Source organism: Pleuronectes platessa, chromosome 22 (assembly GCF_947347685.1).
Source record: "Pleuronectes platessa chromosome 22, fPlePla1.1, whole genome shotgun sequence".
Taxonomy (NCBI): Eukaryota; Metazoa; Chordata; class Actinopteri; order Pleuronectiformes; family Pleuronectidae; genus Pleuronectes; species Pleuronectes platessa.
Window position 1 is genome coordinate 17,597,342 of NC_070647.1, and position 139,594 is coordinate 17,736,935.

Genomic DNA, 139,594 nt, shown 5'->3' on the forward strand with positions numbered 1-139,594 from the left:
GACCTGACACCAGACACCTGAGCCCTGTCCTGTGTCACTGTGTGTGTGTGTGTGTCACTGTGTGTGTGTGTGAGTGTGTGCTTTTTGATTCAGGTGAGGGTTACAGTGACGTGGAGAGCAGGGTACGATTTTCCCTTGAGGTAAAAAGATGGAACCTGAGCGATAGATAACATCATGTTTATAGATGATGAAAGAAATTAATAGAAGTTTCTTACAGGAGAAACAAAGATGAGTGAGAGAGCATGAGGTTTCCAATGAGACACTGGATCCACGAGGTCTCACATCCGTCCTCTGGTTCTTTGAGTTACAACAGAGGAGATCAGCAAACCACAGAATGTATCATTGAAGAGTATTTATAGATTCATAGATTCTATTTTAATAATTCAACCCTGATACATTCAGGAACTTCTTCATAATTGGCAGCTATTTAGAGGATCAAGTTATTGTTTCTCTGAAAAGAAAAGCTTCATATTTGCAGATTTCAGCCTCTTTTTTTATGATGGATTAATAATCAGAGAAAACTTTCATTATCTGCAGCGTTTGTCTAACATAATATTTCATCATCTCTGCCTGTTCGCTCATTGTCTACACACCAGTGAGTAGTTTTCAGGGTGGCACAGTGGTACAGCGGTGAGCATTGACCCCTTTGGTTCTTGGTTCGAGTCCCAGTTGAGCCGGGGTCTCTCTGCATGTCCCCCCCCCCCCCCCCCCGTGTCTGTGCAGGTTTGACTAGTTTCCTCAGGTGTCGTGTGTGAACATGTCATCACATTATAAATATAATATTAGTCAAAAACGTTATATGAAGAGAAGGATTAAATGGTCCCAGAGTGAAGTCACCCCCCCCCCCCCTCCCCCCGATCCATCCTTCTGCTCTTCCCTTCCTCCCTGCTCCCCCCCCCCTCGCTCGTTCCCTGACAGGTGAATCTGCTCTATTTATGGAAACATTACATAAGACAGATGACCCGGCAAGGGCAACTTGAGAAATACATGAGCTGCTGGATGTAAATGCACACGCACACACACACACAGACACACACACACACCTATCAGTTGTGTTGAGAGCAGCATTTATCTCTCACACACAGTTTGAGTGATGTGGAGATTTAAAGGCCAAGAGGACCAGTACTTTTTAAAGCCTTTTTATGACACATATTCTCATTATGGATTTATCAGCTCTAATATGTATAGAAGTGTTCAAGTCTCCAAATCCAATCTGAACACACGCCTCAGGAACTTGTAGAGGACACTCGCTGTGTCCTTCACTCGGTCCAATCTAACACCCCCCCCCCCCCCCCCCCGCTCCATTCTTCTGTTGCTCTGCCTCTTTCTTTATCTCCCTCCTTTCAATCTTCCCCCTTCTTCTTTTCTTATCTCTTCCCAGTTTCTCTACCTCCTTTCATCCTGTCCTCTCTCGCTCTATGTGGGTCAGTGTGAAAGGCCCGTTCGTTGCCGCTGGTGACGCAGCATGCACGGAGAGTGTGTGTCTGTGTGTGTGTGTGTATGTGTGTGTGTGTGTGTGTGTGTGTGTGTGTGTGTGTGTGTGAGACGGACAACATGGCGAGGACGTGCCTGTGTCTCTGCAGGCCTCCTCTCACCGCCTCAGGTGATGGGGTGTGATAGATGAGGGCCGATCACCACACACACACACACAGACACAATGTAACACACTCAGAAACTCACAATGACTTTGGTTTTGTCCTCCTGACGTATTTATGTATTAATTTTACATACGTGTGCGTCTCCATTCGACCACAAACTGCACACAGAGACACACAGGAACCTGACTGCACACATACAACAAGTGACAATTGCAGGAAGAAACGCAAACACAAAAGACACACACACACACCGAGTTACCAACAGATGGTGCTTTGCGTGTGGTAATTTATTGTGAGTCTACACAAAACGTTTTCTTATCTGGACGACACTCGTAAATAATCAAACAGAGAAAAAAAAATGTCCCCCCCCCATCTGCCTGCCCTGGACTGGTCCATGTGTTTATTTGTGTGTGTGTGTGTGTGTGTGTGTGTGTCTGTGTGTAGATGTATGTTGGGAGCAGGGTGTGAAGGGTGTGGTTGTCATGGTAACCCCACTCAGACTTCCTTCCCAGTTTGATCGGAGCTACAGAATTCCTCTCTGTCTGAGCGTCTTCCTCCCCGAGCGTCCGTCCCTCTGGACACGTCTCTACATGTGTGTTCATGTCACCTCACTGCTCCGTGTCACTGCTCAGAAGCTGGAGATATCTTCCCTGATCTGGGGTCTGCAGGCGCACACACCGTCAGACGACAACCAGCCAGTCACCCTCCTGTGGAGCTGCTCTGATTAGCCTCCACATAAACCACCTGATGCACCTGCAGACCGTGATAGAGCAGAACTCGTTGCTCTATATACACACAACTGCCAAATTTTACTCCGCAGACAAACTACACAACACTGATGTCTTTTCCATTCGGGTCACCTGTCGGGACTCTTTTGTCGTGTAGGTTATATGCACACAATAGATGTGTTTGTGTTGATTAAATCCCTTGGTGCTGATTCACAGTGTGTCCGTGCTGGAGTCGGATCCCGGCTGCGCTGACTTTGTCCCTCTACTTTAATAAGTATAATATATTTAATTACAGTCTACTTTTCTCTTCTCTGTATCTCTGACAGCGAGTGGGTGTGTGGGAGCAGCTGCAGTCGGGTACACTATCAACTCTTATTAGATCTCTGTCTTCACACACACAGACACACACACACAGGCACTTCAGGGCAACACACACTCTTCTTGTGAATGCAAGTGCAACATGGTCACACACACACACACACACACACACAAAAGGGGTGTGTGACAGCAACAGTTAGTTAATCAATACATCATCAGTTATATTGATAATATCATCATTATTGTATATTGAATATCTTTGGGTTTACGGCTGTTGTTCATGAACATTTCGTTACTTTTTGTTGTGTGTTTTTCCTATGGGCAGTTGTGTGTGTGTGTGTATCCGGTTGTGGGGCTGTATACAGGAAGTCTGACTCTTTCCCTCTGACCTTCCTCCCTCTATTTATAAGCGTTCCCTCTCTCTCTTTACTTGTGCCATTATTATTTGAACTTAGTGTTTATGAGTGTGTCCCTGTTACATATTTCATGTAGTATTTTATACTTGTCTTCGAACATGTTTTCCCATTTGTATGCATTGTACCACTTTGTACTATTAAGAATTTATATAAGACTTGTGTCCACGTCCAAAACTCAAACTGCTTTTGAAGCTGAGGTTTTCCATTTGAATCCATTGAACCCAGTTTTAAACAATAAAGTTTAAAAAATCTCTCGACCTCCAGTTACAATATTATAATTATTTTGATAGTTGAATTCGTGATTGTGTGATGTTTGTGCAGCTAGTTGTATCACACTGTTGTGTAGCTGGCTGAACTCCGCTCCTCCAGTGGCAGGCATGGAGCACAGCACTCATGCTACGAGGTTAGCATGAGTGCAACAGATGTTGTTTGCATTGTAACCATGGTTAGCTTAGCAAGACACACAAACAGAGAGTAAGATGTTGCTAATGTGTATGTGTGTGGTTAAAGTTCACTATTTTTATGGGTGTAAATAATAAGGATTAAGATTTTTTGTTTATTGCCAATAATTATAGTTAATGTTCAAGTATTAATAGGCCATTTTCATATAGTGTTACCTGTCCATTTACCTGTATTGGATAAGTGAATGGAAAGAAAATGCATGACATTGTTGAGTATTTAATATTCAAAGTCTCTTTATTAACATCTCCCCTTTCCACCAACCAAACATGCATCTGTTATATTACACATGCAAGGTAGCACTCTCTAGTTGGGCTCTGAGGAGATCAGGTCCTAAACGGCCTCCTCAAGAGTTTGCCCACTGAAGAGAAGAACCTGCGGAAAGATCCTTTCTTTTTAGGAGGAGGTGACATCAATAGAGTCCTCAATTCATCAATGAAGACGCAGTCACACATCTGTGTCTCCATGATTTGAAGGATCTCCCTCGCATTGCCGACTTTCTTCAGCAGCACTTTGAACAAGGCCTTGTGGATGTCCTTCTCATTTTCTAATGTGGCTGAGATCTTTTTATCAGGCTTGATCTCCTGCTTGGCCTTCTCTATGAGATTGTTGATGAGGCTCCGCCCATTTACCACACTAGGTGGAGCTTTGGCCTTCCTTACGGTGTGCATTACCAGTGCTGCAATAACCGAGGCCATCTTTCCGTCATCTAAGTTTGGCGTTGACTTCTTTCTTGGCTCACAAGGACGCTGGACTTCAGAGGCCTGCCTTGGCTGAACAGAAGTTTTGCACAAACTTTCAACTGGATCCTTCTTAGCGTCACATTTCCCAGCATCACCACTTCCATCTTCTGAAGATTCATCATCAGAACTCTCATCATCAGAATCCAAACTGTCCTCGGAATCTGAAAAACTATGGGAGATGACCCTGACTTCTTTCTCCATGTCTTCTTGAGGGTCCTGGTCTTCTTCACCACAGCCCTCAGAAGATCCATCTCCAGAATTTTCATCATCAGAATCCAAACTGTCCTCTGAATCTGAAAAACTATGGGAGAGGACCCTCGATTCTTTGTCCAAGTCCTCTTGAGGGTCCTGGTCTTCTTCATCATAGTGGTTGATAGATGTAGTAGCAACCAGTGGGGGACCATTCCCATCATCTGAACATTCAACTTCAGAATCTCCCTCTTCATCATTTCCATGATCAGAATGTTCATCATCTGAACTTTCATCTCCAGAACTTCCATCATCGGATTTCCCGCTCTCCTCTGACTTCCTCAGATGTGAGATACCCCTGTGCTCATGAAGGTCCTGGTCTTCTTCTTGACTGTCGGTGGTGGATGAAGTGCGCAGGCAATTTGTTATATTGCCAATGAGAGAGATCGTTTTTTGTAATGTGTCTGGAAGGTCACAGCTTCCCTCAGAACTGTCTTTAAATATCAAGGCCATGCGGTTGTTAATTTTTTTCACAGTCTCTCGAGCAATCAACCGGCTGAACTCACACACGCTCTCACAGTATCTTCTTGATTCATCAGATGAATTGGTAGAGAAGAACAGTGGAAGGACGTCTTCCAGGTTCTTCACGACGTATTCCTCATCTACACCGAAGTAGCTTTGATCCGGTCGTATAGTTCTATTCCTCTGAATCCTTGGGGATATCTTTTTATCATCTAAAATGATCTTCTCGATGTTTTTCTTGATTTCCCTGGTGGTCAGATCAAGAACCTGTTTGCAGCTCCTGTCCAACATCATTGGGGACAAGGTCCCCGGAGGGGGATTCTTACGGGCAATCCGGTTGAGTCTGAATGAGTCCATGTTGAATATTTAGTTTTAGTAACTGGTTTAGTAACTATGTCTCACAAGGTGAATAGATGTGTTTACTTCTGCCTCTTCCACGTTGTTCAGACAGTATAAGGACGATGCCTAACATCTATGTTCTCTAATAAGGTGACATCATAGGGAGAGGAAACTCACCCAACCCTATGAAGTTTAAAGGTTAAAGGGATGAAGTAAAGGAAAAGTAAAACAGGAAGTAGGAAATAGAGGAATTAGGATATTGCGACATACTGTCAGTAATTTCCCTTGATGTTGTTTGCCATCCAACATTCTTCTCCTTTGATCAGTTTATTAGCGGATGGCAACCTACTGTCTTGAGAGTGTGTGAATCAGAGTTATCTAGGTCATAATAAAATCATTTTGAAATCTATACAGAGTCTCAGATATCTCATTAACTAAATCTTGCCTACGTTTGATGAAAATAACTTTAACGACATGATTACTGAGCATGAATCTGACCGGCGCCTGATTTGTAACTCTTCTACTCGCTGTAATGCTGCTGCAATAACTACCATCGCAGGACAGATCGCGGGATGGCTGGCTGGATGAAGAGATGGATGGATGGGTGAAGGGATGGATGGATGGTGGGATGGGTGGATGAAGGGATGGACGTCCGGTGGAATTGCTACAATGGAAAGCTCTTGAAATATCCAATTGTCCAGAAATCCAGAGATTTGTTTCTCCACATCTGAATTGTGGTTTAAATGGATTTTCACGCTTCTTAACTTAAGTGCATCGTGGTGATGCTTGTGATTCATCACAGTCTTGTTTCGGTACAATCCACATTATACATTATACACTATGTTTGACATCTCCTCCTTTAACTGATTGCAGTTCAGTTCCAGTTGGAACACGCTGCCCTTCACTGGACACGGTGAAGGGCAGCGTGAGCGTGCCCGCCCTTCACTTCACTCCTCCACTGGCCCACATTAGTCCTCCTCTGGGGGGGGTGAGGAGGTGAGAGAGAGAGATGGAGATGGAGATGGAGATCCAGAGAGAGAGAGAGAGAGAGAGAGAGAGAGAGAGAGAGAGAGAGAGAGAGAGAGAGAGAGAGAGAGAGAGGAGGCAAGTCAGATTAGAGAGAAACAGGAGAGTGTGAAAAAGAGAGATGGAGGACACGTGAAGAGAGAATAGAGAGAGGGAGTGAAGGAGAGAGCATCTGTAGGCGGCCTTGGCTTTGCCCAAAGGCCTTGGCTTCTCTCCTCCTCCTCCTCCTCCTCTTCCTCCTCCTCCTCCTCCTCCTCCTCCATCTCCTTCACACTTTCACTTTCTCTTGCTATCTTTCCCTCCCCCCTTCAACCTCATCTACCTCTTTGCTCACATCCTCATCCACTAATTTATCTACACTTAAATTCAGATCAGGGAGGAAGAAGCAGATCCAAACCAGGAATGTTGTTAGTCAGACATTTGAGATCAATGACTGTAAATAAACGACGCTTCTCATGGAGCGCGACCATCTTTCTCTAGTGACGTCTTTATCATGTCTGTGTTTGTGGCCTTTATCCACAAGAAGACTTTAAATCGGCGACAGAACAGAACACAATTTGTTTTTGTCGTTCAGGATCATTGCTCCCAGTGGGTCAGGACCCCACACATCTCCCAGTTATTATATTTACACACACAACATCTTAGCCGAGCTTAAGAAGCACCTTCAGCAACAGACCTATTGAGCTGCTTGTGGACCTTTATTCAGGTTTAATTTAATTTAACTCGTGATACAAACATTCACGTTTACATTTCTTCTGTGCCCGGGGCTTTGGTTGTGAAACACGAGAGATTACATTGTGTTACTCTCCTTTTTTTTTTTTTTGTCGAGCAGAGTCAGCAGTGAATCTTTTCCAGAACTCCCACTCAGAAAACCCACTCTGTTTCTATAAGTAGAAAAACGAGAGGGAGAGAACTGCTTCAAATGTCTGTGGACTCGTATCTGTCACAGTGGTGGAGTGTCAACTCAACATACTGCTGAAACACACACGCACAGACACACACAGGACCAAACGGTGGTTTCTAGGTTGATATGTTTCATATAAAAAGGGTTAAACCAGTGACACGGACCAAAGTGTTAAATCTTAACAAGCGCTGGTGCCCCGGAGTCGACCCACATCTACACCTCCTCTCAGGAGCCAGTCGCTGCTGTGACCGTCTCAAACTGGAACGACACTGATTTGAAACACACGTCTTATGAAATATTAATAAACCCATTTATAATAAGCCATGTGTTGCAGTCGCTTCAATAAACCATCAACAAAAGGACAGGGCTGTAATTGCCAGGTAACGTTGCGGCGGCAGGTTTTGTCGATGCCAACGCCGCTGGAGATATTAGTGCCCGGAGAAGAAAAGAAAACATAATGATATCTCTTAATGATCTGTCGATAACAGCCCAGGTACAGCCTGCAGCTGCCGACTTGTGAGGAACAAGGAAACGGTACAAAAATATGAGGAATCGATTTCAAATAACACAAAACATTCTCCTTCTCCATCAGTCAGTCTTCACACCTCCTGGAAAACACCACGACTGGATTTCTCACTTGTTATCATTCTGAGAACATTTCCCTTCGAGTTGGGGCAAGTGAAACATCAGGACTCTGCAGGTGAGTTTTTTAAAACACTTCCAAAGAGGCTGTTCAAATCGCACAATATGCAAACTGTCAGGCTGCACAAAGACACACTCAGTCAACAGAGGAACACAAACTGATGCAATTTGGAGGATGCAAAACCTTGAGCTCATTTAGACTTTACCAAAAACCATAACAAACAGCCATCATGGATAACCTGCTGGGCTGATTCAGATCAACTGGGAGCAGAGAGCTGCAGGTGAACAAACGAGAACAGTGACGTGAAGCTGCACCGAAACCTGCTGGATTACAAAATAATCCTCACTCCTGTCGTTCTGAGCAGATCCAGGATTAACATGACAAACTGTCTTTTTCAGCCGGTTCTGTTTATCAGTCTCTCCCACACACACACACACACACACACACTCGTCTAGTTGTTAACTCCTCTTGTACAATCAGACGTGTTTAAACAAAGGAGCAGCGGCTGGATCGTGGAGCCGCTCACGTTATCTTCTGACTGTCAACACCACCTGGCTCAGACGTGAGCAGACACATCCCAGCGGGGTCCAATGGGCTGTGATTGTGAAACATTAAATCATAATTCAACTGTCTCAGAAAACTGTGTTCAGATCTGAACCTGCAAAACCAGAGATGTCCCCCGTCCTCTCCTCTATGTCCTCAGACACGCCTGCTTCAAGGAACAACTCGTCTCTGCCCAGGTTTTCCATCAAGTTGTACAGATGTTCAGATCTGACACACACAGACACACACACACACAAACTTGCAGTGGAGCGGTGAAACACTGCTTGTATTTCCTCCAGTCAGTTAATACATGTCATGAACCACAGCCTGAACACGGGAGTGATACTACCCTCTCCTCACCCGCGCTCTCCCTCTTTCTCTCTCATATCTTCCACCGACACCTACATAATTACACAGTCTGTCAGTGTGTGCGTGTGCGTGTGTGTGTGTGTGTGTGTGCGTGTGTGTGTGTGTGTGTGTTGTGTGTGTGTGCGAGCAAGTAATGTGGGGGAGGCGTCAGATTCACGCTGTGCATCTGTATCTGACCTTTACTGCTTAGAATAGACACACACAGAGAGAAGACAGCGGAGAAAATGAGAAACAGATAGAGACCGAAAGATAAAAAGAAGATGAGAGCGAGCGGGGGCAAAAGTGAATACAAAGGGGAGAAGGAGAGGAGGGAGGGAAGGAGGGAGGGAGGGAGGGAAGGAGGGAGAGAGGGAGGGAGGCAGGGAGGGAGCGAGAGAGAAAAGAGAAAACTAAAGTAAAATGTGGAAACAGAACATGAAGGATGGATGAACAGTAAAGCTGATTTTTAACAGTTCTTCACTGTGACGATTCAACACTTTTCCAGTTTTATACTTCAGTAAATTATTTATCTTTTTATTTGGGGGAATTAATTTATATATATAAAATAAGCTGTCTGTGTAGATGATGTGGAGTATTTGCAATTTGCAGATGTTTTTACACATCAAACGTTCATTTAATAGATCTTAAAAACAATAATCAACACACAATCTCTTATTTATAATATAAGGAAGTCAGAGAAAAAGCAAAAGTGTGAGTGTGAAAATATAATTTGGTATCGTGACTGTACTTTTACATTAACAGTGGGTGAGTCACAAAAAAGGGAAATGTATCATCTCTCTGCCCTCGGGCTACAGCTGCCTAATAAAATTAATAATTTCCTAATGACTCTCTTCTAACCTGAGCAATTAGTCCACACACACACACACACACACATGGGATAGAGAGAGAGAGAGAGAGAGAGAGAGAGAGAGAGAGAGATGAAGATGCTGTCTCACTAATTATAGCGTGTCCCTGCAGCTGAGGTCCACTGGGCTGTGTGTGTGTGTGTGTGTGTGTGTGTGTGTGTGTGTGTGTGTGTGTGTGTGTGTTTGTGTGTGTATGTGTGTGTGTCAGGCACCGGAAATCACAAAGGAAACACTTGGCTGCAGGGAAAAGCAGAAGAATATATATCTATAGATTAATTAATTATGAATACGACTGATTAATTCAAATATATTGTCGTTTACGTACAGAGTCACATTTATAATTTGTGCATGTGTGACAGAGAGCTGGAGTTTGACTGGACACTCATCTGTCTGAGTGCTGGAAGATGATCAGCGCTCAATAATCCTACCTGCGCGTACACACACACACACACACAGACACACACAGTTAATCCATGTTTACAGTATGATAATGGTGGTGTATTAGTGTTTGTGAAGATTAAGAGAAATCTATAAATAGTCCAAAATATAAATGGTTCTCTGGCTTCAGTCTCTTGAATCTGAGAATTAGAAGTTTCATATTTAATCGATGATGAAAATATCTACTAGCTGAAGACCTGACCCTTCCATGAAACCACATTTAAAAGATGATCACACCCGACGATAACTTCATGAGAACAAATCAAAGTACAACTTTATCAAACTCTTAGGATCAGAGGTGGAAATCGTGAGAGTGAACAAGAAAACTCATTAAAATCACGGAGGCTGCGGAGGATGAACGTTTATTTTTCTGCTGCTGCTGCTTAGATACTGGAATAAAAATAAATGTCACGCTTTCTCCTGAACAATTAAATGTTGTATAAATTGAAAGAAAAAATATTCCATGCCACAAAATCGTTTTATCCTCATATTGCAGTTTTGTATCTATTCAAAGCCAGATCAGTAAAAACTAGAATTACAGATGTGTGAACATATGAATCCAACACCTAGTTCCAGACTCTTATTATCAATATGAACATTATATCAGCATATGATATTCTTACTGTATATATTGTTGTTTTATGTCCGATTGTTGTTTTTAAGGTCCAGTGCACCAACCACACCAAGGCAATTTCCTGTATGTGTAAATATACTTTGCAATTAAAATAATTTTGATTCTGATATTCTGAAACAAGAGTGAGACTGAGCAGGAGCAGGAGCAGGAGCAGGAGCAGCAGCAGGAGCAGGAGCAGGAGCAGGGGCAGGAGCAGGAGCAGGAGCAGGAGCAGGAGCAGGAGCAGGAGCAGGAGCAGGAGCAGCGGTGATGGAGTCACTGTCACCTCAGCAGTCGACTCCACAGGTTCATTATCGGCTCGATCTCGACAGATGGGCTTGTTGGGAGGAGGCGCAGCTGATCTCTCTGACCAATCAGGAGTCGTTTAGAGGTGAGTGTTTCCTCTAAGGTCACGGATCAGCTTCTCTTCTTCTTTCTGTGTCACTTACTTTACTTTATCGTCAACGCTGTAAATATAAATAGATCCAGAATCCGACCTGCCACAGTCCTCGAGTAGCACCTCAGGGGGGAGGTCTAATTATTTCTTATTAATTAACTTAACACATCTCTCCCTCAGAACCTTTCACGCCTTCAGCACTACATGTTATTTTCATTCTCGCGGATTTAATTGAATAATATCTTTTGGTTCTAATTATATAAACACATCAGTTATTACCTGCTGATCCTCGTACTTTCATGACTTCATACTCATACACAACAATAAAGAACCTGAAGTGGTTTTCCTGCTTCTCTCTCTACAGTTTGTTGAGTGAAGTGAATGTTACTGAATTCTTTTTGCAGATGGAAACTTACACCCGGCTCTGTGTTGTACCTTCACTTAATTTACAGCTTCTTCCAGGCCTGTGCGTCTTTCCTGTGTGTCTGAGGAATGTAAACAGACATGTAGAGACTAGCATGTGTTCAGGGCAGAGCGGTCAGGGACGGCTCTTCTCTCCCTGGGGTCGAAAACCACAACAGGCTTTGGTTCCATTATAGAGCAAATTCAGTGGGATTCGATGAGGTTGGTATTGATTTGGTCGGTGAGCGGCTGCCAGGACAATTACACTGAAGATCAGTTTCTGTGGCTCAGAACAACAGTTTCCTCTTCAGGTTAGTGAAAGACAATGAAGCACTTTGCAGACTCCGGGGAATGTCCTGCTGTATTCACCCGTGGACTCACTCGGGAATTCCACAGAGATTTTACAAGGGGGCCGGCAAGACAAACTCCAGAGAATGTCCAGAGCGTCTGACTCAGACGTTAATGTTCTAACAAACGGACCCTCCAGGTTATTCCAGGAGATTTAACTGGAGGTCAGAGGATCTGAACTCAGCTCGAGTTGGTTTAGATGTTGATCAAAGTGAGAAGTTGAACTTAGCGAAGCCGGATCTTTGTGAAATTCTCACAAAACACAGGAAAGGGTCACAAGTGGCCACATCGACCAGTGTCTTGCAGAAACCTCCTTTCACAACAAGCCCCTGATGGAGAAGGAAGTAAATGACTAATCTTTGACATGTCATGGTTTCTCTTGAACGAGGTTCCTCTTTTGCACAAGTGAGAGCCACTTCTCTGTTCTCTCTTGTTTTTGCATTTCGCCCTCTTTGTTCAGTTCCATTTCCAAGCGGGAAAAGCCTCTTACAGCCAGACAGACGACTAATAAGGAGCAGCTCCTGTCGGCCAATCCCCCTTAATGCCTCAGCACACAGCATTATGGGCAAAATAACCCCCCGACACACACACACACACACACACACACACACACACACACACACGCTCACACTCTCAAAACACTCCTGAAAAGGCCAGGAAGGCAAAGAGAGGGAGGAAGTCTGAAATACCACTGTTCTAAAAAGAGACATCCCCATTCCTCTTCTCAGAAAATGACTGATGTGCTTAAGTGTAAATAAACGCACCACCAGCCAACGGGAACCAAGGTCTTTAGTGTGTGTGTGTGTGTGTGTGTGTGTGTGTGTGTGTGTCTGTGTCTAAAATACTCGTGGGCAAAGACACACAACAAATCATTGTGCTGAACACAGAGAGTAAATCCCCTCAGTGTGTCGCAGTATGTACGTCTATTAAAAACTGCTTCAATTCAGTTTGACCTCAGCTTGACCTTGTCTTCAACATAAATACACACTGACTCCATCCAACACTGTTGTTTTTAAATGGACCAGCATTTAGCACTATACAAAAATATTTACTAAGATTAATAACACACTATAATGTAGTTATTAGGAGGTGTAGGAACATAGCCGATATGAGCCTCACATCACTGGCAGCATTTATGTTTGCATTTTTTAAATGATAAAACTCAAGTTACTTTTACTAAGTAGCAGCCTTTCATGTTAAAAACTTTAAGAAAACTGTTTTAAGCCTCTCTGACCATCAGGCTGAGGACACTGTGGAGACGTCCATGCACAGGAGACAGTTCCAGGTGGTTCACAACAGGACCGTGGCTAAATCTGGAATCTGCAGATCCTCGTGTGGGTTTAATCTTTCAAAAAGTAGCATCTGTTGACCCGTTGTGTCTCTTGAATCATCCATACTCACATCCCGCTTGCTCTGTCCTCCTCCTCCTCCTCGTCCTCCTCGTCCTCGTCCTCGACAGGAAACAAGTGATCATGAATATGCATGTGTCTCTGCTCATCCGCTGCGAGGACGAGCGGAGAGCAGGGAAACTGTGTCAGAGAGCCGGTGGTTCACCAACAATCGGTCCTCTCGTCGTCCGCTCAACAATTCATGAGAGTCTTTAAGCTGCCCGGACTGGTTCCAGTGAATCCAACACAGTGGGTAACAGCGATAACCAGCTCCTGCACTGGTTTTATAAAACATAAAGTAGCAGCTTTACGTACAGTATGGATGTACAAGTGTATTCAGCTGAGAGCTCTCATTCCTTATTGAGTGTATCTGTTAGATTCACTTAAACTGTGGGGGGGTTAGCTGATACTGATATATAAGCTAAGTACATAAGTATAAACATGTATTTATAGTACTTTTTGCATAAATCTTTCTTACAAACAAACCACTCAGCAAAAAAATGTTTAAAATCAACCAAATCTAAATATGTCAGGCGACTTATTTGAATCCCAAACATTGTTTTTTATCAGATGTGACTGTTTGTTCTCTGATTCCACTGCCCCCCCCCCCCATCGTCCCAATAAGAAGAAAATGAAAATGTCCTCTGTGGTGACTTCTGTCCTCACAAACTAAATATGTTGAGTGCTTTGTCCCCTGTTGTGTATAATGAGCACGTCTTCTGTTTTGGCCTTTTTAAATCTAATTTCCCTGGGGAAAGCCGACGCCATTGTGCTGCACTGTGGTGTATTGGTTGGTTACACAATCCCTGTGTGCAGAATGACATTACAGAGGTTTCTAAATGTGAAACGTCTTTTTCTTTTAGGTTGTTTCCAGCTGCTGTTGTACATTGTTTAGATGAAACAACAGCAGAGATGGATCACAAGGCTACAAATCCATGAATGACTTTAAAAAGGCCTTGAGGTATAAGTACTGTATATATATAACACATGTTAATGATGCTGCCTTTTTAGAGATACACAATAAATGCATTCGACGAGAGGAAAGAGACTTGAGACTTCTTTCTTTTCTTCTTTCTGAGCTTTTCATCTCACGGGTTCCACATCAGTAGCAGCAGCTTATTGTTAAAAATAAGACGGGGACCTTAAATGCCCTGATCTTGTGCCTAAAGAAACTCAAGGAAGTCTCACAAGTTATCAGGCTTGTTTTATCTTTAGAGCCAGAAACCTTCTGTGGCTCCACCTCACGTCTCACTTCTCTAATCGAGTAATTCTGTCTCAGGGAGCGTTCACACCTGGTTTGGTTCCTCGGACCTTGTTCCAGACCAACAGGCCTGAATCTAGTGGGACCAGAAGAGGAGTTCTGGGTTCTGGATCAAACTGAAGCGTGGTTCTGTTTGCAGAGTGAAAACACTTCAGGACATAGGACAGACGTTTGGACCAATCACAGGAAGTAGAGACAGCATTTGACAATAGAAGAAGAAAAAGACGAGGAAGCAGCTGCAGTCCTCCGATGTTTATTCAGTTTGAACTAGCGTGGGGTACTGCGCCTGAAGGTGGCGACAATAACAACAACTTTGTTAAACCAAACGCTCGTCTACAACCAATCAGAGTCAAGGACAGGTAGACTCCGCCCACGTAGGTGATGATGACAGGACGCACGTCAGTCAGACACAATTCTTTAGTCCCTAAATTACAATGTGAAACCAAAAGTAACCGGATCAGAAGGAAACAACGGGAAATGTGTTCAGGTTTCAAAATGTGTCGCTGTCATCATTCTTCACCAGCTTCTCGTTTTCATGTTTGTCGAGTTGTGTGAACCCTTTGACTCGGGCTCAGAATGAAACTGCCCCTCTTTCACTTCTCTCTCTCTATCTCTTTTTTTTCCCATCCCTCCCTGTGTTCCCCCTCTTTGTATTTCATCCTAATTGAAGGCTGAATAGCGAGTTCTATATTCCGGCAGCGTCAGATGATGAAAGGCCTTTGATGGCTGTTTACCCCTCCAGGTGGTGCACAGCGCTACAAACATGAGATACATTTTCATCTTTTCATGTTTGGCCTCTCGCCTTGTTCTCCATGCGCCTCTCTCCAGTCGCACACTCCTCTACTGTCGATTGTCTCCGCCGAGGGACGAATGCCAAAAAAGCAGACGGGGCCGTGGCACGACCAGCACTCACTGTGATCTGCTGTTTGTGGAGTGGGCTGTAAACAGCGGAGGGATAATGTTACCCCATCCTTTCCTGTGGCACTTTATTCCTGCGCCGATTCCCACGAAGGCGACGCTGGGAGCTCACCACTTGATAAGCCGGGTGATGAAACCGAGCATTTGTTTCTCTGTGTTTTCCGCTCGTGGGCAAACCGCTCACGTTGGCATTTGTACCAGCGAGTGGACGGTCAGGGGGCAGTTGGTCGGTTTCCCAGACGGAGGCTCAGTCGCCGTTATTAACGCTCTTTCACGTCGTGTGTGATTCGGTCACGGTCCAAGGTTGTAACTTGGCACAAGTGTCATGTGTGTGGTGTAAGGAGAAGAAGCCAGGGACGGTGTTTGACAGCAGAAAACAAAAAGCTCTCTGAGCCTTTAAGTGGATCCAGGTTCCACCGAGCCGAGAGCTGGACGGGGGAAACTCCACAAAGAAAACACGTATGAAGGGAAACGAACATATTCAACATGGCTCAGTCTTACAACAGCAGTTTTCACATCATTTATATGAAGCCAAGTCGTTTGAATACACTGGAACCTTGAGGGGGTTCTTCTGTTTTTAATTTTACACAAAGAAACTGAATAAATGAGATAAAACTGCATTTCCTGCCCACAACAGCCCAAGACACCACACACAGAAAAGTACACATGTTGTAAAATTACCACAACATTGCATCATCTTACTGATTCAAGCCATACTGCAGCTCCAAGGTGCGTTGGATATTTTGTAAATTAATCTTAAAACAATCCTCCAGGATGACTGCTAACACGGTCGTGGTTACATGTGGAGTTTTGTGTTGTGAAATCGTTTGTCTGTGTTTTATGGGTTTGTGTTAGTTTTGGAGGTTCATAGTAAGAACATGACTCGATAACCGGAGCGTCCATCTGCCTGACTGAGCGGCTCGCTGAAGTCATGACCCACAAACTCACTGTCATGATGACTAACTGGTTGTCATGATACACACACACACACACTCACACAAACTCACACACTCACACACTCTGTCATACGGACAGACGAGCACAGCGTCTAAGAATAGATAAAAGGAGGGACATTATTCTGGGAACACACACACACACACACACACACACACTCACACAGACAGAAAGACAAAGTGTGACGAATGTCTGGCAGATAAGTTACACACACACACACACACACACACAGACACACACACACGCTGCCTTTGATTTCCAGCAGCATCATCTCTCAGCTCTTTCATATCTCCACATATGGTGATTCACTTCAAAGCGATGCAAACCAGCTCCTCGCTCCGGAGTCGCTTCTCTTCCACATGGCCGGTTCCACGAGGAGAACCATTAACAGATTATCCATAGCTTCAGCAGATAAGGTCAAAGGTCAAGACAGAACATGTGTCTACCACCAGCCCCCCTGATTGGCCCCATGTGTGGTCAAGAGGAGTTAGGGCTCATTCGTGCTGCTTGGACGTACAAAGAGACAGAATCTATTTAAACGTTGGTGTCTCCACAAAAGAAGTCTCCACAAAAATGTCTTCCTCGCGTCCCAGGCTCGTCTCGATTGAAGGGGCGGAGCCTGTAGAGCAGCTCTTTATCCACAAACGCTCGAATCTCGTTTATATCTTCACCGACGCTCTCTATGTATATGGTTCCTCTTTTTCATCTCGAGATATTTGCATTCAACACTGTGAGGTTTGACAGTTTCCTGCTGTCCTCTCACATGCAGTCCCTCCGGAGGATCCAGTCTCCAGGACGTCCCCCACATGTCAAACACAAAGATGTCAACATCCTGACCGACTGACTGATTGACTCATGCAGCCATCAGCGTTTACTCATGATTAAAAAAGCCCGATAAGGTTTTTCTGATATGCATGACGAACCGAATCAGTCACCAGTTGACTGGGGCGGTTTCCACTGAGGAAGCCCCCCCCCCCCCCCCCCCCACACACACACACACACACACACACACCCTCTCCGTGTGATGCACAGCCTCCTGGAAACCTCACGTAACCGAAGACGGGTTCTTCCAGGGAAAACACCCAGAGGAAGACGGCCTGTAAATGATAATCCAATAACAGGGAAGTGGCGCTGGTGACGCTCGGCCTGCTGGGTAATGTCTCCGTCTTACGGTCCAGGGCGGAAGTCAAAGAGGAGAAAGAAATAATCAAGAGGATCTGTCTAATGGAGTCTAACGGGATTAAACTGCACCGAACCCTCCAATCAGAGGGATTTCATTCACCAAACTGAGCCAGTGGTTTGTGTTTTAATGGGTTTACATGATGCACATTTAATCTGATTGTGTTGCTCATTTCATCTTCTCTCACTGAGCGTCACTAACCGAGTTGAGCTTTAATTTATAAAAGGAGAGGAGTTCGGTTTAGAGGTGAATGCATGAAGAGCGACAGGCGGACATGTGACCTTGTCGTTGTGTATTCGCTCTGATGCTACACAATCGGATTCTGGAGGTTTTTTCGGGAACTTAAATTGTCGCCATGCTTTGCCACAGTTTCTCCAAATCACACACGAGTGAGTCAGCGACACACAAACAAGTTAAAAGGATCGATTTGACCTCCACATGCAAATCACTGCCACGCATTCCTGACCGACAAAACTGCTGTCTGTCTGTGTGTGTCTGTGTGTGTGAGAGAGAGAGAGAGAGAGAGAGAGAGAGAGAGAGAGTGTGTGTGTGTTTGTGTGTGTGCGTGTGTGTTTGGTCCCTGGCCAGATTTCACTATCAACAGCAGCTGCCAGTCACACCAGGGTGTCAAGCTGCTGCTGGCATACACACCCACACACACAAACACACACACACACACACACACACAAACTCACACACGCATAAACACACACTGCTCAAAAAATCAATACTGTCCTCCCCCAACACAACACCGCAGAGATATGCACACACACACACACACACTGAACAATAGCATTTCACCCGATGTCAGTGATGGATCAAAACAATTTTGCATGTCACTAAGTGTGCGTGTGTGAGTGTGTGTGTGTGTGTGTGTGTGTGTGTGTGTGTGTGTGTGTGTGTGTGTGTGTGTGTGTAACCAGCCACAGCTAACACTACAATAATAGGTGTATAACAGATATATAGATATAGATAAAGATATAGATAATATATAAGATCACGCTGTGTCTCTAATCTGTCTCTAGCCTGTCTCCTCGCACCGGGACACTGTCCCCGCGTCCCGCTCCGGACAGTGTCCCCGCTCCGGACAGTGTCCCCCGGTCCCAGCATCCTCCCCGCGCCGCACTCACCGGTACGAGGTCTGCTTCCTGAACGCCAGCCCGCGGAGCTTCTCCTCCAGCGTCTCGGGCTCCATGTCGGGCAGGCTGCCGCTGAACGTGTCGCTGCCGCAGCCCGCGTCCTCCGAGCCGGCGCCGGACTCCGAGTCTCCCCCGTCGGCTCCCAGGGAGGCCACGCGCCCACCGAAGCCGCCCGCCGGGCCGGTGCGGTCCTTCGCCTGGGGGTCCATGCCGGTCCGTCCTCCTACTCCGTGGAGCTGGACCCCCCCCCTCCTCCTCACACGCGTCGGCCGGGGGGGTGCGGGGGGACCGGGGGGAGCGGGGGCACGGATACCGGGGGGATGCGTGCGGGTGGCGGGGGGAGGGGGGCGTGTGACACGGCGGCGTCGCTCCGGGTTTGACCGATGAGGAGCGTGAGCGCGCTTTTATACCGCAGACAGGTACGGCAGCGCGCGGCCGCGGGACAACGCACCGAGCGGAACTCACGAGCCGCGTCAAGCTAGCGGGGCTAGCCAGGAAGTTAGCGGCGCAGAACTTCAAAATAAAGGCTACACGTTCCCTCAAAATCTCCACCCTTTTATTAAAATAAGAGAGTCCTTTATACGTCAAATCAGTCAAGTATTAATAAGTAAACATGTACTAAATATAATTGGAATATAAATAGTGCATACAATGTAAAATACAAGGTGTTGTTGTTATAACTATTAGTAGTAGTAGTCGTAGGAGTAGTAGTCTTATAAACGGGTAGAAATAGTTGAATTAATCATTTCAATGACATGACATGTTACCTGTACATATACTAATACAAAAATAATAAACTTGTTTTGTTGGTCTATCCTGATTTAATTTGACCTTTTCTTTAGTTTCCGTTGTATTTATACCGCTGCAGAAAACAAATGAAAAAAAGGATTTATCAATATATTATTAGACATCGAGTTAATTCACATTAAAGTTGTAAAGCAGGATTTGATCCCATAATTAAGTAATTTAACGTTTTCATGTATAAACAAAGTACTACAACACTGGTTTAAAATACTCTTATTTTTTTAAGTGTGACCGGAAGTAAATCTTTGAATGTCTGGGACATGACACAGAAACCGAAAGCACGAGCTGCGGTGACAACAAACATCTCTCTCTTTCTCTCTCTCTATCCATCTTCAACTCTATCTATCTATCTATCTATCTATCTATCTATCTATCTATCTATCTATCTATCTATCTATCTATCTATCCATCTATCTATCTATCTATCTATCTATCTATCTATCTATCTATCTATATCATCCATCATCCATCCTCCATCCATCTTTCTCTCTATCCCTCATCCATCCATTTATCCATCCATCATCCATCATCCCTCATCCATCCGTTCGGGCCAGGGAGCGAGCAGCAGGGCATTGTGGGATACTCCCTCCCCTCTTTTCTGCAGCATCATCAGTCCGAAAGTAGGGCAGAGGGTGAGAGTACATGCACGAGCTCACGCACGCTGTCAGCCTCTCATTCTCACTAATCACTCAGACACACACACACACACACACACACACACACACACAGCATATGGACTGCGTGTGCATGTGTGTGTGTGTGTGTGTCACTTGTCATGACGGTAATTTATGTCTTTGTGTGATTTGCAGCGGTTCTCTCCTGCATGTCACTCATCTGGACACATCTGTCCTCCTGATCTCACTCGGCTGCGTCAGACCATCGGCCTGGTGAAGTCATCAGTGACCTGGAGTGACCCGTTTGACCTCCTGCTCCGTTTCTCCACAGAGGAGCATCTGTCTGTCGTCCCTGGCGTCACTGACCATAAATAAACCCATGAAAACACACTGAGCCGACTTCAACTCACAGATTCTGGTTGATTATGTCGAAGCTTCAGTTTTGGTTGCATGTATTTATCTTTGAGATGAACGTTTTGATGAGTAGGGAGATAAATTTGTACAAAAGGCCGGAAAACATTACACTTTAAGATATTATTAAAAATATTATGGATTGATTTGTTTGAGCTCATCAGGACAAACGAATAAAATACAACAAAACAGAAAAAAAAGTCAAACCTGATTGGTCTGGTGCTCCAACCAATCACACAGCATGTAAAAAAAGATGGCTGACGTGTTTCCACCTCCTCCCACTATCCAGAACTGAAGCCAATCATGATGGTATAACTAGCAGCATCAGCACCTTCAGGCGTAGAACTAACTGTAGTACTCCACAGTACTGTAGTACTACAGTACTCCACACTAGTTAAATTTTCACCAAATGAATGTCCTCTTGGTTCAAGCATTATAACGTGGGAGGTGAAGACTGAAGCTTCTTCTTCTTCTAATTCTTCTTCTTCTTCTTCTTCTTCTTCTTCTTCTTCTTCTTCTTCTTCTTCTGATTTGGCCTCACTTTTGGAAGCCGTCACGTCGTCCATCATTGTGTCGTTTTAACCAACAAACAAAAGCAGTAAATGTGTGTAGAATGAAGAGTTGTGTGTTTTTTATGTGGCTCCTGGTGCGGTGTCACTTCCTGTTTGCGGTGTCACTAGGACACGGCTGTGTTGTGAAGCTGTGGGCCTGTGTATTGTCTCTGTGACTGTCAGAGTGATTCTCGCTCCTCATCATGAGGCGATGCAGCCGAGCTATTTTCGGACGCCGGTCATTTCAGAGGAGATAGAGGCTCGTCTGTGGAGCGGCGTGTTCACCATGAGACTCCGGCCTAATGCACTTTGGCCTTAACTTAATTTCAACTTGTGAGAAAAATGCTTTGAAGCAAACAACAAATTATGGTCGTTCACTGAAAGAAGCTTTTTCAGTTTTTATACGTATTAATTTTTGTTTTTCAACCGGCATTTACATTTTTTTATTTATTAAATAACTCATTCCATTCAAAAAAACCTTCTGGTTTAGCCTTCTGTTAATGCTCATATTCATGCTTTATTTGTCCAATTACCAATTTACAGCTACAGAAGTTTCTCTAACTCTCTATATATTAGTCTTTTAACCAGCATTTAAAAAAAATTAAAGAAACAATATTGTTGTTAATTGATAATTGGACAATAAGACCATTAGCATAAGCATTAATCCAACAGAAATATGAATCCATCATTAAAAAGACTAAATTACTCAATTCTTATTTCATTTTTTACCTTAATGTCAAGTCATGTCTGTTTGTTTGTCAGCAGGATTATGTAAAAACTCTTAAACTGATTTCCGACAGACAGACAAGCTCATGGGTCGTGGCCCAAGTCAAAACTTAAAATTTCAAAACTCCATCAACAATCCAACATGAACAGAACACACACAGGAAGAGGAAGTCTCTGCTTTTACTACGGAAAATACTTTATTCGTTTGAATGCAAAAAAGACAGAAAGCCTGTGAGTCACGTGGGCTCGACACAGAAGCAACACAGAAATGAAATCTGACTTTTGAAAAACGCTCTAAACAGGAGGGAGCAGGTCGAGAACATTTCAAATATGAAACCAACATCTCATCTTGTGTTTTCTACAGAGTGAGGAATGAGATTCAGCTCAAACTACAGACACAGGATGCTGGATATTACTACATTTGTATAACATGTCTGGTTTGGTCTGTAACACACATGACAACACGTCTGTAAAACACGTAATAAGAACAGATAAGAGCCACGATGACCTGCTATCATCAGAGGATCCAACTAAAACCCAGAAACAAGTCAAACTGAAGCTCGGGCGTCTCAGGATCACGACAGAATGAATCAAACGTTGGTTTTCAACTGCACATCCCAGACACATTTAGACTTTCTTATTTATTAACAACTCATATTTACAAAAATAGATTTTTTTTAAATTTATTTCTGGGCAGAAATATGTTTTTGGTAAATGCTTTAAAAAAAGAGCAGATAAAGGGTCTTGGAGCTGATAGTGTGCAAAGCGAGGATAAGAGGCCGAGCGAGGTGAGCGCAGGAGGAAGAATCTGTGGCTTCATCTTAAAACTTCTTTTAAAGTTCAACAGTTTTAAAGTTCGACATGTTGGGAAACGGTTTAGTTTGCTTTCAGTGAGAGGTTCGATTCCTCTGGCACAAAGCTGGAGGAGAATCTGGAAACAACGAGCGTGGCTCTGTCCGAATCACAGGAAGTCTTTCAAAATAGATACGGCTCAGGAATTAACAGATAAATAAGAGTCGTGTCTGCATCAAAAAGCAAAATAAACGTATTCCCAAAATGTCTCCCGATGCGTTTTTTTAAGATGAAGTTTGCTACTTGAAACATGTGGCTCTTTAAAATGCATTTCATGACCAGAACTAAAAGAATATGTACAGAAAGAAAAGTCTCAAATATTGACCCCGTCTCTGGAATCAACAATCCACCGTTTCTTTTTCCAAACCTCTGTAACATCTGTACACACCCCCAATATATAATGACGCTAATAGGTGTGATATGACATTCGATCTCCAGCTGCATTCAAATCAAAACACTTTTTCATTCCACCAAACATTTCACAACGTCTCAGATTTTTTTCAAATAAGCGCAGGAGCCCCGAGCTAAGTCTCGAGTCAGCCGAAGGAATACGGACAAAATATAAAATAGCAAAATAGAATAAATCGTAAAACACAATAAACGTATCAAAATGCGATGAACTGTACGGAATAGAATTAAAAAACATTTAATATTAAAACTAGAAAAAAAAAAAAAGGTTTCTATAAATACAGAGGTCCTCGTCAGTGTCCTGTTGAAAAGCCTCACCTGTCGTCTTTAGCTCTCGTTCCATTGGAATGAATGTCGCACTACATTTGGATCGTTTTCGAATTTCAATCTGAATTTAACAGCGTTTTTTCGTGTCGGGTCAATTAGGACGAATAAAACTGACTCATGTTAAAAACTATTCAGTGCAACTTTTACTTCACGACGGAAGGCAACCAGTGCCCCCCCCCCTCCCCCTCCCCCTCCCCCTGTCTATACTACAGTGTATCTGATTGAACAGAGATGGCTGAAAACATAAATGACCTTAAATAATCAGCAGTGGGAACAGCTACTGTATGAGGTTTGCTCCAGGACACTGAACCATGCTCCAGATGGGGGGAAGGGGGTCAAAGGTCGGTGGGGGGGGGGGGCGAGGGGGCGTCGACCTCAGGAGGTCTCGTTGACCGTTCGCTCCAGTTCGACCACTTTGCTGCGGCTCTCGTGCGTCAGCTGCTGCTCCAGAGACCTGACAAAAAGCCAAGAGGTGAGATGACGTCATCACATCTGTAATGAACATCTGGATCAGTGGTGTGGGGGTCAGGGTCTGAACGACAGGGAAATTACAATCAAATGAGCACAACGTGAAATGGATCAGAGACAGAGATGAGTCACACGAGACCACAGAGACGGAGAATGACTCAAAAAGATGAAAAAGAGACAAAGAAAGACGACAAAGAGACAAAAACACACAAAGTAATGACGACAAGGACAAAGAGAGACGACAAAGAGACGAACATGATCTGAGAGAAACAAAAACATGTCCACAAAAAGACAAAAAAAGTCTACAAACAGAAGAAAAACGACAACAGAGACAGAAATAATGATGACAAGGACACACAAAGACCACAAAGAGACAAGAATGACCAAAGAGAAATGAACAAATTACCACATAGACGAAAAATGATGACAAGGACACACAAAAGACCACAAAGAGGAGGAAGATGATCACAGAGATTAAAACATGCTGTTAGATTTGGAAAACAGGTTTTGTGTTATTGCTCAGTCCTTGTTGTGTTCACACTAGACAACAAAAACCATGAGTAAACAGGATTAATCTAATTTATCATAATCACATATTAAATCCCCTGATCTGCCTGTGTTGTGCTGTTGTGTCACTGTGTGTGTGTATCTGTGTGTGTTTACCTGTGCAGGTCCAGCAGCACGTTTGTCGGCGTCTGCGTGTCGTTGTTTTTACTCATGAAAGGTGGGTGTGTCTCCGCCCTCACAGGCTCCGCCCCGATCTTCTGCTGCTCCGAGTGACGCCACGCTGCCATGACCACGGCCGGCGTGTCCTCCCATTGGTCGGGATATTCGCCGCCGAGGCCGAGGAGGTGTGGCTGCTCGTCCTCGAAGGTCGACAACAGATTCCTCGACTTCACTGAAAGAGTTAGAACGATTTTTTTCATTAATTATAATGTTTTTATTGGTTATGATTAAATTTGAGAGTACATTTATAATCAAGTGTTAGAATATTAGACTTTAAATAAAGATGGACGACATGACAGCTTCCAAAAGTGAAGCCAAAGCATCTGGATCGCCCCCTGGTGGCTGGCTGCAGTACAGATCCATGTTAGTACTTGGGACATGGACCAAACTAAAAAGTTAAAGTTGTTCACGTGGTATCTGAGATATTTCGGCTTCACTTTTGCTCAGTTGGAGGAAGTGGAGACGTGTCGTCCATCTTTATTTACAGTTTATGGTTAAAAGTATTTAGTCTGAACACACCCAGTGGCACCAGTCGACTACACAAACCCCACACTCTCACACTAAAGTACACAACGTCCCACACATGCTTATATATATAATAGTATAGCACCACATGTTATTATCTCATATTTCAAAAACAGTTCAGCCCATAGTGTGTGTGTGTGTGTGTACGTGTGTATGTGTGTTTGTGTGTGTGTGTGTGTGTGTGTGTGTGTGTGTGTGTGTGTGTGTGTCTGTTTGTGTGTGTGGGCAGGATGGGACAGGACACTGGATTTGATTTTTAAGAAAATTGTATCTGGTTTCTATTATAAAAGTGTGTGTGTGTGTGTGTGTGTGTGTGTGTGTGTGTGTGTGTGTGTGTGTGTCTGTGTGTGTGTGTGTGTGTGTGTGTGTGGGAGGTAGTGGAGAGGATGCAGTGAAAGGTCAGCTCCTCTAATCAGTCTCTGTGGCTGTTATTGCTGCTCTGTAGGTGGAATCTGATTATTGCTGATGTTCTAATGGACCTCCACAGTTTTACAGCTGGGAACTAATGATTCATTACAATTGAAACAGCAGGACGGGTCGGTTTAAACTCTCAGTGTGTGTGTGTGTGTGTGTGTGTGTGTGTGTGTGTCTGTGTGTGTGTGTGTGTCCACTTCCAATAATGCATGGTGCTTTGGTTACCAGGAACACAGATATGAGAACATGTAGGCAAACAGATATATATTGAGGTTATATTCAGTGTCAATGTTTTATTAAAATAAGTGTTTTTTTCATTCTTGTATTCCAGATGTTTTCAATTAAAGCAACAGTTTGTAAAGTTTCCTGCTGAACTTTGGAGATAAACCATTCACCAAAGTTAGAAGAGACGCTCAGGGAACATGTTTAGTCCCTTTATCTGATTTTATTGCATAGGGTTATCACACTCTCTCATATCCTAAGTTTAGAACTGTGTTATGATGTGTGTGTAGTTTGTGTGCACCCACCTGTCGCTGTGTACGACTCTTGGACTGACAGCTGCTTTGAGGCCAGGCCTGTTTCAGTGATGGTGGAGCAGGGGGTCAGACTCCCGGGGTAAAAACTCCCCAGAAACAGAGAGAAACACAAAACCACCACCTGCACAGAGAGAAAGAGAGGAGGTAAATACACAATGACTCACACAACATCATCTCACACACACACACACACGCTGTATAGTACCATTAAACACGATGATGTCTGGGTGCCAGCTATCCTGCAGGACTTGTGGACTTTGCCGGCCACCAGCGCCTGCAGAGACTGCAGCTGCTGCAGCAGAGACCTGGAGGACACACACACAAACACACACATACATTAGATACACACAACATAACACACTGGTCACATACAGTACGTGCATTTCTTTCTCTTCGTTATTTACTCTGCATTTATCAGTTTTGTCTAAAGAGAGATTTCAGCCTCCTACAGGAGAAGATCTATGATGAAGCAATTTGATGTAACACAACTTTACAGCAAATAAGCAACAAAGACCCAAACAAATTCAACCTGGAACTTTTTTGCATCACAATCTATCATAAGAATTCAATATGTATACATAATTGAAATGTTTGTTTAAAAATAAACATCACTGGTGTCTGTTCAGTGTTAATGTCTCTTACTCAGCATCAGTCAGATTCTCCACTGAGGCTTTATTTTCATTACACACGCACGGACACACACAAGCACACACACACACTCACGAACACACAACTGGTTCATTTAACTTTTCAACAGTGACAGTGAAGACCACTTTAACCACTGAGCGCAAACAAGAGTGAAAACAGCTGCGTCCTAGTCGAGTCAGATGCACTTAACACACTCACTGAGTATAACACACACACACACACACAAACACACACACACATACACATTTTGAGTATTTTACATGAATAGCCTCATGTTTATTTATGGCTGCAGCTGAGAGAAGCTTTGGAACAATAAGATTCAGGTTCATTGTTTTCCTGTGTTTCATAAAAACAAAAACCTGAACGTGCTGAAGCTTTGAGACTGAGTCAAACATCTGTAAACATCTGTAAACATCTGTAAACATCTGTAAACATCTGTAATCATCTGTGCTCGTGTCACGTGCTCTTACTTGTTCGTACACTCCAGAGATTCCACTTTCATGCGCAGCTCGTTGTTTTCGTTGGAGCAGTTCTCCACCCTGTGGTCAGACAGGAGTACTGCAAGGTCAGTGTCCACTCACATTACTTTATAACAACTGACTTCTCTGTTTATTGCTGTTTTATTTAATGCAGGTGACACATTTTCTCTTTTTCTTTTCAGTCTACAGGAAGCTACAGAGAATGAAGGTGAACTTATCAATACATTTAGTTTAATTCTGCAATAAACAAACCAACTCAGGACTCAACACGCTCAAGGAGTCGATATCTAGAGTCTGAGTGATTCAGTTTGTTCCTGCAGACCATAGACTGTACATATAATACAGACACAGTCATAAAGGTGCTTCAAGTCTTCATCATTCACTTTGATGAAAGGATGAAGAAGAACAAAACCGGGACTCACTTCTTCTCCAGCGCGTCCATGTACTCCTTCTTCTTCCTGCGACTCTCCTGAGCGGAGATCTGACGGAGAGAAGACGAAGGAATCGAATTAGAGAAGATTCAAGATTCAAGATTCAAGATTTTTTTATTATCAAATGCACAACAGTAACATTAAGCAGTCGCTGGCAGTGAAATGCTTGAGTCACAGGCTCTCTTCTAGCAATGCTCAAGTAATTACAACCTATAAAATAAAATAGAAATAGTATAAAATAGAATAAAATAAAATATCAAAATTCAAATTAGAAATAAAGTATATATATATCTAAATATATATATATATATAAACAGCTGAAGAGAAAATAAAACAATAGTGCATTTATGTGGAATATGCAAATATGTCACGGTGCTGGTCTGTTGGAATTATTGAATTATCTGGTGGAATTATTGCAGAAACGATCACAGCGGTTTGTTTATGTTTATGTGTTTGAGGAAATAAAATTCAACCAGGAAAACAAATCCAGATGTTCAAGAGACTGATGTTTAATAAGGTTTATTTTTCCCTCACGCTTTGAAAACAAAGCAGAAAGACAAATAGAAATATGTCTGAACAATATCTTTAGATTTATCAGTGTGAAATGCTCTGATAAGGTTTGTACACTGATAACCTACAATATCAGGAATATATTTGTGCATCTGAATAATGAATAACTCAAATGATATTCAAGATGAGGTGTTTTAATAAACATGTATTGAATACTATTAGCTGATAAATGAGTCCAGACTGTAATTTGTACCTTATTCTTGATTTTCCTGCGGATCTTCTTCACCGCCTTCTCCTCTGATTTGGTGAGCGGCAGTTTGGTGGGGACGGGGTAACCTTCAGCCACCAGCGTCCGGCGCTCCTCCTCCGTCAGGATCAGCGGCCCTGAGCCCTGCAGCTTCTACACACAGGAATCAAAGGCACAAATTAAATACGTCAAACAAGAGAATCGAACCTGAACTCCGGCTTCTAGACGTGTGGTACTTCTACGTAAAGTGTGTCAGTGCTTACATGAGCGGCGGTGAGCAGGGGGGAGTTGGACAGGGAGGAGGCGGCCCGCGGCGCCACCTTGGGGCTGGACTGGGACGGAGAGGGGCTGCTGGGGGAACTGGGGCAGGAGAGGCCGGGCGGAGCGTGGCCGGGGCTCTGGCTGCCCTCAGAGTCACTGCCGTGGGAACTGGGAGGAGTGGGAGGCATCTGCAGGGACTCCAGTCCTGAGAGACGGAGAAAGCAGAAGTTAGATTTCATCTGGGTGAAAGAACCAGTATTTAAATATTAGATTCAATAATATAAAGATCGTTAAGAAGCTTGAATATTGAATTTTGGAAATATTTTGCAAATATATGTTCGATAAACACAAAAGCTTCTGGAGCATCGTGAGAAAAGAAAAACTCTTCCCACTAAATCTAGTCCTAAAAATTAAACTTGTATTTTCTCTTTTTAAAATTAAAAAATCTTTGTTTACTGCAATGGGAATATTCCATATGGTTTCTAATTTTGTCTCTCTACTACTTTTACTTGTAGGAGTTGAACACTTGATCTCTACTTGGATGTGAGGCATGTGAACAAATGGCCAGCAGGGGTCCTCGCAGCTCAGGAGGAATGAGAGAGATTCTGACCTTTGGGGGAGAAGTTGAGGAACTGATCGACTTCATGAGGCTCGAGTTTGATCTGAGGGACGACGCTCTCCTCTTTGATCTGCAACCCAGAGAAGAAGGGATGAGGTGAGAAACAAGGAAAAGTAAACACATCAGTTTGTTTCCATCAGGAGTCTGTGGTCTCTCACCTTGATGCTCTTGCTCTGGTTGTGGCTGCTGGCTGTGGCCTGAGCCGGGGGGGCGGCGGCGGCGGTGGCGGCAGCAGGAGCGGCGGCAGCAGGGGCCGCAGCGGGGCCCTCGGTTGCTTTGGGCCCCACGCTGGAGGCCAGGGAGAGGCTGGGGAGCAGGGAGGGAGGCTCACACAGGAGGCCGTCCATGGCGTCCATGGCGTCCATGGCCTCGTCCTGCTCCATGGGCCAATCAGCCGAGTCCCCGTCTGATTCTGAAGGACAGAACACGTCAATATGGAGTTTGAACATATCAGCAGACACCCCCCCCCCACCTTGAGTGAGTACGACTCTGGGTCTCACCTGCTTCGCTGCCTTGCTCGCCGGTCAGGTGCGACAGGGGCGATTGCGGCCGACTGTCCCCACAGAGCGAGTAGCTGTGCTCGGCTGTGATGTGGGGGGGCAGGGGTGAGGACGGGGACAGGTCGCTGTCGTCCTCGTCGCCCTCCATGTCCTCCACGCCGCCCCGCCCCCCGGACAGGAAGGGGTCGCTGAGGAGCTGACCCAGCAGGGCGTCATGTGACAGGTCGTCCAGCAGCTCAGAGAAGTGCTGTGGGGGGGGGGAAGAAAATATTCTATAAACAGACGGAAATATGAGTTTGATCCTGACAGAGACGAGACCACGAGCAGGAGGAGACGGGTCCATAATTATATGAAACTACCACAGGTCCTGTAGTTAGTCTGTCCCCTGGTCTCTCATTAGAGACACAGAGTCTTCCCTTGAAGTTTCCCTGCTCTGCCCCATGGGAACCGCAAAGCAACCAATCAGAGAGCAGTAAAACTGTCTCATCCCCCCATCAATCAACGTGTGTGTGTGTGTGTGTGTGTGTGTGTGTGTGTGTGTGTGTGTGTGTGTGTGTGTGTGTGTGTGTGTGTGTGGTTCTCAGTGTGGTGACACTTTTACAAAACACACCCAGACGTTTACAGATGAGTCCTCCTCCCATAATCCTCTTCTGTTGTCAATCCCCCCCCCCCCAACCCCCAGCATCTCCTTCTCCTTCATCACATTCCTTCTTCTGCATTCCTCTGTGTGTGAGTCTGCTTGTGTGTGTGTGTCTGAATGTGTGTGTGTGTGTGTATGTCTCTGTGTTCAGGTGTTGTGACTAGAATAAACAAAAAGCAAGTAAAGCATAACCAAGGTGCTGATGTGTTGATAACACACCGTACACAGTTGTGTGTGTGTGTGTGTGTGTATGTGAGAGTGTGTGTGTGTGTGTGTGTGTGTGTGTGTGTGTGTGTGTGTGTGTGTGTGTGTGTGTGTGTGTGTGTATGTGTGTGTGTGTGTGTGTTAAACAGCTGGATCTTCCAACAGGAAACTCGTGTTTAAAGCCTCTAATTACTCGGCACTGGACAAATCATCAATCATCAAGTCTTGACTGTGACTGTTATTTAAGATTTATTATTATAAAGCTGCAGTTAACATTTTTCCCCAATTACAATAATTGATAAGGCCTCAAAACGATTGATCAATAAACTGAATCAGTTCTCATTAGTGTAGTTTGAGGTCGACCAGAGAATAAAAACAAAAAATCCAATGAAAAATGCAGAATATGTTGATAATATGCACTATTAATATAAAATAAAAAGTATATAATATTGTCCATCTTTTAAAAACAGTCCATGGGATAAACTCACAGATACTTTTGATCAGTTTTAACATGTAACACATGTTTTCATACTTTATATTCATCTCATTTGTTGAAAATAAGATTTGAATCATGTTCTCCTCCATATGTAAAAAAGGTTTTTTATGGGTATCGTGTTATTTGAAAACATTCACACAGATTCTTCCACAGAGGGATCATAAATCTTTTCTTACAAATGTGTGAATCTCTTGTGAAATCAGCAAATTTAAAGTTCTTGTGTTTCCAGTCGCGTCCTCGCTTGAACTCGCTGTGAGAGAACTTCTGATGTAACTCGAGTTACCAGGCAGAAAACTCTGAGTCCGGGCTCGGCCAATGAGAAGGAGCTAAATCATTTAAATTAGACACAGATGGAAGTAAAAGAGGAGTTTCTGCCGTTTAAGAGAATAAAAGAGGGAAGAGGACGGAGGGATGGAAGAAGTGAGAGTGAAATCAAGATGGAGGACGGGAGGAAACGGGAGGAGGAGGACGGCCCGACATGTGGCTTCGATTACAGACGGAGAAAGAGAAGACTTGACTGCAGCCTTTTCACTTAGCGACACACACACACACACAGACACACGCACAGACACACACACGCACACAAGGTAAAATGACCTCTTCACCTCACAGACACACAACACACTCTTGCTTTATGTTCCCCTATATGGCCCGATTTCAGGCCTCTGTTGGGGGGAGTGTGTGTGTCTGTGCCTGTGTGTGTGTGTGTGTGTGTGTGTGTGTGTGTGTGTGTGTGTGTGTGTGTGTGTGTGTGTGTGTGTGTGTGTGTGTGTGTAATGCAAACACTGACAGCACACCGTGAATCTGCTCAGCGGAAGAGAGGAGGACAAATATTTAAACGTTTCTCCTCCAGCGGTCGTGATGAATCAGTTGGTGGATCTGAGTGAACGTGCACGAGCCCCCCCCCCCCCCCCCCCGCACATCATGGAAAGATACTCCCCCCCCCCCCCCACCCCCCCTTCAGAGCGTCTCCTGGTAACAGCTAAATCTCCACAGCTACCGAAAACCAATCTCTTCCATCAAACTGTTGTTGATATTTGTAAAACCTCCAAAAACAAATGTATGGTTCTGCTGCTCTGATGATGATTATGATTCTAAATTAAGCTCCAATAAATAAAATACAGGTTGAATCAAATATCAAATGATTCCCTTGTCTATAGCTAAAGCAAAGATTTGAGTATTTAGTGGTTTTTAAATGTCAGGATGTTGTTTTATATCACCCGGCCTCAGGAGAATGAAGGAAACTGAGACTCTGGGTCAAGCTCACAAAGAGGAAACTAACCCGGAGGAAAGAGAAAAGAGAAAAGAGAAAAGAGAGAGAGGGCGTCGTTTTGGAAAGGGACGAGTAATTACACACAGAAACCACGGTTAAAAATAAGGGACGTTTTGTGGGTTAGGATCTGGTTTGCGTGACCTTTGACACCACTTTGCTCTCCACCGCCTGTCTCCAGTAAAACCCTCCTGAGTGTGGACTCAGATAAATAGCAGGAGGACACAGGGAGGTTGTCGTTTGGTTGTAGTTGTGTTGTCGTTGTGTTGTTGGTCCGGCTGCAGGAGAACCGAGACACTCCAGAGACACACAGGGAGGTTCTATGTGCTGCCTGTCGTTTGTGCAGAGTGTGCGGTTGTGGTCGAGCGTGAGTGTGTTAGAAAAGTGAAGAAAATGCGATTAAAGGGCAACTCGGCCGACCTGCAAGTCCCTGACTGGGTGTAACTCATCACACACACACACAGACACACACACAGACACACAACAGAACCCTCTTTGTCTCTGCAGCCCAACAGTGACGTGTTATTTAGCGGCTGTAACGTAACACTCTCCAGCTGCGGAACTAAAGGAGGCGAACAGGGGAAACTGGGAGTTTAAACTGGAACTGGGTTAAACAAACAGTGGGTCACTGGCTCCACTGGGGGAGCTGCTCTTTCTCAATAACAGTTTCCCCCTGAGGGGCTTAGAACCAAACAGAGAAGGTCCCTGAGAGGCCAGATTGTGAGGTTCTAATTCAGGTATGAAGACAGAGGAGAGAGGGAATTCTTCAAGATGCAGAAATCTAAACCAAACCTCAATAAAGCAGCTCTGGTGGACTTGTTAATAAGAGCCTGGACAGACGTGTGGGTCAGTAGTTAGCAGCTGTGTGGGTCAGTAGTTAGCAGCTGTGTGGGTCAGTAGTTAGCAGCTGTGTGGGTCAGTAGTTAGCAGCCGAACGAGGTGTGAGAGTGGGACGTCCTGTCAGGTCTGTAATTCCACCGGAGGAGGATGTGTCTGTTCTAATGAGCAGAAGTTTACTGAGGAGCCGAAGGGGAGAGTGTGATGATGTAACACCGCCCCCCCCCCCCCCCCCCCTGGAAAGACAGACCAGATGTGAGAAAGTCCGGCAGCACACACACATACACACACATACACACAGACCTACACACACACACCACTAGACACACACCACTAGACACACACAGGCCTAAAGGTCATCATGAGAGTGTGTGTGGGTGTGTGTGTGTGTGTGTGTGTATTCATGTGTGTACCTTGCCCTGGATCGATGACGCACAAACTGCAAACACACTAATAAAAAAGGCAAACAAACAAACACACACACACACACACACTCACTCACTCACTCACTCACTCACTCACTCAGTGTAAATGTCACGACTCAACCCATTTATTTTTTTTTACTTTGGTGTTACCTCAGTTCATGGAATCATTTACTGAATTCTGTTCCTGTTGATGTTTTTTAATATTTAAATGTTTGTGTTGCTAATTTCTTCTCGTTATATAAACTGTGACATCATCATCATTATCAGTAACTTCTTTATCAGCCTGCAAATCTGTGTTTGTAAATGTTATGAAGTTGTCAAATATGAAAGATAAACTCTGAGTCTATTTTCAGTTTCTAATAAGCCCAAAGCAAAGATTGAGAAGTCATTGGGTTTGATATAGATAGATAGGTAGATAACTCATTAATTAAGGTAAATTTCAATAATCCACGTTGTTAATCTTATCTTCATATTATCATCTCCTCCTTCTTTACAGCTGGTTATCAGCCGGGTGCTGAACCTCGGCCTTGTTTGTGAAATGCCTTGCTCGGAGGTATTTCGGAGATTCTTGTAGAATCCAGTTCCTCAAGGTTCCCACCGAACTCCCACAAGCCTCCAGGATAAAGAGCCATTTGCATATTTGTGCCTCTGGTGTGACTGTGTTGTCATTGTTCAGCGGCCGTACGACAAAGTGCAGCGAGGAATGCTAACAATGTGTGTGAGCTGTGTTCACACTCAGAGTACACGTGTAGATACTGTATCTGCAGAGCGGCAGGGATTCGAACTCGCAACACAAACACAGGAAACTAGGGTTTGAGCAGCTGGGACGGTGGCACACAACACAACACTGATGTTTGTGTGTTTAACACGGCAGCAGGATTTTACTCAATAATAGAAATCAGTTCCCTAAACGTCGGATTGTTAAAAATCAAAGGCCATGAATTATTGGTTAAATTGTTAAATTGGTGAAAAGTGATCAAAACAATCCTGAATCCCAAAATGAAACAAGTTATTGTCCGATGTCTTGTCCTAATATTTGTACTGTCTTGTTTTATTAACGTTTGAATCTTTCATAACTCATTAATCCTTTTTTAACATGTAGTTTGATTTGATTGATGATATTATTTGATATTCTCTCTGATATAAGTTCAGGATTCCGTTGTCTGAGGAGATTCTTTGCTTCTTCCCTCTCGTGCGTTGTTATCTGAACTTTCTCGGGCTGCTCTCTCACTTCCTGTCCGGACGGTTGATGGATCTGGGTCACGGGGGGGCGGGGGGGGGGTCGAGCTCTCGTCCTGGTGAGAACCGGCTCTCGTCCTTTACTGGAGCGAGAGCGTTCTTGTGAGGCGAGATCACTTATTTGGCCGAGTGTCAGTGAGTCAGAGGAGGGAGAAGGCTCATGGCTGCGATGAGACACTATGGAAGAGATGATGTCAACCAGACGAATTGTGTGTTTGTGTGTCTGTGTGTAGGAACGAACAGCCGTGGATACACACACGAGAGGGGAAACACAAACATGAGGAGGTTTGTGAGGTTTAGGAGTTTGTTCATCAGAAATGAACACACACAGAACTGCATCGTGTTAGAGCTGCGACACTGTCCAGACTGAACACAAACACACACACGCACACGCACACACACACACACACACACACACACACACACACACACACACACACACACACACACACACACACACACACACACAGACACACACACACCAGATAAGACCTACGATATCAGAAACCCTCTGAGGTCTGTGGTTTGTCGTTGTGCCACTCGTTCACACACACACACACACACACACACACACACACGTCCTGTTCACTCTCATGATGACCTCATGCATGTTGGACAACGTCTCACGGTTTCCGACATGTTGGTGTGAGGGACACTTTGTCCTCGACACCGACAAACTGTCCAGCAAACATTCATGGACTCACAAGAAAGAAATATGTGACTGTGTTCTAAATGGTACTTTATTAATAAAGTGTATTATCATCGTTGTTATCTTCAAGTTGTTTTTGACCATATAAAGTTAAAATCCCCCAAATATTCAGTTTGCTATAAAGACCAAAGATTCAGAGGCCGGAACGAGGAAGTTTTAAGTTTAACAATGAGTCAATTATTAAAGTAGGAAACATTTTCCTCATTATTTCCTCTCACCAAAAAACATGTTGTTTCCTGATTGAGCTGCTTAAAGGACATCATTACTTTTATGAAGGGCCTCTGCCTCAGGGCCGCTTTTCTCCTTTGACGTGGGTCAAAGGTCAGAAAGACGACGCAGGCAGAGGTGCATCTTGGGTAAAAAGGACGGACGAGTCAAAAGGCTGTAAAATAAATCCAATTGGAAGCTCCTGAATACACAAAAACACAACATCTGTGTCAATGTGTTGACCCATTTGAATCTGTTCTGCAAACAGAGAATTGGCGGAGGTGGAGAGATGGTTAACGGATGTAAACAACAGGATGTGAGAGAGATAAAGAGGAGGCGTGACCTCCAGCTGGGCCGGGGAGTCTCCGCCCACAGGCCGACAGAAATCACAGCTGATCCATCACGAAGATTCAACAACTTTAATCGTCTAAAGTTTCATGAAAGTTTAAAACGTGTGAGTTGACGACAGGAAACGTGTGTTTTTAAAAAGGAAGCAGAGAGTTCACGGAGACAAAGTTCAGAACTATGTTGTTATCCGAAGGCCGCGGTGCAGATATGACAGTGCACGTGTTGGTGTGTGTTCATGTGTGTGTTCATGTGTGTTCATGTGTGTGTGTGTGATGAGCAGAAGTGGCCACAGACGATAAAGAATAACAGACGCACAACAGATCAACTGGAAACAACGTCTCCTTCTCTCCCTTTGGGTCCTTCCTCAAGTAGAATCCCATCCTGCTCCCCCCCCCCCCTCTGCCCCATGGAGCTTCCCAAATACACACACAAACACACACATGCACACACACAGTAACACACTCTTTCCAGTCTGTCACACCGACCTATCACTGAGCACAACCCCCACTCTTCCCACACACTGACCCTCCAGATGTTATGAAAGACTTCACCAGACAGAGGTTTGGACATTCAGGCCGTTTTAATACCTGCATGAGGAAAACCCTGCTAGTTTAAATATAAATATATGTTTTATATACATTAACAAGACACAGCTCCAGTGTAAATATCCGGTCTTTTCTAAAAAACTTCCCCTCCACTAAAAGTACACAAAGGTTTCGTGACTGTTTACACGACAACGCCCAGGAGTTCAAAATAAAGCAGAAGGAATTAACGTGTGTGTTTTTTCTATCGCTGCCGATCGGAGCCGATGAAAACCTGTGAGCGACAGAAGCCAGATGTTACTGGGTGTTAGTGGTTTTATTGACCAGTAGAAAACAGGCCTCACATAAGGTTCCACACTGGAGCTTTTCTTTATGAGACAACATGGATGTGTTTTTTAAATAATATTCTTTACTAGGGTTCCACGAGCTGATTTAGTCTTTTAAAGATCTTGTTGGGTTTGGTTCTTTCGTGGAGTTCAGTTTTAAACGATGTGACTTGAAATGTATATTTTGTTTGTTTACAGGAAAACGCCTTCAAGTGTAAAACACCATGAAACTAACAACTGACTTTCTACGTCTCTCTCTCTCCCTCTAATCCAGCTCTCGTCCTGTGTGTGTACTTAGAAACTGGGTCAACACACACACACACTCAAACACACACTTTCACAAACACACATAATTCTTTCAATGCCTCCGGTGTAACAGTGACCAGTCATCAAGTACAAACACACACAGACACACACACACTTCCAGCTGAACAACTGAACTCCGTCAAACCTCTTCTCACAGTTTTAACTTTTCCTTTTGTATCTCTCGATTTTTTCCCGTCAACACAAACATTTCCTGTTTCCTCCTTTGCACCGACTCTCCATCGCTTCCATCGACTCAACTCAATGAGAGTCGCCTGAGATTCGAACTCTCTGAGACTGAGAACACTCGGGGGATTTATTTGAATCTAATCTGACTGAAAAGACAAGTTGATCAAGTCCCTTCCTGTGTTTTACAAGTTTGTTTCCTGCAGGATTAACTTCTCTCTGGTTGTCCCGATGACTCAAGTTCTGTTTCCATGACAGGATTCCTCCGTCCACCTCCTGCTGCATGCTGGGTAAAACAACCGGGTCAGTCCGGGTCTGGCTGGGCTCCCCACAGTGAGGTTATTAATCCTCGGGAAAGGCGACCACTTGGTGAAACTTGTTTGGGCGCCGCCGGTGTTATGATGGGAGCAGTGTGAGGCGGCCGGTTGCCAGGCAGAGGAATGTCTTTGTTTATCCTGAACACGTCACACACACACACACACACACACACACACACACACACGTGCACGGATGGAGAGAGTGGTCTGTAGGAATGAACCAGTTCACGAAGGAGAAAGGTGTGATGCTATGGAATGTTAAATTACATAAGAACAATTCAAAGTTTTAATTGTTCATGTCAGCATCTTCACCAGCTGACTGCTCCTGTGAGTTATTGAGGTTGACGCCACTTAGCTGATCTCAGACCTGCACTGAACTCCAGATAATCTCCTGACATTCTCCGGAGAACACAGACATCAGAGTGAGAGAAAGACTCCAGTTCATGTCCGACTGAGCCTGAAGAAAACAAATATCTTGAGTTACAAAGTTGCAGGAAGAACCTGGAGCAACCGACTCAGACGTTTAACTCCTCACATGCAGAACCTCCGGAGAATTTCAGGAACCCGTCCCGACTGTCAGTTACAGTCTGACGCAGGTTTATTGAGTTTGAGAAAAGAATTCATGTGGAATTTTTTAAGGGAAAAAAGGAATCAAGTCCTGAAGGGTTGAATAAAAACATAGAGTAGGAAAAAGAAAGGGGGGGGGAGGAACAACTCTGAGGTTAAGAAGCTGTTTCTTTGGGAAAACCAAGCGATGTCTCTGGTATTTGACACGAGAGCCAACTCGTCCCGGCTCAGCCTGCAGGAGAGAGGCGCGGGGGGGGGGGGGGGTGTGGTGGGGGGGTGAAAGGTTAACTAGACGACGGATGAGGAGGTTTCTGACCCAGGATGTTTAACTGCGAGATCTGTGAAGGCAAACATCAGAAGTACAGCCTGCTCGCTGTTTAATCATCGGTTTACAGGCTTCAGGCTCTTTCATGTTTCAGACGCTGAGGCGATGGAGCTCGTGCTGCGACGGCGCCGAGTCCGGTTCTGTAGAATCTGCAACTTTACAAAGTCTGAGAGAGAGAATCCTGGTTTATACCTGAGGTGGAACAAACTGAAAACTCATCCTTCAAACTTCAGACTGCTGCAGGACGAGGAAGGAAAGAAAGAATCAGACGACAGGAAAGAGCGGAAAAGAAAGAAAGAGAGAATAAAAGAAAGAGAGGAAGAGAGAATGAACAGAAAGAAAGAGAGAAAGAACAGAGAGAGTGGTCGTGTGCTGGATTCCAGACTACTTCTATATAAAACTGCTTCCAGGCTCATTTTTGGGCTGAACGTCTTTTAACCACTGAGCCGTGTGTTAAACCCACTCCCTGCTAACCACAGACACACACAAACACAGACACACACACACACACACCATAATTTGAAACCTTTTATGGAGCCTTAACCAAAGACGGGGGGGGGGGGGGCGATGAGACAGTATCAAGAAAAGAGAGAGAGGGGGCAGACGGATAAATTTAGCTTTGCCTCAGAGAACGAAGGCTCCTGTGGATTTTCCATAATGATCCCTCTCTCTCTCTCTGATTGCTACCTTGGACTCGCCCTCACATGGCGGCCGGCCCGCGGCGAGCTGACAGAGGAGACCGCTTCCAGCTTTCAGCGCCGGGAGAAACGTTGCATCAGACTGGAAGAAGGAGAGAAACGTGTCCGAGGTCGACCATGTGCCGACCACGTGAAGGCTGCCGTCGGGTTCTGAAGCTGAGAGGGTTCACGTGGGGGAAGGTGGATTCGATTGTAGGGAGAGGAATATGTGCCCAAATATTTTAATGTCATCAGGATGGAGGAGAACTCAGGAGAAGAACGGAAGAATGTGAAGATGAAGGCCGGGTTCAAGTTGGAGCAGAGGAACTTCGGGATATATTGAAAGGTCTCAACTTCAAAAGTAAAAGAATCTGAATCATTCAACAAATAGATGCAACATTTAACCCTAGTTCAAGTTATTCCCAGAGAACATAATAGAAAGTCTACATATCACATTTCAAACTCTGGTTACAAAGTCATTCACAAGATGAAACTGGAGAATCAAAGGGAAACAGGAGGAAACCACGAAAACCAGTTTGAAGATGAGACGACATTGGAGCAGAAATATGAATAAGAACGTTTTTAAAAATCATCACTAAGATCAAATCATAGAGTTCAAACCTCCGCCAAGTCCCAACGGCCCCTAAACTCAATCAAGCTGCACCAATCACAGGCAGGTGGATCCTTTCCAACCCAGCATATCCCATGATGCATTGCGCTTCTGTGACAATCTAAGGTAATGTACGTATATCAGACTCAATTCTTTTGTCCCTAAATAACAATGTGGAACCAGACGTAACAGAATGGAAACTATGGAACAAACACGTGAAGCTGGTTCTGGATTTTTTTCCGGGTGTGAAAATGTCCTGAAGCCGGAGGGGGCGGAGTTTGACAACCAGTTAACTTGCTGGATGGGTTTTTTCCTTTTTCCTTAAAAATGTAGTTTTGGCTGAAGAGATTCTACGTTGACCTGCTGCCGAGCGTCAGTCGGCTTCAGGTCGGTTATGGAACAGAATCATATTTTTGACAGACACGTGGAAAATATGATCATCTCATTTGTTTTCTCACCTCTTTCATATCAAGTTTTACAAAAGCACTTTGTCAATCACTGTGACACAAAGGGCTTTCAGAGCAACCTGAAGATCCGGCACCACACCTGCAGTAATGACGACTTGTTTCATCACCACACACACGCGCACACACACACACAGACACACACACACACACACACTCTGATAGAAACCAGGTCGAGGTGATATGTACAACTGGGAACTTGTGTGAACAGTGTATACAAACCACGGAGACACTTTGACCTTTGACCGCTGATCAAATGTGAGCGATTGTGAAAGTGTGTCATCGTTGATCTGCCCTCAATATAAAACTGGAATGTGTGTGTCTGTGTGTGTGTGTGTGTGTGTTTGTGTGTCCGTCTCGGCCTTCACACTGACACTCATGTTACAGCACAGACACACGGACCATTCAGACGGAGGCAGAGCGAGGCCACCGGCGAGCAGGATGCCCTGCCCCAGCGGAGAACAGGCTCTGCACTGTGAGCACATGGAATCAGACTGTTTGCTCTCAGCGCTGCACGTGTGTGTGTCAGTGTGTGTGTGTGTGTGTGTGTGTGTGTATGTGTGTCAGAATGCGCAGCGTTTATGAATAAAAGCGTCGACCCACAGCTGGAGTTAGATTTATGGAGCCGAGGCTGCTGGGTGTTATGTAAGCAGCCACATAGTTGCGACGCCCTGGAGCATGTGCAGAGCAAACACACACTTCTCCTCTGCAGGCACGACTCTGTGTGGACGCCATGTGCCGAGCAACACGCTATGTGTCGCCTGGCGTGTTGCAAGTATGAGCAAGTGCAGGAAGATGGAATTTGAGTTTGTCTCAGTGTCTGTTTCCTGAATGATCCAGTTCACCTCTCACATGAGGGATATACAGGGATACACATTTCATATTGCTGTGTGATTTGGAGACACAATCTAGACATTAATCTTCTTCAGGTGTTACACACAAAGAAACTATATTATCTATAGATTGACTTATATAACCATATCTTCCTGGAACTTGTTTTAAAAGCTTCCTGCAGATCTTTGTCTGTTTGGATCTTTATGTAGAAATGAAGAAAGTGTGTTTTTGATGATTTCACATTCTCCTTTGTCGACGTCGTCCCACACGTCAAACACACAAACATGTTAAATATCTGTGACTCACTCACTCAGAGGGATTGTGTCTGTCACTGTCGAGTGGAAATAAAAGAAGCTGACGCGTCTCCACCTTCACTGTGATGCTGCTGCTGAGTAGTTATTTTAAAACCTGAGGAACTTGATTATGATAAAAGCTGAAGGAATTGATGGGAGGGGCCTGAACCCGGCTAGTGGGCGGGGCCTGAGCCGGCTGATGGGAGAAGCAGGCGAGGAGAAGGTCGACATTGTTTAGAGGAATCCCAGGTCAACAAACCCCCGGAGAGAGAGAGAGAGAGAGAGAGAGAGAGAGAGACCCAACCCACGGCCGGGGGACGACGCACAAAGACTCAACAGTCTGTTCCTCGGGCTGCACCTCAATCAAACACTGTTGGCTTTCACACACGCACACAGACACACAAACACACACTATTCATGCTTTACTATATATAGAATATCCACTGTGCTAACAAGAGCCTCTTGGAGCGGCCTCCTCACACAACCTGTCCTTTATGTGATGCACGATAAGACTGCAGCAGATTTATATTTGTCTCCTTCTGGAGGACAACACCTGGATCCACGTTAGAGACAGAACATCGACTGTAAACAAAGATGGACGACGCGTCTCTACTTCCTCCTGTTGCACAAACAATTAACCAAAATATCGGTGTTTCGCCATCTTGCGGTTTTGACGTGACAAAGATGAATTCGATGTGTACTTATATAAATGTAAATAACTAATAACTGAATAAGGTGGATCCACATCAGTCAGACTCTTTCATGAACTTCATTTCAGCTCTTAACTCGTCTCTCAGCAGCTCCAGTCACTTCCTGTTTATTCGGACACTTATCTTGGGTTTTAGCCTCTTGGCCAATGAGCTCCTAAATGATTCATCCATCTTGAGACCAACATGTTATAACAATAACCCGGTTTCCTCTTGAATCTGATCAGAGAGCAGCTGCAGCTCGGAGCAGATACAGTCTGATGCTATTTGACAGAATCTGTGGCCTGAGGACTCGTTTGAAGGACCCACGTTCACAGCTGCACACAAGTCTTTACCTGTCTGCAGCTTTTCATAGGAGAGGGAAATGCCACTGAGCGCGTGTGTATGTCTGTGTGTTTGTGGTGTGTGTGTGTGTGTGTGTGTGTGTGCACGCGCACACTGTCTCAGTCTCCGACCCAGTCAGCCTCTGTGGTGTCTGATTACCATCCTGCAGGCCAGCTGGATTTTTCCCTGTAAACCCAACCTCTCCTCCCATCGTCTCCACACACACACACACAAATACACACAATATGTGCACAAAGTCCCACTCACACACACTGTGTGTCTCTCTCAGACCCACACACACAATCCTCTTGGCCCCAAGTTTGGCCCAGAGACACAAAATATGCTGCAACACACACTTCAAGTTGCATAACTGAAAGTCTATTAAAGTTCCGTCTTTAAAACTTTTCCTGTGTTAAAATAAAGTTTTGTTTGCTCCATCTTTACAGATCTCTTTAAATAATCCTTTGAGTCTAAATTCACTTTCAGTCGTATCCTTAAAAGTCGGAGAAACAAAAGTACGGAGACACCTGAACTGATCCGGGGAGATAAGTGTAAAGAAAAGTATCTAATGCAAATAACACTGGAAATAAAGACGTCTTTGTTCAGCTCTGCCTCTCTGCAGCTTTTAAGACCAGCTCGTCTTCCTCAGAGTTTTCTGATGCAGCTCGTCTCAAACTTCAAGAACTTCGACTCCAGATAATAACGCTCGTCTTTATCTGCAGCTTTATTTCACTGCACAGTGAAAACAATCAAAGGAACTAATTTCATGCAATTTAAAATCCTTTCAATATAGGTTTCAACTTGAAGACGCTGGGGATTTGACCTCAGGCTCCACTTTCCCCTGTAATCAGCACTTTTCTTTATGATCTATTATAATCGTTTCTCTGAGACTTTTTCTTTTCTTTGCACAGAGTCAACTTCTCCTCAAAGACAAGTTCACCTGATGATCGTGCTGCAGGACGTGTGTTCATCACTCACACAATTTGAGTCAACTAACAGTAATGATGGTAAATATTTGAACAGAAAGTGACTTCGACAAACTCGTGTCTCATTAAAACTCACAAAATACTATTAAATTAACAATAAATATTCCAGATTTTGATTTAAATGAAGTGTGTGTGTGTTATTAAGTGAACTGGGAGCTGTTCAGTCACACAACAGGAGGCTCTCATCTGCACCCCGCCCCCCCCTCCCCCTCCTATAAATAAACCTGGAATCTGAGAGCACACTGGGTCTTTTATTTTGAAGGAACTCCAATGGTTTTCTGTACCTGCTCAAGTTTGAGAAGTTCAACAGGGTCTTCACTAAATGTTTTAAAAGATGTGAAAACCTCCAATCGTCATGGGGCTGGGGGGGGGGGGGATCTCTGGAGTCAAAGCTGATATTTACTGTTTCAGAGCCCAACCCCCACAAAGTGAGTCGAGACCCTGACTGGAGAAAAGGAGCAAACTCTCACCTTGAAGAAGAGTAAATCTTTCTCTTTGTATTTCTATAAATCTGAAAATCTGCATGTCAGTGAAATTAAAAGTATAAATACAATGCAGCAGCCTCTGTTGAGATATGACCTCGACTGAAATACTTCTAAAAGTTTTAAATCTTCATATAAAGCTGCTTTGTTTTCTCTTCGACGAATCCTGGGAAAATGAAAACTTTGAATCTGCTTTCACTCTTATTAAACTGATAATTACTTTTAATTAATCTTTGTTTGCAGCCCAAGATTTGAGTGAGCATCAAAATCCATATGTTCACATCTTTAACATTTTATCTCTATGTCAGGGAACTTGTGGCGACCACCAGTTTAGTTATATTCAACATTTATTTGACTTCATTCAGGTTTTACCCTCCCTGATGAAACCTTTAAATATTCTCTATGTAATAAGATAAGTTATAAACTAAGTAAGAGTACAACAACTTTAAATGTCTGTCAAATAAAATGTGTTTAAATGAGAAGAGAAGAGAGAGAGAGAGCAGTGACATTAGAGTGAGATACAGTCTGACTTGCATCCTGGACCCCAAGGTGCAGGTTGTGAGCGGAGAGTCGGGCACCACACACACACACTTCACAATCTGAACACACACTTCGCACTCTGAACACACACACTACGAGTGAGATCTTCCACAGCCAGTCAGGAGATCGATCCCTCACACACACGCCTTCCTCTTCCACCCATCAATCAGTCAATCAATCCATCAATCAACCAGTGGAGCCCGGTGGATAACTCACGTTGGTGTAGAGCACCGAGTCGATGTCTCCAGCCTCCGACAGCTCGCTGAGGTTCCTGTCCCAGTGCAGGAAGGTCTCACTGCTGTCCAGGATCTCCATGGTTCCTCCACACACACACACACACTCTCAGGTGGATGTGGTCGTTCCTCCTCCAACAGCAGATGAAGACGAAGAAGAAGAAGGAGAAGAAGTGAAGTTTTGCTGTAAACAGGTCAAACTGGAAACTCCTGATCTCACTCCGGGAGAAATAAAGTTTCCCAACAAGTTGTGTGAGCAGCAGCAGGAGAATGAAACACAGATGTTGAGAGTCAGAGGGTCGCAGCTGCAGCAGAGTCACGCTCCTTCTTCTTCTGCTTGTTGTTGTTGATCATCTCGTTCTGTCTCCGCGTCCACAGCTGCAGCCTCAGATTCTCGCTTTCCTCCTCTTCCTCCTCCTCCTCCTCCTCCTCCTCTCAGCCCAGACACACAGGAATGTGTGGGAGGAGTCACACACACCCACAGAGACACAAAATACACATTTGAAACACACACACTTTCACTGGATCGATGCACGTGACAGATATCTATGAGCAATCATTTCAAAACATTAGGAATCGAACCTTTGGATCAAATATAAAGTGATTCGTCCTTTCCAGCTGTTTGAGACATTAATGTCAAGTAGCTATTTTACACACTAAGGTTTCCGGTGACTGATTTCAGATTAAAAGTCTCAGTCGTCGTTTTCAGGCCACAACGGTTCAATACATGACAAATACCACAACTACAACTTCAATAACAACAACTACTACTATAACTACTACTATTTATACTACAACTATTCCTACTATAACCAATAATATTGATTATAAGTAATCACAAACAATATTAAGAATAGCAATAATAACAGAGCTATACAACACCATTACATTTTAAATGAATAAATTAAAAAAGAAAATTAAAAGTAATATGAACACAAATACAAATTAATCAAGCTCAGGACAAAGTACAGAAAAAGTCAAAACTGTACAACATATTCTTCATATATATGTTTTAATATAGATGTTTACAGGAAATAATTCATGATATATGTATATGAATGTGTGTCAGGTTAAAGAACAGTTGACAGTTTTTATATCTTATATTCCATGCTTTTATTTTTACCTTTAACTCCGTACTTCCGGTCCCTCTCTATGACGTTTCTTTAACTTGACTGAATCCACAGGTTACACCTACCACAACTTAAAGCCCCGCCCACATAACTCACGTCTGACCAATTAGATTTCTCCTTTGTTTAGATTCTGCTTGTCGCTCCGCCCTCAAGCGGTATTAACTGACATATGACGGAACCAATCAGGAAAGTGTTCGAGTTCCTGTGACCAATCAGCGTAGGCCAAGAATACCTTAGCGCAAACATCCATCCCCGTTTTCACGGAAACAGCCAATCACGGCCCGGCAGTAGAGAAACTTACAAATGAATATAAACTGTTATTTTAAAATATGAGTTGGTACTTTATGACTTTTAAATACATGTTTATGCAAATAAATGTAAATTTTCCTATTTTTTGTGATCTAAATGTGGATTAAATGATTTATTTGTAAGTTATTTGTAAATAAGTGGGAAATCGGAAAAGAGCAGAATTTATATTGATAATAAAAACCATGATGTAGAAACGAAGCAGCAGAGTTGAGGTGAAGCCGACGACCAAGAAGGAAATGAAAACCAGACGAGTGTGATAACACAACAGTGACACCAGAGAAAACAACAATCTGATAAGAACCAACGTGTTTGTGCAACAATCTGCAGCTGGAACTCGACTCAGGGACGAGAACCAACATCACCAGAGGATGATTCCTCTTAATTTACATGAGTTCCTGTTTCTCTCTCTGCAGCTGAACCCAAAGATCTGAGAGACATTTGCATTTGTCCTCAAGAGACGACTCGAAAACGAGACTCGAGCTCAAAACGGAAACGAGACTTGAACTGAAAACGAGTTGTTCTAAAAATATCCAGATCATCCGATTTCTTCAAGATGCTTCATCAGAATTCTGAGGTCGAGAGGAGCTGTGGTCACATGATGGAGCAAATCATCTTCTTACACAATTTGTCCACGTCTGAGCAGACTAACACAACTTAAAGTGTATTTGCCTGATATTCTAAAACAGCAGCTTCCACCCTGATGGAAGAAACAGTTATAATCATAAACATGTTTATGTTGAAAAGGGAAAATTAACAATCTGTAGAGTTAATTCTTAAAGTGTTTGTTGGATCTGGTCCATTGAGGCCCCTCAGTTACAGATTTGTCCAAAAACTTCTTAAACACTTTCTGCCAGATTCCCATGATCCTTCACTTCTTCAGGACATCATCACACTCAGGGGTTTGTTATCGTTGTGATTGAGAGACTCCTGGTGGACAAAGTTAAGTACTGTATGTTTAATGAACGTTTGTTTTTAAGCCTCAGACTATTTCAACATCAGAACATTTTGTTTTGTAACCGTTATCTACATGAAGCACAATAAAAACCATAAAGTGAATATATACAGACACAAGAGTGAGCCTTCTCCCACTGGACGCAATCGACGTCTTCTTCCTCCACCAGCAGGGGGCGCCACAGTTAAACATGACCCGAGTGTTACAGCGTATTCCGTCCCCCTCCGTCGGTTCCTTTTACTCTGTAGCATTCAGGTCCTCAGTCTTATATTGGTATAAAGAAGAAAATACAAAAAGAAGTTGTCTTGAAGTTGAGGAAACTGCTTCAGACTCTCTCCCGCACGTTGTCGCTCAGGAAGATGATGTTGTCTGGAAACACAGGACGGAGAGAAGTGTGTTTTTATAAATGTCATGCAGAGAGAAACGATTTGTGTGTTCGTGTATGAGATGAGTGTTTGGTGACCCGACCTGCGATGATGGTGGTGGCCTGACGTCGGACCTGGTTCTTGTCCACGTATTCTCCGTAGTCCAGTTTCCCCTCGATGAGAATCCTGGACCTGAAAGAGAAAAGAATCCAGATCAGTCACCAAGATTCTTCTGTCGGGAATCCAACAAAGTGAAATCTGACGTTTTAAAAGCCACAGTTTTGCATTTTTAACTCCTATTTTAGTCTAAATGAACATTTTCAACAATGTGATTCTTGGGTCAAAAAGCAGAGGACACATTTCCCCCATTTGCATGTAGTGTGTCTGTGCATGTGTGTGGGACCAATACAATTAATCTTGAATATTGAATCTATACTATCACAGTATAAATCATCTCATCCTCTATCAGAGGTTTTTCTAATATGTGATGTTTCCTCTCTGACAGGAAACTGTTAAAATCGATTATAAATAATGATAATGATGATAAAGATAAATCTGCAGTCGTGTGTTTGATGTTTCTGTGTTTTCTTGATTTATTCTAGCTTTAAAAAAAACGCGACACTGAATCAACGATAACAAACTAACTTGTTCAGACACTTTTTGTTAAGATGCTAAAAATACTAAACGATTTGCATAGTGTGAAACCTTCAGGGGCCAAACTCTCCGAGACTGAAAACTACAAGAAGTTTCCGGTTAAGATCTGACTGGTGACATCACTTACTGAATAATTAAATACTTTGTATATAATTAATAAGCTGTACAGATATTCCTATCAGTGTATAAACAGAGAGGAGGAACTGACCCTTTCTTGACGTACTGGTAGGCCACGTCTCTCAGACCGGGTTTGAACACAGACACACGGTGCCACGTCGTCTTCTGACTGATGTCGCCTGCAGTCAGGAAACAGAAGAAAACAAAATCTGTCTCAATACAAGTGCTCGTCAAATGGAAAATGAAAATTAAGCTTTGAAACTACTGCTGCCTTTCATTTCCAGCTGTTCTCCATCACACAGCCCATGTGATATTATCCTTTTCGATTAATAATATGGGATTAGAGTGTGAAGCCTTCAAATATCCTTAGAGGACGACAAATATTACCGTGTTTGTTTTGTGCAAATTTAATTAACCTCATACTTTGTTCACTGGAAGTTTACCAGTTACATATCTTTCTAAAACTAACACTTAATAATACAATTCATAGTTTTTAGCGCATGTTCCTAATAAACTGGAAACTGAGGTTATATAATATCTCATACAGCAGCTGAGTCACATGTGAACGAGCTTCTTTACCAGAAGAGCAACTTGTACACTATTTGTTCACAATCACTGAGAGTTCAGGGTGACACAGCGACCTCTAGTGGTCAAATACAACACCTGCAATGTCAACAAAAATTCTGCCTTTTTACCAGAACACATCAAACTGTCAAAGATGAACTGTTAATATCACAATAGTTATAATTATTGAATGTTGCTTCAGAGGTTTTGGTGTGAATGTGGGAGATTTTCACTACGTAAACACACTTTGAAAAGCGTCACATGACCTTAAAGACAAGTTGTGTACATCTCATAACTTTGTGTGTCCTCGGACATCGCACCTGTTGCACTGACTTCTCCGCCCTCAGAACGCCACATCTCGTTTGTGGCCAACGAGAAGATGGTGACGGGGTTACGACCCTCGACCTGCCTCATCACGGGGTCCTGCCCCACCCGCCCCAGCAGCTGGACGCGGTTAATCGCTGGAAGAAAGACAAACACAACGTTACACAAGGTTATGATATATAAAACATTACATGCAACACTCAGTTCTTTAGAGAAGAGTAGATCTTCTTACATCTCTCCAGGATGAGGCTGGAGTCGGTGCTCGCGCATCTCACCGCCTGTCGGAAGATCTGGAGAAAGACACACAACATGTTTTACTGTGAAGGTAAAACTGAACAGATCTATAGAGCATCAAGCTAAAAAAGGTACCGCCCCTTTTTTCTCATGAGACGATTCCATTTCAGTTAAAATACTTAATTCTTATGTTTGTGATGTTATATATAAAGTGTCAAAGTCAGAAACATAAAACAGTTTTTTCATGCAGACGTCTTAAACTAATTGAGGAGACAATATTAAAAGTTTAAAACACTAATAATAAAAACATATGTAAAAAACGAGTGGGATTGACAAAGATGTAAATAAAAAACAACACAAATGTAATCATCAAGGGATGAATGTTTTGAAGGTTAAATTTTAATGTGAATTATTTTATATAAAAGAAACTTGATTGTTTTAGCCACCTGTTCAATTTCATTTTTGCAGCTTTATGCAAAATCGAAGAAAGTTTAAATGTTGAATTTATTCCTCATTATTTATTAGGACAACAAAATCAATGAAATCAATATTTTAATAGAACCCATCTACCCAGATTAATGTGAATATGTATTTGCTCCTCGTCTCTTTACCTGTGTGGTCGCACGTCTCAACATCTTCTCTGAGGAACTTTTACTCTTTTGAGGAAACTGATGAGAAAAGAATAAAACAATTTAAAAGATAAATCTGACGTTTGTTTCCAAAGTGATGGAACTCAACCAGTTTTCAGTCATTCAAAAATTCAACAATTTGTCAAAAGGGGGAATTTGCTCCTCGTCTTCAACATAAATCAAAGTGAAGTGAAGATTTGAGAACAAATAATTAATGTTATAATCACATAAACCAAATAATCATTAGTTACAGACTCTTCAGTTAGTTTTAACTCTTGCATCATTATTCAAAACCAACCAATAAGATTCATATTCTTGATTGTAAATAAAACACGTGTCCTCTAAGAAAAGTTATTTAATATTAATGATGTAAAATAAGCTGCACGTTGATCTGCAGATGAAGCAGCAGATGAACAACCAGGTTATTAAATCTATTAGTTTAGTTTCATGTGAATCTTCTGGATTCTGAGTCTGATGTTTAATAAACTGAATCATAAACTTCAGACTCAGGACTCAAAGATTCTTTCTCTCTCAGCAGCAACGAGGCTTCAGGAGCTTCTCTCTCTCTCTCTCTCTCTCTTCCGCCATCAACGAGGAAGTGAAACCACTGATCTGAGGTCGGTTTGAACGCGACAGCAGCGGATCAGAGGAGAAACATCAGAGTTCAGATGGAAACGATTCTTTAAATCTTATGAAAACAAAAAGAACGAGATTCAAAACTCACCAGGTGAAAGACTTCTGTAACCTCACGCTGCTTCCGGTCCGGCTGCAGGAACAGTCCGACGCTCCACACACACAGCGATTAAGGTTCCGCCTGGGAAAACCTTATGAAACTTTTATAATATCTAAAAGGTATAATATCAAGAAGTGCAATTAGACCTTTATTATTATTATCATTATTATTATTATTATTATTATTATTATTAGTAGTAGTAGTAGTAGTAGTAGTAGTAGTAGTAGTTGTTGTAGTAGTAGTAGTAGTAGTAGTAATAGTAGTTTTAATCAGCAAAGGTCCATCATTGTAGGATAGATAGATAGAAAGATAGATAGATAGATAGATAGATAGATAGATAGATAGATAGATAGATAGATAGATAGATAGATAGTTAGTTAGACAGACAGACAGACAGACAGACAGACAGATAGATAGAAAGATAGATAGAAAGATAGAAAGATAGAAAGATAGAAAGATAGATAGATAGATAGATAGATAGATAGATAGATAGATAGATAGATAGATATAAGGAAAGATGGATGGCTGGATAAATATATGGAGATATACATGTTATAGATATATTACTTGTAATATCAAAACCATAATAATAGCAATAATATATCGACAGGATCTAGGATCAAAAATACAGTTAAAAGGTCTTTAAAAAATAAACAATATAAATAAAGTAAAGTAGGTGGACTAAATAAAAGGGATGTAGAGCTTTAACTCACCTAAATCACTAAGATATATATTGAATTACTTTAACAAAAATAATCCATAGTGTATATTAATAGCACAGTGTAATTTATACCAATAGGAGTAACCATGCACGAGCAGATGTAATAAACAGTAATAAACAGTGTCTCTGCGGGTCCAGCAGAGGGTGCGCTTGTTTCCCTGACCTCACCCCCGCTGACAGCTGGGTGGAGCTGCCTGGTTGGTTTGTGGGATGAGAAACTTTTTCTAGAGGAAAACTCGCAGAGCTCTGACTTCACACTTCACACTACACACCCTGATCCACACACGCACACTGTGATCCACACACACCGCGAGCTGCTGCAGGAGGACACACACACACGCACAGATCTTCAGCTGGTGGAGATGTCGCTCAGCCTCCTCTTCATCACAGCTCTGGGTGAGTTCGACTTCTGACTGAGTTTCTGTGTGTCTGCATGTGAGGAGCTCATCTTCTCTGCGTCTCCAGCATCAACACATGTAATGAGATCCAGATGCAAAACGCGGTTCCAGCAAGTAGACAGAGCCACAAGGTGAGAGGAGGTGAAGCTGCTGCTGGGAGCTTCCAGGGAAACGTGTTTATTATTTAAAAGTTATGAGACGTTCACAGTCTGAATCCACGTGACTCTGATTTACATGGTTCTGACCACAGCTTCTGGTTTTATCATCCAAACCAACAGGAAACAGGAAAGTGGACTCAAGTTCAGGAGTTTAGGTTTAAAAACAAATATGTTATCTATCTATCTATACATATATATCTATATATATTTATAGATATATATATCTGTCTGTCTGTCTGTCTGTCTGTCTATCTATCTATCTATCTATCTATCTATCTATCTATCTATCTGTATATCTGTCTGTCTGTCTGTCTGTCTGTCTATCTATCTTTCCATATATCTATCTATCTATCTATCTATCTATCTGTCTATCTCTCTATCTATCTGTATATCCATCTATCTGTATATATATCTGTATATCTGTCTGTCTGTCTGTCTGTCTGTCTGTCTGTCTGTCTGTCTGTCTGTCTGTCTGTCTGTCTGTCTGTCTGTCTGTCTGTCTGTCTGTCTATCTATCTATCTATCCATCTATCTTTCCATATATCTATCTATCTATCTATCTATCTATCTATCTATCTGTCTGTCTATCTCTCTATCTATCTGTATATCTGTCTGTCTGTCTGTCTGTCTGTCTGTCTGTCTGTCTGTCTGTCTGTCTGTCTGTCTGTCTATCTATCTATCCATCTATCTTTCCATATATCTATCTATCTATCTATCTATCTATCTATCTATCTATCTATCTATCTATCTATCTGTCTATCTCTCTATCTATCTGTATATCTGTCTGTCTGTCTGTCTGTCTGTCTATCCATCTATCTTTCCATCTATCTTTCCATCTATCTATCTGTCTGTCTGTCTGTCTGTCTGTCTGTCTGTCTGTCTGTCTGTCTGTCTGTCTGTCTGTCTGTCTGTCTGTCTGTCTATCTATCTATCCATCTATCTTTCCATATATCTATCTATCTATCTATCTATCTATCTATCTATCTATCTATCTATCTATCTATCTATCTGTCTATCTCTCTATCTATCTGTATATCTGTCTGTCTGTCTGTCTGTCTTTCTATCTATCTATCTCTCTATCCATCTATCTTTCCATCTATCTATCTATCTATCTATCTATCTATCTATCTATCTATCTATCTATCTGTCTGTCTATCTCTCTATCTATCTGTATATCTGTCTGTCTGTCTGTCTGTCTGTCTGTCTGTCTATCTATCTATCCATCTATCTTTCCATATATCTATCTATCTATCTATCTATCTATCTATCTATCTATCTATCTATCTATCTATCTATCTATCTATCTATCTATCTATCTGTCTATCTCTCTATCTATCTGTCTATCTGTCTGTCTGTCTGTCTGTCTGTCTATCCATCTATCTTTCCATCTATCTTTCCATCTATCTATCTGTCTGTCTGTCTGTCTGTCTGTCTGTCTGTCTGTCTGTCTATCTATCTATCCATCTATCTTTCCATATATCTATCTATCTATCTATCTATCTATCTATCTGTCTATCTCTCTATCTATCTGTATATCTGTCTGTCTGTCTGTCTGTCTTTCTATCTATCTATCTCTCTATCCATCTATCTTTCCATCTATCTATCTATCTATCTCTCTGTCTGTCTGTCTATCCGTCCATCTATCTATCTATCTATCTATCTGTCTATCTATCTATCTATCTATCTATCTATCTATCTATCTATCTCTCTCTCTCTCTATCTATCTATCTATCTATCTATCTATCTATCTATCTATCTGTCTGTCTGTCTGTCTGTCTGTCTGTCTGTCTGTCTATCTGTCCATCTATCTATCTATCCATCTATCTATCTATTTGTATATCCATCTCTGTCTGTCTGTCTGTCTATTAATCTTTCTATCCATCCCTAGGTTAAAAAAAACAATCTAAGAGAGTGTGTATTGTATCATTGTCTTGTTTCATCTCTCACCCTCCACTCTCTCTCTCTCTCTCTCTCTCTCTCTCTCTCTCTCTCGCTCTCTCTCCCCCCCCCTGCAGTCCTGCTGTGTCCCGTCAGGACTCAGGTTCCAGAGTTTGCAGATGTGTGCACGGAGGGCAGCTGTTACCCGGCCACCGGCGACCTGCTGATCGGCCGGCCGCACAAACTCACCGCCTCGTCCACCTGCGGCCTGAAGAGGCCGGAGCGCTTCTGCATCGTGGGACATCTGGAGGTAAGAGAGAGGGAGAGAGAGGGGGGAGAGAGAGAGAGAGGGAGAGAGAGAGAGAGAAGGAGGGAGGGGGGATACTGGTGGGAACCTGGAACAGTAAATAAACCACAGGATTTGAGGAAGGTAAGTCGGGGCCTCACTGGTTTCAGGGCGATCAACGGCAGTTATGTGGCAGATGTTTGGATTGGAAACCTCGAGGCCTCGTTTGAGGGTGAAACCAGAAGTTCATCATCACTGGGTCTGAATGAACATTCCCACAACACAACAACATGAATACACAATGACACTGACAGTTACACTGCACCTGAAGCAGCACAAATCAAATGTCGAACTCATCGATCGATTAATCAGTCGATTCACCTGTTGTTTTATTGTGTGTCTGTGGAAATGGAGGTGATGTACACACTCGGGGGTCAACAGGGCCCCCACAACCAACACATGAGGCCCCCAGGAGGTGAATGGTTAAATAGCTCATCACTGAAACCTGGAGCTGGTGTTTGATAGATTTCACACAGAAGGAAGCTGTCGGCTTATTGTTTACTTCTCATTTGTTGTTTGTGGTTTTCTTTTCTTATTGTGTGCGTGACACACTTTCCCCAGTGGAACCACAACAATCTGACTTTATGTGTTTGCACCGTGTTCAAGTTCAACGGATAAATTCCTTACGTAAATAAAAAAGCAGGTTCCACAAATCAAGGCTGTAAATAAATCTCAATAAAACTTCCGTCAGCTGCCAAAAGCAACTTGAGACAACAACAGCGTCATTCAGCAACTTCATGAACAACAGTGAACAGCAGATAACACAAAGTGGGTCAGCGCTCGGGGCAGGATATTATTACAGTGACACAAACTGCAGCGGCACCGTCGACCTTCAACTCAACGTTTTTATGACGCTGACTTATCGTTGATGAATTCCTGCAGGAGAGAGAGAAGCGTCTGGAAGCAGAACATCGTGATCTGTGTCTCGTGAAGTTCATCAGGCTCCAGGAGGAAAGTGACTTTGACTCCCCACCAGCTGGTTTGAGGTTTACCAGTTGACAAACCAGCAGATTGACACAGAAACATTGCATTGTGTCTGTGGGGGTCTGCTCATGTACAGTATCTGCTGCTGGGAGTGGGAGTGCAGGCATTCCCCTCCACAATAAAAGCACTGTGCGGCTCACAGTCCCGGCCCTTGTTGTGCACGTGGGGGGGGGGGTATTCTCCTTTTATCAAACACCCGTTGGCGAGTTCTGAGCGTGAATGGCGTCCTTATGATGTCACGGCCGCGCTGTGAGGCCTCGCGGAGGATGAGCCCGGGCGGCGAGAGGAAGTCCCACTCGAGAGGCTCCGCTCCCAGTTCAACACAGACTGAGAAACTCCTCTTGTTTATCCACCCACTGGGATAATGGGAGGTTTAAGTGGGTGTATGTGTGTGTGAGTGTGTGTGTGTGTGTGTGAGAACCAGAGGTTGTGTACATGCCAAGCCATATGGCGAGCAGACGAGGCCGTGAAAAAGTGATTAAACATTGACAACATGATATATTTCCTACATAATTCATTTGAGTTCAGTTCCCACAGAGTATTTTTTGTAATTTTTTTTTAACATGACGAAAATACTGCACGGCCAAAAGTAAGTGGACGCTCCCCCGTCCCCCCCCCCCCCCCCTGTGGTTTCAGGAATTACACAAGACGTTGGAATTTGGTAACTCAGAAAAGTTCCCTGATGGAGTCTGGGAACATTCCTAAAGTTACCACAAAAGATAAACCGATGAATCAAGGAGCTAGTTTTCCGTTGTGAGTAACCCTTGACCTTTGACCCTTCAACCCTCTCCGCCCCTCTGTCCCTCAGGAGGAGAAGAAATGTTTCATGTGCGACTCCAGCCAGACGTTCCACGAGGAAACCAACTCCGTCAGCCACGCCATCGAGAACGTGGTCACCACCTTCGCTCACAACCGCCTCAAAACCTGGTGGCAGTCGGAGAACGGTGAGCGACACACACACACACACACACACACACACACACGACAGAGAAGCGTGTGAGCTCCCGCCGACTCTGTTCTCATGGGAACTGAACTAATGACAAGACGGGAGATCACAGGGGCCAATCAGAGCCGGCCTGGGCGGCGGGGTTTACAGGTGTGCAGATAATAAACAGATGTGTGTCATCACCTGAACGCACACGGGGCCTTTAAGGTGGGAAACAGGAAGTGTGTAATGAGACAGAGGACGACGAGAAGCTGGAAACTGAGTTCGCCCCAATAAGTTGTGTAATTAGAGGATTTACATGAACAGGCCTCTAACATCAGGCAGTAAATTCACCATGAATCCAGGTGTAGAGCATAAAACCCTCCAGGGATCAGGAGGAAACACTGAACTCTTTCCATGTGGGAGTCACTGGGAGAACACACATCACACTGAGGTAACAGTTTATTAGGCACAGCTGTATCCGGGCTATTGGAATTAATAGAAAAATGTTCATTAATTTACATTAAATTGGATTTTTGACTTATTTTGCTGTTCTTGTTTAAATTGTTTATTTAAAGTTGCTGAAACTATAATCCCCTATAACTGTCAAATAAAATATGTGTGATTCTGAAAATCAAAAACAAAAACATCGCCTTATATTCAAACAGTATTTGTGTGTATGTGTGTGTACTCTACGCACATGCACACACAACACAATATCAAGTTAGAGCAGCTGTATTTCAGAGGTAACCATCGATTAGATTATTTAACCCTCAAATTAATAGGCTAATAAATAAATAGATAGATTTACTAGAAGCTGAATCAACCACAACAGAGTGAAACAAAAATAAGTTTTAAAGGCGTCGATAGAATCTGTTTAGTTTAAGTCACTTTCTTGACTTTGTGCAGAAAGTGAAAACCTCTGATGCTCACTGGTTGGTTCCCTGGTTCTTCTCGATCCGTCTCCCAGTTAAACACCAGCAGTTTGTTTACAACTTTTCCAGGAACTTCTTTCAGGAACTCTTCTTGGAACTTCACCCAAGTTCCTCCTCAGGAACCTGATACACACTTTGCACTCAGATGCATCACGACTACTGTAAATAAACAGCGTGTGTTTAGTTCAGTTGCACATAAAGTAAATAATTTACAGTTGAGGCTCCATTAAAAGAAAACCAATACTCATGACATTGTTAACATTAGAAATGAACCGTACAGCTTCAGGCTCTCAGACCTGTGTGCTACCCCCCCCCCCCCCCCCCCCGCTCTGCACATGCACACGCGGGTCCTGCAGAGCGCTGGGAATCGTCCGGCGGTGTGAGTCATGGCGGCCGCGGCAGCCAGCTCTGCAGATGGCTCCAAACAGCAGGAGGCCGCAGACACACAATAGCTTTGCTTGGGAGTTCCTCTAATTCCCTCACAGAAGTCGGTTCCATGTTGGCTACTGAGCCACTTCCCCCAGCTGCTGTTAACGTGAAGCTGAGTCGAGATACACAACGTTTCATGGTGACACGACCGTTCTGCCCTCTGTACGATGTACGAGCAATAATACATGATGTACGATCATTTGATTATTAGTTCTGGATAGTAAAATATGGATCAGATCTGTGTTTACCCATCGTTTCTCACGTCACCTCTGTTGTGATGATCAACAAAAGTCCTTCCTGTTTCAAAATAAGAGCCTTCTGCCGTGAAAAGGATTGTTTCTGTAACTGAATCGCTTCGGAATCTCGACACAGCTTCGAAACATCGGTATTTAGCTTCATATCCTCTGGTCGTGGACGATAATTTCCCTCAAAATACAATAATTTGAAGCTTCTGGTACGATATTTCATAATTTCCCACCAGAGGGACATTTACCAGCAGATTGATTTTGATTTGCAAACAATCTACACATTACAAGATATTTTAAGCATTTTTATTGGTTTAATCTGATTCAACTTCTCAGATCTGCAAGTATGAACAATTACACATTCAAGGACTCACAGAGCAACACAATCCAGGACTTTGTGTAGATCAAGTTTGTATTGGGACAGAAAAACCAGTCGAACACAGAGAGCCTGTAAATGTGGAGCACATGTTAACGTGTGAGGATAAAGCCCATCTGGGGTCTGTTCATTTCAAATGCAGAACTCTTATGAATGGAGAGGAAGAAAGGGAGAGAGAGAGAGAGAGAGAGAGAGAGAGAGAGAGAGAGAGAGAGAGAGAAAGAAAGAGAGAGATTTGTCTTCACTGGTTGATTTCCTGTGTTTCACCTGCAGGTGTGGAGAACGTGACCATCCAGCTGGACCTGGAGGCCGAGTTTCACTTCACACATCTCATCATGACCTTCAAGGTGCTGGATCTCTCTCTCACACACACACACACACACAGACACACACAATCATCACAGAGATTCTCTCGTACCCACGACACGGAGATAAACAGCACGGAGCAGCTGCGGTGGAGGAATGTGGGAAATGGTTCTGGTCTCTGGAGAGTGGTGGGAACCAGCGGAGGAGGAGGAGGAGGAAGAGGAAGAGTTGCTGTGCAGCGTTAAGCTCAGATCTCTGTCACATGGTCGGACGTGATGTGAGACAGCTGGACTCATGTCTCTCATTGACGTAATAGTCACAACACACATGAGGACATGTTTCCTGTCCCACCCTGTTTTCAGTCAGAGGACAGGAAACATCAGCACGTCCCACAGCCGCCACCCGTTATATACATATAAGTTTATATTTATCATGTTTAAAGTTCTCATTGTTCCACAAGAGGTGAATCAACAAGTTAGATTTAACACAGTTTATAACTTTTGTTGTAAAGTGTAAATGTAAAAGCTGCTTTAAATTAGTCTTTTATTTAAAGTTGAGTTTTAGATGTTTTGGTTTCTCTGACGCATAAAAGCTCAGTTTAACTTAATCTATATAAAAATACCGTGAGTTTAAAATAGTTGTTCTTTCATAATGTGAGAATCAACGTGATAAAAGTTAGTTTATAGAATCAAAATCTTGATTAGATGAAAACTGTGAATTGGATTCCTTTGTGAATCTAACGATGATTCTCTCGATGCGTCCCAGACCTTCCGCCCGGCGGCCATGGTCATCGAGCGCTCGATGGACTTCGGGAAGTCGTGGCAGGTTTATCGATACTTCGCCTACGACTGTGAGGCGTCCTTCCCCGGGGTGTCGGCCGGGCCCATGGTCAAAGTGGACGACCTCATATGTGACTCCCACTACTCCGACATCGAACCCTCCACAGAGGGAGAGGTGGGTTTTCACTTTTCATTCACCAGACTGAAGCGGAGATTCAGATCCAGACCCACACGTCACTTCCTGTTCAACCTTTGATCCTGATTCCTTGTTCCAGGTGATCATCCGGGTTCTGGACCCGGCCTTCGAGATCGAGGACCCGTACAGCGTGAGGATTCAGAGTGAGTGAGTGGGGGGGGGTCAGAGGGCAGGAGGGAAGAGCTCGGGAAAGAATTTCACATGTGGAAGCGAGTCAGCCTCGGTGCACACGCCTACACAGACACACACACACACACACACACTCGTGTTAAGTATGTGGTGAATGCTGTGGGAGTGTGAGGAACAGCAGATATCAGACCTCACATTGTGTAGATGTACTTTATTTATTTATTTTCCTCTGATTGCATCTTTCTGTCTGTGTGTGTGTGTGTGTGTGTGTTTGTTTGTGTGTCTGTGTGTGTGCGCAGACATGCTGAAGATCACCAACCTCCGGGTGAAGTTCCTCAGGCTCCACACGCTGGGCGACAACCTGCTGGACTCCCGGGTGGAGGTGACGGAGAAGTACTACTACGCCCTCTACGACCTGGTGGTGCGAGGAAACTGCTTCTGCTACGGCCACGCCTCCGAGTGCGCCCCGATGGACGGAGCGCCCACCAGAGCCGAGGGCATGGTGCGACAGACACACAACACACACACACACACCTGATACAAGACATGGATATTTGAATATTTAAAAGTCTGATGTTGAAGATCATGGGAAGTGACTGAAAGCTCCAGAACAGCCACGAATTGGAGCTATTGAGTGTGTGTCTTTGAATCAGTGTTTTGTGTGTGTAGGTCCACGGCCGCTGTGTGTGTAACCACAACACTCAGGGATTGAACTGTGAACGCTGCACAGACTTTTACAACGATCTGCCGTGGAGGCCTGCGGAGGGACGCAACACACACGCCTGCAAGAGTGAGACGACAAACACACACAAAACTCCTTCTCTCACATGTTTAAAGTTTGATAAACGTGTTATTGACTCTGATCTCCCTCTCTCTCTCTCTCAGAGTGCCAGTGTAACCGTCACTCGACCTCGTGTCACTTCGACCTCGCCGTGTTCATGACGACCGGCAACACAAGCGGCGGCGTGTGCGACGACTGTCAACACAACACGGTCGGCCGGCAGTGCGAGCAGTGTGCGCCGTTCTTCTACCAGCACCCGGAGAGGGACCTGAGGGACCCCCACGTCTGTGAACGTACGTCACCCGACCTCCGACCTCTGACCTCTGACCTCCCGCTCTCTGTACTCCCAGTCTGTGCTGGTTCTCTGTGGCTCCTCCTCACACCAGCAGCACCTGGAGAGGAGTCTTTGAAGTGAGAGGCTGAGAGGAGCTGCTGTTACAACATGATTGCAGTGACGTGCTAAGTACCGGCTTTTAAAGTGAAACCCCCCCCCCCCCACCCCCCCCTTCTTTTTACCTCCCTCTTCTTCCCTCTTTACAAAACTCGTCTTTAAATTACAAAATGTTCCGGCTTCTCTTTTTCTTTTTCTCCCTCACTCACAGAAAACCCACTGAATCCATATTTTAGGGAAATATTAATAACAAACACCTTTAAATCAGGAATTAAAACGTAAACTATATGTAAAGCACTGATTTAAAAACAGGATGGCTGCTGGGAAGTCACCCTCAAGTCACTGGTATATATAAACCAGTATCTTTTTCCCACTGACCTCATGTTGTTGTGTCTCCTCAGCGTGTAACTGCGACCCGACCGGCTCTCTGGAGGGGGGGCTGTGTGACCCGCGCACCGACGTGGCCGCCCGGCTGATCTCAGGCCAGTGTCGGTGCAAAGGTCACGTGGAGGGCGAGCGCTGCGACCACTGCCGGCAGGGCCACTACGGGCTGGGCCAGGGGCCTCGGGGCTGCCTGGGTGAGTCACAACCACTCACACCACACAGGGGAAAGGGTTTATTACTAATATACGGTTGATTTGAAAACCCCTTGAACTTCAACTTTAACATTGTGCACGTTACACACTACACGCTACATGCTACACGCTACATGCTACATGCTACATGCTACACGCTGGACTGACGCAGGCCTCGTCTCCTCTGTGTGTTTTGGCAGCCTGTGCCTGTAACCCGCTGGGCACGCTGCCGGGAGGAAACCCCTGTGAGTCCCACTCAGGAAAGTGCTTCTGCAAACGCCTGGTGGACGGACACAACTGTGACCAGTGTCTGGTACGGATCCAAACTGTCAGCGTGTGTGTGTCTTTGTGTGTGTGTGTGTGTGTGTTTGAAATGTGTCCCCTGTGTTCCTTTGTCTCCAGCCTCAGCACTGGGGTCTGTCCAACGACATGGACGGCTGCAGATCATGTGACTGTGACCAGGGCGGAGCTGTGGACAATAAGTAAGTTTGACAAATACACTTAAAATAACTTTGCTCTTTGATTCTGAATGAGAGGAAACGTTCTTCAAAGAGGAGATGTTTGTTTGTTGTGAGTCATGAGGGAGGTCTGGATTTAAAAGACTAAGAAAACTCAAAGCTGCACCAAACGTCCGTCCTCTCAATGTGTCTGAAACAGGATTAATTCCCTGTTCATTCAGTAACACCTGTTGTCTTAACCCTCACATTCTGATGTCCCTGTCCCCAGCTGTGACCCTCACTCAGGACAGTGCGTGTGCAGGGAGCACATGTTCGGGCGCCGCTGCGACCAGGTGGAGTCCGGCTTCTACTTCATCACTCTGGACCACTACACCTACGAGGCCGAGGACGCCAAGCACGGACCCGTGAGTGTGTCTCAACGTTTAGTGGTGTGTTGTGGTTAGTGTGTTGTTGTTGTTGTTCCCAGATGTGTGAACTACATGTGTGTCTGTGCATCAGGGGGTGACGGTGGTCCAGAGACCTTACCCCCTGGACCGGAGTCCCACGTGGACGGGGATGGGATTCGTTAACGTGCCGGAAGGAGCCTACTTAGAGTTCAACATCGACAACGTCCCAGACTCCATGGACTACGATGTCCTTATTCGCTATGAGCCTCAGGTAACACACACACACACACACACACACACACACACACACACAAACACACACAATGTGTCAGTGTAACAGAAGATTTAAGAGCTTCAGAAGATTTGTAATATTTCTCACTCAGAATGATGCTGAAAAAGTTAGCGGTTGAAACTAACGTGTGTGTGTGTGTGTGTGTCTGTGTGTGTGTGTGTGTCTGTGTGTGTGTGTGTGCAGCTGCCAGAGCAGTGGGAGCAGGTGAACATCAGAGTCCAGCGTCCCGTCTTCAATCCCACAAACTACATCAGTCAATGTGGGAACTCCATCCAGGCTGGAGACGAGCAGGCCATCTCCCTCCCTCCAGGATCCAGGTGAGGCGACGTCATGTGTCACATGTGTGTGTGTGTGTGTCTGCCGTCATCGACACGTTAAGGACACGTTAACAACACGCTCTGACCCTGTTGTGTTACAGACACGTGTTGCTGGTCAGGCCGGTTTGTTTCGAGAGAGGAATGAACTACACGATCAGCCTGAGTCTGCCGCTGTACTCGTCAGTCAGTGACGTCCAGAGCCCCTACACACTCATCGACTCTGTAGGTTCAACACACACACACACAGACACACTAACACACACACACAAACACACACAAACAACACAAACACAACGATTTAACCAAGTGAGATTCAGTTCCATTTATCATCAACTTCCTGTTCCTTCAAACCTGATGTGGTTTCATAACGTTTCCCATCCCTCTGACCCCCCCCCCCCCCCTCCTCCTCCTCCTCCTCTGTCTCAGTTGGTGCTGATTCCTCGGGTCAGGGAGCTGGACATGTTCCACGGCGTGGACGGCGGGGGGGCGTGGGATACGTTCCAGCGCTACCGCTGTCTGGAGAGCAGCCAGAGCGTCGTGAAGAGCCCCATGACCGACATCTGCAGCGACTACATCTTCAGCGTCTCTGCTCTGCTGCACAACGGAGCCATGGGTACGAGAGTCCTGCAACTTTGATCGTCATCTTCCTCTTCATCATCAACTTCCTCATCCCCCCCTTCTTCTCTCCCTCTTCTCCTTTCCCAGCATGCCAGTGTGACCCTCAGGGTTCGCTCAGTGCCGTGTGCGAGTCCAGCGGAGGTCAGTGTCGCTGTCGACCCAACGTGGTCGGGAGGAACTGTGAGCACTGCGCCCCGGCCACCTTCCTGTTCGGCCCCGCCGGCTGCAGACGTGAGTGTCGAGTGGGATCCTTCAGTTTGACGCTTGTTTAATGAAACCAGTAACAACAACCTGTGGTTTACACACTTCCAGCTTGCGACTGCGACCCCCAGGGCTCGGTCAGCGCCTTCTGCCACGAGGCCACCGGCCAGTGCGAGTGCTTCCCCGGGGCCGCTGGTCGCCAGTGTTCCCACTGCCTGCCGGGCTTCTGGGGCTTCCCCCAGTGCCGACCCTGCAACTGTAACGGCCACAGCGAGTTCTGCCACCTGCAGACCGGCGAGTGCCAGGGCTGCAGGGACTTCACCAGCGGACACCACTGTGAGAGGTACGACCCAGTGACCAAGACCAGTTCAGGCCTGAAGTCGACCAATCAGATTATCTTACTAATCTACTTCTCAGATGTTAGGAGCAGGAACTTATAGAATTATCTAGTGACACGACATCAGAAGCTTAAAGGAAACACTCCGGACATTCCCCCAGAACCAGGGTGACACTGGGAAATCACTGGACTTTACACTGGTTCCCTCCAGGCCTCCTCAAACCACAGGGATCTTCTCTGTTTGACCTTTCCCTCTGTGTCCAGGTGCCTGGACGGGTACCACGGGGACCCCGAGCTGGGCTCCGGGGGACACTGCCGTCCCTGCATGTGTCCTGACGGCCCCCGCAGCGGACGCCAGTTTGCAGACAAATGTTACGTCCTGTCCTACACCAACCAGCTGGTGTGTGTGTGCAGCCCCGGCTACAAAGGTACAGCAACACATTTGTCTTTTTCGTGAGCAGGTTTATGTCGTCAAGTCTTCACCTCAAAACACAAACACACACAAACACACACACACATACCAACACTAAACCCAAACACGTCTGTGTCCCTGTAATTAACCTCCTGACCTTTGCCTCTAAACACACGAAGCAGTTGATTCATCTCCCGTTTCTTTTTTTCCTGAACCAGGCGCCAGATGTGACGAGTGCTCCCCCGGCTACTTCGGGAACCCCCTGGTGCCCGGCGGCGGCTGCATGCCCTGCCAGTGCAACAGCAACATCGACATGCACGACCCGGGGTCCTGCGACACGCGGACGGGCGCCTGCCTCAAGTGCCTGTACCACACCGACGGCTACGGCTGCAAGCACTGCAAACTGGGTTACTACGGGGACGCTGCCACGCAGAGCTGCAGGAGTGAGTCCAGCTGATGATGTCACAACCACGAACTCACTGAGTGTGTTTGATCCAGCTTCAGATCCTGATACATAACGTCCTCTGTGCAGAGTGCATGTGCGACAGCGAGGGGACTCTCCCTCTGGCCTGTTCGACCCCCGGCGAGTGTCAGTGTGATCAACAGACCGGTCAGTGTCCCTGCCAGCCCCGCGTGGTCGGTCAGAACTGTGACCGCTGTGCCGCGGACACGTGGAACCTCGCCAGCGGGGGGGGCTGCGAGCGCTGCGACTGTGACCCCGCCCACTCCTTCGGCTCCTCCTGCAACGAGGTGGGTCGGACAAAACCTGATCTGTTCATCTTTGAGTCCGAGTGACAACTGGTAGAATCTTGAAGAAATTGCGTCCAAGACTGTGTTGTGTTAGCTCAGAGGCCTTGACCTTTGACCCTCAAAATCTGATCAGTTCAACTTTGAGTTCTTATGAATGTATGTATGAAATTTGAAGAAATTCCTTCAAAGTGTTCTTGAGATATCGTGTTCACAACCTCAAATCCAGCCTCCGGTCAGGAACAGGAACCTCTCAGTCCTAAACGATGAATAATGAAGGATATTTACGATACGTGAGAAAAACGAGAGATATGTGCAACAGAGCACGACACAGAAATGTGATAATTTGGTTCTATCTGCATCACATCCTGCAGCAGCTGCTCCACGTTCCCCTCCGTCCACACGATGTTCAGCTGAAGCTCTAAACTCTCGTGTCCCAGTGAGACGCTGCTGCCAAAGCTTCTATTTCACAATGAGCCAAAGTTCCCAGTGAGAGCTGGAGTGAGTCACTGTTACCAAACCAGCTAATCACCAGGCTCTGGGTTTGTGTAGTTGTATTTCTGATATATGGACTCCAGCTGCATCTCAAATCTGCGTGTGTGTACTCATGCACACAGAGAACACATGGTGCAGACACACACACACACACACACACACACACACTCACACATGTGGGTTTCTGTGTTTACTGGCTGCTTTCCATGAGAGGAAGGAAACCTCACAATTCACTGTGGGATAACTGAATGTGCATTTCTCTAAGAGAAGTGAGTTTGTATTTACTCCAGAGATCACTGTGACAGCGAGTGAAAGAAAAACCTGTGAAACTGAGAAGGAGAATAAAACGTCAGCCGGGTTGTGATAGTATTTTGTTGACGTGGTTTTTTATTGTGTGTTTCTGTTGCAGGTCACGGGACAGTGCTCGTGCAAACCTGGTTTTGGCGGCAGCACGTGTCGGGAGTGCAGGGAGCTGTTCTGGGGGGATCCAGAGGTCAAATGTCACGGTACGTCACCGCCACCGGTAAACAACATAAACTGAAAGTTATAAGCTTCAGTTTGAACTCACTGTCACTGTCAAAACTAGAGTTGTGTTTCATTTCAACAACGAAATGTAAAGTAAACAAGGTCACTTGGATTTAAATTCCACTTTGGTGCCACCGAGTGGTTTCATCAGTAAAGACGAGGTTATGAAACTTCTTAAAATTAAGTTTCATTTCCTCCTGGAGGTGAAAGGAGGATCCTGAACAGGTGTGGGGGGGGGGGGGGGACCTTGGCATGGCAGAGGGTGAATGAACCCATGAAGACCCAGATGTTGTCTTCAGCTGAAACAGACTTTCCTCCTGACCACAGTTTGTGAAACATCTGGACCGAGGTCAGGTTAAAGACACAAACAGGCAGGGACCAGGCCTGTTAGACCATAATGAATTACCCCCGTGTGCATGTTTAAAGATTCTTGTCCTAACACTGAAGAACACGACCTTGAGTCCTTCACTGTTCACCCAATATGGATGTGAACTCTCCCAGTGCCTCAAATCTCACGGCCACTGTTTCATTTCAACCTCTGAAGCTGGAACACTGGTTCCTGGTTCTGCTTTAGTTTCCGTCAGAAACACTATGGTGGGTTCATTTTTTCATGGTACGTGATTCCCAGAGTCACCAATGAGCTTCAGGTAGATGTTTTCAAGCTTAGTGATTTTAAAATGTCTTTTTTAAACAGATTTTGTGCTGAGTATCAATCTCAGAGGGTTTGATTGTCTGTCGGGCAAACTGACGGAGCGCCCATCTGCAGAAATGCACGAGCAACAGGAGCTGGCTCGCCCCTCAGAGGGAGAGAGAAGGTGAGGAGAGGGGGGGGGATCTCGTTCCCTGCCCACGAGAACCAGATGTTCTCCAGAACTCCCAGTCAATCCCGATTTCGTCATGCTCCGGCACCCAGAGGAGCCAGGAATGCTGAACTCCTCCCTGAAGGTCTCTTGAGCTGCTGGACCAGCTGGACCTCTCCTCCTATATGCACAGATGACACACTGATGCACGGGGGGGGGGGGGGGGTCCGACCCAGGGAAACGTGTGGGCGTAATGAGAAGCTATGAGTTAACGTATTGTTAATGAAGCCTCTTAAAGCTGAGAAGATGTAAAATGTAGATATTCAAAAACTAATTCATGATTTACGAGGTGAACCTCAGGGTCTCTGGTGTGTGGGGGTAGTCGTGAGGCACTTTCTCAGAAACAGGCCCATAACCACCACGTATGTTCTGTGCGTGTGTTTCCAAACACGGGTGAAATATTTCTACATGACAAAAAACAAGAGTTCCAACCCAACCCTCACCCCCGGCTCCATAAATCAACATGAACACAATGCAGCGACCCTCGGAGTCTGCATTCCTTCGTCCTGACTCACTCTGAACAGCCTCCTTCTTCTTCTTCTCTGGGGGGGGGGGGGCAGCCCAGTGGACGGGCCCGGGGTCAGCCTGACCCTCCTGCTCTTCTTCATGGATAACTTAATTTACTGGAGGAGCCGGAGCTTGTTTTCAAACAACTTATTTCCCTGAGGAGACCTTAAGAGTCTCAGGTTCCTTCAGTCAACACAGCACATGATGTTTATTGTTCTTTATTAAGAGTCTGTTCTATGAGCTGGATTATAGAAAATAAACTATTATTATTCCAATTTTAATAATAACTGTTTCCAGGTCAGTTGTGGAGCAAGAAGAGGCCTCGCATGACCTTAGAAAGAAAAGTTACACACATCGTATAATGACAGTTGTGCTCTTGTTTCTAAATGATGAAGTTACAATAGAGTCAAAAAACTCTTACAATACGTTCCTGGTATCAGGAATAATTAATTTCCTGGATTATCTCCCTGACCCTGACTTCCCTCAGTTCAGGAGGCAGAACGGGTCGTCCACTGAGAGTCGGCGGTTTGATACTGAACCCCACACGGCCTCTGATGGCAGTGTATGAATGTGTGTTAATGGATGAACTGTAGAGTCTCAGATCCAGAGCATCTCCTCTCTGTGTGTCTCCAGCTTGTGACTGTGACCCTCGGGGAATCTCCAGCGAGCAGTGCCACCGCTCCACCGGTCAGTGCACCTGCGTCGAGGGCGTCTCCGGCCCGCGCTGCGACGAGTGCGCCCGCGGCTTCCAGGGCGAGTTCCCCGACTGTGCGCCCTGCCACCGGTGCTTCGCCACCTGGGACACCGTGGTCGGCGAGCTGACCAATCAGACCCAGCGCCTGGAGGCCCAGGTGACGGAGCTGCAGACCAACGGGGTGTCGGAGCCGTACAAAGAGCTGATCGGCAGCCTGGAGAGAAACTCCAAGGCCGTGAGGGAGATAGTGGAGAGCAACCCTGCAGCCGTGAAGCTGGAGCAGACCCAGGATCTCATGCACCAGATCACGTACGTACAGAATCACACGGAGACGCATAGAGAGTCACATGATGCTCACACACCCTTCATCACGTCTTCCTCGTGTGTCCACAGCGGTTTGATGTCCTACCTGAACGGAAAGCTCAACACCACGGAGGAGACCTTGAACCTTCTCCGCAATGACTCCAACTCCACCGACGTAAGGTTGGAGGCTCTGACGGAGGAGGCCAACCAGCTGGAGCTGAGCGTCCAGGACCTGAGGCAGCAGGTGTACGACGCCAAGAACGCCAACCTCCAGGGTGAGGAATCGAACTGTAGGACGGAGACAATGTGCTTCACCCGATCAGCTGCATGTTCTCTTCTCTGACGTCCTCTGGGCCTGTGTGTGTTTTCAGGTGCCATGGACACCATCACAGCAGCTCACACTCAGTCCACGATGGCGGAGCTCCGCGCCAACTCCTCCACCAGCGACCCTGGAAACACGGTGGAGGAGTCCGCCGCGGTACGGAAAGCCACAGAGGACAAACTGAGCAGCGGCCAGAAGGAGTTCGACCGCAAGCACCAGAGAAACTCTGGGAAGCTGGAGAAACTGTCCGACGAGCTGGAGAAACTCGACCTGTCACCGCTTAGTGAGAAGGTGAGAACACATCAGGGGACCAGAAACAACCCAAAACAAATACACAACCACTAGACAACCTCAAATTCTCTTTCTCTGCAGACGTGTGGCGGTGCAGCTGACGGTGCCGGCTGCTCTGGATCCTCCTGCGGCGGGTTGGGTTGTGTCGGCGAGGACGGAGCAGCCCAGTGCGGAGGAGAAGGATGCAAAGGCATCGTCACCACCTCCCAAACTGCTCTCAAATCAGCCAAGGACCTGGACCAGGAGATCTTAGCAGCGATGCAGGAGGTGGACAAGCTCTCCAGGCTGGTGAGTGAACATGTTATAGCAGATAATGCAGAATTACTGAGGATGCACATGGGGAAGTCACTGACTCCGGTTGTGATCAGGTGTGGGAAGCGAACCTCCGGGCAAACGAGGCCAGAGGGAACGCGATGGAGGTGCTGATCAAATCCAACCGGAGCAAGGAGCGGGTGGAGCAGAGCAACGAGCAGCTCCGCAACCTCATCAAGGAGATCCGAGACCTCCTCACCAGTGAGCGCACCACACAGCTCTACTACAGAACTAACATGGAGGAGATATTCAATATTTAAACAAACTGTATCTGTTTCTGATCCAGATGAGAAGGCCGATGTGTCTGTGATCGAGATGGTGGCCAACGAGGTGATGGCTCTGGAGATGCCGACCTCGACCGAGAAGCTGCACGAGCTGACGAAGGAGATCAGGGAGAAGGTCGGGAGCCTGACCAGCGTGGAGGACATCCTGAGTCAGAGCGCTGAGGACATCAAGGTCGCAGAGAAGCTGCTGAAGGAGGCCAAGGCTGCCAGGTAACACACAGAGACACACTGTGGGGGGGAGGACGTTTATCTCCAAGGATGGACTCACATGTCCACTCTGTCCTCTAGTGAAGAGGCGTCCACCATGAAGGACACAGCAGATGTAGTGAAGGCAGCGCTGAACGAGACAGAGCGCGCTCAGAGCATCGCCATGGAGGCCATCCAGCTGGCCCAGAACAACACCAAAGGAACCCTGGACCTGCTGATCTCTGTGAGTGTCACCCCCCGAGCTCTGAGGTCACCACACAGCGAGGATGCAGGGGTGTGTAATGTGTGTGTGTGTGTGTGTGTGTCTGTGTGTGTCTCAGGTGGAGTCGGAGACGGCCTCCACGGAGCTGAAGCTCAGTAACACCACCGGGCGCCTGGTCCAGCTGGAGAGGGAGGTCGGCCTGCTGAGACAAAACAACCTGGAGGTGAACCGGCTGTCGGAGACGGCTGAACGGGTCGGAGAGCAGGCCCGACAGGAAGCAGACCACGCCCAGAAGGTCTCACACACACACACACAATCACACACACACACACACACACACACACACACATTTGAATTCGGGGTGAGGAGCACCAGCACACACTTGCTGCCGTCAGCCCTGTGACGCTCTGTGTGTGTTTGTGTGTGCAGGAGTACGACTCGGAGGTGAAAGATAAGCTGGTGGAGGTGGAGGACCTGGTGGAGGACAAAGGGGAGACGGTGCTGCAGGCGAGGAGGCGAGCAGACGAGCTGCAGCAGGAGGCCCAGGAGCTGCTCACTCAGAGCAGCAGCCAGCTGCAGAGACTCGGAGGTGAGACGGTCGTCAATCTGACGTGTTTTCAAACGGCTTCTTCTTCCTCTACTCGTCTCCACCTCTGCTGTGATCCTGTGTTTTCAGAGCTGGAAAGTTCCTACGAGGAAAACCAGCGCATCCTGGAGGCCAGGGCCGCGGAGCTGGTGGAGCTGGAGACGATGGTCCGCAAGGTCCTGGAGGAGATCAGCTACAAAGTGACTCTGTACAGCACCTGCCTGTGAGGATCCACCTCCCAGCACCTCAAACTGGGATCGCAACACAAACCAATACAGCTCCCACATAAATAACACGTTTTTTAACCGTCAGGACCAAACACTGTTCAGATGTGACTGTGTCAGAGGCGGCGGCCGAACACCTCGATGTGAAGTGTTTTAACAAAAGGAGACAAGCTGCCAAAGAGGAAAGAGTAGAAAGATAAAACCACTGAAAGCCAACGAGACCTCAGTGCTAGAGACTCAGCAGAAGTATTTACCAGTGTAAGCTATAAGACAATCTATGTATTTAAATATATGACTGAACCTTTGTGAGAAGTATTAAAGTTTTACAGGTCTAAGCCCAAAGATATGTAACATTGACGGGACCAAAATGTATTTGTGGAAAAAGTGACTATGAACACATAATAAAATTTGATTTGAATATAAATGTACTCGTGTGTTTTCTTTTTGTGGGACGGTAGAAAACACCTGTCGGCCATATTCTATATTCTTTTAGAAAATATAAACAAATCAACTTTAATGATGTCGAAATCAGACAATTAAAACAAAACAAGCAAAACGATTTAGAAAGTAACTCTATTGCATTTATCATTTTACAAATATTATACATCAATCAGCATTCTTTGTAATAATGAGTCTGTTATATCATCATCATCTTGAGTCTGGATGGTGACTTGTCTCCACTCAGCAGCTTATTAAAGGTTCAATATGAAAAGGTCTCATGGTTCAAATTAAAAACTCTTCCATGTTCACAATGTCCCGATCGCTGACTCAGGCCTGGTGATATTCATATATCACCAAAACCATGTGCACCAATCAGGATGAAGCGTCCATCACTGCAGTGACGTGCTGGGATCAAACCTTCTCCTTCAGTCGTGAGCCGGTTCTGCTTTGTGGCTCCACACCGGTTTGCGTTTCTCTATGAAGGCTCGGATCCCCTCCTGCCCGTCGCTCAGGGCCAGGTTGTCCACCATCACCTTGGAGGCGGTGGCGTACGCTGCATCTCGCCCCTGAGCCATTTGTCTTCATGGGAAACAAAGGAAAAACATGTGAAACTCTAAAAACACAATAACCAGAAAGAAAACTAATTAAAAAGCATCTGATAAAAACTCTGACCTCTGGAAAGTGGCTTTTCCGAGGGCCACGACCGGTCGGCTCGCCTGACACACCCGCCGGGCGATGGCCAGCGTCTCCTCCTCCAGTCGCTCCTCTGGCACCACCTTACTGACCAGGCCGTGCAGCAAGGCATCATGGGCCGAGATGGGATCCCCAGTCAACAGCATCTCCATCGCCACCTGGTGAAAAGAGAAAAGGTGTAAACCAATTGGAGCCTGAAACTGGAACATAGCTTCATAAAATCAATTAGAATGGTTGCAGATCAATCAATTAATCAATTAGGAATGAAATTATTATTATTATTATTATTATTATTATTATAAAGTGACCTTCAGTAGCTTCAGCACTTACTTTCCGCGGCACCGCTCGCCCGATGGCCACCGCCGGCGTGGAGCAGAACAAACCAACGTTGACCCCCGGCGTGGCGAAGGTGGACTGCTCCGTCACCACGGCGATGTCACAGCTGGCCACAAGCTGGCAGCCCGCCGCCGTGGCAACGCCGTTCACCATGGCAACCACCGGGACGGGTATGTCTTGTATCAGAGACATCACCTGAAGAAGAGACACGGTGGACATCTTGTCCCTGTGATCATTGACTTCCACTGAAACGACCAGGGGAGCTGCCCCCTGCTGGTCACTACAGAGAATACAGGCTTCAGACACTTGTTGACAAACAGTTAATGATTAATACTCAAAGCTCCTGATGACGTCATTACTAGAATATATAACAAAGTGATTGGTCAATTGAAGGATGTTTTGAATATCAGGAAATATAATAATTTATACAGTAACATCACTTTGTCAACAAAAGTTAGTGATATATAATTATTCATTTTGAATAGTGTATGTCATAATATGAACGATTCTGAAACAATAAATTGTATCTATTAGCAAATGAAAGATGACACTAGTAGAGTGTTTCACTAAAGAATATTTATTTGTTATAGCTTTCTTTAAATATGAGCATTTATAAATTTCATCAACTATTTCTTGTCATACAGTTTTTCTTTCTTAGGTCTGACATCATCACTAATTGAAAAATAAAATAAAAAAATAATATTTAGTCTTACCGGTTAAACTGCATTTATTTATTAATTTAATAAATAGTAAAGAGGTTGATGTGTGGTTGTAAGGACAGAACCATTTACCTCAGCACAGGTGTGAAACACCTTGGTGTGATACTCTCGTCCCTGAGCGGACGTCAGCTCCTTCAGGTCGTGTCCGGAGGAAAACACTGGACCTTTGGCTGAAACACACAAACACAATCAGACCCACTTGTTTCTCCCTCTCTAACACACACACACACACACACATATATCAAAAAGCTCTTACCTGATATGATAATAACTCTGAGGTCGTCACTGTCCACGTCAGTGACCAGGTTTTCTCTGAGAGATTCCAACATGGACAGAGACAGAGCATTTCTCTTCTTGGGATTGTTCAATATTATTCTCCTGGAAACAGAAAAAGACGACATCACATCTATTAACACTTTATCACTTCCTGTTCTCAATGATTATGTATTTCATGAGGCTTCAGACAAAGGTCTTTTCATACAGACATTTGATACACAGCCACATTTCTCCTCTACACTCTTTTATTTCCTTGTACAAACAGAAAAGACGACAACATTATTGTGTAATATCATAACGACGCTGCACAACAAACACAGGAGACGACAGAATTAGATTTAACTACAGTTCAGTCACTTCACACTTTACCAGTGAACAGCAGAAGATTAGTGACCCTTAGTTTTTAGTTTTAATCCAAACTTTGGACAAATATTTTCTCACTGACGTGCTAAAAGAATAATGTGACATCTCAATGTTGAAATAGAGAGTTCTGCAGATTTCAACATTATTTGGGAATGACATGTGTGCCGAATTTCTTCTGACACCTCATCATGTGTATTGAAGTCCTGATCGAGCCTATAAAACTCTTTGATGATGTTTAAATCTTTATTATTTTGTTAAATCTGTCGTTTCCACACTTGACCTCCTGTTTGTAAACAGAGGACGGACACATTTCACTGCTGCACCTTATTCCGTCGCTCTGCTGTTTCAGCGTCGGCGGCTCCGGTTCCGTTCCCCGGTAAAACCTGGTCCCGGTGAGAAGCGTCGTTGTCCGGCGGAGCTGAAACAAACCAGCCGCTCTGGGTAGAAAACAACCGGCCATGTTGGTGCTTCTTCACCGCTCAGGTACTTCCGGCCACACTTCCGGGTACGACACCATAAACAGCACGCGGTTGCAACGCAGGAACGGATACAGAAACAGAAGCTTAATTATGTTTAATTAATCCCTTTTCTCTTTAAGTTGATGATTATTAATCATTTAATATATTTTATAATCTGTTAATAAAGATAAACAACAAGATCCCATGATGTGTTTGTACAGAATTTATTCATTGGTGCAATTATATATATCTTCATGTTTGTATTTCTATATATTTTTAAACACTTGTACGAACACATTTTTAAAGATAGATGCTTTTGTTTTGTTGTATTAAACTAAATGAATATCTGATAATTTGTTTAGGTCAAATACGGAAAAATATGAAGTGAGTAAATGTATTGTCATACCACACAACACAACACAAACATTGATTGATTGATTGATTGGTTGATTGATTGATTGATGTATTGATTCCCAGTTGTTAACACTGGTAGTGACTTCCCAGTGTTTGTGCAGGTGAAGCTTCATTTCCTGTACAAGCAGATCATCGTCTCCATCACATCTGAGTCTTCGTCACTTCAGTGAAGTCGAGTCAGCAGCGTTAAGCTAAATATGAAAAAATCTAATTGACAAACGAGCTTCAACTACCAATCATTTTTATTATCTAATAAAGTTTTCATAGTTTTTCCATGAATCTATTAATGTGAAACATTTTCAAAGTGAATGTGACAAGTAAACAAAAACAATCTGGCTCGTTTCAGCAAATAAGAAACTGGGAAACACACGTTACGTCCACACACGATCATCTGATGGTTTTATAAACAATCTCCAGACGAGCACACAAAATAAACTTGGTGGTGGGGCGGGGGGGGGGGGGGTTTAGTGACATGTGTCCATCACATTCTTCGACCATCAGGTCAGAACTATCTTTTCAAACTCCACTTTATTAGACATCAAAGTGCTGATGTACAGACTTTAAATCCCTCTGAGGACGAACTGGACTCTTGATCAAATATAAAAGACTGTGTAGGATCCTTATCTGATGATGTCACTCCGTGTGTGTAACCACGGAGTGACATCATCAGCAGCCGTGTTGGGATAGGACAGATAACAGAAACAGGTCGAGTCCCATCAGAGCCGGAGAGAGGCCGACACCCACCGCCCTGCGTCCCCCCAGGAGGAGCAGGGCGGCCAATAGGAGCAGGGCCTCATGTCAGGTGACGTTGTTCAGGTTCTGGCCTCCGTCGCCCGGCGTGAAGAACTGGACCTTGGCCGAGTTGTTCCTGCGCAGGCTCCCGCTGCTCCCGGCGTTCTGACGCATGGAGTTGTTGCGCCTCATGGAGTTACGCTTCCTCAGCGAGTTCTGGTGCGACAGTTCGCTCTTCTGCAGAGTTTGAATCAAGATGGACGGCTTCTCGTCCAGTTCCCTGGCGCTGCACAGCGGCGTGGTCACCTGGGAGAGCAGGACAGGTTGGAATAGGTCAGATAGGAGCTGGAGGTCAGCTGGAGGTCAGGACAATAGTTCCCTTAACGTCTCTCACCTTGACTGTGTTGCCAAACTTGGAGTAGTCCACGGAGTAGACCCCGTCCTCCTCTGTCACGATGGGAACGAAGCGGTGACCCCACTGGATCTCCTCGGAGACGTAGGAGGTCCGGGCCTGGGTGGTGATCCCGGTGGTCTCCACCACTCCCTCCAGGATGACGATCACCTCCAGGTCACTGCACTGCAGCTCCATGGCCGACAGGTCGTACAGCGGACTGAGAGCAGAGAATACACACGTTACATCTGTGTGTGTGTGTGTGTTTGTGTGTGTCTGTGTGTATTTTGTATATAATATTTTAAATCTAAAAGTTGTGAGTCTTATAACAAAGTTCTTCTGAGCAGCGTAAATTAAACAGGTAGAGAATAAAGTGAGTTCAGAGTTGATTCTTGCTGTTGCTTTGTTTGTGTCCAGCAGGGGGACACAGTGAGTAATAAATTAATCTGTTGATTTCCATCTTTCTTCTCAACAAACTGTGAACAGTCAAAAATGTTGTGTCAAAACTTTATCGTTATTTTGGATGAACTAACGAAGGAGTAAAAGTTGTTCAGATGAAATAGAGGAGCAGAGAGAAAGTGTGTCTGTGGTTCTCAGACCTCAGAGCGGGTGTGTGTCAGTACTGGTCAGTACCTGCTCCTGTCGATGGTGTGGCAGATGATGAGCGGAGCGAGGAGGAAGAGGCTGTTGCTCGCCACGGCGCTCTCCGTCTGCACGTCGATCTGCTGGATGGGGATCACTTCCCCCTCGGGTGTGGTCGTCTTCCTCACCACCTGCCCCCCCACACAAAGAGTCATCATTTTATTAGAACAAATAATAATGTACAAGTTAAAAATGATCAGAACAGAGGTTTTAAAAAGTTTGACACTTGGTTAAAGGTAACATTAGAAGTGTTCAAGCTGCAGGGGGCGCAAGAGAGCTGCAGAAATCACAGCTTCACCTGATGATTTGGAAATTTATCAGATAGTCTTTACATGTCATTTGGCTTTTTTATCCAAAGCGACTTACAAATAATAGATTTAACATTTATGAGGGGCCATTTTAGGGGTTCAATATATTGCCAAGGACACTTCGGCATGCAGATGGGGAAGGGTGGGGATTGAACCGGCAACCTTCATGTTGGGAACGACCACTCTAACCCCTAGGCCACACCGCCCCTTGGTAATTTTCTCATTTAACTTGAATTCTTTGACCTATATTTTAATTCGTATGATTTTATGATCATCCCTCAGACATATCAACACCCAAGAACCAGCTCTCAGTGTTTTCATCAGATTTTAAACTCCTGTGTGTGTTGGACTGAGGAATCACCTGCAGCCGGACCGTGGCTCCGATGATCATGCTCTTCCTCAGGTCTCCGATTCGGATCATGAAGCAGAGGCGGTTGTTCCTGACGGCGATCACGGCGTGACGGCTGAAGATCAAGGTCTCGGCTCGCCGGTTGGACTGAGCCGTCTTCATGAAGATACAACCTTCAGGAGGGGAACACAACAAACATCACTGCTCTGGTATCAGCGACCTCCAAAGGTCAATCATCCACCTGTGTGCGTCTGATTCCTGCTGGATGAGAGACAGTGTGTGAGTGTTACCCAGCATGACGGCGTTGATGATGAGTCCCACGATGTTCTGCGTGATGAGGACGGTGATGGCGATGGGACACTGCTCCGTGATCATCCGTCCCCCGAAGCCGATGGTCACCTGCACCTCGATGGAGAAGAGGAAGGCCGACGTGAACGACCTGCGGGGAACAGAGAGAGTCTCTCACAGTTTGATGAACCTGATGAATGATTCATTATTAAAAGCACTAGTTTATTAGAGCTATTTTACTTTATTTAAATGTTTTTCTCTCTTTAAATTCTCTATGAAATTGACCCCGTTATTTATAATTATTTGGATCCTTCCAAAAGGTCACGAGATAAATCGGAGAGGTCGTGAGATGGTTAATGGATCAAAAAAAGAAAAGTCACAAAATCCTGCTGCATAAATCTTTTCTCAAATCTTTGCTTTTTGTAAATTAACTTCTGCCTCAAACTGATTAAAGTGTTTTGCAGCTTTAAGTTTGAATGTAAAATCTGAAAAGTGAGTTTAGATGTTAAATACGTGTAGTGAAGTATAAATGTGTGTGTGTGTGGGGGGGGGGGGGGTAGAAATATAAAGTAAGTGTAAAATCTTCTGATGCAAACGTACAAGTCGCCACAGCTGAGCAGCGGAAGGAGATGAAGAGGAGGAGGAAGAGGAAGAAGATGAAGAAGAAGGTCACTGACAAATAAATGGAAAGGAGGGAGGGAAGACACAAGGAAGGATTGGGGATGAGGGGGGGAGCAAAGAAGACTCACACTCCCTCCCTCATAACTTCCTGTCACAACTAATGTATTTTTCTCCCCCCCCCCCCCCTCCTCTTCCTCTGTCGAGTTTAAACAAAGATAGATAGAGGTGTTGAGATGAAGAGGACAAGGAGGAGGAAGAGGAGGTAGAAGACCAGGAGAAAGAAGAGCAGGAGGTTGAAGAGCAGGAGGAAGATGAGGACAAGAACAGGAGAAGGTAGAAGAAGAGTAGAAAGAGGAAGAGGAGGGAGTTGGAAAGCTCAGATGAAGTGAAGATGGAGGAGAAGAAGAATTCCAGTGTCACCAAACACATGAAACCGACAAATTAAACTTTGATAAAGACCCACAATCTGTTGTGTCTCTTACTTGACTTCGGTGACGCAGCGCGTCTTGTTGAGGTCCGCGTCCAGGTCTCCGTGCGAGAAGGCCACGAGCCACCAGCTCATGGCGAAGAGGAGCCAGCTGCTGACGAACGTGGTGGTGAAGATGACCAGCGTGAAGCGCCACTTCAGGTCCACCAGCGTGGTGAACACGTCCTGCAGGAAGCGGCCCTGCTCGCGGATGTTCTTGTGCGCCAGGTTGCACGCGCCGTTCTTGGCGATGAAGCGCGCCTTGTTGACGCGGTCCCTGAACACCGGCTTGCGGGGCATGCGGGAGGCGAGGCCCGGCAGACCGAACTCCTCCGGGATGATGCTCTTCCTCGCCAACATCCTGCTCCTTCGTCCTCAGCTGCAGGGAAAAGACGTCGAATCTTCTGTTCAGTGCGTCTTTACGCGCGGTCCAAACATGTCCACCTGCAGGAGAAACGCTCAGAGACTCGCGCACTCCTCTGCGTCCGGTGACATTTGGAGATGTCCGGCTGTGGCCGTTGCGCACCGCCTCTGCTGCGTCTCCTCTGAGGGCTGCGACGCGCTGCGCTCCCCTGTTGACGTAGGACAAGTTCCAGAGTCCAGAGGCGCTCAGATCCGGAGCTGCTGCCTCCCAGGACCGATCAGCCACCACCGGGAAACACGGGACTGTGAACTGAACCAGAACACGACGCGTAAAAGTCTTTATAAATAAACGAATCACGCCTCAGCCGATGCGCATGACTTTTACGCACAGCGCCGTGAGTCCAATCAGCGGTTTGACCCTTGAATCATTAATGTTGGAAGATTTCATTCAGTTGGTTTTTCACACAAAAGCATCAAGTTCACACAAATCTTCATATTACTTCTACTTTTTAAGGGTTTCAGGAGGAAAACTAATAAATAAAAGAATATATTACTGTGCACTTCATTTAATTATGACTGTTGTTCTTATTTTGTTCTCCTTTGCTTAGCTTCTTTTCTGACGATGCAGTAATTGATAATAATCATATTCAAATAAATGTTGTTGGCGAATATAATCAAACAGGAAATAAACAGCAGCATTTAGGAAAGATGTGACTTTTACTTTGTGTTTAATTATCAGCTTCTGTTTCACATCTGGATAATTAAATAAAATCAAAGAGTAAAACTGAAAAATGAAGAGAAACTTCAGATTTTACTTTTTAAAATTAAAAATAAGAACTAAACTAAATCTTTAGAAACTTAACAAAACAATGAAAATTCACATTATGATTACATTTTTATTTTAAGCTTTAAAAGCCAAATGCTGCGTATTTGTAAATGTCAACTTATATTTAATTCTTTCTTCACTGGTCTTTTTAATTATGAATGTATGTATTAGTCAGTTCGACTCTGAGTCACCAGGGGGCGCTGTTTAACAGTACACAGTCAGTGTGTGTGTGTGTGGTGTAAGTTTAATGAGACAAAGTTTCACTTCACTCAAAAACATTTTTATTTTCATTTCAAGTGTAAAAAACTCAGGCACACAGAATCATAATAATATAAGAGTTTGTATAAGTTTAAAAACTCCTGGATTCACAGGCTCCTACAAACTGTACATGTACACACTTAAAAAAATTAACTAAACTTCATCTGCAGCTGAAAATCATGTTTATTTAACAGTCATGTGATTTTAAGAGGAAGAATAAAAACAGTCGTCAAAGTTCTGATAGAGTTCGTGTCGACTTCATTTTGTGCTTTTTCTTCATTTGGCACAAATCTGAGTTTCAGGTTTGAATTTGAGCAGAAAAGAGAAAAGAGAAAAACAAACTGCAGCTTCGTTTAAAACACGTGAGAGAAATTCTGTTTAGTTTAAAAAGGAAGTTGAAAAGAAAAGAATTAATCAATAAACGATATTAAAAAAAGAGACAGAGCCACAGAACCAGGGATTCTAGAAGAACTGAAGAAACAAGTTTTCAGATCGACTCCGACTGTGAAACCTGTGAATTTGTCCCTTTAGTTTTTTCTTTGTTAGAAATATGTATATGTGTAGATATCATTATAAAAACTATAAATGGAAATAACATTATAACATTATAGTTGAGCTCAATTCCTCCAATAATACGACAGGAAGATTTAATTTAAGTGAAAAAAGTAAATCGTAGACTGAGAATGAAGATGGACGACATGACGGCGCCGAGAAAGTGAAGCCAAACCATCTCAATCGCCCCCTGGTGGCTGGCAGCAGTATAGGTCATAAAACCTGTCTCCTCCATGTTAGCAGATGTCACCGAACTGAAATGTCAAAATAAGACGTTGAATACTTTTCTCTCAAAGACGGTTTCTGTCATTTCAGTTTGTTCTGGATCGACTCTGCGTCACCGTCTCACTCTCAGTCCTGATCGACCTCTCGGGTCAACGGGAGCTCGTGTTTCACCGTCTATCGTCCCCCCCCCCCCCCGACGATAAAAGGGTTCAGCAAAGCACGACGGCAGACAGACAGCGGGTTCGCCGGCGTCGGACCGAGCCGCGACACCCTTCAGTGTTTGTACTAGTGAAACATAGAAATACAACCGATAGAACAGTGACAGAGCTGGAAGTAAAATCCACACGTTTACAAATCTTCTGCTTTTAAAGGCATTTTCACAAATTAAAATCCTAATTTCACTATTTACTGAATAAAGAAATTCTTGATTTATTTTGGAACTAAAACAGCAAACCTGTGAAAAATACATTTATCAATGCAATAAAAAAACCCTTTAAGATAACTGTAGATTTGCAGTTATATCAAAAATGGCTGCAGCTGAGAGATGAGCTCGTCCTGGAGAACTGGGAAGAGACGCAAGTCAGAACAAGGACTTTAAAAAAAAGGTCTGATGTCCATGTTGGTTGCAGAAATACTCCAAACTAAAAAAGATGGCGGCAAATCCCCCAACGTAGAACTCCTCAGTGGAACCCGTTCGGAGGAGGAAGGTACGAGTCGATGAGCGTTTCTCCTTCTTCGTCGGTTTAACAACAAACTGTTCATCAAAGTCTTTTCTGAACACAACTGTGATATAATACTTTTACTTCTGTGTCTAAAAATGCAGCAGGTTCTACACCTGGGTTTAAAATATTAAGATTTAAATCCTTTACAGTGAAACAGATTGTACATTCAATCATATAAAACAGGATTCAAATAAAACTAGATATAAACTTCTCTTGTCCTTATTGTTGCATAATATAAGTGATCGAGCGTAAACTGATACATGTGGTGATAAATTCAAAAGAATATTTTTACACAAGATAATTAAAGACTTTTCAGTCAAGTTCCGTAAAAAAAAAGATTCAGGATTTAAAAGTTCAGCTCAAACTGAAACTATTGAATTAACTCTGAAGTCTGTACAAAGTTTAAAGGGATTTAATAAAAACCTGAAGTGAAATCTCATTGAAATCATAATTTCTATCCTGATGTTCAGGAAAATTCCAAAACACCAAAACCAAAGTAAAAAAGTATTTATCTGAGACCTCCAATTTTCTTCTTGAAGAGTTTGATGTTAAAAAGTAATTTTCACTAGTTTGAACAGTTTCTTATTCTGATTATTCCCATTTCTATTTTAACTATGGTTGATAAAAATGTTTCTGATCAGAGAACATAAAAATCTCTCTGAATCTGAAAAACTTGTTTAAGTGCTTCAGCTCAATTCTTCATGTCGATGTGAAAACAGGAGGAATCAGCCGATGGAGCAGATGATCATAATAACTGATGTGAAGCATCAGAGAGGAAGTGACCTCCGGTGTTTCCTCCTCCACAGAAAAAGCTTCTCCTCGTTATTTGCTTCTCTGGCGAGTTTTAGCGTCACAGAAGTTTTGATTCATAGATCCGGACGCCGCCTCCTCATGTGTTTACAGATCGGCTTTGACGAACGAGGCGAACATCCCCCCCTCCTGCTCCAGGAGAGTCTCGGGTTTGTCGTACTCCAGAATGTTCCCTCGCTTCATCACGATGACCAGGTCGGCCTTCAGGATGGTTTGGACTCGGTGCTGGAGGACGACACAGGGTGAGAAGTCAATGACCACAATCATAGAAAACACATTTATACTAATTATAAAGATCATTATCGAGTATATTATTTTTAAATAATCGTTAAAATTGTGTTTTAAACCCGTCAGACAAAAACAATCCAGAGCAAACTATCCAACAGTCACATTTATGGGGCTGACACCCAAATATGATTTCAGACATGAACTCCAGAGAATGTCTGGATCAACCGACTCAGACTGTTGTGCTCCCACATAATTAATTTAATAAATCAATGAGAATTTCAGGAAACAGTGCATGCAGCGTTTTTCACTCCGGTACCAACCAGGCTGTCAGTGGTGTTAAGGCTTCAGCAGACCCAGAGTCAGCCTCCAGCTCCGACTCAGCCGGGAAAATAAACAGAGACAGGTGGAGGACAGGGAGGAAGAGGAAGAGGAAGAGGAGAGCTGAGCCGAAGTGGTCCGGGCCGATCCGGGTCTACTTGTGAGTCCTCACTAGCACACTGAAGAGACTCTCCTGCTGTGCTAGCAGACTGGGACCCGAGTCACTTTCCACCAAGATCCCAGAGGAGAAGACCAGCACCTGCTCCGCCTCCAGGATGGAGGCCACACGGTGCTGGACGAGGGTAAAGAGAGGAGGAAGAGGAGGGGAGGAAGAGGAGAGGTGGAAGAGGAGGAAGAGGACGAGGAGAGGTGGAAGAGCAAGGGGAGAGGGAAGGACAACAACGTGGATAAGAGATAGATGGAGCAAAGAGGAATGAAAGGGGAGGAAGAAATGATAAAAAGAAGAAATGTAAAGAAACAATTAAATTAGAGAACAGAGAGGTAATTACAGGTAAAAAAGAAAGATAGAAGAAGAAGGAGGGATGAAAACAAAGATAGAAGAAGAAAGTGGGAGCAGAAAACGAGAGAATCACAGAACACAGAGAAACAGGAGAACAGAGAAGCTCAGAGATAAAGAGCCTGAATCCATCAGCTCTGAACAAACTTTATTAACAACAACATGAGCAGACGGACGACTCACTGCGATGGTGACGACTGTTCGATCTGCGAACGCCGTCATCACAACTTTCTGTAGAATGTTCTCCTGCGAAGAAACATAGAAATTACTCTGGGTTTTCTATTTGTTTCCGTAGAGTAACAAATATACAACACACACAGACACACACACACACACACACACACAGACACACACCGTGGCCATGTCGATAGAAGCTGTAGCCTCGTCCATGATGAGGATGCTGCTCTTCCTCACGAAGGCTCGAGCCAAACAGAAGAGCTGCCGCTGACCGACGCTGAAGTTCTCACCTCCCTCTGTCACCGCGGCATCTGAACACAAACACACAACCACAGACTCACAACTAACACAATTCAACTGCGATACTCATTTGATGCGGACGTTGATTGCAGTACCTAGTCCTCCAGGCAGAGCCTTCACCATGTTCTTCAGCTGGGCGATCTCTAGAGCCTCCCAGAGTCGATCATCAGTGCCCGTCCGCTCTGGATCCAGATTAAACCTGCAACAGGGACATCATTTAAACTGTGAGTTTATGTCTTATGATACTTTGTGTTATTATACTGTATATAAAGCTGACACTTCTCCACTTCCTCTTCTATCCACTATCAAGAGATTAGGGCAGAATATCACAGATACGAACGCCGCCATCTTGTGTTTTTGTCTCGGTAGAGCAGCAGCGTCTCGAAACATTGTCATCTACGATCTTTGTGTTCTTCTAGTTTCACGTTTGTCACCTGTTAGAAACCTCATCAATCCTCCATTGACTCCACTCACTCACTGGGAACTTTTCTGGGAACTTTCCTTCTGTATATTTCCCAGTGGGCTGCAGGAAAAGTTCCAGAAAATATCCAGAGCAACTGACTCAGACATAAAACTCCAGAGCATCCACAGGTCTGGAAACAGCTTTAGTCATTCAGAGGTTTATAATGTTATTTTAGTTATGAAGTGTTGGTGTAAAACTTGATTCATTCCTGTTTATCGTCATTAAATTAACAGTAGAGTTATTCACAATATGACAAATCTGCTACGTGCTACTACTGAAAGTGTGTGTGTGTGTCTGTGTGTGTGTGTGTGTGTGTGTGTGTGAGAACGTGAGGACAGTGTGAAACAGTTACTGTCGACCATTCACCCCGAGGCTTATGTTCACATAAACAAGAGCTGGTGGAAACACCGAGATGACAACCCCCCCATCTCTCTCACACACACACACAGACACACACACACACACACCCACGTATCTGTCCAAACAAATAGCACTTGCTCTTTGTCTTCTCTAACACAGTCACTGTATCATGGAGCCACACAAACACACAGAGGTTGTGCGTGCGTGACGGAGCCCATGACGTCGGCCACAAGAGTCAGATTAGGACCCGGCCAGAGTTCCCACTGGGTTTTCAACCACTAACCCCACAGCTGGGAAGTCATGTGACCAACGTCTTTCAGGACAAAAAAGGCTCTGGAAGGCTGAGGTTATCAAAGGGACGTGTGTGTGTGTGTGTGTGTGTGTGTGTGTGTGTGTGTGTGTGTGTGCACCTTATGGATCCACTGAACAACACGGGGTCCTGGAGGATGATGGAGAGTCTCGACCTCAGAGTCGGCAGAGGAAGTTTACAGATGTCGATCCCGTCGATGACGATCTTTCCTGGAAAACCAGCAAAGATTCTCTCAGCAGCAAACTTCATTTTTACCAAATTAGGACTTTTTCTTCTCAAAATACATAACTTCAAAATGTCCTTTCTTCAATAAAACCTCAGTGACAACAACACGCTGTTCTTTCATTTAGAAATTATCTTTTCAAAATTCTTCCCTCGTACCACAACATCTTGAATAAGTTTTTGTTTTGTTTATTTTATCACAATGTAAAAAAAAGTTCCTGTCGTTTCAGTCAGGACCGTTTTCACCGCGACGCTGCTCTGGGTTTGTTTCACTGCTTTATAAGGAAACGCTGCTGAAACAAACGTCCTAATTTACTGTGACAGGAGACGTCTGCCCAGCTGTGTGCGTGTGTGTGTCTGTGTGTGTCTGTGTGTGTCTGTGTGTTAATGGAAAAAGTGACTGTCAGGTTAATCTGCCTCGAAGCAGCAGATACAAACACAACGGTGCGATTACGACTTGCTTTTAAAATCCAATAAATAACAAAGACGGTTTTAGGACATCGCGGCTGCCGTCTTTTTTAAATAAAAGAGAGAGAGAGAGTTTGAAAACACGTGAGGAAAGTGGGTCACGTCTCCTGATCCTCTTCATGTCCTCTCCACGGGACAGGAGAAGGAGAAGGAGACACACGAAGAACAAAAGGAGCAGAGGACTCTCACTTAGAGGAAACCTGCAGCCGTGTTTGAAAAGACGTCAGATACACGAGGAACCGTTAAATAAACTTTTCCTCCAACGTAAACATACACGTCGGAGGACAGTGGAAGTTCAGAGGGAGACACTTTCCCCAGTTTACCTCCAGTGCTGCTCCGCTTAGAGCTAAAACTCATATATAGTCAATTTATACAGTTTTTAGCTGATAATCTGAAGTTTGGTGGATTATATTGGTGAATATTCGGGTGTAAACATTTCAGCTTTAATGCTTCTTAATGTTGCAGGTGAGGAACTTAACGTTGTGTGGATCCATCAGACCAACCTCCAGATTTACAGTTTGGAGGCTGAGGAGGTTTATGAGTCCTACTTCAGATTTGATAAAAGGAACATGTAAACTCTCTGGGTGATAATGTTCAGAGTTAACAGAGTGACATGAGCCAGGAGTAAAAACACCACGAGCAGCGTGAGATCCCTCAAGATACCAGAAGAGAGCGACTGTAAGGAATCACTGCTCGGGGCAAATATGGCAAAGACAGATTCAGGGTCAGGAGCTGATCGGGGTAAAAAAATTGAGAAATAAGACATAAACATATGAAACCAGAGAGAGACACAGAGACAAGGACGGATGAGACATAGCACAAGGACAGAAACCAAGAGGAGGTGGAGAAAAGACAACCTGACACACCCACCTTCGAAGATGTCCACCATGTTGAAAAAGGCGAGGGACAGGGAGGACTTCCCGCTGCCCGTGCGGCCGCAGATTCCAACCTATCAGGAGGAGGGGGAGGAGTCAATAAGCTGCAGTGCGACACCACGGTGAGACGTGACACTCGTGTGTGAGGAGCTGGTTCGGGGTCAAAGGTCAGACGGAGGCTCGTGAAGTCCAAGCTTCACGTTTTAACAACAGTTCTCTCACATGAGATTCAGACGTTTCAGATGAAAGCAGCACAAACCAGCAGCTTCATTAAAACGACTTTTCACATTGAGAGAATTTGTGTTTCATGTTTTTGATCGATTTGATTTCGTGTCGTGTCTCTTTCAGACGAGAGGACAGGAAACCTCACGTCCCTCCTGTCTCTTCATTCCTTTGTGCACAGGGACGCTCGGCGCTGCTCCGTCACCTCAGTGTGATGTTCGATCCCCGTTTCTTATCGGCAGCGTGTGAACCACCTAAAATTACCTGGAGCTGCTCCTGAGAGTTCGACCTCCAACTCTTACACAAGCACTAGAGTAAAACCTTCTAACCCCGGAGTCCTCAAACTACAACGGGCCCAGCGGCGTCTCCAGATCCAGTCAGTTACCTTCTGGCCCGGCTCGATGTAGGCGTTCACGTGCTTCAGCACCGGTTTGAGCATCGGGTCGTAGCGCACGCTCAGGTCCTGGATCTTGATCTCCCCGTCGTGGGGCCAGTCCTCGGGCACCTGAGAGGCGTCTGCAGGGAGAGAGAGAGAGAGAGAGAGAGAGAGGGAGAGAGAGGTTTGAACCCTGCAGCGTGAGAGCTCGTCCACAGAGGACAGTTGTGTATGTTCCCGTCCCTCCTGGTGTAAACAGGGACATATAGAAACATGTGGACCAAGTCATAACACTGCAGATATATACGCTGGCAGAGTTTTCCCTCAAACACTGAACCTCTTAACCTCAAGAGCGGGTCAAGGGCCAAGAACGCAGGGTCCTACACTTCCCATGATGCATTGTGTTTTGCTGGAAGCTTCCATGATGTCAGAGAGGAGCAGAACTCTTCTCGGTCACTGAGGTTTCAGTGGAAAACCTTTTTCTGAACTCCACTGGCTGATATTTAGTAAAATCTCTTTTCTCTCGTCTCCTTCACTTTGTTTTAAGCTCAGGAATTGAACTCATCATGTTTCCTTAAATAGCTTCTGGCTCTTTGCAAAGTCACTTCAGACTTTTCCTTTTTTGTTCAAGGTTCGCTGGGATGTGATTTGGCTTCGGTGGATATTCGTAATCTCGATGACACGAGGCAGATGATATAACGGCTGAAACCATGAAACGTTATCGGCCCTTTAGGAAAAGATTAGCCCAGCGTTTGTATTTCATCATAGCAACAGAGCGCCTCATAAAAACATGAAATCAAACTTCTGTTCCACTGAGTAAATCAGGAACCATTAACACATCACCTCTTTGAAATAAAATCAGCTTCACATCCAATGTTTGTGTTTTTTGTGAATATGAAGGTTTAAATGAGATTTATCTACTTATTCTATTCTTATAATGAAGTTTCAGCAGATTAGTAAAAGAAATGTGTTAATATGTGAAACTTTTGATTTTCTATCTTCTTGGTTTGTTGCTCTATCAGATGGTTGTCGGCTCAGTTACCCATCGTTCCCTCGTAGTTCTCCGACTCGGTGCTGAGGAAGCTGTTGACCTTCTTCACCGCCGACATCTGCACCTCCAGGTCGGCCAGGTTCCTCACGACCCAGTTCAGGTAGTTGGTGACCTGCACAGAAAGAGACACAAGGGGCCAGTAAGTACTGATAGACAAAAAAAGTCTTTAAAATATATATATAATAATCGAATTGGATGAACAACTAGTTTAAATCATGTGCTGTAAACTTCAAGCACAGTGGTCTGGTACTTTAATAGAGAAAGTTAGACTTAGACGCCAAAATAAAAGTGACCTTCCATCACCAAATTCTAATCAGTTCATCGTTTAGTCAAACTGAACGTTTGCACCAAGTTTGAAGAAAGTCCCTGTCAGCGTTCTTGATAAACAAAGTTCACAACAACGGGACGTGAGCACGCACAACATGAAAACACAACGGAGGAATAAAAACGAGACATTGTGATTAAACGTGCGAGCAGGAGAACTCACCGTGAGGGCGTACGTGAGTCCGAGTCCCAGCATGCCTCCACAGCTTGAACTCCAGATGGACGCTCCCGCCGCCGTCAGCACGATCACCGCCCCCAGGTAGTCCTGCACGCCGGGGGACACAACAAGACAACGTGGTTGATACGTCCTCACGGAGAGACAACGTCTGTCCACACGTCAGGAAACAAAGAGTCTCAATCACAAGGAGGTCTCTCACCGTGCGGACCTCCAGCCAGCGGTTGGCGGCCGACAGGAACAGGTAGGCCGTGTTGTTCGTGTCCGTCAGCTCCAGCATCCGCTGTTTGAAACGAGCCTCGTGTCTGGAGACATTTAAACGTAGATTAGAACAACTCCTAAAGATGGACGACTTGACATGAAGCCAAAACTCATCTGGATCGCCCCCTAGAGGCTGGCAGCGGTATTATCAAACACCCTGCGGCCTCCGTGTTAGCAGATGGGACACAAGCCAGTATACGTTGCTGTGGTTTAAGGTCGTCAGTATCTCACAGATGTGGTTCAAGATATTTTGGCTTCATTTTGGGCAACAGGAGGAAGTGAAGCCCCCGTCGTCCATCTTTGTTTACACTCCGTGTTTAAGCCTCAACGACAAACTGACACAAACATGAACACAAGTTGAATCTCGGATGAAATGAGAGATCGAAGTTGAGTCAGAACAAGAGTCTGAGTTCTGGTGGTAAATCTCTGTAGTCCAAACCAGACGGGGGGTTTGGACAATGATAATGAGAACTGTCCCACGAGCGCCAAGAATCTGTCTCAACAGCAGCTTCACTGTTTCTGTGTGTGTGTGTGTGTGTGTGTGTGTGTGTGTGTGTGTGTGTGTGTGTGTATGTGTGTGCGGATGTCCTCGGGGAAGAGAGGAGGAAAAAAAGCGTGAGAGCTGTTTAATGTTGGATTAGACCGACGATGGGAACGAGGGTGAAGACAGAAATACAAGAGGATACGACAACATGAGTTCAAACTAATACACTTAAACAAGGGAAGACACACAACTGCTCACACTGGTTTAACAGCTACTGGTTCTATACCAGCTGCTGCTGGGAAGACACATTATTAAACTTGAGTACATGTCTGTTGCCATGTTAGTGTGTTCTCATGACCAGGGAGGCTTCAGGAGAGTTTAGGGGCCCCGGGCAAAAGGGAGCAGGGGGCCGGACATGACAGGAAGCACACGATACCACGTCATTGCAATGTTCAAATCATTTTCAACATGAAATGATGAAAAGTGCAGTGAGTGCATGTGGTTTGGGATGCAACTCTCTGAGTATAAAAATAAAACCAGCTCGGGGCCCCAAGCGATGCCCTGCTTCGTCCACCCTGTTGCTACACCCCTGGTCATGATACTGGATACCACTGCTGCTGACATCATTAACCACTGGATAAAGTACAGCACCAGTGGACGACCAATAATAATCATTATGGTTTCAGCCATGCTCATCGGGAGTCGTACCTGAATGCTCTTATTGTGGTGAGCCCCTCAGCCGTCTCAGAGAAGTGACAGAGCAGAGGAAGCTGGGTGGAGTCGTCCAGGTCCTGCAGGTCCCTGAGGGGCCACAGGGTCACGGGTTCAAACTCTTTCAACGGGCCTATACATGCAAACACGTGTTGAAGACATTAACCAGCGTGCGGACTCACTTGGACGCCACTCTGAAGTACTTCTGGATGAAGTAGAAGGCGATGCCCAGAGGAACCAGAGCGATCAGAAACACAGGAGTGATGAAGGAGATGACCCCGATGGCCGACAGGCAGAGCAGCGTGGACCTCGTCAGCGACTCCAGTGTCGGGGGAATGTGCTTCAAGACGGAGACGGGGAGGAGAGACAACAGCGTCAAGACACAACTACACAACTACACAACTACACAGTGTCTACAAATGATCCAATGAGATGTGGTCTGTTCTGAGGCTGTCACTCATCCACCTGATCGATGATGTTGGTGTCAGCTGAGAATCTGTTGAGGATCTGCCCCAGAGGAGTGATGTCGAAGAACCTGAGGAGACACGGAGCACATTGGGGTAGTAAACCCACAACCCTATGAAACCACATTTAAAACCAATGGATTCTGAATTTTGTGTTATCCTGCTGACAACAGACACACAAATGGATGTAGGGGGGAAAACATGACAACACCAACGACGCACATTTTGGATGTTTGGTCCAGTGCTGATATTTTTATTTTCAATTTCACTCTCTGAGCCGCCGCCCAAGGAGGAGAGAGAGTCGGAGGGAGAGACATCACAATGACATCACTCACAATAATTCACCATCACTCGTTCATCAGCAGCTACACAACAACAGAACAAAAAGTTCTAATAACTAATATTCACACTTTTAAAGCTGCTCCTGTTTCCCTCCTTGTGCTCTGTGACTGTTCTAATTCAAAGGGACATAAGACAGATCCACACTGAGCTCGTAGCCGTGTCTGTCTCTGTGTTGCGTAGTTGTGTAGTTGTGTAGTTGTGTACCTGATGGGAGCGTGGATGATCTTGTTGAGCAGGTTGTGGTGCAGGTTGGTGGCTGCAGAGACGCCCAGGAACTCCACAGTGAGGGAGGTGATGAGGCACAGCGTGATCCCAGCCGCACACAGGATACTGAACACCAGCAGATAGGAGTCGTCCTGTGGGTTGCACACACAGACACACACACACAGACACACACACACAATGTACGAGTTCAGAAATCTAGAGCTACTGTTTATATCACTGACGATGTAAGAACCGGTCTGTTCCACGAGGTCGGTCTGTACCTCCGCCGCCGGAGAACAGGGGAGGGTGATGTTGCTGCTGGTTTCATTGGACGCAGTCAGGTTGGTCTTGGAGGACGTCCACCGGGCCAACCAGTAGTCAACAGCCACGATGACGCAGTGTTTGAGCAGCTTGGAGGACACCATGAGGAAGACCATGAAGAAACCCCCGGAGGACAAGTAACACCAGCACACCTGAGACGGAGGAGCCGGTGTCATCGCGTACAGAGGGAGGAAGTTTGGATTATTTATCTTTATTGGTGCAAAGAAAACTAAAGCAAATAACTAATTATAGCAGCTGCAGACAGATTACCCTCCATGGGATCTTTGATCGTCTGTTTGTGGTCATGGACATGTCGTCGTCTTCTTCTTCCTCCTCTTCCTCCTCTGATGAGACGAAAAATCAGATGAACAACGAATAATCTGCAATCCCACAGTTTGCATTTGTCTTTGTGGTTATCGGACAAAAACCTTAACGAGAATTACACAATCACCTTCATCCTCGTCGTCCATCTTGGCTTCTCTGGAGTAGAAAGCTCTCCTCAGAACTTTCCTCTCCAGTGTCGTTTGACTGTCCTGCTGAATGTCCTGCACACAGAGACACGAGGGATCAGAACAGAGACAACTGGAGGAAATGTCCTCCTCTGTCTCCTGAAGTCACTTCACCTTCTCCAGCTCCTGGTCCTGTCTGTTCATCAGAGTCTTCCAGTGATCGTAAAGCTCCACGTCGTGAGTCTGAATGTCCTTCAGGGTTCCCTCCCTCAGGATGGAGCCGTCCTTCATCGCTATGATCTTCCAATAGACACAGAAAACAATCAAATCACACCTGATGGAGTCAAACTACCACGGAGATGTGCCGTAAACTGTTTCTTGTGGTTTATATTATAGTTCTTACCCAGTCTGCATGAATAAGATACTGTAGTTTGTGAGTGACCAGGACCACGGTGCGTTTATCGTCCTGCAGGAACTTGAGGATTCCTTCCTGCATCAGGTGATCACTGAGGTGGATGTCCAACGCCGAGAAAGGGTCGTCCTGAAAGATATGAGAGAGAGAGAGAGAGAGAGAGAGGGAGAGAGGGAGAGAGGGAGAGAGGGGGGGAGGATATATAAGAAATCAGAAAGTTTTCTTCAGAGGATGGGAGGAGTTTATTTATAGTCGACACTAAAAGCTGTAAACAAAGATGGATGCCTGATGAAGGTTCAGCTCCACCTCCTCCACGTTAGCACACGGGACGAAGTTGACGTCAAACATCCAAGATGATCAACATTTCCATCGGATCGTTATCAGGTTCAAACTTAAACTGAGTATTATCCTTTCAACCTGGTGGATAAACAGTTTTAAATCATGGAACATCTAACGTGGACGTTAGCGAGCCGAGCTGCTAAGTTCCCCGTGTACACTTCATAAAGAGGTTTAAGGAGAACCTGCTCTACAGCCCTGAGATAAATGTTTATATATTCATGTGATTAAATTCCGTTGATTTACTGTCGAACACTCAGAACTAAAGCTCCTCTGCCAGATGTGATAAATCTGCTCTGTTCCATTAACGTGTGTCGAGCTGGGTGGGCCCATCTTCTCCAGCCTGTTAGTGAAGATCACTGTTATCTCATGACGTTTATATTCCAGTGCTGAGATCACGTATGGAAACAAGAAGCCGCGGTGAAATAATCGTCTCTGACAAACGAGACTCAAAGTGTGACGAGTGCACAGAAGAATGAACTGACGGCTTTTTAAAGTGGAATGTGGCCTTGAGAGCCAATTAGAGTTTGTGATGGCGACAGGAAATTATGCGGAAAGATAAACACATGACAGCAGAGGCGAGCGAGACACGGACGCCTCCTCGTCCCAGCGGCCGGCGACATGTTGTATGACACAGAGACGCCTGATCAGTCCATCGTAAAGAAATGTAGTGAGGACATGAGGATAACCCAGGAAAGAGAGGGAGATACTTTCTAATGGAGATTCATCTAATTCCACAACACTGAGGTTTATTAAAAACCTCTCGGCTCGATTCTTACACCTCTTCTTAAAAACAAATAAACACGTTAGAGACATTATATTTAATATTTTGTACATTTGTAAGATATGAAACTCACCAAGAGGACGATGTTGGTGTTCTGGTACAGAGCTCGTCCCACACAGATTCTCTGTCGCTGACCTCCACTCAGGCTGATGCCCTGAACCACAAGAACAACGCAGATCAAGTCAAAATCAAAAGCATTTAAATGAAAATGTTTCTTCTTTGTATAATAACTAGTAACTTTGAAGGGTTGATTTGAAAGATAATCCAAGATAAATCTTTAAAAACACGACAGATGTTTCTTACCCTCTCTCCAATCTCAGTTTGGTCTCCGAAAGGCAGCAGGTCGATGTCTGGCTGCAGAGAGCAGGCTTCAATCACAGCTTTGTACCTGAGAAACACAAATAACAACAATTATCACAGAGAGAACTCATTTCAGAAAAGATCTCAATGTCCTCATATCGAAAGAATCTTGTTGTTCTACCTCTGTTTACTGAACGGGCTCCCGAAGGTGATGTTCTCCTCCAGTGTCGCGTTGAGCAGCCAGGACTTCTGGGCAGCGTAGGCCACAGAGTATCTGTTCTTGCTGGATGCATCATGGGAAACGGAGGCAGAGAGAAAGAGTTAGAACTACAAGTCCTGTTTTCATAAAGCTCAGGAGCAGCAGCACTGATCTTCTGTCCCCGGTCACCTCCAGGAGCTTCACAGCTGATTCCTGGGATGTTTTACTTTGTCTTCCATGTCTCTTGTTTGAGCTAAAGATACATTTAATATTCATATTCTACATATTGTACTGTTTAATATACCTATAGACCAAAACATTAAAACATTTCAATATCCTCCTATATACGTATACAATTTTAAAGCATTTTCAGCCTTTCACCGTTTCCTGAAGACGACTGTTCAGGAGAAAAAATAATAATCAGATCAGTGCTTCTGTTCCATTCAGCTTTATGAGGAAGATGAGGAGGAGGAGGAGGAGGAGGAGGAGGAGGATGAGGAGGAGGAGGAGGAGGAGGAGGAGGAGGATTATATGTTTAAAGCTCACAAACTCCAACGCAACATGGAAAATATTTTGGGTCAGATATGGGAGATAAGGATGGTTCATGGGTTAGAGATGAGCTGCAAATCACCACAACCGCAGTAACACAACAATAACAAAAACAACAACAACCACAACAGCAGCTGCAGCAACACCAACACAAAAATAAACAAGAACGATGACTGCGGGGAGTCTGATCTGAGAACAACACAAAGAACAACATATTTGAGGCTTCACTCCACAAAAACAAACACAAACACACACAAACACACAAGCACACACACTGGAGGATGATGTTTCTGAACACACACATATGAACGTGACGCTGCGTCAGAGAAATGGAGTTAAAAAAAAAGATGCAGGGAGATTGGATGAGGGGTCAAAGGGTCACTTCAGGTCTGACAGAGGAAGTAGAGCGAGGAAGAAGAGTGAGGAAGAAGAGCGAGGAAGAGGAGCGAGGAAGAAGAACGAGGAAGAAGAGCGGTGTACCTCCTGACGTCTTCGTCAGACTCCTCTGTCTCTGACCAACTGTCAAAATCACGTCAGTGTGTTAGAGTGAGTCTCAGCTGCGAGTACGTTTCAATAAACATGTGAGAAAAAGTCAAGAGCTCGAGAAAAGTCAAACGGGACAGAGACACGGAGACAAGGATGGAAGGAGGACGGAGGGACAGAGGGACAGAGGGACGGAGGGACGGAGGGACAGAGGGACAAGGGGACACAAGTGTTTTCACAGCAGAATCCAGACGATGAAGACATGAGCGTGGTCTGCCAGCTGTTAATCAGTTCAACCTTCCCTCCCACTGAAGAGTGGAGGAGATGGAGTCACCGTCTGTCTGCAGTAATTAGGTTTGATGGCTTCCTCCACGGTGATGACTCGTGTGTTATCAGCATCAGGGCGTGTGTGTGTGTGTGTGTGTGTGTGTGTGTGTAATGATGATGATGCCCCGGGTCAAAGGATTCTGTAAATTCAGTAAGTTCTCAAAGGCTAATACGGGAAAAACAAGACTAAACTGTTTCTCGTCTCTCTCAGGGTTTAATTCTACTTTTCACTAAACGCAGTTCAAGCTCATTAAACCCGATGATACACAACTTTTTCATCTCAGCTGCTAAAACCTAAAAATCTGTGTAAATGATTCTGTTTCAGAAAGAAGAGACCGGAGAGAAAGTACCTGATGTTCCCCTCGTGGCCCATCTGACCTTCAGGCAGCCTGATACGGCAAGAAGGCAGGAAGTGAGGAAACACACACAGACACACGCACAGACACACACACAGTAGACCAGTGTACAGGCAGACAGGTGAATAGAGGTGCAGATCTGGACACGTGGCAGAGGTTAGTGTGCAGCCCTGATGTTTTATCTTTAAGAATTGAATATCAACTTCCTTTAAAGATAAAAATGCAGCTGCAGCTGGAAACAGAAATAAAAATGTCTCCTTCCAGCAGTTTCTCATGTGACCTCAAGTCAAAATAGAAGTTTTAAAAACGCACATTTCACCAGAACCTTGATCCTTCAGAGGAAATACTGAGATAAAAGCTATAACAGATATTAAAACCTGGTATAAGACGTGGTACTCTGTGGAGAAGTGTTACTGGGATTCTTACTTGCTCCAGTGGACTCTTCCGTCGATGGGCTGCATCTCACCCAGCATGGCGAGCACCAGGGAGGATTTCCCACAACCCACCTGGCCCACAATCATCGTCAGCTGACCTGAGGAAAGAGAAAAGGTTCAATAACCTTGTCTGGTTTATTTATTTGTAATTGCAATTAAATATTTGAGTGCAAATTTTCCCATAAAAGCTTTTAAATAGAAAATTCACAGTAACGTCATGTTGAAATTTGCAATTATCAAATTTAAATAACCCAAAATCCTAACACTAAATAAACCTCATGAAGAAATAAGAACCTGCAAAAACTTCTAAAATATCCTCGTACTGAAGGACAACTTGAATCACACACACACACACACACACAGACACACACACACACACACACACGTATCTCCTGCTGAGAAGTGACTTACTAGATATCACACTACGCCGACACAAACAAGATTTGTTGATCTGCCGAGTGTTGGTGTCAAGTTGTATGGAGTAACTGTAGTGTGTGTGTGTGTGTGTGTGTGTGTGTGTGTGTGTCTGTGTGTGTATGTGTGTTACACTACATGGTCCATCTGTTGGCAGCCTCCTGTAAATAACCTCGTCTCCTGACACTTGGTATTTCAGTGACATGTGAGTGTGACTCATTCACTGCAGGTCTGTTTGATTCATTCACACTTTTAAAAACATATGAGCCGACGCTGGATTTGTTCTTAAAATATTAAATATTAAATTTCACATAATTTGTGTACATTTGAACGTTTTTAACGATGCACAACATAAAACCAACAGATCTCCTCCTTCAGTGTGACTTTGTTGTTGTTCTCTTGATCTTCATCTTTCACCCGAGCCCTGTGTTGTGTGTCTGCTGAGTTGTCGTACCTGTCGGGATGCGGATGTTGATGTCGGACAGCGTGGACAGGTTACTCCCCCAGGTGAAGAATCCATTGCTCACCTGAACAGACAGAGGGCGATGAAGAGACATTTTTAAATATCATAAAACATCTGAACACTGGAGCTGCAGATTCATTTATTGTCACAGTAAATTTTCCATTTTGCAGCTTGTGACGTGTGGATCTATCAGAGAGAAGCTTGTGATCCAGTTTGTGTCCTGACCCAGAGTTTAAGAACCCCCCCCCCCCCCCCCCCAGTTCACTCCAGTTAGACACAACGTGACACAAGCAGGGACACACACTCCAGTGAGACACAACGTGACACAAGCAGGGACACACACTGTGCTCCTGGTTCCACTGGAAACCGAGCGTCGTCTGTGAAGTGTTTCTCAGAGTTCATGACACAAGAGGCACAGATGCTGAGGTCGGATATTTGTTCATCAGGGCAGCAAAGCTCTGATCCAGGGTCAGTTCTGGATTCACCACAGGGTCCACAATCATTATACGACAGGTTATAATAATAATAAACCTACTGCAAGTATCTGCAATTGTAATTAACGGCTCTGTGTTCAGGTAAAGAAAGATTTTAGGAAATCTGACATGATTTTAGATTTTCTTCACATTTTTCTTCATCACTAGTGAAATTTAAAACTTTAAAGACGTTTTAATACAATAATAAAATAAATAAATTTAAATAATTGAAGGTGAAGTGAAATAATAACCCTGAAAACCTTTTCTCTCAAACTACAGAGACAAGCTGAGAGAATATTAGAATTATTATAATATTACAATGTATTAATATTGATTTATAGGCTTCAATTTGATCTGCATCACTGCCTCTCATCTCCCAGGGACAATCCTCCCAGTCAGAAGCAGCATGTGACTGGTTGTAATCCCAGAGCAGCGATCTGTCAGCCGGCTTCCTGCCAGCGCTCCGTTTACATTCCTCCCTTCTGCTGCATTTATTTGTTTGTTTAATGTTTACTCGATGTGAGGATCCTCACATCCTCCTCTCGGCTGCTGCTTTGTCCCGTCACACGTCCCACAAGACGTCCAGAGGACATCTCTGGTCCTTGGTCAAACCTTCACCAGACTTATTAAAGATTAAAAACTGGTCAAGGGTGTAATCTGAGAACAAAACACTTGAATATGAATATTAGAGTGTTATTTTCTATTTGTCTGGTTTTCTTATTTTGATTGATATTTAAAAAACTAATCTACCCGTTGGGAAAACAAAATGGAAAGAGCGATTAGATAAGATCTAAAGAAAGAAGAGGGGGAGACGAGGAAGAGGAGGGAGAACGTAAAAAGACGAATGGGATCACTGCTCTTAAAGCAAAAGCAAATAAGTGAAACAGGAAGTCAGAGGATGTGGTCGTGAACAGTTTATAAATAAGGCTGAAACATATAGATGAAGATAATCATGTCAGTGTATGACAATAATTATCAGGAGAAATGTCACATTATTAATTATTATTTATTTTAGGTTTTAAGATGATTTTGCTCCCGAGTGAAAGTTGTGTTTTAAACTTTTACTAATCTGAGGTCTATAAGTTTTGTGTTAAGCCTCCTCAATGTGTATATAATGTCATATATATCAGACTTTTGTTATATGGCTATAAATGTCAATTATATTGCGATTATATTGTTTTATTGCTCAACCCGAATTGTTCTACTTTCTATATTTGTACTTTGTACAAACACAGCAGAGCTAATTCCTCGTCTGTGTAAACACACTTGGCAATAAAACGCTTTTCTGATTCTGGCAAAGGATAAAAGATGAATATAAAACGATGGGCTTTTCATCCTCGTGATCGCCCCCTGGTGGCTGACTGCAGTACGGGTCATAAACCCTCCATGTTGATGGATGGGACAAAACAAACAAACAGTTTAACAATCACATCTGGATGTAATATATGTGTGTTCAGATACTTCTGCTGATGTAAGAAAAAGTGATTTTCTTTAACAGATGCGTATCTTCATGAGTCGGTAAAGTTCATTAACAAACACTGTGTTCTGTGTTCTGTGCTCTCTCTCTCTCTCTCTCTCTCTCTCTCCCTCTCTCCCTCTCTCTCTCTCTCCCTCTCTCTCTCTCCCTCTCTCCCTCTCTCTCTCTCTCATTAACAGAGCAGTGTCTGGTCGGTGGCGGCGCTCCGCAGGGATGAGACCGGAAGAGCGGTTTCGCTGAGGGGCCGAGAGAATGCTGGAGAAATTCACAAGACCTTTGGAGGGGCAACGTGTTCTCGTGTGACTTCTACACTTCCTGCGTCCACGCACACGCACACGGACAGAAACACACGTCACACGTATGATCCCACACACGCAGAGAGTGAGGAAACACTGGAGGATGTGAAGCAGCTGCTGATGGAGTGAAGTGAGTGATAAGAAAAGAGAGGGACGCCCACGTTTGACTGGTGATGAGCACGTGATGCAGAGAAACATCTGATTTCTTCTCTACAGGTGATTGTCAGACTCATGGCGTCGAGATCCTGCTCAACCAATCGTGAGCCAGTCTCAGCTGTCAATCATGATGTCTCTTCCTTTTTTTAATCAGAGTGATAAGGACAACACCGAACTGGAGCAAGCCACCAGGGGGCGATCAAGATGAAGATCATTCTAACTATGATTCAAACTGATCTTAGAAAATGTCCAATGTTCATATCCTGCTCTTTTTCCATCAATTTACTTTTCTTCTGTCACTTTCTTCTGCTAAATAACCAGCTCCTGTGGATCTGCCTCTGATCAGGTGACCCACTGCTCTCCGGTCTGTCAAACAGCCAAGCAGCCGTGAGGGAAGCTGAGTTCATCGCTCCTGAATCTTCTCTTGAACGACCTCAGCACAGCTCAGTGTCTCACACTGAAACTCCCCCAGGAGTCCAGGACGTCACTTCTTAGTTTACAGAGCTGCTTCTTCCTCTCAGGTCCTCGTCTGGAGTCTCCTCCCAGGCACCAACAGACAGATTAGATTTTAAAATCACGTCCAAATCCCTCAACACTGCCACCAACTCATCATCTCCAGTGTCTCTAAGGTTTCATACTCCCTCTCCGCCTCAGGTCATTCCCCTACATGTCAACTTTGACCCTGACCTTCACAGCCACATCCTCCGTCTCCGAGGGCCTCATCTGCCGCCTGCTCGGCTGCTCGTAGTTGTCCATCTGGTAGCGCATCGGCTGCTTCCTGTTGATGGCCTTGGTCTTCAGGGGGATGTCAAAAGAACGAGGGGGGAGAGGGGAGAGGGGGGGGGGGGGACAACAGGGGAGATATGAAGTTAGAAATAAGTAATAAAGTAAAAGACTTTCCTGCATCCGCTTCGGTTCCTTGGGGAGAGAAACAGTGCGGAGGTTTCGTCTGATAAAAGATTCCCCAAAGAATTGAATCCCACTGCTGCAACATTAATCTGTCACCAGAGGACGTCTTGTTGTTTCTTCTACTTCTGACTTTAAGATACGTGCACGGCCATCGAGCGAGCAGCCAATCACAGCCCGACCTGAGCCACAGATCACGATCCTTAAATGTTCAGAGCTTCAACTCGAGGGCTGTGTAACAAATGTGTGTTTTTCTCCACTTGTGCACAACTTCTGTACATTTTCTTATCCGTGTAAACTAAAAAGAAGAATAAATATAGTTTGAGTCTCATTAAATCACCCAGTCTTTTTGTGTTTATGGCTCAAATGAGATAAAAGAGTCTCTTAAAAAGCGATTAAACAGTTTTCTCGTTTCAGTCGTCTGCTGCTGTTCACAGTTGTTCTGCCTGAACGTTCCTCTGAGGATCCGCTCGCTGCTCGTTAGGAGTCTAAGTTGACATTATACATTTAGTCTGTAAACTCCCTATTGAACCGGCCGAGACGGAAAAACGACACGAGTCACCTGGTGTCACACGGAAGGAATGTGCGCGTGTCGTCTGGCACACCTCATCGATCCAGGGAAACCGTGAAGCGTTCTCCTGGCACCCTCACAGCTCTTTGTTAATGTCGTCTGTTTTAAATTCAGGATAAATGTTTGGATTTCTTTAACACTTTAAAAAGGTTCTGAACAAGCCAGATGTCATTTAACGTGACGTCTGTAAACTGCTCGTCATTCACACCTCGAGTGAGGAGAATCAATCTGTGCAGCGGATTCAAGTATCGACTTTAACTCACACTGGTGAGAAGTTGACTTCCTGTCGACCATATTTGCCTCGAGTGAATGTGAAAATCATTTGTGCAGAGGATAAGGGTTTGTGTGTTCAGGGTAACTGCTGCTTCTACACATGTCAGTGATGAAACCTGTATTTTAATGTAATAAAATACAAAAAATATGAAAAGTACATCCTACACTATGAGCAGTTTAAGTGTAAATATGATGGTTTTGGGAGATCTCACCTAAATTAGCTGTAAAATGAAACCTGACGACTCATTCCCTTAATAAAAGATGCTTATTCCTCAGTTTTGTCGACTGATCTGGAATCAGCGAGACTCACCATCCCGAGGTTCTTTTTTCCTGCTTCGAAGGAAAGAGACATGTCTCCGTTTCTCCAGCTGTCGTCTCCGATTTCGTCGCTCTGAAGAAACTCCCCGAGCTTCTCGACACTGCAACACACACACACACACAGACACACACATGCACAGACACACACACACACACAGAGATAAGTGTAATTGTGACGATACCAGTAATCTCTGAGGAGTTTAGAGTTTCTCTTCACTGCCGTCAAGTTTGTTCCATGTTCCTTTAATTAGATTTAGACTCTCATCCACTTTCCTTGTTTAGTCAGATCCATATTCTCTCTCTCCCTCTCTCCCACTCTCCCTCTCTTTCTCCCTCTATCCCTCTCTCTCTCTCCCTCTCTCTCGCTCTCTCCCTCTATCCCTCTCTCTCTCCCTCTACCCCTCTCTCTCTCTCTCTCTCTCTCTCCTTCAAAACAGCTTTACCATTAAGAGTTTTGCAATTTACAGTAAGAATCAATAGAAAAAAGACGTAGGAGCTTGTACAGAGGTTATTTTTAGACGTGCTCCTCCACCAGCACTCACCTGACCAGAGCCTTCACAGCGAACCGGACCACGGTGGAGAGCAGGAAGAGCGGAGTCACCAGGATGTGGAACAGCGCCAGGGCGGCGAAGGCCTCCGAAGGACCGGGAACGGTTTCATTCAGGAACCAATGAGTCGCAAACGTCTACAACAGGATTTAAATGTCTCTTATTGATATGGACAAGTTATATTGTGGTTTTAGAAAACAGAAAGTTAGATATGAGTAGAACTGTCCTACCGATAGAACAGCAGCGATGGGGATCGCAGCATTCATGAAAACTGCACACAGGGAGAAACGGTTTTTAATTTTACGTTCACATTTTACCAGTGAGGTAATAAATCAATGCTCCAGATGAACGTGACAGTTTCCATCTTACTGGACATGGACGTGTAGAAAGCGAAGGTCCTGAGGCTGGTGAGCTCTTTGCCTCTGGTCTCCTCCACGCTGTCAGAGAAGATGTTCTCCCAGGCGTAGAGCTTCAGCAGCTTTATACCCTTCAGGATCTCCGTGGTCTTCTTCAGACGATCGGTGGAGTGATCCTGAGAGAGATTCACACCAGGTCACTTTCCCCCTTTAACCACTGAAATCTAATCCAGTCATCTTTGAGTCTGAGTGACATCATGCTTGATATGTGACTTATTGATGCTTTCTTAAAACAACATGTTCACGAGGCAGAAGAAGGGTTTCCTGAAGTTACATGAGGTCACCGTAACCTTGACCTTTGACCACCAACCAGGAGAAATGATGTATATGTTGCTGTACTTCTTACTAGTGTGATCTTCTGCGTGTCGGCCAGCTTGGTGGCGATGAGGTATTGTATCGGAGCCAGCAGAACTATCACGGCCGCGCCCACCAGCGCGCTGCAGCCCAGGAAGTAGTAGAGCAGGATCACTCCCATCACGATCTGCAGCAGAGGGACCAGGAGATGAGTCTTCACACAAACATCCCCACCGTGCATCAGGAGGTTTAAAACGAACTCCCACCTGAACGGGCATGGCCCAAAGGTTCGGGCAGAGGAAGAGGAACCACATCAGCTGGTTGGTCTCGATGGCCACCAGGTTGTTGATCTGCCCGAGCGTCAACTCGCCCATGGACAAGTTGGACGTGGACAGACGCAGGATTTTGTTGTAAATCATCGCCTGATCAATCAGACAACAGGAGAATGTCTTTGATTTGAATCCCTGTGTTAAGAAAGAACACGTACATGTGCCTGCAGGGGGCGACACTACCCCCCCCCCCCCCCCCCCCCTGTTGATGTTCCACTCACCAGCAGGGCTCCGCGCAGGTTGATGCCCGTTTCTATGCTGACGTAGTACGAGGCCTGTAAGAAGGTCCTCTGCAGGATCAGAGCCAGGAAGAGAAGGACGGCCAGGACGGACGGGTTCTGCAGCAGCTTGGCGGAGGACATGAAGGGGACGCCGAAGTAGGTTTCCTACAAAACACACACAGAAGACACGATGAACACATGAATCCAATCAGTTCATCTGTGAGTCCGAGTGACCATTTGTCCCACATTTCAAAGGATTTCCTCACGTTGTCCCTGAGATGTTGTGTTCACAAGGCAAACAACTACTTTTGATGTGTTCCAGTTCCCTATATCCATATATGTATATAACAATATAACATGTATATGATAAAATACACACACACACACACACACAGACACACACACTGTGGCTGTGACGCTCAGCAGGGCCTCCCTCTGTTGTCATTGGACTCAGAGTGTGAAGCGAGTGGGAAACTTTTCCGTGTCACTCAGAAATGCAGCCGGGCTCTGCTCTGTCTCTCCGCTGCCCATTAGGTCCGCTTGACCAGACGTACGCAGCCGACAACAGCTCGCACTCAACATCATCTGGAGCCACGCCGGGCTGGGGGGGGTGGGGGGGGGGGGGGGGGAACTGGTCTCAAACCAGTGGAAGTTTAAGATCGGTTCTGCCAGCGTCTGTTCTGCTGCCAAATGGACCTGGTGTGTAAACATGTCTGTTCTCTCTCCGTCTCACTCTCCCTCTCTCTCTCTCTCTCTCTCTCTCCCTCTCTCTCTCCCTCTCTCTCTCTCTCTCCGTCTCTCTCTCCGTCTCTCTCTCTCTCCGTCTCACTCTCCCTCTCACTCTCCCTCTCTCTCTCTCTTTCCCTCTCTCTCTCTCTCTCCGTCTCTCTCTCCCTCTCTCTCTCCCTTTCTCTCTCTCCCTGTCTCTCTCTCTCTCTCTCTCTCCCTCTCTCTCTCTCTCCGTCTCTCTCTCCCCCTCTCTCTCTCTCTCTCTCTCTCTCCCTCTCTATTAGAGGACCAATGAGTGATAACTCAAATGTTGCTCCAGCTGCTGATACTTTATGATTTATGATCCTGAAGAGTCGGTTTTGAACTTTGATGTTGAGCAAATCAAAGCTGATGAATTGAGTCCATTTACAAAACGTGTAGTTATTTATAAAACACACGTTTAACTTGCTGGACTCACACGTGTGTGTGTTAATGCTCGACTGTGGGCGTGTCCGACGCCTGTGTGTGTCCTGTGTGCGTGATGTCAACACCCAGCGCATTACGACATCGCAGGCATAATAGCACGTCAGATACACACACATATACACACACACACACACACACACACACACACACACACACACTCACTCACTCAGACACACACACACAGGTGTTGACATGATGATTGTGACCAACGCCTCTGTAACATCACACCGGGAGTGAGTCATTGATTGGCTGGCTCCTGACATCATCACTAACAGGCAGAAAACAAATCTGTGTGTGTCTGTGTGTGTTTGTGTGTGTGTGTGTGTGTCAGATGACGTTTTACTAATTTGCAGTTAAACTATAATAAAATGATCGAATGTAAACACTGTGGATCTTGAGCCTCATCAGTTGAGCATAAAGGGGATGAATGAATATTATCTGCACGTCTCCCTTGATTGGTCCAGACGCCGTCTACAAACCAATCAGAGTCGAGTATAAGTAAACTCCGCCCTTCTAGGTAATGATGACAGGATGTACGCATGTCAGACTAAATTCTTTGCTCTGGTTTATCTGGTTCAGACTTTCAGCTGAGACCCACCCACCGTCATCTGTGAGGTGGTGTTGTCGACCTCCATGTTCCTCACGATGCCGGCGATGCAGAGCGGCCCGGCGAAGCCCAGCAGGTCGGCCAGGTAGCGGAAGGTGCTGCTGAGCAGGATGGGACGCCCGAACGCTCGGTACACGGAGCGCCAGATGGACGGGGATCGACTCGGGTCCTCCGCTGTCTGCGTGGAGAGAGAGAGAGAGAAGCTGAAAGCCTGGAGCTGGAGCTGGAGATCAGGTGATCGTCTCCATCTGCTCACCTTCTGGTCCTCGTAGGCGTCTTTGAGCCGGAGGTAGTTGGTGAGCGCCCTCATGGCGATGGGCAGCTTGCCGATCTTCCTCAGCTCTATCGGCCTTTTGTGGGCTCCCATGATGAGAGGGTTCATCCACCAGTAGGTCGCCTAGAAATGTGTCAAGAATTCGGATCATTGTTTTGGCTCAGTAACAAGGAATCGCTGTAAAAACAGTAGTCACAGCCAAAGTTCTTTATGAGACATTAACATGAGGTTTGTCTGTTGAAAAAATCTCTGTTGACCCAGGACGTTAAAAACCTCAAACTTTGCACATTACCTTGGAGAGCAAGTTGACAAACGGCTGCAGGAATCGAACGCCCAGATCCTGCAGATCTTCTGGTGGCTTCACCTTCTGAGGATTGGCGAAGAACACGTATTTCTACAGCGAGACACACGAGGAGACATGAGAATCATCCATCAGATTAACAGCACTGCCGTTATTCCTCCTGCTGCACTCGACACATCTGAGTTTATTCAGGGTTCACTGACTCACCCTGATTCTGATGACGTTGACCTCCACGCCCATCAGGAGTCCGTACAGGATCACCAACAGGGCCGTGATGCAGAACCTCAGGTGCCGTGGTCCCACGTTGTACTCTGCATACTTCCACAGCTTGATGGACTTGGTGACGAACGCCAGCACCCAGTAAATGAAGAGAACTGTCCGGGGGGGGGAAAACACACGTTTAACAATGTGACGTTGCATGTTGCAATACACCTGAGATAAAGTGATTAAACACTCACAAAGCAACAGTTTGGGAAAGTTGGACGTCTCTATGTTGTGGTAATAAACCACTGACGTCGTGGTCGCTACAAAACCCATGAAGGCAGGCAGGTACAGATGCAGGTTGTTGGTTTCCATCGTCCTGCAGACAAAACAAAAACCAGAGACCGTGTGAACAAGAAACATAACAAGACAAGTCAACACATTAGAGGAACTCAGGGAATAACAGGTGAAAACACTTCTAATAATAACTTTAAATAACATCATGCTGTGTAAATACAACATGTATCCTTGGGGGGGGGGGGGGGGGGGGGGGGGTCTCACTTGCAGGAGACGATTCCTTCTGCGAACTCGCACACTTGGACGAACAGCAGCGAGAAGGTGAGGATCCATCTCATGTTGTGTCCGGGGAAATGAAGCCACGTGTTGTGATGGATCTGGACCTTCGAGCTTTGACTTCCCCAACCTGACAAACAGACCATAATGTTTCTGGCTGTCACCGGCACGGAGACACACAATCAGTCTCTTCAAAATAAAACAGCCATGACGGATTAAGAAGGAAGTATTTCACTTAGAGATCGCTGGATAGATCTCTGAACTCACTAATCCAAACTTAACTGCTCCTCAAAGCTGCTTAATGTTCACACTGGAACTGTGTGTGTGTGAGTGTGTGTGTGTGTGTGTGTGTGTGTGTGTGTGTGTGTGTGTGTGTGTGTGTGTGTGTGTGTGTGTGTGTGTGTGTGTGTGTGTGTGTGTGTGTGTGTGTGTGTGTGTGTGTGTGTGTGTGTGTGTGTGTGTGTCAGTAACACATCTGCTTCACTCACCAGTCGACAGGAAGTCACATGATTTCAGCTGTTTTTTGTGGTTTAAATGCATTTTATTGAATCTGAATCCATTGGAATCCCTTATGTTGTGAATATTGTTAACTAACTCACATAGAGAAACAGCAGAACTATTATCCATCCATCTTCTACTCTCATCATACAGGACTGCAGTCTATCCCAGCATGCACTGGGGCAGCCTGGGCTGTGGTGACTGAGCCAGAACACAAACAAACAGAAAACCAAGTGCACTACTCCAGATATGTGATAATCAATTGTATTAAAAAATTCATGAGTAAAGATCCTGAACTCTGCATTAGTCTGAGACTCTCCAGCAGAGAAGGTGAGGCTTTAAGAGGCTTAAGCAGGAAACACTAAACATCTGTCAGAACAGACGCACAACACAGACTGAATCATGAGAGACACACAAACTTTGTTCTGTTCCATAACACACTGATCCACCTACAGCAGCTGGTCAGAACAACTACCTGATCCCAGGTTCCCAATTATTAACTTCTGCTCTAAACCTCGACACCAAGAAGCAAACTGAAAATGTTTGTGCATGTTTGATGCTCTTACTCACCGATGAAGAGGATGGGGAAGGTGATGAAGAGCAGGAACACATGAGGAACCAGGTTGAGAGCGTCCACGAAGCAGCCATTGTTCCACACACCCCTTCTCACGCTGTAGGCATCGACGGTGGCGTTGTTGCCGCAAAACGACAAGCCCTCGTACTCCGGCCGCTCCATGACCTCCAGGGAAAACACAGATTCATTCACGATTATCCTCAGAAGTCAGAAGACCTGGACGTGAATGCAGTTTGTCATCAAACAGCTCGGTCGCTGCCGGATCTTGGACTCGACCTTTGACTCGACCTTTGGAGAACGGATCCCGTCACATTCAAGTTCACACACTCACACACACGAGATGAGCTGAACGTCAGAAGGCCTCGTTCAAACTCCTCAAGGGAGAAGCTTCAAACAACAACATCATGATCTGAAGATATTAATCTTTTGTTGTTTCAATATCTTCAATTTGTTGCCTTGCTCAAAAGTTTTTCCGACATTGTACAGTTAAGTAGACTATTATCATTTTTTTTACCAGTCAACATTGAGGCTTCATAATAAAACCAAAAACAAACACGGCAAATGGAACAGCTACGTGTGTCGGACATCTTTGTTTGGGTCATGAGACGCCTTCGCTAGCTTCGTTCCAACACAGTTTATCAGGTTATAGATATTTCTGATGACGTTAAAATTGTTTTACTCCAACATGAAATCTTGGGAACATTGAAATATAAATTCCAGAAATGAAGCAGACGACAAATGTTGTTCTCCTCAACGAGAAAATTACAAAAACAATATTACTTTTTACTTCCGGTCAAAGACATTGATTTCTATAAAACGTTATGCTTTAACAAAAATGTGGATAATTTAATTTGGTTTAAAACTGGTGTAGACATTGATTTGCTTCTACCACAAAAATTTAAATGAAAGAAGATAAATGCTCTTTAAGCTTTTACTGAAAAAACAACTGCCAAAATCTAAACATGTTAAAACCAGTGGCTCACACAGACGTTAAACTCATTCACATACAAGTTAAACTGAGTTGTTAAGTCAAATTTAAATTGACAACATGAAGTTTCTCACCTCAGACAAAAGTAATAATCCTCAGTGACTCATTCCTTGAAAACGTTTTTTCTTCAAAAAACAGAGAGAAGGAGGAAGAGGAGTAAAGAAAGAATTTGACAGGGAGAAGAAGTGAGCAGAGAAAAGTGAATTATTTTTAGCCTCGTAACAGAATCAGCTGCTCTGCATTCTGCTGCCACCTCAGGTCAAACTGCAGGGAACCAGACAGCAGGCTTCCACTGAGCTCTTCACAATAAAACAACCACGCAGAGTTTTACTCTCTTCATTGAGCGGAGGTCACGATGAAGAGTGGAAACAAAAACTTCTGTTTAGAGACGAATAAACCCAGTTCAATTAAAGTGCTCTTCTAAAATTAAACTCTCCAAATAAATGGTATGAACGAGCATTTATATCATCACATATCAATTGACGGACATTATGAGGTTGTTAATTAATTTAATGTGAATGTTTACACGTCAGAAAATGAAGTGAAAAATCGGCAGTACTTTAAAAAACACGTCAGTTAATATTTCATCAGTCAATCAAAATACCAGTATTCTGTCTACCCTGTACCTTTAACTGCACTATGTTGCTTGTGTACTTACATGTTGTGTTACTTATTATTTTGAACCCAATCCCCCTTTGCCTGCTTTCTATCGTTTGTTCACATGATTACGTTTTCTCCCTCATCGTGAAAAAAAAAAGTACTTTATTTTGAAAGTAATAAAGTTATTTATTCCGGTAAAAGCTTGTGAAACTTTATCCAACACTCTTCTCATATTTCCAAACTTGTACCAGTGTGGAGGAGGAGGAGGAAGAGGAGGAGGAGGAGGAGGTTTATTATGGACTCCTTCACCAACTGACATGTCACCGACACACAAGTCACCTCATCTGGACAAAGCTCTGACGTCATGACCCCCCCCCCCCCCCGACCTAATCACTTTCAAGATTTTTCAACTTTTGAAGATTGAATATTTTTTTAAAGCTAAACACAACAAAAAGGTATTAAATAATTCAGATGGTCAATATTTAACAAGTCATGACTCAGGATTGAGGCTTTTAAATATTTAAAGAGACTGTTATATTTATAACACTATTTAAATATTAATGCTTATTAAACAATGCTTGTTTTTGAAAATAACAGTTTCACACATGTATTAATATTTAAACAGATTTACAGTCAATCTGGAGCAGATTTCATTCACGAACCTTAAAACCATCACAGAGGATGAAGATGTGTCACGTGAACGCGCTTTGTTAAAAACATGGTTATCTGACACGAGCACGTTCCTGCACAGCTGCATGTGTTGTCATTGTTATATGATGCAAGTCATAAATATTAATACGGAATCAATGAAGCAATAATAAACCGATCTGGTTTTTTTCACATATCGAGGAGCTACAGTGTGATTGTCATCTTGTCTTATGGTAAACCAAACTCCATTACAAAACACGAATATTAAAGGTTTTTAGATGTGTAGACAAATTTAAACACTCGTGTCACGTCTCTTAATGTATTTCATTGAATTGGCGAGACACCACTGTTGTATTCGGTATAGACAAGTAGAACGTAAAAGGTTATAATCCAGTTTAACTTTCAACTGTTTTAACTATACCGCCTACATTTCGATCAGCTTCATTCCACCACAGGCGACCGCATCCTTGGTTAACCGCGACATACAGCAACGTCAATCAAGCTCGTGTTTTGATCAAAATCTACGTGCACGGTGGGTTTAGTTAGTGCCGAAGTGTTGATTTATCTTTTGTTGATTCTTATTTAACATTAAGTCGCGTTTTGAATGATGAAAACTTTTACTGAGAGTCAAAAGTCTTTGAATGCTGAGTTTGTTAATAGGAGTCTGGTTCGGGCTCCAAGTCTTTCGCATGGAGGGCACCGAACTGAAAACGTCGCCGAGATGCGGTCGCCTGGTTGAGGAGAGAGAGAAAGGGGGGGGGGGGGGGAGAAGGAGAAGCCTTACCCGGCCTGTGGTGCACGGTGCTCGGCTCGTCCTCCGGTCAAACGTCCGCTGATCGACCCTTTTCTCCGGTACAGGTTTCTTCTGAAGAACCGGGGACAGGAGAAACCGAGAAGTGTCCTCACGTCAGATGTGGTGATATGGCGCTGCAGCTACACGCACACACACACACGCACGCACACGCACGGATCTGGAGGCTGTATCCAGACACATTTCTCTTCATGCATGAAAACATCAAGAGGAGAATGTAGGTCAATTTAAAGCCGAATAAGCAGAACTGAGCTTTTATTTTCTAAATGTGCAGCTAGACTCGTTCAACTGCAGCAGGAACTGTGTGAGGAGCATTTTCAATATAAATCAATGAAATATCATCTGGGGATCTGAACTGGAGAAGAGTCACAGGCTGAACATCCAAGATCCTGCAAAATGACCTCAATGCATTTTAATATCAAATGTGACATTTCCAGGTCTCTGTCCAGATCTCTCAAATGATTGAGACGATTTGAACAGGTGCAGCTTAGAAATATGATATATATGACAAATTGTTTCTATTAAAACCCCTTCGAACCTGAGCTGCATTTTATTGTGAAGCACATTTGATTTGTTTACAGCAGCAAACAGGAAGGGGGCGCTGTTCATTCAAAAACTCTCAAAATGAGTTTCAGCAGCAGGAGATTGAAAATCTACCAAAAAAATCACATTCTGGAGGTTTTAAGAATATTAATATCAAGAATATTAATAGTAAGATTCTTAATATTAAGATTCTTAATTCTTAGTGTTATTTAATTCTCGTATCTACGTTATATTACCTGTGTAGTGAGTCTGAAATAAAAATATATTATAATATATATATTATTATACTATATATAATATATATAGTTACGGTACAATGAGCTTTATATATGTGTTAATATCTTCACAACCACAACACGTCACCATGTGGCTACAGACGCCTGCAGCAGACAAACCGGTAAGAGGAGGCGTCTCGTGTTTGAGAAGCTGCCTAATGAAGAAGAAGAACCCTGGGAAGAACTTGACCTTTGACCCTTAGCACATACACACACACAAACACACGACCATCATCTGAGGGAATCATGATGGAGATGAATTCATCTTGTGAACTATATTGACCTGGTCACATTAAATAGAACGTTAAACATGACGTAGATGTGAGATGAGAGGGTTGGAACTTCTGTGACCATTGATGCTCTTTTTGTTTGCGTGTTTGTGTGTTGTCCTGCATCCATGAGATGTGTGTGTGTGTGTGTGTGTGTGTGTGTGTGTGTGTGTGTGTGTGTGTGTGTGTGTGTGTGTGTGTGTGTGTGTGTGTCTTTTGTCCTCCACAGCGTGAGAAAGCTCTCTCCTGAGGTTAGTGTTTGACCGACATGCCGCCCCAGAACAGGAAGTGGGGAGCGTTCCCCTCTTTCCAGGACAAACACACACACACACACACACATAAACACACACACACACACACACACACACACACACACACGCACACACGCGTCCTGGATTCGTCACGGGAAGTCGATCGAGCCCATCACACTGGGAAGATTTTATGTAAATCGAATGATAGTTGTAAAAAAAGATGACTTCCTGTTGCCAGTAGGTGGCGCCATCATTACTATTACGTTCAGGCTAATAGATCTGTTCAAGTAGCTGCTCGGATGTAGCGTGAGCAATTTTGTGTCAATTGGACAATGTTACAACAACTTAATTTTCACACTGATCAGTAGGTCATTAAAGTCAAAATGGCGGGCTCCCTGTTTTTTGATAGCATATCTATCCAAGAGACTTATTTGTTTGTAATGAAGGTCAACAAATAAGTTTCTGTCTTTACAAAGTGAGAACTAAACACGTGTGACAGAGGAAGGTCAGTGTTTGATTGACAGCTGATCTCTGTGCGGAGCATAAACGGCACAACAACGAACTTTGATCAACAAACATGGAGACAAAAGAAGTTAAAGAATCTAAATCACTGCTTTTAATGACTTGAGTCTATTTGAGTTTACAGAACTCTATGGATCCAGAACCAAGAACCCCAACTCCAGCATAGAGAGGCTGAGTGAATGTGGTCTGGACTCTGTGGAGGAGGGTCATGGTGTCAGAGATGCTGTAGAAGGACAGAACACCTGCACTGTGATCCAGGTACACTCCTACTCTGGAGGACACACAACCTGACACTCGAGTCCTGATCCTGTTGTTATGAAAGTTATAACTGTTTCCATAACAATGTAATGACCAAGATTTATCATTCGAGTTTATGAACTTTGACGCTACGCCATTAATATGGCGTTTGACGAAAAGTCACAGTAATCTTATGTCTTCCTTATCAATGTCTTGAGACCCATTTGATACAGTTTGACATGGCTGAGATCAATGGATGAGGAGGAATACATCCAAGTGTAAGACAAGCAAAAACTGAATAATTACTTTTGGGGTTTTTAATTTCCTGCAAACTTTATTAAGAATTTGAGCGTCTAGGCCTGAAAAAGCCCAATAGGGCAGCGTCGGTGCTCGGGCCCTAAGCATTTCCCTCAAAAAGTCTCCACACTCACTTTGTGACTGGTCCTCACAAAGATAGAAGATCAACGAACACACACACAGATGAGCCATTAGTCTCTACTGCCCTCCTCTGGACACTGGCTGACACTGACGTCAAACTGTTTCTTCAGCTGCTGCTGCGTCACAATAAATCAAACTTTTAAAAATAAACTTTGAGAAAGTAAATTTCTCTTCATCGTGTGAAGTCTTCATCATCATCATCATCCTCAGAGCCTGAGTTTCCTGGGACACCTGAAGGTCAATGTGACGTTGAGGTTCGTCATGAATTCATAGAAGGCATCAAGGTGACGGAGAAGATATTAAATGTGAAGAGACTAAGTTAATTATCTCCACCAATGGGGTCATGTTATAAAATGTACTTATCTTAAATGTTCACTTATTTGTTACTATCTTATATATATATTTAAATCTCTTCTTATTCTACATATTTCAATTCATATGTTTAGTTAGTAGTTTGATTTGAATCTTTTGAGGCACATTGAGTCAGTGCGTGTCAGATGGAACATGTTCTTTAAACTGGACTTTTAAAGTTCACATTCTATAGAACAAATTTCCATTTATTTCCATGTGCGGCTAGTTTTCACTCTTATGTGGCCAGTTCGCCTGATGTGCACTTCAACCACCAGGGGGCACTACACACCTCTAGTTAGTTGGGTGGAAAAGCAGCAGAACAGACAGAGAACAGACAGAGAACAGACCTCAGGTGAAGTTAGTGACACGATGGAGCTGCAGTGGAAGAGAACACAGTTATTTACTGATCTTAAACTCACAGAGAACAGAACCTGACTCCTCCTCCTCCTCCTCCTCCTTTATCTTCCTCTTCATCTTCATCTTCATCTCCTCCTCCTCCTCCTCCTCCTGCATCTTCCTCTTCATCTTCATCTCCTCCTCCTCCTCCTCCTCCTTCATCTTCCTCTTCATCCTCCTCCTCCTCCTCCTCCTCCTCCTCCTTCATCTTCCTCTTCATCTTCGTCTTCGTCTTGATCTTCTGCATCTTCTTCTTCTTCTTCTTCTTCTTCTTCTTCTTCTTCTTCTTCTTCTAATCCTCCTACTCCTCCTCCTCCTCCTCCTCCTCCTCCTCCTCCTTCATCATCTTCTTCTTCTCCTCCTCTTCCTCCTCCTCCTTCTGCAGGTGTCACTCTCATGATGGACTTCGCACATGTTACAATAAAGTAAAATGTCTTTATGACACTTTAATGTTTCTTTAAACTATATCGTCACATTTGTGGCCAAAGAAGTTTTAAAACACTGTTGTTGTATTTGATTGACAGCTGTCACTCACACAAACAACTCACAGAAGAAAACTTGTAGTTTGTGTTAAACTAAGAAGGAAACAAACATCATGAGGTGTGTTGTGTTTCTGTGGACTCAGTGTGTTGACCCTACACAACACACTGGTAAAATCCACAGCTACTGACACAACATATGTACAGTTTTTTTATTTCTGTGGGAAACTGAGCTGATCGAGCTTCTCATTTTTCATCCTCGGGCAAAATAGGATCAGACAGGAGGTTCTGCGTTCACACGTCTCGTGGTGTCCAGGTCAGAATCCACCAAGGACGGAGCAGGTGGAGCAGCCATTTCAGATTTGTATTCGTATAAAAACTTTATTTACAGATGCGTCCTTGCACCTCGAGAAACTAAAGGCTCCAACGGGTGAATCCTTCCCAGGCCCGACACATCCCAGGATGCATTGCTCGTCAGTGACAAACCATGTTTCCAGGAGTTAATGGTCGACGGCAAGCGATGAGACGTCCGATGGTTGAGTATGAAGCTCTAACTCAACCCAACATCTAACGGTACACATGTTGAAATAAAGATCTGGTGCCGGGACACGGAGATTCTGTCCGAGGAACCTTTCACACCTGGTATATTTATGTTCAGACCAAACTGAAAAGTCTGAAGCTCAGAACCAAACGAGGTCGGTAAGAAAACTCAATAAACACAACGTTCTGTACACAAGGAAGGATCGTGTGGTGTTCATGGATCTGGATGAAAGATATGAGCCGGAACAGCCACAGTCTCTTTTTATAATGAAACTCGCTTTCTTGCATTAAACATGTGCTCGTTTAAAAAAACACCTCCAGCTCCAAACCGCAGCCGTCAGCAGCTCCACTGAGCTCACATCACCTCCAGCCTTCACACTCTGATGGAGGTCCGACCCGGAGACGGCTCCTCCACTCGGTTATTAAATAAGTTGCCCATTATTTTAATGCTTCAGTCAAGTCTCCGGGTTCAGAAGACGCCACGTGGCCTTTATCAGCATAAATTATTCAGGGCGTCCCGTGACAGGTGGAGCTGAGGGACAACAAATACCAACGGGTCCGTCATCCATCTTGTTAAACACGAACAAATCAGCCTTTGTTTGCAAGTGGCAGAAGGAACCTGGGGCCAGATGTTTCACATCCTCTGGTTCAGGGTGGGTGGAGGCACAGGTGGAGGACTAACATGAAAACTACACGAGGAGCATCGACTGGAGGCTGCAGAGACAATCACACACTCACATACAAGCACTGTACAAGCCCTAACAGAGGCTGTATACAGGCCTTCAGCACACACACACACACACACACACACACACACACACACACACACACACACACACACACACACACACACACCAGTTGTCCAGGCAGTAATCAGAGTGCAGTGTGTTTTCCTCAGTGGTGTAATTCATCAAAGTGACGGGTGCCAATGAGTCTCAGTCAGCCAGACAGCCTCAGCTAATCAATCATCAATCTACCTGCTCGCTCTTTGTCTGCAGCCCTCTGCATTTTCAACACACACACACACACACACACACACACACAGTCTGCTCGCATGGTCACATTATGTCGTGCCTGTCGAGGTGTGGGTCGGTGCGTGGAGCAAGGCACTAACACGACCCAGGTTAGAGGTTCACCCTCCTGATGAGGGCGTCTTCAGTGAGTAAGTCCTCAAGCAGCAGAGACATGAGACTGAAGGAGGAATTCAGCAGTTTGAGAAGTGTGTGTGTGTAACTCCAGAGAATTGGGTGCGGACTCTCTGAGGAGTTTTTCTTTCGACGCAGCAGGAGATTCTCCGACTCGATCACAACAACTCAGAAATCTCCGGAGCAGCGACCACGTGTTTTTGTTTACAACTCTTATCACCATGAACAAACTTGACATCTTTGTTGGTCTTTAAGTTTGCTGCAGATATTTAAATTCCTTATAGAGCAGTGGTTCTTAACCTTATTGGAAGTACTGAACCCTGCAAGCTTCATCAGTGCATTCACTGACAGACAGTCAACACAGTCAGACACACAGTCCAGAGTGTCTAGACAGACAGACAGACAGAAAGTCCAGACACACAGTCCAGACAGACAGACAGACAGACAGTCTACACAGACAGACAGTCAGACCGTCTAGACGGACAGACAGTCCAGACAGACAGTCCAGACAGTCTAGACAGACAGACAGACAGAAAGTCCAGACACACAGTCCAGACAGACAGACAGACAGACAGTCTACACAGACAGACAGTCAGACCGTCTAGACGGACAGACAGTCCAGACAGACAGACCGTCTAGACAGACAGACGGTCAGACCGTCTAGACAGACAGTCCAGACAGTCTAGACAGACAGACTGTCTAGACAGACAGTCCAGACAGACAGACAGACAGACAGTCTACACAGACAGACAGTCAGACCGTCTAGACAGACAGACCGTCTAGACAGACAGTCTAGACAGTCTAGCCAGGTAGACTGTCTAGACAGACAGTCCAGACAGACAGTCCAGACAGACAGACAGACAGACAGTCTACACAGACAGACAGTCAGACCGCCTAGACAGACAGACCGTCTAGACGGACAGACAGTCCACACAGACAGACAGTCTAGACAGTCAGACCGTCTAGACAGACAGTCTAGACAGTCTAGACAGGTAGACAGTCTAGACAGACAGTCCAGACAGACAGTCCAGACAGTCCAGACAGTCCAGACAGACAGACCGTCTAGACAGACAGACAGTCAGACCGTCTAGACAGACAGACAGTCAGACCGTCTAGACAGACAGTCTAGACAGTCTAGCCAGGTAGACTGTCTAGACAGACAGACAGTCTACCTGGCTAGACTGTCTGTCTGGACTGTCTAGACAGACAGTCCAGACAGACAGTCCAGACAGACAGACAGACAGACAGTCTACACAGACAGACAGTCAGACCGCCTAGACAGACAGACCGTCTAGACGGACAGACAGTCCACACAGACAGACAGTCTAGACAGTCAGACCGTCTAGACAGACAGACCGTCTAGACGGACAGACAGTCCAGACAGACAGTCTAGACAGTCAGACCGTCTAGACAGACAGACCGTCTAGACAGACAGACCGTCTAGACAGACAGACCGTCTAGACAGACAGACAGTCTAGACAGACAGACCGTCTAGACAGACAGACCGTCTAGACAGACAGACTAGACAGTCTAGACAGGTAGACAGTCTAGATAGACAGTCTAGACAGACATTCGAGACCGTCTAGACAGACAGACCGTCTAGACAGACAGACCGTCTAGACAGACAGACAGACAGTCAGACCGTCCAGACAGAGAGTCCAGACAGAGAGTCCAGACAGACAGACAGTCTAGACAGACAGTCTAGGCAGAAAGACAGACCGTCTAGACAGACAGTCTAGACATACAGTCTAGACAGACAGACAGTCAGACCGTCTAGACAGACAGACTGTCTAGACAGAGAGTCTAGACAGACAGACTAGACAGTCAGACCGGCTAGACAGACAGTCTAGACAGTCTAGACAGGTAGACAGTCTAGACAGACAGTCCAGACAGACTGTCTAGACAGAGAGTCCAGACTGTCTAGACAGACAGACCGTCTAGACAGACGGACAGTCAGACGTCTAGACAGACAGACAGTCAGTCTAGACAGACAGACAGTCAGTCTAGACAGACATTCCAGACCGTCTAGACAGACAGTCCAGACTGTCTAGACAGTTTTGGACTGTCAGACTGTTTGGACTGTCTGTCTAGATTGTCTGCCTGTCTAGCCGGTCTGACTGTCTGTCTAGACTGTCTGTCTGGACTGTCTGTCTGTCTAGACTGTCTGGACTGTCTGTCTGGACTGTCTGTCTAGACTGTCTGTCTAGACTGTCTACCTGTCTAGACTGTCTAGACTGTCTGTCTAGACTGTATGTCTAGACTGTCTGTCTAGACGTTCTGTCTGTCTGTCTAGACTGTCTGTCTGGACTGTCTGTCTGTCTAGACTGTCTAGACTGTCTGTCTAGACGGTCTGACTGTCCGTCTGTCTAGACGGTCTGTCTGTCTGGACTGTCTGTCCGTCTAGACTGTCTGGACTGTCTGTCTGGACTGTCTGTCTAGACGGTCTGTCTAGACAGTCTGTCTGTCTAGACGGTCTGTCTGGACTGTCTGTCTAGACGGTCTGTCTAGACAGTCTGTCTGTCTAGACGGTCTGACTGTCTGTCTGTCTAGACTGTCTGCCTAGACTGTCTGTCTAGACGTTCTGTCTGTCTGTCTAGACTGTCTGTCTAGACGGTCTGACTGTCCGTCTGTCTAGACGGTCTGTCTAGACTGTCTAGACTGTCTGTCTAGACGGTCTGACTGTCCGTCTGTCTAGACGGTCTGTCTGTCTGGACTGTCTGTCTGTCTAGACTGTCTAGACTGTCTGTCTAGACGGTCTGACTGTCCGTCTGTCTAGACGGTCTGTCTGTCTGGACTGTCTGTCCGTCTAGACTGTCTGGACTGTCTGTCTGGACTGTCTGTCTGTCTAGACTGTCTGTCTGGACTGTCTGTCTAGACGGTCTGTCTAGACAGTCTGTCTGTCTAGACGGTCTGACTGTCTGTCTGTCTAGACTGTCTGCCTAGACTGTCTGTCTAGACGTTCTGTCTGTCTGTCTGTCTAGACTGTCTGTCTAGACTGTCTGTCTAGACGGTCTGACTGTCCGTCTGTCTAGACGGTCTGTCTGTCTGGACTGTCTGTACGTCTAGACTGTCTGGACTGTCTGTCTGGACTGTCTGTCTGTCTAGACGGTCAGTCTAGACTGTCTGTCTAGACTGTCTGGACTGTCTGTCTGGACTCTCTGTCTGGACTGTCTGTCTAGACTGTATGTCTGTCTAGACTGTCTGTTTAGACTGTCTGGACTGTCTGTCTGGACTGTCTGTCTGGACTATCTATCTAGACTGTCTGTCTGTCAAGTCTGTCTGTCTCTCTAGACTATGTGGACTGTATGTCTGCACTGTTTGTCTAGACCGTCTTCACCAATGTTGTGTGGTTTAGCCTGCTTTGCGATCAGCTACGCAACTTTGTCTGATGCTGTGAGGATCGGGGTTGTCGATGGGTACAAAGCCGAGAACATGCAGAGTAGCCTTTTCACCAAATCTGGCTCTCTTCACGTTGAATTCAGCGAACAATCTGTTCTTGTATTTCCCATCTATGCAGCTCTAGGAAGTGTTCCTTTAGTTTTGCCGGTGCTAGACTAGAATTGCTCAACTTGGCATTGCAAATCATGCATTGAGGACTCTGACTCCCATCACGTTCCTTTATACACGAGAATCCATATTGAAAGATTAAAAGAAAATCACAAATGACGTCAAATCACAGCAGCCAGCCGCACAGATATCAAAGCTAAGCAATGTGGCGTGATCAGCTGCAGCCAATGATGGCCAAGCGGAGCGTGACGTCACGAATAATACGGGTGGGCTGAATTTATTTTTTGTGACAAATTTTTACTAAGCAACTAAATATTTGTAATCTAACATGGCCAATAAAAATTGTGTGTTGCCAAATTGTCGGCAGCCAATTTTTTGACGGACGACAAAAACGGCCTGACATTGCTAGTGTGACCGGGCTATACTGTGTGTGTCTTGAGTCCTGCCGAACCCCTGAGAGTCACTCACCTCATCTGTTGTGCTCTGACTACTACATTTACCACATTATGTAAAGAAGTGTCATCAGCAGCAGTTCTCCTTCTCAACAGTTGGCTGCGCTCAAAGAGTAAATTGAGCGTTGGCGGCCATTTAAAGTGCGGAGCGATTAATCTTTCGTGGCCCATGGGTCATGCTGTTAACAAGTCCTGTATCGATGTGAGTGAGGTTTTCTATTTGCTCCTTAATGGACACGAGGAGTCGCTCAATTTGCCTCGTCCATAATTGCGGAGAAGATGAACCCGGTTGTGTATGAACGGATCAATACTCACTCTTCAATCTGCTGTTATCCAAACAGGAACCGAATGTAAACACGTGCATCAGATAACCCAGTTTGTTCAGGCTTTAATTAACATTTAACTTAAAATACTGTATTTTAAAAAGAGAAGTAATGAAATGATACCCTTTAATGTCAGTTAAAAATAAAAAAAGAAGTCTCATTTCTGGATTTAAAGGCAGTTAAAGGTTTTCCTTTATGAAACACTTCTTCCATCTCTTCATTACAGACACTATGAGCAGATTTTACACAGAGAGAAATGAAGAGTGAGGCGCGCTGCAGTAGCACAGCTTCATTACACCAGCAGGGAGTGAAGGGAGGATTATGAATAACACCCTGAACGCTCTGTGTTTCACTTTACATCCACTGAACCTGGGTGTTTTCATCCTGTCTCTCTGTGTGACACTCGGCCGGCTCAGATCGATGGACTCTATATTGGTGGGATGATTTATGGGGCCAATATGTAACCTTAAATATGAGGCGGGCAGTTCACTTCTCATCTGCAGTGAACCCCCGACTCTCTTCTACAGGACGTTAACGGACCTGAGAGGAATTCACCGGTCGGCCTCTCGCTGGAGGTTGAGTTGAAAATGCATTTTTCTTCTCCCCGACCTGATTCAGTCTTTCATGACATTCTATTCGTCCGCCTGCAGGAAACAAAAGCCTTTTCCAAACGTGAATGAAAGAGTGTCGGTCGTTGGCAGAACTTCACAGTCACCTTCGAGGCGATGGACTGTAAACAAAGATGGACGACGCCTCTCGATGTACATACATTAAGTTAAATTGTCCGAGATACGAATGCTGCCATCTTGGTTTGTTTGACGTCATCTGGAGTCAGGACGAGGATCATGGATCGCTTACAAGTCTATTTCCGGTCATAAGTGGTCCGGTTTGATTCGGTATCAGCTCTGAGACACATTAAAAAGAGCGTAAATACACAACATTTGACATAAATATATATTGGAGTTTTAAAGACAAACTGACGTCACACAACCACAGTAGAGCTCTGTGTTTAAATGTGAAATGAGGCCGTGGAGCCGACTGCACCTCAGCATCTTCATCGTTTTCTGGAAATGACTCAATTTAAATGCAGCTGCAGTCCGACTGTGACCGAAACAGTTCCTTTCAATGATGAGGGATTTTTATTGGCTTGTGTTCACCGCACGTTTAAAATGGAGAATAAACTGAGTTTGAGATTGGCAGCTCCGACAGCGCAGGATATTGTGTGTGTGTGTGTGTGAGTGTGTTTGTGTGTGTGTGTGTGTGTGTGTGTGTGTGTGTGTGTGTGCGTGTGATAGAGATGTCAGACGTGAATGATTTATGAGTATGTAAATTAGGTTGTTGAGCCGTTGAAGGACAGTGAAGAGCAAAACTGTACACACACACACACACACTAACATACACACACACACACACACACACACACGCACACACACACACACACACCTGTGGGCATTGTAATAATGAGGTGTTTGAAGTTTCAGCTCTGAAAACATTTCACCTTCTCCAGGTTCGGTGAATAAACAGATGAAAACAGAGTCGGACGTTTTTAGTTAATTTGTCCTTTATTTGACCAGGAATGTCCCGAGAGGACAGAAAGACAGTTTATATAAAGAACTGACGTAGAAACATATAGAACTCGTTTGGGACCCAGAGGAGATTTGCTCTGTTGATCATCTGTGAGATTTGTGAGACGAGCAGATAGCGAGAGCGTATCATCCCCGGATGACCGACCCGACTCGCTGGCTTGTGGGAAGGTGAGCAGTCGAAGGTCAAAGGTCAACATCAGGCTTTGAGCGAGGGCAGCGAGGAGCCTAACGCTGCGTCTGAGAGAAGGAGAGACAAAAAGACATCTGAAAAAACAAGAGCACGAATAAACAGAGAGCAGATGACAGGGGACTTTAAAGACGGGATTTCATTTGTGGACTAATATCTAAAATAATATTATCTTTACCACATCTCATTTATTAAACCATTAACCACCAACCTCATCAAACCACAGCTGTCACACGGCGGAAAGTGGAGATTTTACAAAACCTGTGAACCTCCATGTGTGTGTGTGTGTGTGTGTGTGTGTGTGTGTGTGTGTGTGTGTGTGCCGAGGTCTAAATAATGTGTATTGTCGGGCCTCTGGGTGTCTCTGACAAGAATGAGAGAGTGTGTACGCAGGAGTGTGAGGTGGTATTTGCATATTCCTTGTTTAAGGAGACAGTGCAAACGCACAGACACACAGACACACACACACACACACACACAGACACACACACACACACACACAAACACACACACACGCACACACATCCAGTCAGATGAAGAGTCAATCAGCAGGACCAGTCAACTCGTCTGTCAGTGATTTACACACTTGATGAGTGGATCAACAAAACATGACTGACACATGCTACCACTCACTGTGCGTGTGTGTGTGTGTGTGTCTGTGTGTGTAGCTAACGATGCAACAGTAATTGGCGGAACAACCTAGGAAATCCTCAGAGCCTCTGATTCTCGTCCTCTGAAGGACGCAGCCCCTGAACTGGGACACAGCTGATCTACGTCCTGGTTACACCAGCATGTGCTTGACCTCTGTGAGTAAATGGTCATGTGACATAGGTTCTAAGTGCATTCAGGCTAATTTATTCTCCTTCCCTCTCTAATGATGGAACCATCACTGCCCACATACATCCTGTACGCAGGCAAGAAGACTAAATACTCATCTTCTTTAGTTTATAGCTTAATGTGAGAGTTCACTCAAATCTAAATCTGAATAATTGCTCTTTTTGAGGGATTTGACGTATTCTTAAAGAGCAAAAGTGTGTGTGAGCGTGTGTGTTTATAGTAAAGCTCCCTCCTCATTCCAAGCTCATGACCCTTGACCTTTCCAAACCCAACTCCTGCAAAACACACACTCTCACACACACTCCATGAATCACCGGGCGACGTGCACGGCCTCAAGTTGCTCCAGCGCTCTGATGCCGACTGTAACATTCAGCAGACTTATGAAACAAAAGGTCCGGCCCCTGAGTGGACCAGTGTCAAGGATTACTTCTGAGACAAATTCTCCCCCAACAAAGGCTCCATTGTGTCCCGGCCGGCCCTCGAATTAGCAGCGGGGGCGACTGCACGCTTAACTGGGCTTGACAGCGCCACCACTCTCCCAGACCTCGCTCTCCCAGAATCACTTCCATCTGAATTAGAGAGTGAAACCAGGGAAGGAGATGAATGTATACAAATTAAAAAATAAATCCAATCGACGCAGCCGAGGGTCTGAACAGATTATTGTGAATGTAAACTAAACTGAACGTAATCTGTTTAAAAGTGGAGCTCATTCTGAAGTCTGTGGATTATGAAGTGCAGCACATGAAACATCTGTCAGAAGAATCCGAGTCTCCAGAGGAATTCTGCTTCCTGTCTGTGGATCTGTTTCTTTATTATTATTATTATTAATTATTAAAGGAAATATTTGTTATCATCATCACTTTGTTATTAAAAATACACGTTTTAGATTTCTTTAATTTGCTTGAGTTTAATCTTTCAGTGTCAAGTCTGAAGAATGGAGGGGGTGTTTTCCTGAGAAACGTTTCAAAATAAAAGTATTTAGCAGGATCTCAAAGGGAGTTTTTTGACCACATCATTAATAATGATTTAATCATTACAAATTGAATAACATGTGCAAATTTGATTTGATGTGTGTTTAAGCTGCAGTGCAAATGAAATGTTCTATTACTTCATCTGTATTAAACAATTCAAAGGGCAAAACATGAAATATAAAGGAAACATACAGAAAAAGAAAGTGGAGAATAAACAATATTAACAATATAAACTTGGTCAGATTAAATCTATAACTTCTGAGTCCTCATCGTTCAAGTTGTTACACACAAAGTATCTACACAGGAAAGACAGAACAACAACAACGATAAGAAAACAAACAGTCACGGAATAAAATGTGAGTATAAAGTAAGAATAGAACAAATGAATATGTAAATTCTTTGAAAGTCTTAATTAAATTTTGATTATAATTTATTCCCTGTTTGTATCTATATTCTTATATTTTTTTGTTTTAGTATTGTCTCTTATATAACTATCAATAAAGTTTGACTTGATTTGTCGTTTCTCTACGTTATTTATGAAGTCGGTGCTTTTCTTTTGAATAAAAACTGCAGATGTGTCACATCCGGTGCTCGTGCGTGTGTCTCTCTGTAACTTGACGGACGTGTTGAAGGGAGGAGGAGGAAAAACGCTCATCACCCTCACGCGCACGCCTCATTTCAGCGTGGAGCTGCTGCTGGATGTGAACGCTGAACACGCACGCTCCTGCCATTAAGAACTACATGCGTGCGTGATAGTGCGTGTTGTCATGACTTTCACCTGAGCCGTGCGTGTAGTTTTCTGGGCGTGGAGAGAGAGAGAGAGACACGCCCGCGCACGGAGCCGCTCGTCCACTTCGGAGCAGTCGTGGGAATCTGTCGCTCAGAAACTTCACGCGCTGCTTCCTGCGCACTTCTTCTTCTCGTGCAGGATGTAAACGTGGGAACTTTTCCTGTTTTTAAGGATCGAGGACTTTTTTATTTCCCAGACTTCTTCTGTTCTTTGGGGAAAAACCGAGAAGAAGAAGAAGAAGGAGAGCAGCGGTGGATCCAGAGGTGAGCGCCGCGACATGTCTGCGTGCTCTGCTTGTTTTCTCACTTCTTCACGCAAAGTTTCCTGCGCATAAAAGACGCAGGAGCAGGATGTGACAGATTCTGGAGGCGACGCGCTGCAGCAGGGAAAGTTACCTTGTTCAGAAAACGTCACACCGAACTCCTCTTGAAAAAAGTACGAATTTAAGAATGTATCGACTATTGCGCAAATGCAAACGCGCAATGTAACGCAGTTTGCGTTGTTTTACGTGTAGCACGGTGCGGTCGGGAATTCGGCGCCGGAGCCACCTCTCTAGCGTCGCGTTATAACGAGAAAAACTTGATTTGAATAAGTCAAACGAGGCTGGGTCGAGTCAGGGGAGCACAGTTGTTTTGAATGTAAACCGTAGTGAAGCCTGGTCAGTGACGAGTCGATCCGGACCAGACCTACTCGTGCTGTTTTCTGGAATTCTCTCCTGGACGAGGGGGAATCTTCATTTAGATTAACCCGGGTCAGGCGCGTGCGCGTGCGGCTGGACTAATCAACAGGCAGAAGAACATCTGGAGCCTCAGTGAGTGAGGGGGTGTGAGTGAGTGCACGTAGGTATCACACCCACGCACGGATTCTAAAATGTTAAATATCTCTTGTGTATCATCTGGTTTGTTGTGAACAGATGTTTCCAGGTGTTAAAAACCCATTTCACCAAACTGCTCATTAACGAGTATTAAGTATTAAGTTAAATCTTTGGCACCAAATGTCTTAAAGGTCATTTTCTCTCCTGAGAGTCTGAACCAGGCTTCACGTGTTTGATCCACAGTTTAATCTGATCTGATAGTTTTGGTTTCACATTGTAATTCAGGGACTGAAGTATTTTGTCTTGCGTGGGCGGAGTCTACCTGTCCTCGCCCCTGATTGGTCTGTAGACGGGCGTTGGGCGTGTCGTCAGCTCGTATTCTATAACTATTTTGAATAAAGTCTTTCGCCTGAATGTGGAAGATGAATGAACCGTTTAGCCACTTTAATACCATATAAGTATTGATATCATCAAAATGGACGTCTTGGTCGTTGACTACAAGCAACTTTTTCTTCTTCTTCTTCTTCTTCTTCTTCTTCTTCTTCTATTGTTTCATGCTGTCTCAATCTAATTTTCCCTTCGTCCTACATTTGGAACCATGAATCTCCTTGACATCTGCTTTCAACACATTGCTGTACATGATGATGATGATGATGATGATGGGGGGGGGGGTGTAATTGTCCCCGGTGTCAGTTAATGGATTAGAATAGCCTCCACACTCGGAGGCTGTAAAACCATCACAGCCGGTGTTTAGACTCGGGTACTTTGACGTTACGGCTGATATAACTCTGCCGTCAGTCGAGCCCGAGGCCTCAAGGCTGCTCCAGCGCTCGGTGGTTTATCAGAACATCGCTGGAGTGTTGGCTGCATTTGAGTTTTTACCTAAATGACGGAGACGAAACCTTTTTTTTAATCTACAGTGGCTTAAAATGAGAAGAGCTAAGGTTTACCCAACGTTCATTGATGTTTCTTGTTCAACTCGAAAGTATTATCGCTCGGTCGTGTTCTTAAAGCAGCCGATAGTCGTCTTAGAGAAAACTCTTCCCTATATTCTCCCTATGCCTCCCTGCAGGAATCAACAAGTGTCTGACGTGGTCAAAGGTCAAAGGTCACGACCTCTCGAAACGCATTTCTTTGCCTCTTGGACGTAATATCACACGAACCCATTGAGAGACGTTCTTTTATAAAACACTTGCAGCGAACTGACGACTCGAGCCTCCAGCATCTGTTGGGAGGACCCTCCTCATCGATGTTTCTGTTTCATTTCATGTTTCTGAGGTATTTAGCAGCTGTAACGTTCTTAACCAGACCATCCCTCTGAAAGCTGCCAGCACAAGCCTCCACACGACACAACACAAACAACATCTCAAAACTCAAAATGAGTCAGTGAGCGGTTGAGCTCTGTGGGGAAACAGCCTTCAGGACAAACTGAACAGTGTCTTGTGTTATTGTCCGATATGGAAATGGAGCATGGATTTCTTAGGAAGGTGTTAACTTCCCCTGAGGTGGTTGGTTATTGGGCATCGAGTTTCAGTTCCGGTTTGATAATATACTAAGAAGGAAAATGAAAGGATATTATTCTTATGTGACATACAGGATATCTGAAGGTCAGCAGGTTTCAACATGGTTCAGCTCGACGTGTTTTAAATTCTTTGTGTTACTTCACTGGACTTTCCTCTGATCTGGAGACTCGGTCCCATCACACAGGGGATGAAGTATGTTCTGGTGAAACCCAGACGGTGCAGGTGGAGCTGCAGGTGTTGAGTTTCCGCCTCAGGCTTCCTTTCCCTCCGTCCTTAAAGAAAGAACAGGTGAATTTCGAGAGAGGAAACAGGCAACACAATAATAACAAGGGTCTGGAACCCATGATTAGTGTCATCATCTATTTAAACCTGTCAAGTAACAGTGAGCTGGATGTTTTCTAAAGATTATATTTATAATTATTGTCTTTCAACCGTTTCACGTCAGATTAGACAAGTCCATTAAGCTTTTGTTTGACTTCCTGTATCTAGTAAGACCGTGGCAGAAGGAATCCGCCCTTCACAGAACCACTGACGTTTCTCACCAGCCACAGACAGAGGGACATGTTGTCTGTGGGTTGAACTGTACATTATTGGAGACGATCAGAAACCTGTTTGAGTGGAATGCAGACGAGCGGTTGAGTAACTCAGCTTCTGTCACGGCCACGTGGTCGAGAGCTGAAGAAGAGTCACACTTCTAATCCCTCATATATATATATATATAGAGGTAAACAGGGGAATCAGAAGAGAGGTAATTATACAACTCTAATCAATGAGTAAGAGGCTCTTCTGGTTTATTACAGGGCAAAGTTCAATATGTGAAGTTCTTATTAAAACCGTTGTGCAACTGCAGGTCTATTCAGCCACTTAGTCAATGCATCATGTTGTGGAAGTCGATGACATGTTTGTACTTGATGTAACTGACATATTGTGACAAATTTAGTTTTTTAAATTTCCGTGTTTCAAGTATATCGACAGAATTGGACGTTAAAGCGTGAAACGAGGCATTTTTATGGAAAGGATTTCTGTTCTTTTCTCAATTTCCCACTTTTAAAGTGTAAAAAGTTGCAGCCAAACTTAACAGAATGTGTTGATTCTCCTCTTTTTATCAGATTTAATAGTTTGTGCCGAACAGCAGTTCAGGGAATCAGCCTTGTCCCGTCTCTATTGGAACCTCGTGGTTGTTTTCATCCCTGATCTGCCGGAGCTGCCGTGTCCAAACGTTGAATTACGTCTCATCACTCGGTTGAAAAACACATGTTTTAACCTCAAAGCCTGAAATTAAATTATGCTTCATAACTTGGCAGCGAGCGGAGACGGAGACTGAGAGGGAAACCGTTCTGCTCTGTCCATGTCGAGGTGATTTAACACCGGAAGGAGCCGCTCGTCCTCAGAGGTCGGAGGTCACAGAGGCCAGAGGCCGGGAGAGCCACACACTCTTCAGCTGGTGATTTGCGAAAGTGTGTTTTTTATTACTTTGCTCGTTCATCTATGTGTTTTCCATTCATGTGATTTCATAGAAGTGTGTGTTTGTGTGTTTACTTTCGCTGGCAGTTGTTTTCCACTTTGAATTATTTAAATGTTTCTGTCGCAGTTCAGGCTTTTAAGGCCATGAAGATGTAGTAAAGATAGGATAGAGAATACTTTCCTATTAAAACATCTAAAAACTTCTTCAAGTTCAACTTTATTTGACTTGGAAAAACAAGCTGTTGTCGGGTTTTTCGCGACACCTTGGATATAAATACGCTCGTTGCATCATTTGTCTCACACGTCCTGGACGTTATAACGAAAGACGGTGAGTCACAGACTGTCAGTGATAAACACGCGTCTGTGCTGAGCCTCTGCTTCGTCTCTGATCCTCATCCACACCTGTCATTCTGTGCTTTATTTTTAAAAAAACACTGTGACTCACACAAGTATTAGAACTCATCCCTCTCTCTGAGCTGCACAGGACTTTATTTTGAAATGCAGCAGGTACGTGTGTGTAGGTGTTAACAACAGCAGAGGAGCTTTCATGAATGAGATCCAGTCGTTACTGTGGAGCGAAACAGATGGAAAAGGCCCAAAATTAAATAGATTTGAATTTAAAGGAGGCCTGGTGAGTCCTTAACGTCCTTAAATAGTCCATCTGCTGCCGTCTGTGTCCTCTCAAAGCTTCAGAACCACTTCCAGCAGCTTTTTTAAAGAGCTTTTTAAAAGTCTTAAATGTCTTTCTGTGATTCTCTGTGTGCCGAGCCGGCTGCGTGAGGACGAGGAAGCAGGTGTGGAAAACATCAGGACAGTTTCTCTGAACTGGATCAGCTACAGAAGAGGATATTAAATGTTTGAACCTTTACGCATAAAGCTGCATTTCAAACCCTGAGACAGAAGCTAAACGGGTCAGTTTAATGTGTCTACCTCCCTTGTTGTCTGAACCTCGGAGTGAAGAGCTGAGGTTTGAGAAGCCTCTGATTTCTGACCTGCGCTCGTCTCGACTTGTTCTTCGTGGATTTGCTTTGTAAATGTTGATCTTTGAGTTCACACGTGGTGGTTAAAGGAATCACGCTGTTGGTTCCTTGTGGGTAATGTTTAAGTTTCCCAGCCTTCCCATGATGCATTGCTAAACCACTTGTGAATTTGCTCTCGACGAGCTTCAGCAGCTTGTTTCCCAAAGTCCAGTCCAGAGTAAACAGAATCCTGTCATATCTCCAGCGTTGGAAAGCCTCCCTGATGGATGGAAGGGGGAATAACGGTGTATATTTTTAGATCAGCCTCTCCAGGAAGACGTTCACAGGGTTTTGCACTCGCAGGCTCCCGGACCACCCGACATGCACCCCCGACAGAGAATAAATCCTGCTCAAGAGCCGGCTGGAAACCTCCGCCCCGCGTTCACAAGCTGAAGTCCAATTTAGGAAGTCAGCTTTTCACCCGGTTGTGGGCGATTTCATCATTTTGGCATTTTTAATCAGACTTTGAATCAAACGTTCAAAGAAGGGAGAGTGAAATAAAAAACGAGATCCAAGAAGAGAACAATGCTCGGTGCGTTCTTCTTCTTCTGCCCTTGAGCTGCGAACAAATCATCACCCTGTCAATCAATCACTGTGACACAGGGTGATGAATCAATCCTGAGCCTTGTGAAGAAACTGGTGATGGATGACAGCAGACCTGGGTTCAGTTCTACTCTATTTACCTTCTTCACTGTTCATACAGGGTGGAGTCGGATGTTAACATCTGAAGCGTACAACCACACTGCTGTATTTCTAGTTTGAGTTTAAAATGCTTTGTCTGCATATTGAAGAAAATAGACAAAAGCTAACAAATCCTACAGAGTGATTGTTGTGAGCATAATGAAACCGTCTCTGCACAGAAAGGCATCATGGGAATAACAGGAGACTTGTCATCATGTGATCCGCAGCCGTCACTTGGACTTTGATCGTTTTCTGAGCTGAAGTTGAGAGATGCAGAAATGAAAATGAACATTTCACCAAAGATGGGATTTCTGTGCTCTGAGGACATTTTGCTAAATTGTTCCTGTTGTTTCCTGATTGAGTCTCAGCGAGGGGAATCCTGAAGAATCACCACATCAAGTCCGATCTCTTCATCTTTCACAAGTCGGTTTCCTCTGCTAAACTCCCGAGAGTGAAATATCTGCACGCAGCCGAACCATCCGCCGTCATTTATGATCCCCCTGATGCTCTTTAACACACACACACACACACACCGACACACACACACTCCATCTCTGTGCGTCTCCACACCGGCTTGTGATGATGGGTCTTTCTCTGCTGAATGAAGAACTGGGGGGGCGTGGACGTCCACTTAGTAACCCGGGTGTTTCCGGCTGTGTCTTTCTCCCTCTCTGTTAATTCGGGGTCACGTCAGTCAGTCGGTTTCAGAGATGTGAGACATCACTCTCCAGAAAGACAGCGTAATCATTAAATGAATAAAAGGACGCCGCCGCCGCCGGCTCGGTGAAGAATAGAAAACATGAAAAGAGACTCAAAGACAAAAAGGATCGGGGGAGGAGAGCTCCAGTGGCCCGCTGTCTAATGATTCCAGCCATCTTTTTTTTATTCCCATTTAATTTCATACAATGCCTCTAATTACTTGCTATTCTGGTTGTGTAAGTCTATTGTGTGGACTTAGTGCAGGAGGACTGGAGGTTCATTATACTGGGAGACGCATGTACCTCAGTGTTCAGTGGAGTGTTTCTCCTTCATGAAGGTTTGTGATCTTACAGGACTTCACCAGTGGGTTTGCATGGTCCAGCCCAATATCTACAAAGTGCTTAGTTTCACTATTGATCATTGTGCTGATTATTCACTCAAATAATCAGTTAATCTCTAAAAAAAGAAGTCAGTGAAGAAGAAGCTTTAACTAGCAAATGTTCTGAATTTTCTATTTGCAAAAAATCCAGATGTTGGCGTCTGGCTGCTCTGATGACGCGACCTTTGCCCTTTGCCCCGTTTCTCTGCTGAGCTCAGCTCGTCTATGTTGAGCAACTTCTCCACAAGTGGATTCTTACTCACGTCCTGGAATGATCCGAAACCAGTGCTTCCCACTGGCAGCGATGGGGAAATGGTTTCCAGTGCTGTAAGCTTCAAACACTCGTGATTTACTGGCCCTCCACAGCCATGAAATCTGCTTAAATGACACTTAAGCAGTGGCTCTAATTTAAAACAGTGGTGGTGTAAGATCGCTGAGCCACAACAAAGTCCCTGCATCTAATGAATCAGACAAATCTCCCCTCTGCCACAAGCCCAAAGCCAAGAAACCAGAGGAATGCTTCGTCTCAGATCATTATGAGCTGAGTTACTGCTGCTTATGCTGATGTTGCATCACTTGAGCTTTGGAACTCTGGAATTGTGTCGGTCGGTTTTTGTTTTTAAATCCAAAATAAGAGCAGATGAAAGAAATATCCAGAAACCATCAAATGTAATAGGTAGTCGACGACTGAGGAACACGTTCATCTTCAAGCTGCTGCTGGTTGAATTGGAGAGGAAAACGTGTTTTACATCCTCAAGTATATATTTACTGCTTTGTTTCTTACTTTATTATAATTCAAACCGTTGTAAATATCATATCTTTTGGGTTTGGGAACGTTAATCTGAGGCTCTGAGAACCTGCTCAGACTAATAATAATTAAATTCATTACTGGGAATGAGAGATAAACCCTCCTGTTGTGGATTGTAGTGTATTGTGGGTATTGTTGCCTTTTTTTACGGCCGGAAACGAGAAGAGAAACGACCTCATGACCTGTGTTTGTGTCCGGAAGCAGGATGATTTACATGTGATAGCATGTGTGTGCGTTGGGTTGTGCGTTTGTGTTTGTCCATTAGCATCGGAGCATGGGTCTAATCTGTGTTTGGACTTCAGGGAGCGAAGGTTGTGTTTGCAGTGGACACAGTCGCAGGTGTGTGTGTGGGTGTGTGTCTGTGTGTGGGTGTGTTGTATCTTTGTGTTTGTTCAGACTGGTGCAGCAGATACAGGGAAAGATACCTGTCGCACTTTCTCTTTGAAACCAGGTTTGTGTCTGTCCACAGGTTTTATTTAAGGTTATTAAGAAAAAGACTTCTCCTCTGTGGATATAATCAAACCTGTAGATACATATAAGTCCTACATTTTTTACTGGTTTTTCCACTGGATCTAATGGTTTTTCCGTCCTGTGATCTCCTTCTTGCTGCGTCACTTCATCCCCTCGGTCCCGTTCACATGAGTCGGATGAATCTGCTTCACCATCACTTCCCCGGCTCTTTATCCTCTCTGCTGTAGGTTCAGGCCTCGGCCACATTGTTCTCCGCCGCCGTTTGTTTTTGCTGTTAGTCCGACTCACTGGTTTCACTGGTTCACACTCTGCACGGCCCAGTCACATACTCTCTGACCTAACCTGCGAGTCTGCGTGTGAGCAGCTGGGTTTTCATTCCACACGGCATGTTTGACATGTTTTTAACATGAACAGACGGGGAAATGTGGATTTCTACAAATTGTTTAGTCTCGTGTTGAACTTCTCTCAGACTGTACACACGAGGTTTAGTTTAAGAGTTAAACTTTGTGTATGAAGAACGTTTTGTGATGACATCTGTTGTGAGAAGCTTTTAGGAGCAGTCACTGTGACCTATGTTTCTGAGTCACCTTGTAGGAAATGTGGGATTAATCTGAAACGGGTCAAGTTCTGTGAGTTGAGTAAATATGGAGAGTTTAGGGATTAAGTCATGTGAAAGCACAGTGGGAGAACTTTATAAAGTTACTAAGATTTAGAGTTAATATTATATAATTAAATCTGAAAGAACCTTTTATTTATATACATGATAACATGAACACATTTAAGTAGCTCAACCATCCTGTAGTTGAACTAATGGTTTTCAAAGAGATGGTGGCAACAGCTGCTGAATTAACTGCATCCTGAGATGTTTGAAAGAAGTTTGCTTTTCCCCAAAGAGTTTTTGGTTTCTCCACTGGGGATTTCTGAGTGGAGGCAGGAGCGGAGCATGAATGTGATCTTTGGCTCTGGGAATCCCCACTGGTTTATTCTGGTTTATTCTGGTCTTGTGGTGGTGCTGGTGGACGGTGGCTTCATTTCACAGAAGTTTAGTTTAATTTATACGTTTATTCAACAAGGAGCCGCCGGGCCTAAGTTCACCGTACGGCGGATGACATCATCACGATGTTGATCTTTTATTAAAATCAATACAACAATACAATAAAGAGAAAAGGGAACAAAATATTTTCAGGCTTTACTGGGACTTTGAATTTTAAGAGATGTTTGAGGAAGAAGGTTCGTCATGGTGGAAAACTATTATAAACAAGGCTCAAAGGTCATTCGACTGCTCAGATGTGAGTCTCTCTCTCTCTCTCTCTCTCTCTCTCTCTCTCTCTCCCCCCCCCCCCCCCCCCCCCTCTCTGTGTGTGGGCTGTAATTAAAACCACTTTCACACCAGGAGTGTGGCGTCGACTGTGCTGCAGCTCGAGAGCAGGAAGCGCTCTCTGGTTTATGGGCTGTGAAGAAGCTGGATGTGACATCTGACTAGCAGCAGCTCCACCACCTCTGAACGTCCATGTTGTCGTCTCAAGCTTTGCTCTCAGCAGGAAGCGTGAGTCACTGATATATATACTGTGGCCACGATGATGTGGAGCCACACACGCAGCAGCCACAGACCAAGATGTCCAGAGAGCTTCTGATGATAAGAGTCGTTGGTGATGTGATGTCAACAAAAAGACCAGATTTTTGTGTGTTGTGAAAACGTCTGTGTTCATGTGGTGAAGACAAAGTCAAAGGACAGAGCGTGGAGCTAATTCTCTGAAGCTCCTTCTGAAGTCAGATCTGAAAAACGGCTGAAAACGATTATCCAACCAGTGAGAATTTGGTTAAGACGTCAGATTGTAGTTAAAAAGCCTCTAAAACCAACTGGTTCAGTTGAGTTGAATCGTCTCCATGACCAGAATCGATGCTTCATTGCGTTAGTCTGTGTTGTGTCAGTTGTGCGTCAGTGTTTTGGGAGAAACTCTTTCCACCGCACAAGCTTTAATATATTAAATTTGTTTATTTCAGGGACGGCTTAGAAAATACATCAAGCAGTTTGAGTGGCAAGTTCAGATCTGCCTGCGTCATCACATGCGTGTTTTGGTGGCGTGTGATCACACGGTTACTTTGACATCTTGTGTGTGTGTGTGTGTGTTTGTGAGTGTGTGTCAGACTGTGATCAGAGGTGTTATGTCTTTTCCAGCTCTTGTAGAAAGACGGGTGGTGATTGGTTGAACACCCACACATACACAGATGCTGTCTCTTAACTTCATGAGACTGAAAAAGGAAGTATATATATATACACGTGTGTGTGTTTGTGTGTGTCTGTGTGTGTGTTCATGGCTGCAGTTTGACCTCATGCCTCCACCACAGGAAACCCCAAAACCTCAATCCTCTCCTCCAATGTTTTTTCTTCCGCTATTTTCTCTTCGTCTAGATTTTATTACTTAATTTGCCGACTTTCCCACACGTCTTTTATTTCTTTTCTTTACCATTCAACATTTTCTTACCAAAATTTAGCCTTTGTTCCTGCTCATAAACAGTTTCCACTTGAATCTATGTTCCAAGGTGTTCTTATGATAAAGCGCATGCACTGTTTGTTGCAATCAATAAGCCACGGCTGATGCAGCGATGGAAATCAAGAACGCACACACAGCTGATTGCACATCTCAAAGTGGCAATCAGCTGCGTCACTTGATATTATTTTTATTTGTCGTCGGGGGTGAAGCCGGGGTTAACGTTGTGTTGTTGTTCGGTTGGAAGAGCTGGAGGGGAGAGAGAGAACCTTCCTGGTGTCGGACGAGGTTCAGAACATCTCGGTACCTTTTTAAATGGAAAGTAAAAACCGAAGGCTGCATCTGGACGACCACATGCAACTCCCATCGTCTCAAAGATATTTACTTGAGCTAGTTCTTATATGACCTACTTGCTCATGTTTCCTTTGCTGCTGAAAACTGAATTATGTTTATAATCTCTGATTATAACCTCTGGAGTCATGTGGACACAGAGACAATCAGGGGGCTGATGATTATATAAATTTAACTTTTTTGTGTGCTTTTGGAGCTGTAACAGTAAAAATCCGAATTTTGACCATTTGTACGTGATAACAAAGGATCTGCGATGAAGTTGGAATGAAGAAACGTATTGAAATGAGAAAACCGAACCACTCTATCACGTTTTGTAACTATCAACATGTTTCTTTCAATGTGACGGTATGATTATTTTTAATTTGTTTTACCTTCCCCTCTAAATAACAGTCTGATTCGCTTTGGATGAAACTTTAAATCAACGTTGGATCTGAGGTGAATCAGGGACGAGGCTGAACGGCTGCTTCTCTGTGGAACGTCTCAGTAATGTTTGTCAAGTGCTTCACATTTGGCTGCATCAGGGGAGGGGGTGTACACACACACACACACACACATAGAGACAGACTCACACACACTAATCAGTGACAGTCAGTATCCTTCACTGAATGTGACACGGCGTCATCCATGAATAAACCAGTTTAACAGTTGCAGTAGCTGTTGACACAGTGCAAGGTGTGGCTCCCTGTGTGTGTGTGTGTCTGTCTGTGTGTGTGTGTGTCTGTGTGTGTGTGTGGTCCTACACTATTAACCTGCTGGGTGAGCATCTGTTCAAGTCTGCTACTCGTTGAGTTTTCCTTCTGGAAGATCTCCTCTCTGCTGTCGTCCACTTTCTTTAAAAGTTCTTTGTTCAGGTGCAAACACTCGACCTTTGACCTTTTAGTTTTCTGTTTGTAGTTTCTCATCTTTTATTTCATGACCTCAGCTTTAAATCATAATGCTTGTGTTATAGAACAGCTGTGAAAATGACAGGACACATAAGGGCATTGACATTCTCATAAAGAAATCTCCATTACATCTATTAAAGGAGTTTGAATATGTTTTTATTATTAAATGACAGAAGCGTGACGTTCTGGTCCTGAACGTTTTGTTCTTTCTCTTCTTCTGGAGTCGTGCTCGTGTTTTTCAAAGTTTTGTTTTTCGATGGTCAAGTCGACCTCGACCCTGAGTTCTTGGATTCTGAGTCATGTTGAATTCTTCAGCGTCACATGATCAACATCAAAGCTTTGTGAGTCTGTCACGTCTTTATATTTAGATTGTGTTGGTTTGAGTGTGTGTGTGTGTGTGTATGTGTGCGCTCCACTTCCTGTGTGTTGGCCTGCTGCCTGTTTGACCCTGCATGATTTGTCTCCCTCTTATTTTCTCTCTTTCCTCTCCCTCCTCACGTCTCCTTGTTGTTTCTGGAAACATCCACAAAGCTAATTCACCAAGTCCAGACTTTTACTTTGAAAAGAATCTGCGTCCAAAACAGTTTAAATTCAGAACTTTCCTCCTCAGGCCTAAAGAGCTACAGACACCAGACACAGATCTTTACTCAAGAGTATTTTATAGTTTTCTATTGTGTCACGTTTTATTTTTCGTCTCCTCCTGTTTACTGTGGATTTCTTGTTGTCTCAGCATTTCCTGCAGATGCTTCAAATTAAAAGCCTTTAAGTGGTTGAAGGGGGGCGTAACACCAACAGTTCCTTTGAAAGCTTTTAATGTGAAACACTTGAGTGAAGTAATGTTGGGGATCCTAACCTGACCATGAGATACCTACCTATTAAACTAATAGTTTATAGGTTATTATGTCAGTAGAGCATGTGGCGGCTCATTCAGACTGTTATAGCTTCTGCTTGTGCTTGGATTCACTCTGCTTGAGCTCAGGCCGTGTGCTTGCACTCGGACATTTGGTTGTTTGGATGGATTTCCTGCTTTCCAGCTGTTCCCACGCTCGCGCTGCTTCTGTGCTTGCATGAAACATCTGCAATCTGATTTCTTCTCTGCCCTCCTGGAGTTTTTGGGCAACAAATGGGCGTGGCTTGAGGGCAAGCGGAGGGTTTTCGAGTGCAAGCGTTTCAAGATCTGAACATGAAATCATTAATTCCTGCACTTCTATAATTGGTCCAAAGTCTGAACTCTCGGGAACTTATTTTAGGTTCACAATTAACTGAAAAGTCTGAAGGTCGGAACCAAACGGGAACAACTTTACGTAACAGAAATCATGAGTAACCTATTATTTATGAGGTGGAACTCAAATTCTGGACTCGTCACCTTCCAGTTGTCGAGCGAGATGATTCAAGTTTTCATTTGTTGGACGTTGAACTTTACAAATCTGAGTGTGTGTCTGTCTCACTGCTGCTTCTCTGTTTCCCTGTTTCTATTTGTCTCTGTTTATTTCTCTTTGTCACACACTCATCAGCAGTGGAAGAGAAGTGCTAAATGAAACCAAATGTCACACACACACACACACACACACACACACACACACACACACACACACACACACCACTCTGCATAGTGCTGGATCTGTCTCCATATAAATATACAACTTTCTGGCAAATACATGTTCCATCTGATGGTGTCTGCATCAGTTCATAGTGTGTGTTTGAGTGTGTGTGTGTGTGTTATAGACTGTGTTGCGGTGTGTGTTTGTGTGCGTCGCTGTGGTACTGTGTGTTAGTGTTTGTGTGTTAGATCATCGCTGCATCTCAGCAGTAATTACCGGCGGTATAGAAACAGACAGGAAACTCTGTGGGAAGGTCAGGACATTCATCTCTGATCCAGCTGTGTGTGTTTGTTTGTGTGTGTGTTGGTGTGTATCTGTGTGTGCGTGTGTTTCCATAATAGCTTTCCTCTCATTTCTTGTCTCGTGCAGATCGGTGCCGGTAATTGTCGCCGTGCATTAATCTCTGTTTGAACGCTGAATATCCAAGTTGACATTTATAATAATGTGCGACAGTGTGTTTTATGTGCGTTGAATAATTCGACACACGTTTCATTCGGCGACGTATCGCTGGCTGAGATCTGAGTCGGAGGATTTGTGCCTGGACCCCCCCCCCCCCCCCCCCCCCCCCAGTGGAGGATCAGGGACAGGGCCGTAAACCAGAGAACTGAGGCGTCAGATAACCGTCGAGTTGTTAAAGTCACATGAGGTGAACGAGGTCGACCTCTGGAAACTCAAATCAATATCAACAACAGTTTCTCCCGGACGCATTGAATATGTCATCTTCTGTTTCACGTTTAATAAACAACAAACAATCAGCGGTTCCCCTCTAAAAAACGCCGTGTCATGGAAAAGTTCAGTGCTCCTCGTCCCTCGAGTATCTGCTGCTCTCTTCCTGTCACATGTTTTATTGTTTATTAGCAGAAGGCTGATCCTGGTCCAGCTCTTAGTTCTCTCCCTGTCTTGTTGTTGGGATTCCTCTCGTCCGTCGTCATTTCCTGGAGGTGCGTTTGTTCCGGAGCGAGGGATTCTACCCCTCCGCTCGCTCCTCTCTTTCACTTTCGGGCCCCGTTTCTCCGTCTTCGCCCGTCCGTGTGGAGATTGTGTTTGTGTGTGTGTGTGTGTGTGTGTGTGTGTGGTAGTAAATTCCTGCTCCAGTTATGAGGTGATTAGTCATATGGTATCAGTTTATTTTGCCAGTAATGGAAACTGCTCGCTGCCAAGAACGCCCCTCTCTCTCTCTCCCTCGTCTTCTTTCTCTCTTTAATTTTCTCCCTCCTCCTCTTTCATTCTCCCATTTGCTCTCGTTTCTTTTCCTCCTCACCTTTCCTCCCTCTCGCATTCTTTTCATTCCTTCTTCAACTTTCCACCCGGTCGCCCTTCTTCTCCTTTTTTTAGATTTTCCTTCTGTATTATCATTTCCTCTCCTCCCCCTTTCCTTGCTAATGTTTTTCTTCTTGTTGACAAAACGGTTCTGCCCGTCCCATCCAGAGAAGAAAATGGTTTTCTTGTGGTTTCACCTCCAGGAAACACATGTTGCATTAATCACAACAAAGAGTAATAGATTAACAAACATGAGTAATAGATTACCCGGTTGTTGTTTACTTCGACTGATAAATATTCTTCATGCAGCTTGAAGCTCTTGAAGCTTCATGTGATGTGGGATGAAGGAGCGGGGGATGGTCGGTCAGGAGATAAACAACGCGTCCGGCTGAGTGTTTACATTTTGTGACCACAGGTCTGATTTGGTAGGAATGTGAGGATGACTCGGACGTGTCAGGCGTCAGAAGCCGGGGATTATGGGTAATTCTGAGCTGGGACAGCGACTTAATGAAACGCAGGCATCAAACCACCGGTCGTTTGGATGTTTCGATGAGTAATCCTCTTTAAAAACAGCTGAGTCTGGCAGTTGGCTGCTACAG

General features: G+C 44.7%; 6 protein-coding genes and 1 pseudogene across 7 annotated transcripts; 2 read left to right on the forward strand and 5 right to left on the reverse strand.

The window, feature by feature from the left end:
* Positions 1-21,961: 21,961 nt before the first annotated feature.
* Positions 21,962-45,468, reverse strand: creb3l2 (cAMP responsive element binding protein 3-like 2). The gene is made up of 12 exons (XM_053415246.1): positions 44,812-45,468; positions 29,738-29,984; positions 29,396-29,649; positions 29,229-29,307; positions 28,621-28,823; positions 28,364-28,510; positions 27,592-27,650; positions 27,161-27,229; positions 26,248-26,347; positions 26,034-26,163; positions 24,505-24,739; positions 21,962-23,827 (listed from the first exon to the last, which is right to left on the reverse strand). Exons 1-12 carry the CDS (start codon positions 44,908-44,910, stop codon positions 23,749-23,751), a joined length of 1,701 nt encoding a protein of 566 aa, XP_053271221.1. The 5' UTR covers positions 44,911-45,468; the 3' UTR covers positions 21,962-23,748.
* Positions 45,469-47,207: 1,739 nt separating this feature from the next.
* On the reverse strand, positions 47,208-50,884 carry ssbp1 (single-stranded DNA binding protein 1). Its single transcript, XM_053415243.1, has 7 exons — positions 50,831-50,884; positions 50,089-50,145; positions 49,476-49,533; positions 49,240-49,380; positions 48,447-48,534; positions 47,688-47,776; positions 47,208-47,588 (listed from the first exon to the last, which is right to left on the reverse strand). Exons 2-7 carry the CDS (start codon positions 50,110-50,112, stop codon positions 47,545-47,547), a joined length of 444 nt encoding a protein of 147 aa, XP_053271218.1. The 5' UTR covers positions 50,113-50,145; positions 50,831-50,884; the 3' UTR covers positions 47,208-47,544.
* An 815-nt stretch (positions 50,885-51,699) lies between these two features.
* On the forward strand, positions 51,700-71,395 carry LOC128428953 (laminin subunit beta-1). Its single transcript, XM_053415221.1, has 33 exons — positions 51,700-51,956; positions 54,132-54,304; positions 56,133-56,268; positions 58,508-58,581; positions 59,306-59,494; positions 59,595-59,658; positions 59,944-60,146; positions 60,314-60,434; positions 60,530-60,718; positions 61,218-61,394; positions 61,592-61,704; positions 61,794-61,873; positions 62,118-62,253; positions 62,348-62,506; positions 62,711-62,844; positions 62,946-63,066; positions 63,271-63,457; positions 63,550-63,693; positions 63,775-64,006; positions 64,265-64,428; positions 64,631-64,855; positions 64,945-65,162; positions 66,064-66,160; positions 68,180-68,549; positions 68,634-68,818; positions 68,915-69,156; positions 69,238-69,444; positions 69,525-69,669; positions 69,755-69,962; positions 70,041-70,182; positions 70,280-70,456; positions 70,591-70,750; positions 70,838-71,395. Exons 1-33 carry the CDS (start codon positions 51,923-51,925, stop codon positions 70,972-70,974), a joined length of 5,343 nt encoding a protein of 1,780 aa, XP_053271196.1. The 5' UTR covers positions 51,700-51,922; the 3' UTR covers positions 70,975-71,395.
* Positions 71,396-71,530: 135 nt separating this feature from the next.
* echdc3 (enoyl CoA hydratase domain containing 3) lies at positions 71,531-74,296 on the reverse strand. Of its 2 annotated transcripts, none has more exons than XM_053415242.1 (6): positions 74,123-74,296; positions 73,417-73,538; positions 73,233-73,330; positions 72,436-72,636; positions 72,085-72,263; positions 71,531-71,991 (listed from the first exon to the last, which is right to left on the reverse strand). In XM_053415242.1, exons 1-6 carry the CDS (start codon positions 74,257-74,259, stop codon positions 71,838-71,840), a joined length of 891 nt encoding a protein of 296 aa, XP_053271217.1. In that variant the 5' UTR covers positions 74,260-74,296; the 3' UTR covers positions 71,531-71,837. The 2 variants fall into 2 exon arrangements, with proteins under 2 accessions (XP_053271217.1, XP_053271216.1); XM_053415241.1 differs by having other exon boundaries at positions 72,436-72,660.
* Positions 74,297-74,895: 599 nt separating this feature from the next.
* kcnj8 (potassium inwardly rectifying channel subfamily J member 8) lies at positions 74,896-79,226 on the reverse strand. The gene is made up of 6 exons (XM_053415237.1): positions 78,485-79,226; positions 77,384-77,532; positions 77,106-77,266; positions 76,428-76,567; positions 75,798-76,014; positions 74,896-75,709 (listed from the first exon to the last, which is right to left on the reverse strand). Exons 1-6 carry the CDS (start codon positions 78,826-78,828, stop codon positions 75,470-75,472), a joined length of 1,251 nt encoding a protein of 416 aa, XP_053271212.1. The 5' UTR covers positions 78,829-79,226; the 3' UTR covers positions 74,896-75,469.
* A 689-nt stretch (positions 79,227-79,915) lies between these two features.
* On the reverse strand, positions 79,916-108,647 carry abcc9 (ATP-binding cassette, sub-family C (CFTR/MRP), member 9). The gene is made up of 41 exons (XM_053415244.1): positions 108,466-108,647; positions 107,400-107,568; positions 106,320-106,461; positions 106,016-106,137; positions 105,765-105,931; positions 105,549-105,650; positions 105,239-105,379; positions 104,978-105,160; positions 103,182-103,346; positions 102,898-103,053; positions 102,684-102,818; positions 102,291-102,453; positions 102,152-102,192; positions 101,916-102,058; positions 101,366-101,474; positions 99,993-100,100; positions 96,895-96,967; positions 96,019-96,124; positions 93,860-93,961; positions 93,682-93,766; positions 93,452-93,532; positions 92,250-92,387; positions 92,021-92,146; positions 91,849-91,942; positions 91,668-91,741; positions 91,358-91,549; positions 91,077-91,228; positions 90,532-90,601; positions 90,249-90,406; positions 90,064-90,156; positions 88,813-88,915; positions 88,599-88,700; positions 88,103-88,223; positions 87,070-87,200; positions 86,458-86,536; positions 84,998-85,106; positions 83,860-83,963; positions 83,642-83,775; positions 83,471-83,533; positions 82,943-83,062; positions 79,916-82,449 (listed from the first exon to the last, which is right to left on the reverse strand). Exons 2-41 carry the CDS (start codon positions 107,563-107,565, stop codon positions 82,312-82,314), a joined length of 4,791 nt encoding a protein of 1,596 aa, XP_053271219.1. The 5' UTR covers positions 107,566-107,568; positions 108,466-108,647; the 3' UTR covers positions 79,916-82,311.
* A 15,733-nt stretch (positions 108,648-124,380) lies between these two features.
* LOC128429214 (plexin-B2-like) overlaps positions 124,381-139,594 on the forward strand; it is an 88,049-nt pseudogene continuing 72,835 nt past the window's right edge.

Coding starts and splice junctions, on each gene's coding strand:
- creb3l2 (XM_053415246.1), bottom strand. CDS start 44,910: ATGGAGATCCTGGACAGCAGTGAGACCTTCCTGCACTGGGACAGGAAC. Junction 29,985..44,811: donor ACTCGGTGCTCTACACCAAC/GTGAGTTATCCA, acceptor CCCCCCCCACAG/CACTTCTCTGAGCTGCTGGA. Junction 27,230..27,591: donor ATGGACGCGCTGGAGAAGAA/GTGAGTCCCGGT, acceptor GTCTGACCACAG/GGTGGAGAACTGCTCCAACG.
- ssbp1 (XM_053415243.1), bottom strand. CDS start 50,112: ATGTTGAGACGTGCGACCACACAG. Junction 49,534..50,088: donor TGAGACGTGCGACCACACAG/GTAAAGAGACGA, acceptor GTCTTTCTCCAG/ATCTTCCGACAGGCGGTGAG. Junction 47,589..47,687: donor GGCCACCACCATCATCGCAG/GTCGGGTCACCA, acceptor CTGTGTTTCCAG/ACAACATCATCTTCCTGAGC.
- LOC128428953 (XM_053415221.1), top strand. CDS start 51,923: ATGTCGCTCAGCCTCCTCTTCATCACAGCTCTGG. Junction 60,435..60,529: donor CAACACACACGCCTGCAAGA/GTGAGACGACAA, acceptor TCTCTCTCTCAG/AGTGCCAGTGTAACCGTCAC. Junction 63,067..63,270: donor CCTACACACTCATCGACTCT/GTAGGTTCAACA, acceptor CCTCTGTCTCAG/TTGGTGCTGATTCCTCGGGT.
- echdc3 (XM_053415241.1), bottom strand. CDS start 74,259: ATGGCCGGTTGTTTTCTACCCAGAGCGGCTGGTTTGTTTCAGCTCCGC. Junction 73,539..74,122: donor CAGCAGAGCGACGGAATAAG/GTGCAGCAGTGA, acceptor TTCTGTTTCCAG/GAGAATAATATTGAACAATC. Junction 72,264..72,435: donor GGCGAGCGGTGCCGCGGAAA/GTAAGTGCTGAA, acceptor TCTTTTCACCAG/GTGGCGATGGAGATGCTGTT.
- kcnj8 (XM_053415237.1), bottom strand. CDS start 78,828: ATGTTGGCGAGGAAGAGCATCATCCCGGAGGAGTTCGGTCTGCCGGGC. Junction 77,533..78,484: donor CGCTGCGTCACCGAAGTCAA/GTAAGAGACACA, acceptor TGTTCCCCGCAG/GTCGTTCACGTCGGCCTTCC. Junction 77,267..77,383: donor CATCAACGCCGTCATGCTGG/GTAACACTCACA, acceptor CCCCTCCTGAAG/GTTGTATCTTCATGAAGACG.
- abcc9 (XM_053415244.1), bottom strand. CDS start 107,565: ATGGAGCGGCCGGAGTACGAGGGCTTGTCGTTTTGCGGCAACAACGCC. Junction 103,054..103,181: donor ACCTGCGCGGAGCCCTGCTG/GTGAGTGGAACA, acceptor CTGATTGATCAG/GCGATGATTTACAACAAAAT. Junction 96,125..96,894: donor CAACATCCGCATCCCGACAG/GTACGACAACTC, acceptor CTCTTTCCTCAG/GTCAGCTGACGATGATTGTG.